This window comes from Plecotus auritus (assembly GCF_963455305.1).
Source record: "Plecotus auritus genome assembly, chromosome: 7".
NCBI lineage: Eukaryota > Metazoa > Chordata > Mammalia > Chiroptera > Vespertilionidae > Plecotus > Plecotus auritus.
In genome coordinates, this window is record NC_137774.1 from 77,273,708 (window position 1) to 77,417,886 (window position 144,179).

Below are 144,179 nucleotides of genomic sequence, written 5' to 3' on the forward strand. Positions count from 1 at the left end.
GTCCTTCTTTTCTCAGTTTTGCCCATCGCTAGACACCCAGGACTCTCTGCCCTGGTGACCTTCCATACCTGGCCCATCATCCATCAGTCCTTGCTCTGTTCACGTCTGTCTAATTGCCTACCACAGAGGGGCCTCTAACCACTGAAAAGGGAGACAGGATCATTGGGCCAGGAGCCACTGAGAAGATAGTGAATGCATCCTATCTAATAAAAGAGTAATATGCAAATTGACCGTATCTCTGCTATACCCACAAGCCATGCCCATCAGCCAATCAGGAGCGAGTATGCAAATTAACCCAACTAAGATGGCTGCGGCCACGGAGCAAGCAGGAGGCCTGGGTTTCCCCAGCAATGGAGGAAGCCAAGTGTCGTGCACACCCTGGCTGGCCCAGGCCTCTGCTCAAGGCTACAAAGTTTCAATTATAGAAGATAAATAAATCCCAACAAAAATGGCTGCGAGCAGGAGGCTTGGGTTTCCCCAGCAATGGAAGAAGCCAAACTTCCTGGCCAACCCTGGCCTCCGCTCAAGGCTACAAAGTTTCAATTATAGAAGATAAATAAATCCCAGATCCCAGGGCCTCCACTTGGGTTGCCGGGGGGTGTGGCCGGCCTGCAAACCACCACAGGCCTCTCTCCCAGGCCGCCCCATGCCCCAAGGGAACCCCCACCCTGATCCAGGACACCCTTCAGGGCAAATCAGCTGGCCCCGACCTGTGCACCAGGCCTCTATCCCATCTAATAAAAGAATAATATGCAAATTGAGCATCACTCCAACACACAAAGATGTGGTCAAAGATGGCTGCCCCCATATGGACACAAGATGGCCACCACAAGATGGCCTGCAGGAGAGGGCAGGTAGGGGCAATCAGGCTGGCAGGGGAGCAGTTAGGCATCAATCAGGCTGGCAGGGGAGTGGTTAGGAGGTGATCAGGCTGGCAGGCAGAAGTGGTTAGGGGCAATCAGGAAGGCAGGCAGGCGAGCATTTGGGAGCCAGCAGTCCTGGATTGTGAGAGGGATGTCCAGCTGCCCATTTAGGCCTGATCCAGGATCAGGCCTAAATGGGCAGCCAGACATCCCTCAAGAGGTCCCAGAAGAGAGGGTGCAGGCTGGGATGAGGGACACTCCTCCCCCCCCCCTTGGACGAATTTTGTGCACTGGGCGTCTAGTTAGATAATAATTGTAATTACCTTTGGTTGTTTCCAGGAATCGGGATAAAAAGGAAAAGAGAGAGCATAGGCTTTTCGCTAAGTATCTAAGTTCAGAGGGGAGCCAGGTGTCATTCTCCAAAATCCAGGAAGAAAATGGTCAAGTTAGAAGCCAAGCCTGGGCAAGCCATCATCTCTCACATGTCGGCTCTGAGAAAATCACATTCTTTCTGTAAGCTGGAGAAGTTAACAGTGGCTTTTGATTCCAGCTGGGAGGCATCCCACAGCAAAATGCAATTATGAGATCAAAGGGACAATTTAATGCATCTTTAAGAGCCACTAATTTGATGCAGATGTGACCATCAAACCCTGCTCCCAAGACTGGTGTGCTTGACCTGGAAAAAAATCTTGTTATTTTGTGCCATGCTTTAACTTTGCAAATAAGAACATTTATTCTCACGGCATTAAAATATAAACAAATAACAATGACAGCGACCCAGAGAGCTTCAGGGACTAGTGAGAGGTGATTTCATATAGACTCTCCCCAAATCAGCTAAAAAACGTGGCAGTGGAAAGCTTATCTTCAGAGAAATCCAGATTCAGGACCCAAAGTTTCCCTCCCCGCCCCCCATCCAACCCATCCTTATCTCACAGGTAAAGGTTTCTTCCTTGAGGCTAGTGGTTCTGAAATGAGGAGGGAGGAGTGGTTCACACACAGACATGCTGACACACACACACATACATTTTGGCAACGTTTAGATACATTTAGTGTTGTCACAGCTGTGTGTGTGTGTGTGTATGTGTGAGTGTGTGTGTGTGTGCGCACGCACGCGGGTGGAAGAAGAGATGGAGGGGTTGGAGGGGAGGAGGAAAAGGGTAGTTAGAGGAAACACAAAATGAGATAAGAAAAGGTAATGGGAGAGGAAAGGCGCGAGGCCTCACATAGGTGCTGGATCCACCCAGACCCGAAATCCCCCCTTTGGACTTTTCAATTATGTGAATCAATCACTTCTCTTTTTAGCTTATGCCGGTTTCAGGTGGGTTTCACTCGCTTACAACCAAAAGACTCCTGGCTAACACAGCAGTGACTGTGAACTGCTTAAGGGGGCCTGTAACGGTGAGTAGGGCTGCTTTTACCCCCTGACCACTCTCAAAGCCAGGGGAACATGCTGCTCCGCGATCATCTTGGGTTTCTGGTGTCATGTGGGCATGGAGACAGAGACACGGGGCCCCTGGGTGACAGAAGGGGCGGCAGGCAGGAGCCACCCACTCCCCAAGAAGCAGGCTGCAGCCTGGTAAACCTTAAATTGGAGGTGGGAATCCATCTCGCCTGAGACAGACTTATCTGGGTGTTGACAAAAAAGGTGACTCCAAAGATAAGTGCCCTTGGGGCCACCTGCGTTCCTTTGGATGTGGAATTCGTGCAAGGCGCACAGCAGGCTGGAGCGGGTGGGAGGGTTCCTTCCTCCAGCATCCTCTCCTCTCCCCCTCCACGCCTGCCTGCGTGGGTGGCTGGGATCGCCCAGCCAGGAGGAGAGAGGGGTGGGGCTTCATCTGCATTGCGCCAGCCCCCGCCTGAGGGTGGGTGGGAGTAGGGGCTGGACCACTTTGGGAGTCAGGATTGGAGCTGGGGGAGGGGGGAGGGAGGGGAGGGGAGGAGGAGGCCCTAGCAGCTGCCTGCCTGTCCCTTCCCCTCCCCCTCCTCCATCTCCAACTAAGCCGGAGTCCTGTTTCTCATCAGGTGGGAGTCATAGAGTGTGTGTGTGGGGGGGGCGGGGGGGGGGGCGGGGAGGGGGCACAAATAAAACAGAGGGAGAATACTCTTAGCTCCTTTTCTAGCATGTGGGATGCAGAGACATGGGACACCACCACTCAGGCCTCCTTCTGCTTTGGCACACTGCATTAAGCAGGTGTGATAAATGGCATCCACCTAGAAAGCAGGAATGAGGAACATGAGGTCACCAGAACATGCTCTGGGAGAGAGGGCGATGCCCCACCCAGTAGTTCTCAATCCTGCCTGCATGTGAATTACCTCGGGAGCAAATAAATAAATAAATAAATATTGATGCCTGGGTGCCCTGTCCAGGGAGTCTGCGGGTGTGATTAATGCAGAGAAAAAAGTAAAAAACAAGCAAAAATCCTCCTGAGCAAATAGTCACTTCAAACCTGTAAGCATCCTATAAACCTGGCTTGGAGTCCTGGCTTGACCCCAACATCACAGAATCAGACTGTGACTCTGGCCAACATTCTTAACTTCCCTGACCTTTAATTACCTGTAGCACAGAAGGTTGGGGCAGCTGCATCCTTGCCAGAAACTTTTCCTCTTGCTCTTAATTCCTCAGCCACCCTGGACTCCATGTCCCCAGAAGCTGGCATCTCTCCGGTCTCCATGCTTCTACCCAGGCTGTCCCCTCTGACTAACTCACTCCTAATCAGGCTTTCATACCCAGCTTTAGTATCATTTGCTCTGAAAGTCTTTGTGTGCACACACAGTTCCTTCTGCCTGGGACCGTCTTCCATTGCTTGTGGCAGAGGCCAGTAATTGTCCCCAGATACCCCTTCATCCATCATTCCTTTAGTCCTACTCCCTGGGGTGTAACTAAGCACACTTAGAAGAAATCTACATTTCTCACGTGACTAAATTCTGACTAATGGAATGTGAGCCATGTGACTTGTCCAACTTCTCAGTCTTAACCTTAAAGGGAAGAAGTATACACTTTCTTTTTCTTTCCTGCTGGCTAGAATGTTTGTATGATGGCAGGTGCTACACCAGCCATTTTGGACTCCGAGGTAACACTCTGGATCCATGACCCTGAGGAGCAGCTGTGATAGCCCTGGACTTAAATAAAAGAAAGGTCAACTTTTATCTTGTTTTACCCCCTTCTGGTTGACCTTTGTTATATTAACTTATAAATAAAAAGACCTGCCCAGCTGGTGTGGCTCAGTGGTTGAGTCTCAATCTATGAACCAGGCAGTCACGGTTCGATTCCCGGTCAGGGCACATGCCCAGGTTGCAGGCCCAATCCCCAGGGTGGGGCATGCAGGAGGCAGCCAATCAATGATTCTCTCTCATCATTGATGTTTCTCTCTCTCTCCCTCTCCTTTCCTCTCTGAAATCAATAAAATTTATTTTAAAAATAAATAAGAAAAATAAAAAGACCTTTCAAAGTGAGAGGCAACAGCATTTATTTGAAATCAATAAGAATAACTATTTGATGGAGACAAGGCAGTCTCTTCAATAAATGGTGTTGGGGAAACTGGACAGATACTTGCAAAAAAATGAAACTAGACCACCAACTTACACCATACACAAAAATAAACTCAAAATGGATAAAAGTCTTAGAAGAAGCCATAGTCAACAAAATAGCAGATATTTGTCGTAACAATATCTTTACCGATACAGCTCCTAGGGCAATGGAAACTAAAGAGAAAATAAACAAATGGGACTACATCAAAATAAAAAGCTTCTGAACACCAAAAGAAACCATCAACAAAACAACAAGAAAGCCCACTGCATGTGAGAACATATTTGCCAATGTTATCTCTGATAAGGGTTTAATCTCCAACATTTACAGGGAACTCATACAACTTAACAAAATCCAATCAAAAAATGGGCAAAGAACCTAAATAGACACTTTTCGAAAGAGGACATTCAGAAAGCCAAGAGACATATGAAAACATGCTCAAAGTCACTAATCATCCGAGAGATACAAATCAAAACAACAATGAGGTACCATCTCTCACCTGTCAGAATGGCTGTCATCAACAAATCAACAAACAACAAGTGCTGGCGAGGATGTGGAGAAAAAGAAACCCTTCTTCACTGCTGGTGGGAATGCAGACTGGTGCAGCACTGTGGAAAACAGTATGGCGTTTCCTCAAAAAATTAAAAATGGAACTGCCATTTGACCCAGTAATACCACTTCTAGGAATATATCCCAAGAAAACAGAAACACCAATCAGAAAGGATATATGCACCCCTATGTTCATAGCAGCACAATTACAATCGCTAAAATTTGGAAACAGCCTAAATGCCCATCAGCAGATGAATGGATTAGAAAACTGTGGTACATCTACACAATGGAATACTATGCTGCTGTAAAAAAGAAGGAATTCTTACCATTTGCAGCAGCATGGATGGAACTGGAGAGCATTATGCTAAGTGAAATAAGCCAGTCAGTGAAAGAAAAATACCTCATGATCTCAGTCATTTATGGATAATAAAGAACATTATAAACTGATGAACAAAAATAGATACAAGGCAGAGAAGCATCAAACAGACTGTCAAACTACAGTGGGAACGCTGGGAGGGTTGGGTCGGGGGAGGTAAGAGATCAACCGAAGGACTTTTATGCATGCATATAAGCATAACCAATGGACGCAAGACACTGGGGGGACGAGGGGAGTGAGGGCATGTGCTGGAGGGTAGGGGAGGCAGGGGGAAGGTCAATGGGAGGGGAAGGAGACATATGTACTACTATTTGTAATACTTTAAACAATAAAATAAAATTTAAAAAAATTTAAAAAAAGAATAACTATTTGAGAATCATTAATTCAGGAAGAAGCCGAAATAGTGTTCCCATTAGTAGACAAAGGCAATGCGTATTATGAGAAGGGGAAGCAGAACAATTACATCAATAGAAGGAAGGCATTTCTATTGGTGCAGATAAGGTAACATAGTGCTGCTAATTCTGAACAATGTTTTTAATTTTCAGTCCAGTAGCCATCAGTGCAGTAGTCATAATGACTGCTTTCTTGTTGTCTTTGCAAACAGTTCTTTGCAACACAGCGTTACCTTAGGCTCAGTCCAAAGGTTTTTTTTTTTTTTTTTTGCTCTGCTTTTAACATTCTAAGGTTTCAAGTATAAGACATGCAAAACAGTTCCTCCGGCGTGGCACTCGGCTCCATTTTAAAGTGGCTTCGTTTATACTATTGTTTACAGTTACAGCATCCAGTTCATAGTACAGAATTCTAACTAACACACCATTCATTCTCTACCGACTCACTCTTCAACTCTTAATATAAATACCCTATATAAAATAGGTTCCTCTTGCCCTAGCCGGTTTGGCTCAGTGGATAGAGCATCGGCCTGCAGACCAAAGGATCCCGGGTTCGAATCTGGTCGAGGGCACTTACCTCGGTTTCAGGCTTCTCCCCAGCTGGGCCCAGGTCCAGGCTCGCGCAGGAGGCAACCAATTGATGTGTCCCTTTCACATTGATGTTTCTCTCTGTCTTCCCCTCTCTCTTCCACTCTTCCTAAAAATCAATGGAAAAGTATCCTCAGGTGAGGATTCACAAAATAATAAATTTAAATAATAAAATAGGTCCCTCTTGACTTAAAAAGCACAACAACCAAATGTAACGAGTGGACCTTGATTTAATCTTAATTTGAATAAACAATCTGTACGAATAAAAAATAAAATAGGTCGTTCTTCATACCCACACCTTCATCTAGTGTGCGAAATATTTTATATAGGTTGTATCTTTGAATTTCCTCCGTTATATTAGGAAGGGGATCTTTATTAGTCCCATTTTACAGACCAGAAAGTAGAGCCACAGAGAGATGGACTCCTCGGCTCATCTGATCCCAGGACCCATTACTACAACATAGGCCACAAATGCAGGTTTGCAAAATGATCAATTTCTCCGTTTTCTAGAGCTCAGGTTCATGCAAGCCCCGTGTCCTTCCTGGGACACCTGCCCCTCTCTCCATGATTGTGCTGTGATCCTGAGTCTTGCAGGTGCCAAAGTGTCCCTCTGTCATTGACCCACCTGGTTGCCATGGATCCACTGTCTTGGTTTACATGACTTCTGAGGCTCTAGAATTCTCTGTGGCTTCTATATCCTGCTCAGGGCTCCAGGAAGCCTGGGTTCAAGCTTAGCTCCGCCATTTGGGAGTCAGCTCACCTCTCCTAGCCTTTGCTTCCTCACCTGTGAAACGGGGATGGAGATTCTGTGGTGTGTTTTGTTGGGATGCACCACCCAGCGGACCCCTCTCCACCACCTTCCATCCTGCTCGGTAACTCAGCTCCGGGTGCAGCTCCGACTACAAGGCCCACAGACCAGCAGTCGCTTGTCTTTCTCCTGTCCTCAGTCCAAAACAGTCTTTTTCTGCTCTCTGGGTCAAAGCACCACCCTTCTTTCTGCTTCTGCCTCAGGCAGTCTGACTGACCCGCATATCCATTTTATTTTTGTAAGTAAGATATCTGTATGCCTGCAGACTCTCCGAGGGAAGGCAGGGGAGGGAGGGTGGGAAGTGATCAACCAAAGACCTTGTATGCATATATGCATAACCCGTGGACACAGACAATAGGGTGGTGAAGGGCTGGGGTGGGGGGTGGGGGCCAGCTGGAAGGGGTCAATAGGGGAAAAGGGGGGACATATGTAATACTTTCAACAATAAAGATTTTTCTTTTTGGTCTTCACTTTATTAAAAATATAATCCAGCGCCCCAGCCGGTTTGGCTCAGTGGATAGAGCATCGGCCTGAGAACTGAAAGGTCCCAGGTTCAATTCTGGTCAAGGGCACATGCCCGAGTTGTGGGCTCCATCCCCAGACTTGCAGGAGGCAGCCAATCCATGATTCTCTCTCATTGTGCATGTTTCTATCTCTCTCTCCCTCTTCCTTCCTCTCTGAAATCAATAAAAAATATATATTTAAAAAATAAAAAAATAAAAATAAAAATTTAATCCATCAAAGGAAGTGGCAACAAACATGACTAAGTGAGTTGCCCACCTTGGTCACACAGACGCAGTGGCAGGGCTGGTATCGGGACCCTTACCTCCTTGGCTATCTCTACAATACTCTAGATTTAGGTCAGAAATGGAAATCAGCAATAAAGATTTAATTTTTAAAAAGACATATGTATGCTTAACAGATATAAGAGAGGATATAGTAAATAACCCTCCCTGCTTCACAGGTCTCTCTCCCCACAATTCCTCACCCCAGATGTCAACATTGTTACCAACTCCTTTGTCCTTCCAGAGAGGATGTCTGCATATCCTAGCAACTAGGTTTACACATCCTCTCCCTTCCCACCTACACACTGTTTTTAAATTTTCTTGAGGAAAATTTCAAACATGTGCCAACAGTAGAGAGAACGGTGTAATGACCCCACCCTGTGCCCGGCACCCAGCTTCAACCACTGTCCGCGCCTGGCCAGCCTCGTGTCATCTCTACCCCACCCACTTTTGCTCCCAATAGATTAATTGGGCACTTCTTTATTTCATTCATAAATATTTCAGAATGGACCTCAAACATATAAGACCCCTTTTGAAGATCATAATCACAATATCATCATCATATGTAATAATTTTAACAAATTTCTCAGTACAATAAACTATTCAGTCATGTTCAGATTTCTCAGGTTGTTTTACCATTTGTATCAAGATACAAATAAGGTCCATTACAATTGGTTGATATGGCTAAGTCCCTTTTAGTATTGGTCCCCTCCATCGCTTTCAATTTCTTTGTAAGATTTTGCTGATTGCACCCACGGTTTGCTAATGTCACTTCATACATTCCTCTGTTCCTTATACTTCCATTAAATTGACATTTAAGAGCTCTTCCCGGCTATGGAACCCTGGGCTGGGGGCCTGGTGTGGGGCTGGGACCCTTTGCTTCTCACGGGAGGTATCTGCAGCCTAGATAGCCCTCCTGATTAAAAAAAAAAGGGGGGGGATATATGGGTGTTGGAGCAGCCCATTCCACGCCCCACCCCTCCTACCAGTGTCAATGTGCTTTCTTCTTTAATTTTCTAGTTGTAGGACTTCCATTAAGCCAGATTTCAGGCAGTTCTGAATGGTGGTTTGTGGAGAAGCACGGGACTTGGTTGGAAAGTCTGTAAGAAGGTGCCGAAACCGGTTTGGCTCAGTGGATAGAGCGTCAGCCTGCGGACTGAAAGGTCCCAGGTTCGATTCTGGTCAAGGGCATGTACCTTGGTTGCAGGCACATCCCCAGTGGGAGGTGTGCAGGAGGCAGTTGATTGATGTTTCTAACTCTCTATCCCTCTCCCTTCTTCTCTGTAAAAAATCAATAAAATACATTAAAAAAAAAAAAAGTCTGTAAGAAGGATTCTTCAAAAAGTCAGGGGCCTCTTAGGGGGACCTTCCGGAAGGCAGCAGCCCCTGCCTTGACTTTTCCAAACAAGTCCAAGCCCCTGGGTGTTTTACTGTAATCTCCATGTTTAGTCTTTAGACCCGACCTTGTAGAAACATGTGCTTTCTCAAGGATACTTACCCTGCTGATTGTATCTAGAGGTTAATTTTAGTTCAAGCTGTTGTTACAATAAAAGCCTAAGGAGGCAGGCGAATGGGGCTGTTTTGGTGCCTCCTGCCAAGCAGCCCCTTAGCCTCTCTTTCATAGAAACATGTGTCAGAATAATCCGTTCATCTGTCACTCAGGGTCTGCTGGTCAGTCCCGGCAATGGTTGTTCTGTATTTTAGTTGCAATTTTGATGTGGTTGTGGGAGGATGTGAGTACCGAATTTACCTATGCCACCATCTTGGTTCCTCACATTTCAGTTATCCTTATTGATACTCAGATGATACTCTCTTTGGTCTATGGGAGACTTGAACTTGGCACCTGAGACCATTGGTATGACCCCAGCAATCTTTGACAGTTGCCATGCTCACCTTGTACATTTCTGCTCCAGATTTGAAATCAGCCATTTGTCCCAGGAGCCATCTGGGCACTAAGGTTACATAGCTCCCCTCCTCCCCCAAAAAACAGACTTTAGGGAATGAATCAAGCCATTCTGCATCTTCTTTACATCAGAGTATATCTTGGATTTCATTCCATATAATGTGCTCTCCCCTTTTGAAAACAAAAGCCGCCCCCAAAGCACATAACACATTAACTAGGTGATCAGATAAATGATTAACCTCATTCTTATTTTCTCTTTCCACCTACCTTAAAAGAAATCCTTTCAGTTCAATAATTCTTATTAACATACTCCTTCTTACAAAAGATGCCAAAAAGTGCTCTTTTTTCCCTCTCTATTGATTTTTAGAGAGAAAGAAAGGTAGAAAAACATTAATGTGAGAGAGAAACATTGATCGGTTGCCTCCCACACATGCCCCAACCAGGGATCAGACCCAAAACCTGGGCATGTGCCCTGACTGGGAATCAAACCTGCCACCTTCTGATGTATGGGACAATGCTCCAACCAGCTGAGCCACACTGGCCAAGGAAACATACTTCTCCTCCTCCTCCTCCTCTTCCTCCTCCTCTCCTTACTCGAGGATATTTTCCATTGATTTTTAGAGAGAGTGGAAGAGAGAGGGAAAGATCGATGTGAGAGAAACACATCGATTGGTTGCCTCCCGAATGAGCCCCAACCAGGGCCCGCCTGGGGAGGAGCCTGCAACGGAGGTACTTGCCCTTGACCGGAATCAAACCCCAGACCCTTCGGTCCACAGGCCAATGCTCTATCCACTGAGCCAAACCAGGTAGGGCCATACTACTTCTTATTAGAGAGGGGAAATTCACTGAATCAAGTAGTTACATTTCAATGTGCATAGCTGAGAAATTCCTTCTCTTTTCTCCTATGACTTGATGCATGCCAAGAATGCTGGCTCTGTTTGGGAATCTGAAGAAAACAGCAGTTTGTTCATCTCCTGTTCCTCAGAGCCTCCCAGAGCTGCTTTTAATCCCTAACACTTGAGATTATAGGGATGATGCAAATTGGGTCCTAGGAACTCCTGTGCTCTCCATTCTCCCCCACACTCAGCCCCCTCCCTCCTTTTCTTGTCAGCTTCTGACAAGTGTTCACAAGAATCTAAAGTTCAAAAAGGTAAGTTCAGGGAACCAAATGCCAAGGAGACTTGAATAATCTTTCTTTGCATAATACAGCACTTCGGGTTAGTATTCAAATGCCAAACAGCCTTGCCATCTTACATTCTTTCCCATTTTTGATAGAGAAGTGGGTTTTGAGAAATATTGCTTGGCTGAAAGAAAAACAGTAATTCAAATGTTCAAATAATAATTGGCTTTGGATTTCAGCCTGGGGGGTAGGGGTGGGGGTGGCAGTAGCGAGGATTGCGTACCACGGTGAACTGGAATCCCTTTCTAAAGGAGCAGCTACTACTGAATTCTAGCTGCTTGTTGCTAGGCAAAATATGGGCAGTGTTGCCACATCTTAGGAATTTTTAAGAGAAACTGGAAATGTGAACTTTTATGTCAAAACAATTTCTTTCTTTCTTTTTTTTAGAGAGAGAGAAAAAGGAAGGGAGGGAGCGAGGGGAAGAGAGAGAGAGGGAGAGTGAGAATGAGATCTTGTTGTTCCACTTATTTATGCGTTTATTGGTTACTTCTTATATGTGCCCTGACTGGGGATGGAACCCACAACCTTGGTGTATCGGGATAAAACTCTAACCTACTGAGTCACTGGCCAGGGCTCAAAACAATTTCTTGAGTTTTACATGGTGACTTGATTCTTTAATAAAGCATTTTGCCAGCCAAACAAAAACACATTTCTGAGCTAAATTCTGATTTCAGGCCACCAGTTTACTATCCTCGTTCTTTTAATTTCCTGAGTTCTCTCTCTAGACTTTGGGAAATAGCCACTTTTCTCCCCTCAAGACACTCTGATGGCCCTTGTCACTCTTTCACTATCCCAGGGGTCTCTATTAGTCTGTAGTTTCTGTGTATGTGTATATACTATGTTCATTTACACACATAAACCAATACTTATGTAAAGCACTATGCTAAGCTCTTACATACATTATTAGATTTAACCTTCACAAAACTGTGAGGTAGGCACATGTATTAGCTGTGTAACAAATAACCCCAAATGTAGTGGCTCAAAACAATAGTCATTTAAAAAAAATATTTTTATTTTATTTTTATTTTGAGAAAAACATTGATTTGTTGTTCCACTTATTTATGCATTCATTGGTTGATTCTTGTATGTGCCCTGACAGAGATTGAACTCACAACCTTGACATATGGGTACAACGCTCTAACCAACTGAGCTACCTGGCCAGGGCGTACAACAGTCATTATTATCTCATAGTTTCTGTAGGTCAGGCATCTAAAGGTGGCTTAGCTGGATGGTTCTGGCTCAGGGACTCTCATGAAGTTGTAGTCAAGATGTTGGCTGTGGTGGCAGTCATCTAGAAACTTGGGCTGGTGGATCCTTTGCTGAGGTGGCTGGCTCACATGCCTGGGACTTAGTGGTGGCTGTTGGCCGGAGGTGGCAGTGCCTTCCCACACGGACCTCTCCATCGGGCGGCTTGCGTGTCCTCACAACACAGCAGCTGGCTTCCCCTCAGAGAACGTGACTCAAAAGACAGCAAGGCAGAAGCTGCAATGTCTTTATGAAATCTCACACTGTAATTTCCTTCGTATTCTGCTAGTCCCACAAGCCAGCTCTTTTCATTGTGCGGGAGGACTCTACAAAGGGGTGAATATCAGGAGGTGAGAATCACTGGGAGCCATTGCAGAGGCTGGCCACTACGGCACACTTTTTCTGTTGTTAATGTTTTTATTGATTTCAGAGAGAGAAAGGGAGAGGGAGAGAGAGTCAGAGACATCAATGATGAGAGCGAATCATTGATTAGCCGTCTCCTGCATGCTCCCTACTGGGGTTCGAGCCCCCAACCTGGTCATATGCCCTGATCGGGAATCGAACCGTGACTTCCCGGTTCATGGGTCAACGCTCAACCACTATGCCGCACCAGCCGGGCTGCTACGGCACTCTTATGATTATACTATGTTACAGTGTCTATGTGAACCGATTAGGTAACAGCATCTTTGTTAGAACTGGGCTTTATTCCAACAACTTCTCTCTGTGGCTTTGCCCCAGTGGGAATAATTTCTCTCTCCTATGGCCTCTATTCCAGTACATTAGCTCCTCTGGAGGCAGGAATTCTCCGGTATTAGGGATGGCTTTACTAGGGGTGGGGAGCAGGAATGTGGGTCAAGGACAAAACCACCTCTGGACCCCAGAACCTGAAATGACTTTCCCCGCTTCTTGGAAAGTTTCATTGGTCTCCTGAGCTTTGGGGATCAAGACACTAATCAGGCGCCCTCTGGTGGTGGAGGGGAGCCTTGGGGAATCTCTCAAGAAGCTTGTGGAGCAGGACTTTTGACGGTGCCTCCAGGGTTGAGAATCTGCTCTTGGAAGGTTGCTTTTGCACTGGAGGCTCTGATCCTGGATGAACCTATGTACATCTTGGGTCTGGAGAAAAGAAGCTGTCCCCTGTATCCAGCTTCTAAGTGTTACTTATCTAAATACTGTTTCTTTATAAGAGCATGCATTTTCATTGTAAAAGTTACATGCTACATCACTTAAAGAGAGAACTTATGACATGATAACATACTCCGATAACATACTCCATCTATTTGATTGGTAAGGATGAAAAAGTTTGATAACCACGTGTCAGGGCGGGAGGGTTACAGGTAAAGGGACATCTTCATTTTGTGTTGGAAGAAGGGTGTCATAGGGCACAGTCTTTTTGCAGAGCAGACTGGCAATATCCGTCAACGATCAAAAACAAGACTGTCCTGTGATTCAGTTAGTTCGTTTCTCATGTTGGCCCTGGCCCAACAGTGGTTTGAACGTGCCTGAGGCAATGTCATATCAAAAAATCGGAGATATTGTAAAAATCCATGAGTGGGGGAATTGATAAGTAAATCAAAAGACACTCATGCCATGGCTGGTTTGCCATGCTGCCTTTATAAAGAAGGAGGCAGAAAAATATCCCCAAATAGGACCATCCCTAAGACAGATCAGGTTAGAATGCCATGTTGCAGAACCATTCGCCTTGAGTGATCTAACTCCTATGATTTTTAAAAGACCACTAATTTGTTTATGCTTGTAGAGGCAGAGCAAATTTCTAGAAGGATGCATGAGAAACTATGACCCCCTTGGAGGCTGGCTACTGCACCCCTCATCTGGGCTCCTATTGGTCCCTGTGCTTCTTTATGTCCTAGCAACTACCACACTGAGAAGTCCTTGGAAAAGAGACCTCTGTGACCCCAGCACCTGGCACCTACAATCTTGCATACAGTGGGTGCTCCATGTGGTCATTGAATTCAAATGACAGCACTTGCCTTCTAGTCACCCAAACTTGATGGTTAAAGCACCTTACCTACCCTTCTTCCACATTCTTTCACCCACTGTCAAATGTGATCATTGTGCACCTACAATCTCTCATACTCATGTCTCCTCCATTTCCTGGTTGCTACTCTCGTGGGGGCTGTTATTATATATAATTGAACAGAGTGCTGCAACCTCCTGACAAATGCCACACTTTCCCTCTCTCTCCCACCCGCCCAACCATAACACTGCAGCCAGAGTGGTCTTTCTTCTACACATACCCAATCATGCCACTCCTCTACTTTCAACCTGTCATGGCATCCCAAGGGCTGGGGCGGAGAAAACACAAGATGAGCCTGGAGCAAAAGAGTAAGAAAGTGCTCAGAAAAGGATGGAGACTGGTTGAGAGGGCAAGGGTGCCAATATGAAAGGGCTCACAATGGCCCATACTGCAACAATTTGGGCAATAATGACAGTCTTGGTTTGTAATCCATAGGCTAAAATAAATATAGGCAGTCCTTGGGTTACGTCGGACTCGACGTACGTCGTTTTGTGGTTACGTCCCCATCTCCCATTTATTTATAAAAAAAAAGTTCCGTCATTTTGATGTATGTACATATGTGCTTTATTTTTTTATTATTTATTTACCACAAGTAAAGGTCAGGAATTGTTATCTTTCTTTTAAAATTTTTTTACTGTTTCACTTCATTACTGCTGTGTATGTGCTCCATGTGAGTGACGTAGGTGCTTATGTAGGTGGGTTCTGACTTACGGCGAAAATCGCGTTACGTTGTGCCATAGGAACGGATCTACAACATAACCGGAGGACCTACTGTATCCAGGATTTCACACATATCCTATATAAGAACAGCCTAGGTGGCGTCACGCCCTCGCGCAATGCCCTCGCACAACATCGTCACAAGATGACTGTTACAAGATGGCCACCACAAGATGGCCATGTGCACAGCAGAGGCGGGGCCCAGGGGCCGCTCCGTTCAATGAGGCCTGGGGGTCCCACAGCTCTGCGCAGCGTGGAGGAGGCCAGTCCCGGTGTCTCCACCGCTTCGCACAAGGAGGCAGGTCCCGGCGGAGGAGATGGGTCGCTGCAGGGGAGGGCAGTTGTGGGTGATCAGGCCAGCAAAGGAGCAGTTAGGCGTCAATCAGGCTGGCAGGGGAGCCGTTAGGGGGCAATCAGGCAGGCAGGCAGGTGAGTGGTTAGGAGCCAGCAGTCCCGGATTGTGAGAGGGATCTCAGATTGGAGAGGGTGCAGGCTGGGTTGAGGGACACCCCCTACCCCGATGCATGAATTTCGTGCACCAGGCCTCTAGTAAATAAATAATGCTCTTTCATACAGAAGAGTTCCAGTTAATAAATGGAGAAGGAATGAGGGTGTCCAACAATGGGGCAAAGGTGTAATGGCCACAGTACAAGAAGGTATCGTCAGTCTAAAAGATGAAGCAGGCAACTTCATAGGATATAACAGAATTTATTATAGAATAATTTACTTACCGGTAGATTGGGCTGGAGCAGACAGAAGGCCCAGCAGTTTTGCACAAATTATTCTCTGCTAAAAAGTACCTACTACTGTACCTTTTTTAAAATAGTGTAACTCATGCCCTACCTGCTTTGGCTCAGTGTATAGAGCAGGGATGGGCAAACTTTTTGACTCGAGGGCCACAATGGGTTCTTAAACTGGACCGGAGGGCCGGAACAAAAGCATGGATGGAGTGTTTGTGTGAACTAATATAAATTCAAAGTAAAGGAGCGGAGGGGAGAGCAAGAGAACCCTCCGCTCTTTCGGCTCCGCGGGCCGGATAGAACAGCCGAACGGGCCGGATCTGGACCGCGGGCCGTAGTTTGCCCACGGCTGGTATAGAGCATTGGCCTGCGAACTGAAGGGTCCCAGGTTTGATTCCGGTCAAGGGCATATGCCTGGGTTGCAGGCTCAATCCCCAGTAGGAGGTATGCAGGAGATGTTTCTATCTCTCTCTCCCTCTTCCTTCCTCTCTGAAATCAATAAAAAAAATATTTAAAAAACAATAGTGTAACTCGGGCCCTGGCTGGTGTGGTTCAGTAGGTTGGAGCATTGTCCTGTTCACAGAAGGGTTGCAGGTTTGATTCCCAGTCAGGATGCATATGGGAAGCAACCAATCAATGTTTTTCTCTCACATCCATATTTCTCCCTCTCTCTCCCTCTTCTTTCCTCTCTCTCTAAAGTCAATTAAAAAAATATCCTCGGGTGAGTATTTTTAAAAAATAGTATAATTTGGGTACTAATGATTGACAAGACAAAAAAAAGAATGCAGTAATACCAGGGGCCACCCCACCTGGTGGTGGATACTGTCATCAATTTGGTACTCATCTCAGTTGCCACCTTGCCACTGCTAATAAAAGTATTGGTTACATTTTAAGGATCAGAAAATCATTGACTAGTAGACTTTGGTATGCTTACTAAGGAGAGTGAGGTTGATCAAAGGACACAAAGATGGAGGTGGTTTTTGTTTACAGCTACATCTATACGGAGGAAAAGAGAAATAATTCCTGTAGGCAAGATCCACTGATGGATTCTAAAATTGGTAGGCAAAAGGTGGAGGAATTTAAGATAGTCTTTTTTTTTTTTTAGAATTAAATGACAAAGTTTTATTCAAGTCTTAAGATTTGCAAATTGGGAACACACACACACACACACACACACACACACACACAAGGAATGGTAAGAACAGGATAGTGTTAAAGTTTCTCCTCCAAGATATCTATTAATTGCAAAGTAAAAATGGTAACTTCACAGTAGAGACACTTAACATACACTAACTTAAATAAGTGATTAGGGTTTACATCATCAATAAAAGATATATTAACATCATACACCCCCAACAAAATACATTGAGAAGTACAGAGTATTACTTCTGTGATGTTCATGCCCCAAATGTACAACCTCAATCTAATCATGAGATTGAGAAATACTCTACAAAACACCTGACCAGTATGCTCCAAAGTGACAAGGAAAGTGACAAGGAGAGACGGAGAAACCATCATCTCTAAGAAGAAACAAAGGAGATAAGATGACTGAATGCAATGTGAGACCCCGGATTGGATCCTGGGATAGGAAAAAAGACATCGATAGAAAAACTGGTAGAATCCAAACAAACCTTATAGTTTAGATAATAGTTTTGTGCCGATGTTAATTTCTGGTTTGAGTCATTGCCCTGTGATCACGCAAGGTGTTAACCTTAAAGGAAGCAGGTGAGGGGTAGACAGGAACTCTGGTCTATTTTTCTTTTCTTTTTTTGTGGGTTTTTTGTTTTTTAACTCTGGTCTATTTTTACAAGTTCTCTATAAATATAAAATAATCTGAAAATTAAAAGCTTAAAAAACACTGATGCCTGGGTCCTACCCCAAAAGATTTTATTTCATTGGTCTGAATTAGGACCTAGACATAGGGATTCTAAAAAATAACATTTTCAGTATTGTGTTTCTAATGTACAGTCAAGATTGAGATTCACACCCTGGCCGAGTAGCTCATTTGGTTGGAGTGTCGTCCCCATACGCCAAGGTTGCAGGTTTGACCCCCACTCAGGGGCACATAAAAGAAGCAACCAATGAATGAACCAATAAGTGGAACAACAAATTGATGTTTTTTTCTCTTTTTCCCTCCCTTCCTCTCTCTCACTCAAATCAATAAATTTTTAAAAGATTGAGATTCATTGATCTAAGTGATAAATCATCAAATCATCATCAAAATTATTTCACAAATTATTCTTTTTGTTGTTGTTAATCCTCACCCAAGGATATTTTTTCCATTGATTTTTTTTTTTTTTTTTTTTTTTTTTTTTTTTTTTTTTTTTAGAGAGAGAATTAAAGGGAAGGGGAGAGACACAAAGAGAGAAACATCGATGTGAGAAAGGCACATCAATCTGTTGTGTCAGGCATGCACCCACTGGGGCCGGGGACTGAGCCTGCATCTGAGGTACATGCCCTTGGACCATAATCGAACTTGAGACCTTTAGTCCACAGGCTGACACTCTAACCATTGAGTCAACCATCTAGGGCAGCCGTGGGCAAACTACGGCCCGCGGGCCGGATCCGGCCCGTTCGGCTGTTCTATCTGGCCCACGGAGCCGAAAGAGCGGAGGGTTCTCTTGCTCTCCCCTCCGCTCCTTTACTTTGAATTTATATTAGTTCACACAAACACTCCATCCATGCTTTTGTTCCGGCCTTCCGTTCCAGTTTAAGAACCCATTGTGGCCCTCGAGTCAAAAAGTTTGCCCACCCCTGATGGGCCTCACAAATTATTCTTTTTTTTTAAATTTTAATAAATCTTTATTCAGATTATTACAATTGTTTCTCCTTTTCCCCCCCGTAGCTCCCCTCCACCTGGTTCCCACCCCACCTTCTGCCCTTACCTCCCCCCCACTGTCCTCATCCATAGGTGTATGATTTTTGTCCATTCTCTTCCTGAACCCCCCCATACCTCTTTCCCCCTGAGAATTATCAGTCCACTCCCTTTCTATGCCCCTGATTCTATTATATTCACCAGATTATTCTGTTCCTCAGGTTTTTAATTCACTTGATTTTTAGGTTCACTTGTTGATAGATATGTATTTGTTGTTCATAATTTTTATCTTTACTTTTTTCTTCTTCCTCTTTTTTAAGAATACCTTTCAGCATTTCATATAATACTGGTTTGGTGGTGATGAACTCCTTTAGCTTTTTCTTATCTGTGAAGCTCTTTATCTGCCCTTCAATTCTGAATGATAACTTTGCTGGGTAGAGTAATCTTGGTTGTAGGTTCTTGCTGTTCATCACATTGAAAATTTCTTGCCACTCCCGTCTGGCCTGCATAGTTTCTGTTGAGAAATCAGCTGACAGTCGTATGGGTGCTCCCTTGTAGGTAACTAACTGTTTTTCTCTTGCTGCTTTTAATATTCTCTCTTTGTCTTTTGCTCTTGGCATTTTAATTATGATGTGTCTTGGTGTGGTCCTCTTTGGATTCCTTTTGTTTGGGGTTCTGTGCGCTTCCTGGACTTGTAAGTCTATTTCTTTCACCAGGTGGGGGAAGTTTTCGGTCATTATTTCTTCAAATAGGTTTTCAGTATCTTGCTCTCTCTCTTCTTCTGGCACCCCATAATTCTGATGTTGGTACGCTTGAAGTTGTCCCAGAGTCTTCTTACACTATCTTCAACTTTTTGGATTTTTTTTTTTTTTGGCTTTTTGCTTTTTCGGTTGAGTGTTTTTTGCTTCTTTGTATTTCAATTCTTTGACTTGATTCTTGTGTTCCTCTAGTCTGTTTTTGGGTCTCTGTATAATATTTTTTATTTCAGTCAGTGTATGTTTAATTTCTAGTTGGTCCTTTTTCATATCTTCGAGGGTCTCGTTATATTTATCGGCCTTTTCTAGGATATTCTTGAAAAGCCTTATAACCGTGGTTTTGAATTCTATATCCAGTCGTTTGTTTTCCTCCATTTCTTTCATTTGTGATCTGTTTCTTTGACGCCGCATTTTCATTGCTTCCCTGAGTTGGTAGGGTAAATTTGTGTCCTAGGTTTCCTATATGGCCCAGTGGGTCGGCCTCCCCAGTTAACCTGAGGTGGACACTCTTGGTGCACCCCTTTGTGGACTGTGTGTACAGCCTTGTTGTAGTTAAGTCTTGATTGTTGGTATCACTGGGAGGAATTGACCTCCAGGCCAGTTGGCTGTAAGAATCAGCTGCATCTATGCTGGGAGAAGTTCGGTGCTGGAGACAGCCTTATAGGATTAGACTTGCCAAATTGCAATAGCCTCTGTGCTCGGCTTGGATGGGGTGGAGTCTCAGGGTGGAGCAGACAGTCTTGGCTTCCCGGCAGCCTTGCCCTTGCACGCACGCACAGACCTCTGCCTTCCCCGGCTCCCGAGTCTCTGCCCGAGAGTCCAGACTCCCCCCACAAGAGCGTGGGTCCCCAGGGGCTCGCCTGGAACTGGGGTCCAGTGCAGTCAGAACTGGGGCTCAATGCGGTCAGGAGCCTCCGACTCCCTTCCACTAGGGAAAGCCTGTGGCAACCTCCGCAGCCTTTGTGCGCACTGGCACGCCGCGCCTTCAGACTTCTGCCTTCCCCAGCTCCCGAGTCTCCGCCCGAGAGTCCAGACTCCCCCTGTAAGAGCGTGGGTCCCCAGGGGCTCGCCCGGAACTGGGGTTCAGTGCAGTCAGAACTGGGGTTCAGTGCGGTCGGGGGCTTCCTTCCCCCTTCTGCCAGAGAAAGTCAGCCAGGCTCTCAGCCGCCCTTCCTCTCTGCGCGCACAAAGACCCTTTGCCGTACCTCCAATTCTCTGTGAGCTTTTCTCTTTCCTTCTAGTTGTAGAATTTTCACTCAGCCAGCTTTCCTGTGGTTCTGGATGGTGTCTGTTCTGTCTTTTAGTTGTAGTTTTGAAATTGTTGTGCGAGGCAGCAGTTTAGGTGTTTACCTATGCCGCCATCTTGGTTTCTCCACAAATTATTCTTATCATTTCTTTATTTTTAAATATATATATATATTTTTTAAAATATATATTTTATTGATTTTTTACAAAGAGGAGGGGAGAGGGATAGAGAGTTAGAAACATCGATGAGAGAAATATCGATCAGCTGCCTCCTGCATACCCATTACTGGGGATGTGCCCGCAACCAAGGTACATGCCCTTGACCAGAATCGAACCTGGGACCCTTCAGTCTGCAGGCCGACGCTCTATCCACTGAGCCAAACCGGTTAGGGCTTTAAAATATATTTTTATTGATTTCAGAGAGAAGGGAGAAGGAGAGAGAGATAAAAACATCAATGATAAGAGAGAATCATTGATAGGCCGCCTCCTGCACACCCCCCACTGGGGACCAAGCCTGCAATCCAAACTTGTGCCCTTGACTGGAATCAAACCTGGACCCCTCGGTCCACAGGCCAATGCTCTATCCACTGAGCCGAACCGGCTAGGCTTGTCATTCCTTTTTAAAAAGATACAGCAAGGGATGTGTCATGCTATGTCCCATAATTTGCTTGAAGTCTTTTGATAAAGACAAGGAACTTTATTGGAACAAGGTTATTATTACTGAGCAGTGAATGAAACTTTAGATACCAAAAAATGTGAAAATAATACTCCTAAACCTTTAAAAATACATCTGACCTCCTCAAAAAACTGAAAATGTAACTCCCATTTGACCCAGTGATCCCACTTCTAGGAATATATCCCAAGAAACTAGAAACACCAATCAGAACACCCCTATGTTCATAGCAGCACAATTCACCATAGCTAAGATATGGAAACAGCCTAAGTGCCCATCAGCAGATGAGTGGATTAGAAAACTGTGGTACATCTACACAATGGAATACTACGCTGCTATAAAAAGGAAGGAATTCTTACTATTTGCAACAGCATGGATGGAGCTGGAAAGCATTATGCTAAGTGAAATAAGTCAGTCAGAGAAAGATAAATATCACATGATCTCACTCGTTTGTAGAATATAATGAACAACATAAACTGATGAACAAAAACAGATTCAGAGACTGAGAAGCATCGATCAGATGCTCAAACCTCAGAGGGAAGGGAGGGGAGGGTGGGAGTAAGGGGGAGAGATCAACCAACAGACTTGTATGCATGCATATAAGCCTAACCAATGGACACAGACACCAGGGGGGTGAAGGCATGTACGGGAGTGGGGTGGGGGTGGGGGCAATGGGGGATATGGACACATATGTAATACCTTAATCAATAAAAAAAATCAATTAAAAATACATCTGACCAATGTTGCAGTTAAACGGAAATAAAAGGGGATGTGCCCTGTCATTTTTCTCTTTCCTTGTCTGTGTAATCTAGATAATGATCCACTGTGAATACCTCCTGGGTAATGCAGTTATCTTTACATCAGTAAAGTTCACAACTGGTAAAATCAAACACACATTGTAGTGATGGGACAGTTATATATCCTGACTGTGGTGGCAGTTACATGAATCTATACCCCTGTGATAAAATTTCATAGAATTATACACACATACACAGAATGCATATAAAAAGTGGTAAAAGAGAATGAGGTTTGTAGTTTAGTGAATAGCACTATACCAATGTTCATTTCCTGGTTTTGATAATGGGCTCTATCTATTTATGTAAGATGTTATCATTATGGGAAGCTGGGTAAAATGTATATGGGAACTCTCTGGTACATATTATTTTTATTTATTTATTTATTAAAATATTTTATTGATTTTTAGAGAGAGAGGAAGGGAAAGGGAGAGAGAGAAAGAGAAACATCAATGTGAGGTCGCTGCCTCCTGCACACCTCCCACCCGGGATTGAGCCGGCAACCCTGGCATGTGGCTTGACTGGGAATCAAACCAACAACCTTTTGGTGCATGGGACCATGCCCAAACAACTAAGCCACACAGCCAGGGCTATTTTTTTTCTAGTTGTATTTTGTGGGTTTTAAAAAATATATATTTTGACTTATTTCAGAGAGGAATAGAAACATCAATGATGAGAGAGAATCATTGATCGGCCACCTCCATGCACCACCCACTGGGGATCGAGACTGCAACCCAGGCATGTGCCCTGACCAGGAATCGAACCGTGACCTCCTGGTTCATAGGTCAACAGTCAATCACTGAGCCACGCTAGTCAGGCTCAGTGTGGTTTTGATTTGCTGTTCCCTAGTGATGTGGAGCATCTAACTGTAGCTCTTTGACAACAAAGTTGAAAAAATCCCCAATTCCTTCAGGAAACCAGGCCTTTGTCTTCCACAAAGAGACACAAGTCTCTCCAAGGTGCCTGTTAGAACTGAACGTTTGTGTGTCCCCCACCCCCTCCCCCCGCCCGCCCCACACACAATTCACATGTTGAAATCCTACCCGCCAGTGTGATGGTAGTAGGAGGTGGGCCTTTGAGTGCTGCTTAGGTCATGAGAGTGGAGCTCCCTTCGCCACCTACCACCTGACGTCACGTCTAGAAGATGACCATCTGCAAATCAGGAAGCTGTATATTTTTTGTTTTGGGGAAGAAGCTGTTTTGTTTTTTTTTTTTTAATTTTTATTAGAAAAAGGAAAGCAGAGAGAGAGAAAAAAACTTTGATGTGAGAGAGAAACATGGATCTGCTGCCTCCTCACACTCCCCAAGGGGGATCGAACCTGAAACATGCATATGTGCCCTGACAGGGAATCAAACCCATAACCCTTTGGTGTACCAGAGGACACTCCAACTGAGCCACAGGGCCACCGCAGGAAGCCGGTTCTGATCAGAACGCACCTTGATCTTGGACTTCTCAGCCTCCAGACTGTGAGAAATCACTGTTTGTTGCTGAAGCCTCCCAGTCTGTGGTATTTGTGTTATGGGAGCCCAAACGGACAGAGTGCATGCGGTTGCGATTCTACCCCACGACTGGTTTTCACGCTTAGGTGGGGGAGAGCTGACAGTGACTGTGGTTCTGTCCACCTTGCGACTTGGGCTCAGCTCTTCACAGCCACTCCGCAGGCCGAGAGCCTGAGGTCTCCAAGGATTCGGTTTATCTGTAGAAACGGGTTGGGAGAAGAAGAGGGAAGGAGGGACGGAAGACTGAGGTGTCCAGAGCCCGAGGCCTCCCAGTTCTGCGGTGGTTGGTTTCAGAGCCGCGAGGATGGTTAGCGGCTGTGGGAAGGATCCGCAGGGTAATGTGCTGCCACACTGATGGGCCGGTGATGATGACTAAGGGTCCTCGGTGGGATTAGCTGGGAGGCTGCCAGGAGCCGCAGAAAGCAGATCTCTTTCCTGGGGAGACCGCCTCCCTCTCAGGGGATCGGTTGGCTTGGCCCAGCTGGCTGCGGTGGGGAGGGAGTGCCCAGAGCAGGTTGGCATCACCACACTGTAAAGTGCATGCTGTCAGTGCAAAAGGGGGTGCTGCAAGGGTCAGGGGGCCTGGAAGGCAGGCGGTGGGGAGGGGTTTGGCTGCATCCCAAGAACTCCAGCAGCGGACACCGAAAGGGTGTCTGTCTGAGGGGGTCAGATGTGCCTTTCTTCAAGATGATGCTGGCTGTAGTATGCACAGCAGACAGCAGGGGGCGAGAGGAAGACAGCAAAGGTCATTTCTGGGAGTAAACCGGCAAGGCCACAGACACCCCTGAACTAATGCTGTTCTAGATGCTTCCACAGACGCAAAGCCCATACCAGATGTGGCCATAACCCTCAAGGACTTACAGCCGTGTCAGGCCAGGAGACACGTGTTTATTGTTCATGTGAATGTAATCCACATGTCATTCATTATTAGGTTATTACTCAACCCCATAGTTCTCTCTTCCACTACTGTGAGCTCCCTGAGGACAATCTGTATGCCAGTCATCTTTGTATCTGCCATACACATAAAAACTTCCTGCCAGGAATGGGAGTTGGGGGGAGGGCAGGAGGGAGAGCCATGTCCCTGTCCACAGTGCTGAATCTTCATGGCCCGGGCTTCTTGGGATGCTTTCTCTCCAACCAGTTCACACCGTGTTCTTCACAAAGATGCCCTCTGGAGTTCTGTAACACAGCGGCCCTGGCATCAGTCCTCATCTGACCTCCCAGGTATGTTAACCGAAATAAGGCAGGTAGTAAAAGTGTGTGCAGCATGAGCTCACTGCTGAAAAACACACTGTGGGCACATCCATTGCTGTAGGACATGTACTGTGCACACACAAATCATCAAACATGTTTATAGAAATATATGGAAGATTCTACACCAAAGTGAGAATGGTGTTTATCACATTAGAGTGGGATGGTGACCGCAGGAGGACTGTACTTTGAAAATACTCTGATATTTTTTGGTTTGTTTAAGCTACAACTCCTATATTATTTTTGCCATAATAATTTGAAAATAATGTTTTAAAACCAGAAGACAAAGTTAGTTGGTAGAAACTGTGAATAGAGGTTGGGACTTACCTTCAGGGTCCCAAGAGATTAGCTTCATAACGAAGTGGCAGCCCCTGCACATTCAGAAGACAATGGATTTTGAAGTTTGTTACATGTGTATCTAAGCATCCCTGAGAGGGAAGGGTCTTTAGAAACCAGCACCCCGCCCCCATTTTACAGATGAAGGAAGAGGCTCATCAAAGGGAAGGGAAGAAGCCAACATCACTTGTCTAATCAGAGGCAGCTCCAGGGTTAGAACTCATCCTCCTGGCTTCCAAGCAAACCCTGCTTATCAGTGTCCTCAGGCTGCTGTGACAAAGTACCACAAACTGAGTGCTGAAAACAATAGAAATGTATTCTCTCACTAGAGGCCTGATGCACGAAATTCATGCAAGAGTAAGCCTTCCTTCCCCCGGCTGGCTGCCGGCACCAGCTTCCCTCTGGCATCCAGAACCCGGGCTTTCCTCTGGCCACGGGCAGGCACCTGGGGCCTGGGCTTCCCTCGCAGCCCTAGCTTCATCTGGAAGATCGTCCGGAAGGACGTTTTTTCTAATTAGCATAGTATGCTTTTATTATTATAGATGGTTCTGGAGGACCGAAGCCTGAAATCAAGGTGTCCACAGGGCCATGCTCACTCTAACGGCTCTTGGGAAGGGTCCTGGCTTGCCTCCCCCTGGCTTCTGGGGGTTGCCAGCAATCCTGGGAGTTCTTTGGCTTGTAGGTGCATCGCTCTAATTTCTGCTCCCTTGCCCTGTGTGTCTGTGCTTCTTTTTATGATATTGGTGATTGGATTTAGGGCCCATCTTATTCCAGTATGACCTCATTTTAATTTACATCTTAATTATATATGCAAAGAGCCAATTTCCAAATCAGGTTACATTCACAGGTACGAGGGGTCAAGACGTGAATATATTTTTGGGGGGGCACGATTCAACCCATAACACCCTGTTTCAGCTGTACCAAGATGCCTCATTGTTCAATAATAATTACGATTAACAGTAAGTTCTAATTTTCACTGAGTATTTGCCCTGTCACAGGCACTGTGCTAAGTACTGTATATGTGTTATTTCATTTGATTCTCTCTAGACTGTAGAAACTATGATTATCCTCACTTGACTGATGAGGAAACTGAGGCACAGAGAGGTGAAACAACTTGACTGGCACCCAGTTAGTATGGCAGATTGTAACATCCAAAAATGGTCACAGCAGTGTTTCCAATCCCATGTGCCTTTCCAGAACCTTGTTGCTCCCCACCAAGAAGCAAAGTCTATCTCTTCTCCACCTGAACTTGGGCAGGACCTTGTGGCTGCATCAGTTAATAGGATATGGAGGAAGTGATGCTGAGTAACTTCCAAAACTAGGCCATGACTGGTGCTGCAACCTCCAACTGCCACTCTCTTTCAAGATACTTGGTCTTAGAACCCAGCCACCTGCTGTCAGGAAGCCCAAACCAGCCATGTGTAGAGGCCCAAGTGGAGAGAATCTGAGGCCCAGCCTACAAACAGCACCAACCGCCACATGTGTGAGTGAGGGAGCCTTCAGGTGATCCAGCCCCTGGCCTTGGAGTCTTCCAGGCGGGCCCCAGATAAGGAAGAGCAGAGACAGGTCATCAGGGCTGTTGTGCGTTGTCTGAATTCCCGACCCACAGCATTTGTAAGCATCATGCATGATTGTTCTTTGGCACTACGTTTGGGAGCACTTTGTGTGGCAGTCACAGCAACTGGAGCAGCTAGGAGTGGGGAGTCAGGGTTGGAAATTTGGAATTCCAAGCTCTGTTCACTCACGTACGCCCTCCTCCCTCCCCGCTCTTACTATCTGGTGAAACCCCAGTATTATCAGCAGGTAGCAGCCTCCTCTCTCCCAGCCTCCTCAGGCTTCTGACTAATCTCAAGTGCAGTCCTTTTTGTTTGGAAAAGAAAAATCAGAATCCAAAGACAACTGTTGACAGAATGTGCAAAAGCCCCTTGGTGACAGCTGTGGTTCTTTTAACAGAGAGAGCCATCAGCTCACTTATCCCTCCCCCCACCCACCCATGCAAACATCCCAGATCAAACAAAAAGGTAATGAGAATGTCTTTTCATTCTGCCACCCATGCTGTTTGCTCAAAGCACAATAGTTCATCTTTTTAAAAAAATTTATCATTACTGTTGTAAGTATTACAGATGTCCCCCTTTTTCCTCCATTGACCCCCTCCTCCCCATTCCCGCCTCTTCCCCATGACTTCACCGCACTATTGTCTGTGTCCATGGTTTATGCACATAAGCATATAAGTTCTTTGGTTAATCTATTCCTGCCCCATCCCCTTCCCTCTGAAAATCATCAGAAGGCTCATCTTTTATTTATTTCTAAAAAATATTTTTATTGATTTCAGAGAGGAAAGGAGAGGGAGAGATAGAGACAGCAACCATGAGAGAGAATCATTGACCAGCTGCCTCCTACACGCCCCACACTGGGGATTGAGATCACAACCTGGGCCTGTGGCCCGACTAGGAATCGGGAATGGAACCGTGACCTCCTAATTCATAGGTCGATGCCCAACCACTGAGCCATGCTGGCCAGGCAGAAGGCTCATCTTTAAAAAAGGTCTGTAAGGATCTGCTATGCCAGGCATTTCCCCTTCTTCCTCCCTCCCTTCCGCCCTCCCTCTCTCCTTGCCTCCCTCCCATTCTTCCTTTCTCTCTTTCTTTAAAAGATTGTTTATTGATTTTTAGAGCGAGAGGAAGTGAGAGGGAGAGAAAGAGAGAGAAGTGTCACTGTGAGAGCGAAACATTGTTTACTGCCTCCTGCAGGCCCCCCACCCGGGACTGAGCCCTCAACCCAGGCATGAGCCCTGATCAGGAATCAAACCAGCTACTTCTTAGTACACAGGACGACACCCAACCAACTGAGCCACGAGGCATTGCCTTTTCTATGCCTACCTTGCCTCCCTCCAAAACAGTGGGACTCATGCCTTCCATTTTGTTTAACATTTAAAAAAAAAAAAAAGAATCACACTTCACTTATACACACACACACACACACACACACACACACCAATCTCAATTTAAGCTGTTTAGAAATAATAATTAAAACAAAGAAATGTATTAACTTTCACATCCGAAAGTTCCAGTGTATATAGTTAGACTTTGGATGAGGCTGGATCAGGAGCTCAGATAATCACACCATCCAAACTCTGAATCTCTGCATTCCTCGGCTTTGCCTTCTCAGTGGTATCTTCATTTTCCAGCTCTTCTCAGGGATCCCTGGAAACGTCAGGTTCCTCATATTGAGACAGGCCAGGCAGCCAGGACAAGTGGAATGGGGAAACTGAGACAGAGAGCTGAACAAAGGGGCAGAGCAATTCACAGCAGATACAGAAGGTCACCTCCCTAGAGAGAACGTCTAGGCCTCAGTTGTATTTCAGCTCCAGGCCCAGAGAAGCAGCAAAACCAGGTGGGAGACACCAGGACCATCTGCAATGACAAAGGACCCCCTGTCCTGACACTGACCAATCGGTGGAGACCAGGACCCTTCACCTAGAAACCTGGTGAAGATTCTGCTGAAACCCTCCCCTGAGACCTCCCCTAAGATTCCAGCCTGTAAGAGAGGGATAAAGCCTCAAGACAAAGGACCCAGCACCTGCTCTCCCTCTGGGGAGCAGCCCCCGCCATTCCCTTTTCCCTCTTCTTCCCTCTCTTCTTCCCCCACAGACACGCATCTCCTAAACCCTAGGGCACCTCGCCAGGCTTGCAACCAGAGGAACAATGGGCAGCCACAGCTCATCCCAGGCTAATCCTCTGCACCTGACCCCAAGGTGACCTTTTCTCTCACTTCCCAGAGAGCTAAGGCAGCCCAGCTTAGGCTCTCCTGCTGCTTCCTCTATGCTAAGCCCTTTCTTGTTTACCGTGCCCAGCTTTAATACATGTTCTCTCATAGTCCACCGGGGACTGAGCCCTCAACTCAGGCATGTGCCCTGACTGGGAATCAAACAAGACCTCCTGGTTCACTGTGAAATTTTTTCTGCATGAAGTCAAGAACCTACACACTATCGGCTGGCCCTAGGCAGACCTGCCAAGGGCCAGGTCCTCTTTCTAATAATAATACTACCGAACCAAACTCGAGGAACAGAGTTTCTCTGCCCGATAGCACTAAAGAAATCGAGGAACGGAGGCTTGCTTTCTCTGGCTGGTCGTGCTTGGGTCATGGCTCTGCCCTAAGCCAATCACCATGGCCTAGGCAATGGAGAATACCTGTTAGCTCCCTCTAGTCAAAGGCTGTGAATTTGACTAAACAAGGGATTGGAGAGAAGGGAGACACAGGACTGTTATCACAGGAAAGGGGAGAGGATTTGGAACAGAAGGAGCCATAGAGGGTGGAATTGGGGTGCATTTAGGACAAAACTTAAATATCCACAACCCTAATAGATTCTAACAGGTCATTTACAGAAGATAATATAGAATGGTCATCATAAACATTTGAAAAGATGCTTGAGCACACTGGTAATCCGGAAAATGCAAAGTAAAACTTCAAATGAGATATAACTTTCCCACCTCCCCATCCAGTGGCAATGAACATCCAGGTGTAAACAATAATATAAACCGAACTACTTTAAAATGGAGTCCGTGCTGCCATCCCAGAGGAAGTCTTGCACATCGTATGTCTCAAACCATTGGAATGGTAAAACAGAACAAAATGACTTTGGATTGGTCTAAGCAACCTTGTTTTCCCCCAAAAAAGTTTGTAAAAATAACGAGAAAGCAGTTATTGTGACTACTGGACTGAAAATTAAAACAAGGTTTAGAATTAGCATCACTATGTTATGTTATCAACACCAACAGAAATGCTGTCGGCAGTTAGGCAGACATGAGCAGAGCAAGGACGATGGGCCAGGAACAGAAGGTCACCAGGATGGAAAGTTCCAGGTGCCTAGCAGTGGACAACCAATTGTAGAGTGGGACCTTACCCCCAGGGTGACCTCTCCTCCCCTAGTATATCAGTGGTCCCGTGGTTTGGAGCCCCTGACCTATCCTCCCTAGAGATAACATCTATGCCTCAGCTGTATTTCAGCTCCAGGCCCGGATAAGCAACAAAACCAGCCAAGGCTGACGTCAGGACCAGCTGCATTGAATACTGACCCCCTGCCCTCGTTCCAGCCAATCAGTCAATAGAGACCACAACCCTGAAAGGACACACCTGAAAATTTGCTGAATATTCTATTGAGATCTTTCCCTGGGACCTCCCCTAAAGTCTCTGCCCTTAAAACCCTTAGCACAGAGACCCCAATGTGCTCTCCCTCTTGGGAGCACACCAGTGCCTTTTCCTACCCTTCCCCCACAACCTCCACCCCCGCCACATATTTCGATTACCTTCCTCACTCCCAAGCTCCAAGGGCCCTTCCTTTCCTCCATAGCTCCTTTCCTAAGCCCATTTCTTCTAGGAATTACTTCTTCTACCTCTGTGATTTACCCAATAAATGTTCTCCTACAGTTTGGGTCTTGCTCTGAATTCTTTCCTGGACAGAACCCAAGTACTGAGGTTGCTGAACCCAGGTTTAGTCTGACCCTGTCATAGACACCAGGTGCCATTCCTTCCGCCTACATCAGAAATGCCTTCCTTCTATTGATGTAATTGTTCCCCTTCCCTTTACCATAAATACCCATTGCCTTTGTCTCCTAATAAGAACACTATTTGGGCTTCTGCCAGAATTGGTGCTTCCTGAATTGTTATTGATCCCAAATAAATGCTGGTGCCTCTCACTTTAAAGGGCCTTTTATTTTTAGGTTAGTACAGAGTTGGCGAAAGTGTGGGGATCGGGTGCTCCTACACTGATGATGGGGTACAAACTGGGACATCCTTTTGGGTAGACAATCTAACAATATTCCTCAAAGGTTTAAAGGTTGTAGAAGTCCCTAGAAAGAGCTATGTACAAGTGACATATACAAGTGACGATGCCATCCCTTTCCAATGTTAAGGCTCATGTTCTTTTTTAAAAATATTAGATTTAATTAGTGTTTGAAATAAGGCAGGTATGCATGGGGTTACTGCTGGTGCCTTCCAGCCAAGAAACCCGCATAGCAGGAGCGCTCCTCAAGGCCTCGCCACCGCCAGCGTTCAGACCTTGCAAGGGCCTCCATTCTTGCGTCCAGATCAGCGTGGCTCTCTGGGGACTGCCGGCCTGGACGCACATCTGTGGTTTCATCTGGGTCAGACCATCCCCGCCAAGAGGGCAGAGTTGGGTGAAAAATGAGCCTGGACTATGTGGAGCCCCTGGCGTCACTCCAGGGAAGAGCTCTGGAGGCCAAGAACTGGAGGAGTGAAAGAGTCGGCCTCGAGGGAAGCGGAAGTGATGACTCAGCTTTGGGTCGAGATTTCCCTGGCTTTGACTTCTTAGTCAAAGGCGTTGAGTCATCACCTTTTTGCCTTTGATATTTAGACTTCTCACTCATCCCAGCAGGTCATAGGAAGTGGGTGAAAGGAAGCTCCCTGTAGTTAGGGCTATGCTCTCAGATGCCCGCCCTCCTCTCCTCCAGTTAAAATTCAGTGTCTGCTACTTACTAACCATGAGACTGACAAATCACTGAGACCACATTTCTCCACCTGTATGGTGGAGATGCTAATATCTGTCTTGTTAGGTCCTTCCCCTAACTGGTACTTTATTTTATTTTTTTATTGGTTTCAGGGGGGAATGGAGAGGGAGAGAGAAAGATAGAAACATCAAGGATGAGGTGTCTTCTGCACACCACACCCTGGAGATGGAGCCTGCAACCTGGGCATGTGTCCTGACAGGGAATCCAACCATGACCTCTGGTTCATAGGTTGACGCTCAACCACTGATCCACCTCGGCCGGGCTAATTAATATTCATTAAGCACCTCCTGTGTGCCAGGCACAGGGAATATGGTAGTAAGCGAATCAGACAAATCTCTTTCCTCACGAAGCTTACATTTTAGTGAGAAAAAACAACAATGAACAAATAGGTACATACAATGTAATGTTAGTTGGTGATAAGCAGAATGAAGAAAAATTAAATGGGTTGGGAGGGAAAGGGTAAAGGGGGCTGATGGAGACAGAGCCTACTTGAGTGTCTAGCACAGGGCTTGGCACATAGTAGGGCTAATAAACAAATGTAAATTCCCCTCTTTGCAGTTTAGGAAGTAAGCGCCACATAGTTTTCAAGACTGAAAGGACCTTTCCTCCCTGGAGAAGTTGCAAGATGACTCCCACACAGGGTTCCCAGTCACAGGACAGTGAGGAGCAAAGCTATGTGTGTGAAATATATTTTTTCATTGAGGTGGATTCACATAAAATTAACATTAACCATTAAAAAATGAACAATTTAGTACATTCACAATGTTGTGTGATCACCACCACTATCTATTTCCAAGACAATTTTAGCACCCCAAAAGAAAACCCTGTACCCACTAGGCAGTCACTCCCCATCCCTCCCTCTCCCCAGTCCCTGACTAATGTTTGATCACTCAGAAAAAGCAAAAAGTTTTTTTGGGGAGTGCCAAGGCACAACAAATACATTCACTAAAGCAAAATTAGTACAGATCTTACATTCTAGAGGTTATGAGCAGCCTAGCTGAGGTCATGCCTGCCTAATTATTGTGCCTAATAATTACCTTGACTAATTAGAGCAAAGGTTTTGGAGTGTGTTTCTATTCCCAGACACTGAGTCATCAGTGACTGAGAATAAATCATTTCCCTCTATTTGTGTCTTGGATCATCCACATGGAAGCACCCCAGCCAACCCCTCAGGGAAATTCCACAGGCTTCATTAATTAATATTTGGAAAACAGTATCATTTGTGTATGTCAGGCCTATAGAAACATGACATCAGTGTGTTTTGTATGTTGGATTCATTTACTTAATTACTCAACTATGCTCGAGGTGCATTTATTTATTTAAAATGTTTTTTATTGATTTTTAGGGAGAGAGGAAGGGAGAGAGAGAGAAACATCAATGTGAGATAGAACCATAGGTTCCCTCCTGCATGCACCGGTATGTGCCCTGATTGGCAATCAAAAGGTCCCATGACCTTTCTGTGCATGGGACAACACTCAATCCACTGAACCACACCAGCCAGGGCTCCAGTACATTTAATACTTATTAAGCTCTTAGTCTGAGCCAGGCCCTGAGATAAGAACTGGGGATATAATTAATAGTGAACAAGACAGATGGGCTCTGTCCTCATAAACATATAGACTAGTGGTGAAGACAGATGATAAGTAAAATCATCACAAACTGTCAAATGCTATAAGGAAAACTAACAGAACTCTGCCACAGATAGTGACAGGACGGGTCTACTCTTGACAAATGATCATAGAAGGCTTCTTGGAGGAAGTGACCTCCAAGCTGAGACCTGAACTGTGGGAAGGCAACAACCAGGTAGAGTTGGTGTCCAGTATGTACGGGAGATATGAAAGTGGGCAAGATTAGTGAGTGGTCATAGACTTTCTGGATTTGAATCCTGCCCTACCACCGACTTAAGGTAAAATGGGAACAATAACAATACTTGTTTCATGGGGCTGTCAAAAAGACTCAGTGGATTGATATTTATGAAGCACTTAAAGCTTTGCCTGGCACGGTCCCAGCATCATGCATGCACGTAAGGGTCCCAGAGACTATGCTATCCGTATATCCCCTTGCTCACCTGATCTCACCTCCAACATCAGCGAAGAGGGTTTCCAGTTGTCTTAGCACCTCCCAACTCAAACTGCATCTCTCCTCTTCTTCACCTAGCAAAGCTCTTCAACTCAACGAAACTCAGGCTTACCCTGGATTTGCTCTGGTTCACTTCCATATCTCTGCTCATCACCTCACTGGGGCCTTGCTGACAGACAACAGCAAAGGAAAGAATTCAGAGCCAAGATCCAAACTATAAGAAAACATTTATTGGGTAAATCACAGAAGTAGAAAAAGTATTTCCTGAAAGAAATAGGCTTAGGAAACGAGTTATGGAGGTAAAGGAAGGGCCCTTGGAGCTTGGGAGTGAGGAAGCTAATGGTAACTTGCCTGAGATAAGGGGAGAGAAAGGGGGAAGGGAAAGGAAAAGGCAAGGGCATGCTTCCTGGAGGGAGAGCGCCCTGGGTCCTCTGTCCTAAGGGTTTTAAGAGCAGAGATTTTAGGGGAAGTCCCAGGGAAAGATGTTAATAGAATATTCAGTAGCTTTCCAGGTATATCCATTCAGGGTTGTGGTCTCCACTGATTGATTGGCTGACATTCAATGCTGCTGGTCCTGATGTCAGCCAAGGCTGGTTTAGTTGCTTATATAGGCCTGGAGCTGAAATACAGCTGAGTCCTAGATATTATCTCTAGGGAAGAAAGGTCAGTGGGTCTAAACCACATGACCAGTGCTATGCTAAGGGAGGAAAAGTCACCCTGGGGGCGAGGTCCCATCCTACAATTGATTGTCTTTTGCTAGGTATCTGGGGCTTTCCACCCTGATGACCTTCTGTACCTGGCCCATTGTCCTTGCTCTGCTCGTGTCTAACTGCCTGTAGCAGGATGTGCAATGTGGGAGAATTTGAGAGGCCTTCTGGCTTTTTTCACTTATTGTAGTTTTTGAGGTCCATCTGCATTGTAACAAGTACAGTGTTTCTAAAGTCCCTCAGGCTGTAGATGGTGTCCATGGCAGAGACCTTTCTCAGGAACACACCCCAGTGGCTAACCCAATATTTCTCTTCTCTCAGCCCATCTTCTCTCCCCAAGGGCCAAGTGCCAGGCAGATTAAGCTCTCAAAGTGATATATTTATTATCTATCTCCTATATAATAAAACCATAATATGCAAATTGACCAAATAGTGGAATGACCAGTCACTATGACACGCACTGACCACCAGGGGGCAGACACTCAACGCAGGAGCTGCCCCCAGCCAAGGCTTGTGCCAGCAGGGGGTCCCCTGATTGCTCTGCCAGTTGCCCCGCAGAGGGAGGCGACTGGCAGCAGTGGTGGGGGCGGGGTGGGTGAGTGGCGCTGGGATTTTAAGAGCAGAGATTTTAGGGGAAGTCCCTAAATTTTGTGCACTGGGCCTCTCTCTATATAAAATATATATATTTTTAATTTGTTTTTTATTGATTTTAGAGGGAGAGGAAGGTAGAGGGAGAGAGATAAATAATGATGTGAGAGAGAAACATTAATTGGTCGCCTCCAGCACACACCCCAACTGAGCATCAAACCTGAAACCTGGACATGAGCCCAGACAGAGAATCAACCGGCGACCTTTTGGTACACTAGATGCCATTCAACTATTGAGACACTCCGGCCAGGCCCACCAGGTATATTTTGAATCCGTCTGCTTCCCTCCAGTCCCTTCTGTCCTCTTCATCACAGCCACCCAGGTCCAGACACCATCACTTCTTGCTGTCCTCCCAGCTGCCACAATAAAACTAACAAGAGCAAAATTTTTATTATGGAAAAATTCCAAAAAGATACAAAAGGAACGAGAACAGAATATGAAAACAATTTTAACAATTCGTCAGCTCATGGCACAGTTTCACCCACTCCCCAGGTTTTTTTAATTCCTCCCCCTCCTCCAGGTTTTGTGTGTGTGTGTATGTGGGGTTTTTTTTGAAATTTTTTGGCCTCAGGGACAGGTTAATATGACTTTTCATCAGTTTGCCCTGCAGAGGTATTGTCTGTTGTGGTGTAATGTTTACTCCAAGATTCCTTCAGGAATTTGCTTTTGAAACCAAAATTTTGAGACTCAAAACCAAAGTTTTGAGACCTTAAAATAAAAGTCCTCTCTTTTGCAATCTCCCAAATGGCAAGCCTCGGCTTCCCAGATTATTATCTCTGCCATGAATTTCAAAAGACTGCTTAGGAACTCTCAAAAGGCAGGAGTTTGGCTCTTCCAGTGATTGCTTTTTTTGAATTGGTTTGGGTCAGGCCTGTTGCAGGGTTGTATCCAGACTGATTCAGGCCTCAACCTCAGTACTTGGTTTTGGAGAGAGAGGGATTACAAGATTTCTTTTAAAAAGGGAATAAGCAAAAAATAATTTAATTAACTAAATAAAATAAAAAGGGAATACGCCCTAGCCAGTTTGGTTCAGTGGATAGAGTCGGCCTGTGAACCAAAGGATCCCGGGTTTGATTCTGGTCAAGGGCACGTAGCTCCATTGCAGGCTCTTCCCTGGCCCGGCCCTGGTCAGGGCACGTGCAGGAGGCAACCAATCGATGTATTTCCCTCACATCAATATTTCTCTCTGTCTTTCCCTCTCTCTTCCACTCTCTCTAAAAACCAGTGGGAAAATATCCTCGGGTGAGGATTAAAAATAATAAATAAATAAATAAATTACCCATTGCTATTTTTATTGTTGTTAAAATGTAATTTTAGTGAATTTAAACGATTTCTCAGAATGCTCACAGGGATGGTATCCACAACCCTGTTTTCCCACATGTTTTAAGTTCTTCAACTACAATTTCATACAAACTTTCACAGGACCCAAGCTCCCACTTTGGTGGTTATTTTTCATTTAATATGTCACTCTTCCAGGTGTTTCTTCAAGAGCAGCTTCTCAGGGCTGCGCACCAGTGCACACCTGCAAACCGGTGTCCTGGATGTCACCTAAGTCCATGTCACTTCACAGTCCAGCACTCCTGCTTAGCCTTGCATCATCTGATTTCCCGGATCACAAGCATTGGCAGTAATGTTGAAGCCAGTCACCTGTTTAAAAAAAAAAAAAAAAGTAAGAGTTTTTGTTTTTTTTTCAGGCAGTTCCACTGAAAGCTCCCAATAATTTTCAATATCCAAAGTCTCCCAGAATCAGGACTGCGCCAGACAGGATAATTCAGGCCCTGGCGTGATAAAGTCAAACTGAAGGGGAAGGAAGGATGGTTAGTGGGGAGGGCCACTTACTGAGAATAGAAGCGCTGGTGTTTATCCTCACCTCACCCAACAGCCTCCCTGGGGACCCAGCGTGCCACAGCTGGGCTTCCTTTCCAAATGGGCAGTTTTCCTGGTGACAAAATCAGAGTCGCCTGTGTGTCCTTACAGACAGAGGCAAGGAGCCCAGTGTTTTTTTAAGTGGCCCAAATGATCGCAATTGGGTGTAACCTGATTGTGTCTTTCAATCAGCTTTTTATTTGAGAACAGTTTTTTACATTTACAGAAAAGTTGCAAAGACAGTATGTACACAGATTTCCCACAGACACGACACCTACTTTCCCCCACGATTTTCTGGTATTACAAACATATCACATTACTACTGTCTATTTGTCAGAATGCATGAACCGATATTGATATATTATTCTTTTTTAAAAATATGTTTTATTGATTTGAGAGAGAGGGGGATAGAAAGAGAGAAACATCAATGAGAGAGAAACATCAATTGGCTGCTCCCTGCAGGCCCCCTACTACGGACTGAGCCTGCAACCCGGGGATGTGCCCTGACCGGGAATGGAATTAGCAACATCTTGGTTCATGGGTGGACGCTCAGCCACTGAGCCACACCGGCTGGGCACTACATTGTTCTTAACTTCAGTCTGTGTTTTGCTCAGATTTCCTTACGTTTTACTGAATGCACTTTTTCTGTCCCGGGACCCCACCCAGGGCATCATATTCCATTTAGGCATCATGTTTGTTTAGATGCCTCTTGGTGTGACGGTTTCTCAGACTTTGTGATTTTTGTTTTTGTTTTTTTAATTGAGATAGAATTCACCTATTATCATATCTACCCTTTAAAAGTGTACAATTCAGTGGACTTTAGTGCATTCAGAAATCGTGCTATCTTATATTTTAAAAAACAAGCCCAACCAGCTTGGCTCAGAGGTTCAGCGTTGACCTATGAACCAGGAGGTCACGGTTTGATTCCCCGTCAGGGCACATGCCCAGGTTGCGGGCTTGATCCCCAGTGTGGGGCTTGCGGGAAGCAGTCAATCAATGATTCTCTCTCATCATTGATGTTTCTATCTCTCTCTCCCTCTCCCTTCCTCTCTGAAATCAATAAAAAAATATTTTTAAAGAAAAAAAATTGTGCTAATTCCATAACATTTTCTTCACCTCTGTAAGAAACCACATATCCATGTAGCAGTCACTCCCCATTCTCCCCTCCATGAAGCTCCTGGCAACCACTAATCTACTTTCTGTTTTTATTAATTTGTCTATTCTAGACATTTCATAGAAATGGGATCACACAATTTGTGGCCTTTTATATCGGGCTGCTTTCACTGAGCACAATATTCTCGAGGTTCACCCCTGTTGTAGCATCTGTCAGGACTTCATTCCTTTTTATGGCTAAATAAAATTCCATTGAATGGATAAACCACATTTAGTTTATCCATTCATTAGTTGATGGATATAACCACCTTTGGCTGTTATGACTTTCTTTATAGTTTCACAGAATACCGCTTAGATATATTGTCATGCAGTGGAGATCTGTCTGATGTGTTTCTCATGATTGAACTGAGGTTAGGGCTTGGGGAGGTGGACCATGGAGGCAAGTGCCCTTCTCATCACTCATATTGAGGGTGTATGCTACTAAAATGATTTCTCACTCTTGATATGAACTTTGATCACCTGGTGGAGGTAGTGTTTGTCAGATTTCATCACTGTTAAAGTGCCCTGATATCAATAGACAGTTGCATCAATTTCCTCTTCAGTTTAACCACAAAGTTATAATTCTAATGTTAATTTTTTGCTGCATAGATATATTAAAGGGAAGGCTAGTTTTAACTTATTTGATTTGGATTCATACTTCAAATAAAGACCTTTTTTTCCAGATAGCAGACATTTAATTATATTAAAAATGTCACACTGCAGTGATTTGCAGAGATTTTAAAACAAATCTTTAGTATCCAGTGTTGGTGAGTATGTAGAGAAACAGACATTTTCATAAGCTGTCTGGGGCAAGGATGAATGAAGATGGGGAGGACATTTGGCAATTTCCATCCAAAGCCTTGAAATGTGCCACCCAATTCCATCAATTCTACATTTAGAACTTTATATGAAGAAAATAAATATGTACACAAAGATTTGGCCAAAAACAAGCAAATAAAAAACCCAACCCAATTTATTATAGAATTATTTGTAGGAACCAAAGTTGAAAATAACCTAAGTGCCCCAAATAGAAAATTAGCTTTAAAATTGACACAACCCCACAATCCATTGCCAAACAACTATTTAGGATGTAAATACATAAAAAGGCAAAAAGAAAACAAAAGACATGAAAAGATTATCACAACTTATTAAGTAGAAAAAATGATTAAAAACTGTGTATGCCGAAACCGGTTTGGCTCAGTGGATAGAGCGTCGGCCTGCGGACTGAAGGGTCCCGGGTTCGATTCCGGTCAAGGGCATGTACCTTGGTTGTGGGCACATCCCCAGTGGGAGGTGTGCAGGAGGCAGCTGATCGATGTTTCTCTCTCATCGATGTTTCTAGCTCTCTATCCCTCTCCCTTCCTCTCTGTAAAATATCAATAAATATATATATATATATATAAAAACACAAAAAAACAGTGTGTATACAAAAATTCTAATTTTATAGAACAATCAAATATATATGTAATTTTTATTTGCATTCTTTATTTTTTTAAATAAATCTTTATTGTTCAGATTGTTACAGTTGTTCCTCTTTTTTCCCCCCTTAGCTCCCCTCCACCCGGTTCCCACCCCATCCCATGCCCTTAGCCCCCACCCTATTGTCCTCATCCATAGGTGTACGATTTTTGTCCAGTCTCTTCCCACACCCCCCACACCCCTTTCCCCCTGAGTATTGTCAGTCCACTCCCTTTCTATGCCCCTGATTCTATTATATTCACCAGTTTATTCTGTTCATCAGATTTTTTATTCATTTGATTTTTAGATTCACTTGTTGATAGATATGTATTTGTTGTTCATAATTTTTATCTTTTTCTTCTTCTTCCTCTTCTTAAAGAATACCTTTCAGCCAAAACCGGTTTGGCTCAGTGGATAGAGCGTCGGCCTGCGGACTGGGAGGTCCCGGGTTCGATTCCGGTCAAGGGCATGTAACTTGGTTGCGGGCACATCCCCAGTAGGGGGTGTGCAAGAGGCAGCTGATCGATGTTTCTCTCTCATCGATGTTTCTGACTATCTATCCCTCTTCCTTCCTCTCTGTAAAAAATCAATAAAATAAAATAAAAAATACCTTTCAGCATTTCATATAATACTGGTTTGGTGGTGATGAACTCCTTTAGCTTTTTTTTTTAATCTGTGAAGCTCTTTATCTGACCTTCAATTCTGAATGATAACTTTGCTGGGTAGAGTAATCTTGGTTGTAGGTTCTTGCTATTCAGCACTTTGAATATTTCTTGCCACTCCCATCTGGCCGCATAGTTTCTGTTGAGAAATCAGCTGACAGTCATATGGGTACTCCCTTGTAGATAACTAACTGTTTTTCTCTTGCTGCTTTTAATATTCTCTCTTTGTCTTTTGCTCTTGGCATTTTAATTATGATGTGTCTTGGTGTGGTCCTCTTTGAATTCCTCTTGTTTGGGGTTCTCTGAGCTTCCTGGACTTGTAAGTCTATTTCTTTCACCAGGTGGGGGAAGTTTTTGGTCATTATTTCTTCAAATAGGTTTTCAATATCTTGCTCTCTCTCTTCTTCTGGCACCCCCATCATTCGGATGTTGGTACGCTTGAAGTTGTCCCAGAGGCTCCTTACACTATCTTCAAATTTTTGGATTCTTTTTTCTTTTTGCTTTTTCGGTTGAGTGTTTTTTGCTTCTTCGTATTTCAAATCTTTGACTTGTTTCTTGCAATCCTTTAGTCTGCTGTTGGATCTCTGTATATTATTCTTTATTTCAGTCAGTGTATGCTTAATTTCTAGTTGGTTTTTTTTTTTCATATCCTCGAGAGTCTCACTAAATTTATTGACGGTTTCTAGAAAATTCTTGAAAAACCTTATAACCGTGGTTTTGAACTCTATATCCTCCATTTCTTTCATTTGGGACCTGTTCTTTGTCTCCACATTTTGGCTGCTTCCCTGTGTTGATAGAGTGGCTTTGTGTGCTAGGTGTCCTATAGGGCCCAGTAGCTCAGCCTCCCCAGTTACCTGAGGTGGACACTCTTGGTGCACTCCTTTGTGGGCTGTGTGCACAGTCTTGTTGTAGTTAAGCTTTGATTGTTGTTGTTGGTATCACTGGGAGGAATTGACCTCCAGGCCAATTGGCTGTGAGGATCAGCTGTGTCTACAATGGGAGGACTTCTGTGCTGGAGACATCCTTATGAGACAAGACTTGCTTCAGTGGGGCTTTAGTGCTCACTGAGTCTGCCCCCTGAGTGTGTCCCTTATGGATCTGAGGAGTTGTAATCTGGATGGTCCCACTCTGACCACTGGATACACTGGCTCTTGGATCTCCAAGGAGGTGCTAATTTAGCCTCTGCTTGAGGCCACCCAGCAGGAGCTACAGAGAGATCTGCAGATTTCTCTTCTTTGTTTGGGTTTTGGAGGTGCCCAGATGAGGCCCAGCTGTGAAGCAGTGCAAGCTGCTATGGGGCCTTGGACCTTCTTTTGGATGTTCTGGGTCTCTCTGACTCAGCTGCAGTTTGTTAGGTAATTTTAGATTTCAAAGAACCAGGCCATTCATATGCAAAAGCCTCTGCGCACAGCTTGGGTGGGGTGGGGTCTTAGGGCAGAGCAAACAGCAATGGCTTCCCGTCAGCCCTGCCCTAAGAGGCCCCCGGGTCTCAGTGTCCCTTGGTAATCGCTGCAAGCACCTCTGAGAGAAAGCCGCCCTGGAGTTCCGCCTACTGCCAGACAGTCCAGTTTCTCCCCGTTTGAGTCTGGGTCCCCAGAGTCTCGCCCGGAACTGGAGTTCAGAGCAGTCGGGAGCTTGTGTCTCCCTCCTGATTGAGAAAGACAGCTGTGTACTCAGTTGCCAGCCCTCTCAGCGTGCATGCCTCCGTACCTCTGCACTTTACTTCCACACCTCCTCTGAGTCTCAGTGTGTTTTTCTCTTTCCTTCTAGTTGTAGAATTTCCACTCAGCCAGCCTTCCTGTGGTTCTGGATGATGTCTGTTTTGTCTTTTAGTTGTAGTTTTGAGGTGGTTGTGCGAGGCAGCAAGTTCAGGTGTTTACCTATGCTGCCATCTTGGTTTCTCCTCCAAATATATATGTATTTGCATAGAAAAAATAATGGCTCGATCCCCAGTAAGGGGCATGTAGGAGGTAGTTGATCAATGATTCTCTCTCATCATTGTTTCCATCTCCCTCTCTCCCTTCCTCTCTGAAATCAATATATATATCAAGAAATATATTTGGTTTTTATCCCTGGCTCCTGACATGGACCTCCAAACACCCTTGGAATTTCCTGAATGACAGGAGGGTTTTCTGTTTTCCATAGTGAGTCCTTTTAACCACAGCTGGGCTCACATTAATGACATAACGTGGGATAGAGCACCTAAGTAGACAGCCTCAGGAGGGGGCTGGTCATCAGAAAGACCAAGTGGTTGGCACTTGTAGCTCCACTCTGGGGAGGGGAAGAGGGGGGTTGGATATTAAGTTCTATAGCAACTCTTTTGCTGTTAATCCTCATCCAAGGATATTTTCCCATTGATTATTAGAGAGAGTAGAAGGGAGAGAGGGAGGGGTGGGGAGAGAGAGAGAGAGAGAGAGAGAGAGAGAGAGAGAGAGATATCCATGGGAGAGAGAGACATCAATTGGTTGCCTCCCCTGTGCACCTTACCTGGGATTCAGGTTCGAACCCGAAACACAGGTACCTGTGTGCCTGGGTTGCGCCCTTGACTGGGAATTGAACCCATGAACCTTGGTGCAGAGGCCAATGCTCCAACCGCTGAGCAACATCGGCCATATTGGCCAGGGCTCTATAGCAACGCTTGAAGAACATTTAATGAGGTGGGTTGGTAAACATGTGGAGGTGCTGGGAGGGTGGGCTGTGCCTGGAGAGACGTGAAAGCTCAGAGTCCACCTTCCCCCATACCTTGCCCTGTGCATTTCTTCCATCTGGCTGTTCCTGAGTTGTATCCTTTATAATCAAGTGGTAATAGTAAGTAAACTGTTTCCTGAGTTCTGTGAACCCTATAGCAACATGAGAAGGGGGTCATGGGAACCCCTGATTTATAGCTGATCAGTCAGAAGTACAGGAGGCCTGAACTTGGAATGGGATCTGAAGTGGGGGTAGTCTTGTGGGACTGAGGCTTTAACCTGGGGAGGGGGAGTCTGACCATAATTCTAGGTTGTGTCAGATTGAATCGCTGTTGGTGTCCAGAGATTTGGGGAATTGGTTGGTATGAGAAACCCCACACACATTTGGTGTCAGAAGGTTCTGTGGGTAGAAACAGATCTTAGGAAACTCTTTGTGTCTCAGTTTCTCATCTTTAAGATGGGAATAAAAATACCAACCTTATTGGGTATTTGTCAGGATCAAATGAGTTAATACACACAAAGGATTTATAATAAATATTAAAATAGGTGGAATTCCATGTGTGGTAGGGGGACCTTTTTTTTTTAAGTAAATAATGTGTGTTTTCTTTTTAATGTATTTTATTGATTTTTACAAAGAAGAAGGGAGAGGGATAGAGACTTAGAAACATTGATGAGAGAGAAACATCAATCAGCTGCCTCCTGCACACCCCCTACTGGGGATCGAGCCCGCAACCAAGGTACATGCCCTTGACCAGAATTGAACCCAGGACCCTTCAGTCTGCAGGTCGACGCTCTATCCACTGAGCCAACCCGGTTAGGACGTAGGGGAACCTTTTATTAAAATGTTATTGATTTTGAGGAGCTCAACTCTGCAACATTAATGTGTAGATAAGGATGCTTAACTCCTAAGATTGGGGTTCGCATTCAATCTTCTCCTTGCCATATGTAGTTGAAATTCACACTTTCTTTGACGTCTAGTTCCCTTTTTCTTCTTGGCTGTTTGGAGATACCCATCCCAGTCCTCCTGAGTTAGGCAGGGTCATATGACTAGCTCTGGCCAATGGAATATGATCAGAAGGGATGGTCACTTCCTTTCTGAGGCAGCAAAGAGCCTCTGCAAGGTTCTCCATCTCATTTTCCCCTTCATGGAGGAGGCCTGGGGTTGAGAGGGCAGAGTCAGCAGACAGAAGCCGCCTGGATCGGGAGGGTCACCTGGACCCAGCACCACCTTTGCCGGAGCAAGAAAGAAACATTTGTGATGTTTAGCCAACGAGATGTGTTTGTTATTGTTATTGCAGCTTACTCATTCACAGCAGCAGAACCTGTCCTGACCAATACAACATATCGATGGATGTTTCCAGAAAATAACCAGACGGTTTATTTGGAGGATCCAGGGGCACCACCTCTCACATCTTTTATCCCCTTATCTTTTCTAACAAGCTGCTGCTGCAGCTGCTGGAAGGAACCACAGAAACACCCTCTGCCAACTGTATCACCATCAGTTCTTCTGACCTCTGGGCAGGGAGATATGGCGCTAATTTTTAAAATATATTTTTATTGATTTCAGAGAGGAAGGGAGAGGGAGAGAGAGATAGAAACGTCAATGATGAGAGAGAATCACTGACCGGCTGCCTTCTGCATGCCCCACACTGGGGATTGAGTCCATAACCCGGGCATGTGCCCTTGGCCAGAATCGAACCTGGGACCCTTCAGTCCGCAGGCTGACACTCTATCCACTGAGCTAAACCAGCTAGGGCAAGTGCTATTTTCTTTTTAATAAGAAAAGAAAATGGGACACTCTTCCTCTGGGGAGCACACCCGTGCTTTTCCCTTCCACCTCTTCTTCCCCCAAGAGGGGTACCTTTGCCTTCTCTCTCCTAAGCTCCAAGGGCCCTTCTTTTGCTTCTGTGACTTGTTTTCTGAGCCTAAGCAGCCCAGCTGGCTCATTCTACCACCTCTGTAACTTTCTAAATAAACTTTCTCTTACAATTTGAAACAAAAAAAGAAAGAAAAGAAAATGGCTTTGTGAAATGTTTCTGACCTACCAGGCCATGACTGATGTGCCCCGGTTTGGACAGTGCCTGAGAACCTGCACATGTTGGCATCCCATCATGTTTGCTTGTTTTTATGTGATAAGCAGGCTCTAGGGGGGTCCCTAAAATCCCAGTCCCTTCTTATTCATGTCCTCGTGTAATTCCCTTCCCTTTAGTGTGAGTTGGATCTACTCATTTGCCTCAAATGAATAAAATACGACAAGGGATGGACCCCACATCCAAGAGTAGGTTATAAAAAAGAGTGGCTTCTGTCTTGGGCGTCCTCTTTCTCTTTCTCCCTCCAATGAAAGAAGCCAGCTGCCATGTTGTGAGCTATCCCAGGGAGAGTTAATTAACATAACTATTACCCAAACTGCTTTCTTTCCCAAAGGGGATTATAAGGAGCCCCCTTTTAAACTCCTCTCAACCCTCCCTCCCTCCCTCCCATCCCAGGCAACCTTTTTTTCTTTTTTTAACATATTTTTATTAATTTCAGAGAGGAAGAGAGAGGGAGAGAGAGAGAGAAACATCCATGATGAGAGAGAATCATTGATTGGCTGCCTCCTGCACACCTCCACCTTGGGAATTGAGCCCACAACCCAGGCATGTGCCCTTGACTGGAATCGAACCCAGGACCCTTCAGTCCACAGGCCGACACTCTATCCACTGAGCCAAACCAGCTAGGGCTTAAATATGTTTTTATTGGTTTTTAGAGGGAGAGGAAGGGAGAGGGATAGAGAGGTAGAAATATCTACCTGCCATCTCCTGCATGCCCCCTACTGGGGATGGAGCTCACGACCTGAGTATGTGCCCTGGCCAGAATCGAACCAGTGACCTCTTGATTCATGGGTGGATGCTCAACCACTGAGCCACACTGGCCATGCTGTTTTCTGTGACTATAGATTAGTTTGCATTTTCTCTAATTTTATGCAAAGGGAATGAATTAGAAAGCACATTTTTTTTTTTTTGCCTGGATACTTTCACTCAGCATAATTATTTTAGATTCATTCATGTTGTGTTGTGTACCAAGAGTTCATACCATCTTGTTGCTGTGCAGTAGTAATAGTCCCCTCTATGGACATACCACCTGTTGATGGGCATTCAGGTTGCTTCCAGTTTGGGGCTATTATAAGTAGAGCTGATATGGACATTCATGCATAAATATTGCTTTCTTTTCTCTTTGGTAATTACCTAGGAATGAAATACTTCTGGGTATTTATCCAAAAAAATATAAAAACACTAATTAAAAAAGATATATGCACCCCTATGTTCATTGCAGCATTATTTACAATAGCCAAGATATGGAAACAAACTGTGTCCATCCATGAATGAATGGATAAAGATGTGTTATATATACACTGAGTGGCCAGATTATTATGATCTCTGAACGCATAATAATCTGGCCACTCAGTGTATATCCTATATAATAAAAGGCTAATATGCAAATTGTCCCTTCGACCAGGAGTTCGACCAGCAGGAGGCCAGCCAACCACCTGTGTCCCCTCCCCCTGGCCAGGCTGGCCGGGCCCCACCCATGCATGAATTCATACACCAGGCCTCTAATCTATATCTATATCTATATCTATATCATCTATATCTATATCTATATCTATATCTATATCTATATCTATATCTATCTACCTATATATATAAAATGAGTGGCCAGATTATTATGATCTGTCCACTCAGTTGTATACACAACAAAATACTACTCAGCTATAAGAGCAGAATGAAATCTTGCCACTAGAGACAACATAAATGAACCTTGAAAATATTCTGCTAAATGAAATAAGTGAGTTGGCCTGACTGGTGTTGCTCAGTGGTTGAGAGTCAACCTAGGAACCAGGAGGTCATGGTTCAATTCCAGGTCAGCACTCATGCTCAAGTTGCAGGCTCCATCCCCAGTGGGGAGGCATGTAGGAGGCAGCTGATTGATGATTCTCTTTCATCATTGATGTTTATATCTCTCTCCCTCTCTCTTTTTCTCTGAAGTAAATCAAAATATATTTTAAAAAAATAAGTGAGGCGGAGAAAGAAAATACCATATGATTTCGCTCATATGTGAAATTTAAACAAAACAAAACAAATAAAAAAAAAAAAGAAACAAAAACAAACTCAAGATACAGAGAACAAATTGGTGGTTACCAGAGGGAAATAAAATGGTTCCGGGGAGGGGTGCCCCTAGCAGGTTTGGCTCAATGGATAGAGCGTCTGCCTGTGGACTGAAGGGTCCCAGATTCGATTCTGGTCAAGGGCACATGCCCAAATTGCAGGCTCAATACCCAGTAGGGGGCGTGCAGGAGGCAGCTGATCAATGAATCTCTCATCATTGATGTTTCTGTCTCTCTCTCCCACTCCTGTCCTCTCTGAAATCAATAAAAATATATTTTTTAAAAAAGATTGGGGCCAGGCCAGCATGGTTCAGTGGATAGAGCATCGGCCTGCCGACTGAAGGGTCCCGGGTTCGATTCCGGTCAGGGCACATGCCCAAGTTGTGGGCTCGGTCCCCAGTGTGGGACTTGCAGGAGGCAGCCAATCAATGATTCTCTCTCATCGTTAATGTTTCTCTCTCTCACTCTCTGAAATCAATAAAATATATTTAAAAAAAAGATTGGGGGGCTGGGCAAAAGGGATTAAGGGAGTCAACTGTATGGTGACTGATGGTAACTAGACTTTTTTTTTGGGGGGGGTGATCACTTTTCGATGTATACAGATGTCAAATTATAATATTGTACACCTGAAACTTATATACCAATTTTACCTTCATAAAAATACAAACTCTTGAGTTATTTGTCAAAGTGATTGTACCATTTTACATTGCCACAAGCATTCTATAGGACGTTTCTTAACCCTGGCACTAAACCACTAAATACCAGCAGTGCCAGTCATGGTGACAACTTAACCCCCGACTCCCTTTACAAATGCCCCCCCAGGACAGAGCAGAGCTGCCCCAGCTGAGGATCACTGGGTCAGAAGCTCTTTGTTCCAACGGTAGCCAAAGATAAGCCCACATTCAGGAGCCAAGGAAGAAAAATGTGTGAAACCATGTTTGTGAACTGAATGCATGGAAGCCCAAGGTAGAAGATGGTTACAAGAATGAGGGGTAACTGCCAGCGGTACGTCTTGGCTTGGCAAGGCATTTTGTGGTTCTTCAGTTTCTGAAAGGACCAAAATGCTCTTATTTAAAGAACTAAGGTTTATAGGCATTGTGGTTAGAGCTAAAGTCAGATGATCCATTTACTTTCTATTTTTAATTTTCTCTCTGGCCCTGGAGCCTCCCAGAGCCTCCCTGGGGTAAAAATAAGTGGCGTTTGGTAATCCCGAGCTGAAAGGTGGTACTTAAGTCAAAAGTACACCTGAACTCAGCTAATTTGCACTAATCACCTACCCCAGCCATGGATCAGCCAGGGGGGAAAACATCGCTATGATGCAACCACCACCAGGCATTGCAGGATGCCACCCACACTCAAATACTTTTTTTGATTTCTAAAACCTTCATCCCAGCCCCCTGTTAAGCTGGACGGGGCCTCAGAATCCCCTGGAGGGCTTGAGAAACACAGATTGCCTGGCCCCACCCCTAGAGATTCGGATTTCATGCAGCTGGAGAGATGTGTGAGAATTTTCATTTCTAACAAATGGGGCTGATGCTGCTAGTCCAGGGGCCACACTCTGACACCCACTTTCCTATTGGAAGCCTCAATTTGAAGTCTAACTAATGGGTGGCGGGAGGTGTGGCCCTGGCCAGGGCGAGGCAGCTCTCCCGGGAGCAGGGCATCACCCAGCACGGGAGTGCCGACATCGTGGCCCAGTTCTTCTCATTTGGCATCAACAGCATTTTATATCAGTGTGACATTTACCCACTGAATCCTTTACTCAGGTGGAGAAATGTGGACTCACCTTGCTTGTAACTACTGATCCTGAGCTCATGAAACACCTAAATAATGCGGTGCAACAGCTAAGAGATTGGTTATACAAGTGTTCAGTGCAGAATCGTGTGGTAGTCGTCTCAAATATTGAAAGCGGGGAGGTCCTTGAAAGATGGCAGTTTGACACTGTGTGTGACAAGACTCAAAGATGACAGCACCTGGAGAAAAGCCTGAAAGCTCTCCAAGATGAAATCCGCTCGGTGATCAGACAGGTCACAGCGACGGTGACATTTCTGCCACTGCTGGAAGTTTCTTGTTCATTTGATCTGCTGATCTATGCAGACAAAATTTGGTTGTACCTGAAAAGTGGGAAGAGTCGGGACTATGGTTCATTACCAAATCTGAGCAAGTGCGTCTGCGTTCCTTCAGCTACAACCCACAAAGTAGGCAGCATGGTGGCCTACGGAATCCTGTCCATGACTGGAGATAAGACAAGAACAACCATGTAATTCTCATATGGGTTTCCTGAAACCGAGTCGGCTACAGTTCATGTTTTATTTAATTGGTTCATTTTCAGATGGGGAAAACTTAACATTAGACTTTATGAACTGTGCACATGGTTCCATTTCTGGTATCTGTTTGACTTTCCATAAGGTTGATGTCATTTTTTTTGCACACTGTTCAGAGGGAACCAGCAGATTACATCAGCACTGGAATGTCAATTCCTGTGAAGCTGGTAACTGGAGATGGGAAACTTTTGCTATAAAGCTAAATGCCTTCCAAAATCAGACCTCATGGTCAAGTAGCTCTTGACTCAGAATAGAGGTAAAGCCCAGCTGGTGTGGCTGAGTGTTGAGTGTCGGCCTATAAACCAGGAGGTCATGATTTGATTACCGGTCAGGGCACATGCCTGGGTTGTGGCTCGATCCCTATTGTGGGGCATGCAGGAGGCAGCTGATCAATAATCCTCTCTCATCATTGATGTTTCTATCTCTCCCTCTCCCTTCCTCTCTAAAATCAATAAAAATATATTTAAAAAAAAGAATAGAGGTATATATGAAGCAGTAAAAGGAGTCTGAATATTCAGTCTTTGTTTAGGTCCTAAAGTAACTGATAATCCACAATCAACAAAATATTCCTATAAGGTCCTTTTGCCATTTATTTCATTTCTATAATTTCCATACTGAAAAAAATCTCCAATTATTTGATTTCAATGTATATAATTTACACTTATGAAGCTGTCACTATTTGTACTGTTTAAATTCCAGTGATATAAAACTCAATGTCTTTTTCTGTCTTATAAAATCAAACTTCAAATGACAATGATAAAGTTAAATGTGTATGTTAAAGATATATAAATTAAAAAAAGTAAAGTCTAACTATGGCAGTGATCTTCAACCAATGTGATTTTGTGCCCTCACCCCAAAGGGACAAATCTTGAGACATTTTGGTTGACATAACTAATGTTGGGGGACTGAAGCTGGCATCTAATGGGTAGAAGCCAGGGATGCTGTCAGCACCCTACAATACACAGGACAACCCCCACAAGAATTGTTTCACCCAAATGTCAATAGTGCCAAGGTTGAGAAACCCTGAGCTATAGGGGAATGCTTAAAGAAATTAGAAGAAAATTCTCATGAGAAATAAATATTACCCAGCCATCCATTAAGAAGAATGCCCCTTAGACCTTTTTAAAACTTGGGAAATTGTTCCTGATATGATGTGAAAGAAACAAATAGGATAAAAGGGGTGTATTCAACCTACCAGCTGTTTCATTTAATTTTCTTCATACTTTATCACACACTTTATCTTGTTTGTTTCTATGCTTACTTATACATCCCCTGTCTTCATTTCCTGGGATGTAAGGTCCTGGTATATTTTAGGAGAGCGTTAAATAGTTGGCGGGCACTTGAATGGGTAAACCTGATGTCTTGGAAGAAAAATCAGTGCTGTGCTAGTAAAAGTTTAATAACTGACTCTCTGAAAAGAAAATCCCTCATTTGTAGCATTTGCTGATTTCCATGGTGTAAAGACTCCCACTGGCTGGTTTATCAGCTCCCTCACGGTGTCACTGACAAAGGAGTTGGGTAAGTGTACACAGCTGCCTTGCCACGCCCATAGGAGCCAGCCCCAGCACACCACTGGAAATAATTATATTAATCAAAAAAGGCTGGAAGGGAAAATGCTAAAATGTTAATGGTAGAGCAGTGGGATCACGCATATGTTAGAAACCATTAAGCTCCAGCATAATAACAAATGAATGTGAGAGGATGGCTCCTAGTCTAGTTTATGTCCTTCAAGAAAGAATGGAATAACATGCCCATTAATATGATGTGGCTCCCAATTTCTGGTCTCTATCCAAATTCCAAATTCCTGACTGAGAGAATCAGCTGACACAATCTTTTTAAAAAATATATATTTTATTGATTTTTTTACAGGAAGGAAGGGAGAGGGACAGAGAGCTAGAAACATCGATGAGAGAGAAACATCGATCAGCTGCCTCCTGCACACTCCCTACTGGGGATGTGCCTGCAACCAAGGTACATGCCCTTGACCGGAATTGAACCTGGGACCCTTGAGTCCGCAGGCCGACGCTCTATCCACTGAGCCAAACCAGTTAGGGCAGCTGACACAATCTTATGTCAACTGTGGTGGGAGTATGGGGCATGTAGTTTAGGTATTCAGGTTCTGAACTACATGAAGGCAGCACATCTGGGGGGCCCATTGACCTCATAGACCAGCCTTGGGCAAACTACGGCCCTCGGGCCGGATCCGGCTGTTCTATCCAGTTCTCTTGCTCTCCCCTCCACTCCTTTACTTTGAATTTATATTAGTTCACACAAACACTCCATCCATGCTTTTGTTCTGGCCCTCCGGTCCAGTTTAAGAACCCATTGTGGCCCTCGAGTCAAAAAGTTTGCCCACCCCTGTCATAGACACTTGCATAAAAGAATGCAGATGGGCTCAGAGGTTTGGGGTTCTGCGTCCTGAGGCAGTGGGGTAAAACCCTTTGTTATAAACCCCATGGACCGATGGTCATGTATGCACTCTGGAGAGCACACAGACATGAGGTCCTGTTATGCAGACACAATGTGACCTCCTCATTTCTCAGAGCCCCAATTCTGTTGTTTAATGCTGGTGGGTCTTAATCTGGAATCTAGCGAGCACCATTAATATTGGTGCTGCAAGGGTTCAGGAAGCCCCAGTTCGGGATGCCATTAACACCAGGGTTCTTGTTCCAGCATTAGAAGGGTTCAGCAATCTGGAGAAAGGCTGTGTGTAGATTAAGTAGGAGTCCAGAGACGAAAGATAAGTTTGAAAGGCATTGGGGGTCAGAGTAGCCTAGCTAAAGGAGCTAAGTTCTCCTTGTCTCAGGACCCCTTGCTTTTTATTAACCCAATTTGTCCTAAGGCCAGGTGGAGATACACTTCAAAGGATAGGGTTTCATACAGAAGCATTGTAAGATTGGGGAATAGCCTATGGCTGTTCAGGTGTTTGGCCAACAGGAGGCAATAACATGTAAATTAAGATGCCCTGAGCTGTCTGGCAGCAAACAATCATCCTATTCAGGTTTGGGGAAATGCCTTCAGCCATTCCCAACAGGTGATAACATATGTGACTCAGCCCTTGTTGAGTCTCCAAGTTCCATCAACCTTTTGATGAAACTCTTGCAATTATGACATGCTGGAATTGGCTTCTGGCATGCCCCCTCAACCCCAGCACTGAAGCTGATGGCTGTTCAACCTGGAGGGGTATTGAGGTTGCTGATGAGACATGTAAGTCCTAGGGTGCCTTCAAGTGGGTAAAAGTGAGGGTATATTTGACCCTCAGCAAGGCTGCTGCCTACATGGCCACAGAAGGTACTCAGGACCCTTTTAAAAGATCATTTGCGATACTCAAGAGAATTAAAAACATATGTTCAGCCCTAGCCAGTTTGGCTCAGTGGATAGAGTGTCACCTGTGGACTGAAGGGTACTGGGTTCAATTTCGGTCAAGGGCACATGCCCGGGTTGTGAGCTCAGTCCTCAGTAGGGGCTGTGCAGGAGGCAGACGATCAATGATTCACTCTAATCATTGATTTTTCTATCTTTCTCTTCCTCTCCCTTCCTCTCTGAAATCAGTACAAATATATTTTAAAAAAATAAAAAATATGTTCACACAAAAACTTGTACACAAATACTCACAGCAGTCTTAGTTATCATAGCCCCAAAAGTGGAAACAACCCAAATGTCCATGAATGGATGAATGGAAAGTGTGGTCTATCCATACAATGAAATATTATTCAGCCATAAAAAAGAATGAAGAACTGATACATGCTACAACATATGTAAACTTCAAAGACATTATGATCAATGAAAGAAGTCAGACACAAAGGCTACGTGTTTTATGATTCCATTTCTATGAAATATCCAGAATAGCAAGTCCATAGGCAAAAAGTAGATTAGTGGTTCCCAGGGGGTGAGGGATGAGGGAATGGGGAGTGACTGCTGATGGGCATGGGGCTTCTTATCAGGGTCATGAAAATATTCTGGAATTAGATAGTGGTGATAGTTGTACAACATAGTAAATATACTAAAACCACTGACCTGCATACTTTAAAATGGTGGTTTTAATGGTATGCAAATTGTATTTCAATAATAAAAATAATTTGAGGAAGGTGTGCTTTGTTCTAGTTTGCACATAGGCTGGAAATGTATGGGCTGACGGTGGTCCCCAAAACAAATATTCTAGGAGTTCATCTTGGAGACCTAGGCGGTCCCAGGAGGTCCCAGAAAGAGAGCAAGCTTCGTTTCTGGAAACACTGTGTGGCAGACCCCAATGGCACCTGCCAGTATCTCCTTGGCTTTCACTGTGCCCGTGAACATCATCCCTCTGTTAGTTTCTATGGTTCTCTGGCTGAGGCCTTGCTCCAGTTGCAGAAGTGTGTTCAACCTGCGCATGGGGTGGCTGGGAATGCTGGGACATTACCACCATCCAACAATCTCAACCAGGGATGGACAGGACCCCAACATCCTCACTCCTGGAGGTCCCCAGAGGGATAGAACCCCTACTGCCCATAGCAGGAACTTGCCCACTAGTACACCACGAACTGGCTCCTCTCCTTCCCTGCCTCCCTTCCCTGTCTTTGGGTCACCTCTCAAATCAACTACCTGCTCTCTGATCCTTGTTCCAGGTTCTCCTTCTGGGAGAACCCAACCGAGGTATTTTTTAAATTTCTTTCATAGTAGACACAATATTCTCATCATTAGAAAATAAACATTTTTTTCAAGTCTTGAGATATCTAAGAGCAATCACCTCATCTCTGAAAGGACATTCTAGCTGAAGGAGAGGTTGAGGTATTTATCAAGTGCCTACCGCATGCCAGGAACTGGTCTAGGGACTGGAGATGTAGAGATGAACAGGGCAGCAGGCAGACATGGCCTCTGCCCTCATGGAACATTCCAGTGGCTGTGAGGAGATATGCCTTGTTCATCTCAAGATTAGTAAGTACCATGATGAGAAATCTGGGTGAAGTGGGACAACATGATGGGGGTCTGATTGGCCTACCTGGTCAGGGAGGGCTGCTCGAAGGGAGTGACATTTGAATGGAGACCTGAATGACAGGAAGGAGCCTGACAGAGACAAGGACCTGTGTTGTGAGAACAGCCAGCAAGTGCCTTCCTACTCAAGATGCCGTCTGTGGACCATTCACTTTGGCCTCGATGGGAGCTGGTTAGAAATGCAGACTCTCAGGTCCCAGCCCAGACCTACAGAACTAGACTGCATTTGAACATGATTCCCAGGTGATTCCTGTGAGTCACAGAGTAGTGGATTGAATACGAGGGCCTGCATTACTGCTGTTTCAGGATGCACGTGTGGCCAGCAGTGTGGCTCTGTAATGTAGACATCTTGCCTTACTGAGAAGCCATTTCTTTATTTGTGACACCTGTGTTGTCAAAGCGACCTGAGCCTTTTTGTTTTCAGAGCTGTGCTACTTTAAAAAAAATTATTATTAAATCTTCACCAGAGGGCATGCTTAGTGATTTTTGAGACAGAGAGAGAAAGAGAAAGAGGGAGAGAGAGAGAGAGCGAAACATTGATATGCGAAACATTGATGTGAGAGAGAAACATGGATCGGTTGTCTTTCATACACGCCCAGACTAGGAATCGTACCCGTAACCTAGGCATGAGCCCTGGCTGGGAATTGAACCCGCAACGCTTTGGTGCAGAGGATGATGCTCCAACCAACTGAGCCACACTGGCCAGCAGAGCTGTGCCACTTTTAAAAAAGTTTTCAGGAAAATCAAGGAATCATTTAGCAGTCAGAGCAGGAGACCTGAGAAACAGTCTATCATGAGGGGCCTTTCATGGTGATATTACCACTGTGCTGAAGCAGACCTCTAACCTGGGGGCTCTAAGTACCACCCACAAGGTTGCATCAAGTTGGGAAGGCCACAGGCAATCTTCTGAAAATGCATTTATTTGCCTGTGATTCATCCCTCAGATAACAGAAGGAGAGGTCACATTTTTAAACTGAGTACTATCTGATAACCCACAGAACTTGCAGCTACCGTTCCAAGCTGAGGACTAGCCATGAAGGAACATGCTGTTCTAATGGGGAAAAGTTGCATAAGCAGTGAATAAAAGCAACATCACACACACACAGACACACACACACACACACACACCACAAAGAAAAACCCTCAAGTCTCCCAAAACTACAGAGAATTACATTTATTTAGCACTATGCAAATTACCATGAGCATTACATTATATAAGGAGTAATGAATTGTGTTCAGCTGCTGGTACAGAGAAATGACCACAGTTGCTTATATAAACTAGAGGTTTTTTACCTCTACTTAAAAAACAAGTCTCACCCTGGCCAGTGTGGCTCCAAGATTAGAGCATCGGCCAGCTCATCAAAGGGTCTCAGGTTCAATTCCCAGTCAAGGGCACATACCTCGATTTCAGGTTTGTTCCCTGCCCCTAGTTGGGGCAGGTGTGGGAGACAGCTAGTTGATGTGTCTCTCTCACATTGATATTTCTCTCTCTCTCTCACACCCCCCCCCCCCCCCCCCGCCCCACCACCACCACCTCCACCTTCCTTCCACTCTCTTTCTGAAAAGCATTGGGAAAAATATCCTCCGGTAAGGATTCACAACAACAACCAAAAGTCAAGAGGTAGCCCTGGGATGACCACAAACTCATCACAGACTTCCTCCTTTCGGTTCCACCGTCCTTAGCATATGGCTTCCTTCCTCAAGGTTACCTCATGGTCAAAAATGGCTGCTACAGCCCTTGCTGTTTTGTTTGTGTTCCAGGCAACAGGAAGGAGGAAGTACAAGAGCAATAGGGCAAGCCAAGTCAGTTCCCTTTAAATAGCTTTCCTGGAAGCCCCACCCAATGACTTCCTCTTATTTCATCCTCCTCCCTCAGTTGCAAAGGGGACTGGGAAATGTAGTCCTTAAGCTGGGCTCATTGCCCACTTGAATACAATTTAGGCTCTGTTGGTAAATACTTGTGGAATGGATATGGGGAAGGGACCAAGCCAACTTTGTTATGTACATAATATTCCATTATATGCTCAGGGTTTTTTTTCTGTTTCTTTTTTTGTTCCTTTTTATTGAATTTATTGGGGTTACATTAGTAAATAAAATTATGTAGGTTTCAGGTGTACAATTCTATAATACATCATCTGAATATTGTACTGTCTGTTCACCATCCCAAGTCAAGTCTCCTTCCATCACCATTTACCCGCCTTATACCCTATTTTACCTCCCCCCAGCCCTATAGGCTTAGTTTTGAGAAACCCTTAGGAAAATTTCCCCCTTGAGGTCTGAAATATTTTTACTCTTTGGGTAAAAGTTTTTTTTCTTCTTTTTTTTTTTTTAATCTTATAGATAAGACTTGTAGTCTTTTCTTTTTCTTTTTCTTTTTTTTTTTTTAAGGCAGGTAGAATTTACTTGCCCAAGTATAACAAGGGGAGAAGAATATATAAGCCTTCCAATTTCTGCTAAAAATCTCATTATTTATTATTTAACCTTATTTGCTGGTTTTATTTAGAACAGAGTTTAGAGACAAAATGTCTTTCAGTTTACCAAATGAGGTAAGAGAGTTTTGGCTGAGTTCAATCATGAGCTTGTCATTTCTGCCCCAGGAAAGGAAGTAAAAAGATGTCAGAACACATTTCTTTCCCTGCTCAATCCTGCACTTGCCGGAACAGTCATCGAGTTAGTTGTTGCTGTGCAAGAGAGCTGTGAAATGTGAGTGGTGGGCTCCCCAGGTGAGCCATGACACCTTTGAAGTCTAGGACTGTAGAGTCAAAGAATTTCACCTTCAGTAGAGAGCTGAATGCAGCATGGATAAGACCTAGATGTGGTGGTTTTAAAATATGTCCCTAAATTCTATGACTTCCTCCCTTTAAAAGGTGGGACCTAATTCCCCTCCCCTTGAATGTGGCCCCGACTTAGTGTCTTGCTTCTAAGGAATATAATGTGGCAGGATGATACTATATGACTTCTGAGGCCAGGTCCCCCCAAAATAGCTTCTGCCTGGTGTCTCTCAGCTCACTCACTCCAAAGGAAGCCAGCCACCATGTCTTGAGGACACTCGAGTGGTCTGTGGGAAACCTGAGGTCTCTCACCAACAGCCAGCATCAACTTGCCAGCCCTGTGAGGATGCTATCTTGGAAATGGATCCTCCAGCCTCAGTCAAGACTTCAGATGACTGCAGGCCTCATCAATACCTGATTACAACCTCATGAGAACACTCAGCTAAGCTACTCCTGCATTCTACCATTGTTGGTTTGTTATGCAGCAGTAGATAACTAATACACTGGACATTAAATATTATGAGAGGGAATAAATGGAGAGAGATATTCTTTTTTGTTGTTGTTAATCCTCTCCTGGGGATATTTTCCCATTGATATTTTTTAGAGAGAGTGGGAGAGAGACAGAGAGCGAGAGAAACATCAATGTGAGAGAGACACATGGATTAGTTGCCTTGCATATGCCCTGACCAGGGCCAAGGATGGAGCCTGCAACCCAGGTACGTGCTCTTAACCAGAATCAAACCCGGGACCCTCAGTCCACAGGCTGATGCCCTTTCCACTGAGCCAAACCGGCTAGGGCTGGAGAGAGATATTCTTTGGTTGGTTTCTGTCTCTAGGTTTCCTGAAGCTTCTCATTTGTGATTAAAATAATCAAGTAGAGCCCTGGCTGGTGTTGCTTAGTGGTTGAGCATCATCATGTGCACCAAAAGGTCGATGGTTTGATTCCTGCTTGAAACATGCCTAGGTTTCAGGTCCTGTTGAGGTTGGGGTGCGTAGGGGAGGCAACTGATAGATCTTTCTTACATTGATGTTTCTCTCTGTCTCTCCCTCTTCCTTCCTCTCTCTCTCAAACCAATAATAGTCCAGGCTAGAGGAAATAAAATCATACTTGATTCCAGAACATGTGAAAATAGACTTAGCCACCCCATGATGTGGTAATTACATGAGAAAGCAATTGACAAACCAGAGGACTTTTGCAAATCCTGATTCCTGAGCCCCACTCCTGGGGATCTGGGAACTAGATTCCATAGCTTTGATTGGGCCCCAAGGACCTATATTTCTAAAAAGCCCCACGTAATTCTGAGGAGCAACAATTCACATATTCTAGAACCATATCTAGGCTATTATGAAGCCCACTCTCCTGCATTTGGGAGAATTTTCTAGAGGAAAGCATCCTGCTCAGCTTCAGGTTGCCTCATTGTTCATTCTATCATCCCGGTTCACTGAAAGATCAGACTGTGGACTAGGAATATGAGATTTCTCAGTGATAACGTTTGGAGATTTTTCCTCTCCAAGAGACCTTCTCCCAAAGTCATCTCCTTCCTGCTGTCCTTGCCCCAGCAAGGGATAGAGATTCTGGAGACAGACTGCCTGAGGTCCAATCCTGGACCTACACGCCATGCAGTTTTACATGAGTTAGTTAACCTCTCTCTAAGCCTCGGTTTCCTCATCATAAAAGGGGACAATTGATGGATATGGATCAGGGTTTCTCAACCTCACCACTACTGACATTTGGGCCAGATAATCCTTTGTTGTGGAGTTGTCCTGTGCACTGTAAGATGTTTAGAAGCATCCCTGGACTCTATCCATTAGATGCCAGTAGTACTGCCCTCCCCCTCAGTTATGACAACCAAATATCTCCAGACATTACAAGTGTCCATCAGGGGGCAAAATTGCCCTCATTAAGAACCACTGATCTAGGTAACTTAGTTCTGTGCATGGTGCTTAGTAAATGATAATCATGACTATTTTCTCTTTTCAGATTGCAACACTGTAAGGGTTAAGCAATGTTTTTTCCTGCATGTTTTTTTTTTTTAAAGATGTTACTTGCATTTTTGTGACAAAATTATTTTTTACAATTTAGGCAAAATGTTGAATCTCATGCTATGTGGATTCTAGTCACTTAAAAAAAAAAGGTATGTGATGCCCTTGCCACAAGGCTCAATGGTTGAGTGTTGACCTATGAAACAGGAGGTCATGGTTCAACTCCTGGTAGGAGCATATGCCCAGACTGCAGGCTCAATGCCCATTAGGGGATGTGCAGGAGGCAGTCGATCAGTGATTCTCTTTCATCATTGATGTTTCTATCTCTCTCTCCCTCTCCCTTCCTCTCTGAAATCAAGAAAAATATATGTATTTTTAAAAAAGATATGTGAGCAATAGCAACAAAAGAAAAAATAAATTGTATTATATCAAAGTTTCCACCTTTTGTGCTTCCAAGGATGCCATTAATAACGTGAAAAGACAACTCACAGAAAGGGAGAACAATTTGCAAATCACATATCTGATAAGGAACAGGTATATTAGAATGTATGATGAAATCTGACAACTCAATAATACAAAGACAATCCAATTAGAAAATGGGCAGAGAAATCGGATGGCTAGGAGAAAAAAAAGTGACCAGTAAGCACATATCAAGTTGTGGGTTATCAAAGATGAAGTGGTGTGTGACTTCTGACACTGTGCAAGAAGGCAGCAAAATGCACAAGTTGTGTTCTTTCCTCTGCTAAAACCTAAATGTGCAGAGCTGCCCTTCTCATATCCCACTGCAACAGAAGTGAAATGCAGGAATCGATTCAAGGGTGCACTTAATATGTCAACATTGGTCCTAAATTTGGACAGGTAATGTATTAAAATATACAAAAACACTGCTCTTATTTAAACACTAGTGGCCTGATGCACAAAATTCATGTACTCAGGGGGCAGGGGGCCCAGCCTGTCCTGTGCTCTGTCACAGTGTGGGAGCCCTGTGATCCATCACCCCAAAGAGTTAGGTCCCACCCATCCTTCCAGGGCTCCTCGATGGATTGCCCCCCAAAGAGGTAGGCTGGAGCAGGGGGAGGCCTGCGGACCCCTGGGCCGGGCTGCAGCGGAGGTCTGTGGACCTCCACGTGCCTGCGGACCCCCATCGTGGCTGCGGCAGAGGGGCTTCTCCGCGCGCCTGTGAACCCCTGGCTGGGCCTGTGGCACAGGGGCCTCTCCACCATGGCCCCACCCCCATCCGTGACGCTGCAAGTCCCCGCCCACCCACACCTACTGCGCACGCAGCCTGCTGATAGGTCATTACTGTGATGGCATCCCAACCAATTTGCATATTACCTTATTATTAGTATAGATGCTTGTTGACTTGTATGCTGTTGAATGTTAAATAAAACGTTTTATTTTGTCTTGTTATTTGTATTGCCTTTTTGTGCTTACAATATTGTTGACTTCTCTCATGTTTTTTTGACTCATGCCCTTGAGTCTAACTTTGACCTTTTCTGGCAGTAATTAAACTTGGAGACCATTTTACTGCCTACTGTGATGAATGCATGCTTTATAACAGAGAAGCTATTGGTAGTATGTATTCTCTTGACATTTTGTTTGGTAGTCAAAAAGATGAGGGAAGATGGGCTGCCATTTTCATTTTAATTCAATTATGTCAACAAATAATCTTGGAGTGTGGAAAGCCTTTCTAAGCCTGATGCAAAACTCAGAAGCTATAAAATAAAACCCTCATCTATTCTGAAAAAATTTGTAAGGCAGGAAAAGTGAAAAAAACATTTTAAAAAATGACAACCTGGGAAGCTGGGCTAATCAAAGTACGGCCATAAGGAGACCCCTTTTTCATTTACTTGTTCAGCAAAGTGCAAAGTATTTTATAATACTCACTACTGACAAGTCTGGAAAAATAGCACTCATATTTATTGGAGGCAAGGACCATTACTCTGCCTTTCTGAAGGGTGTTTTCTTTTTTAAAAATTTTATTTTAAATCCTCACCCAAGGATATTTTCCCAGATTTTTAGAGAGCGTGGAAGAGAGAAGGAAAGACAGAGAGAAATATTGATATGAGAAAAACACATTGATTGGTTGCCTCGTGTGTATGCCCTGACCAGGGCCTGGGCCGGGGAGGAGCCTCCTTTGGTCCTGATGCTCTATCCACTGAGCCAAACTGGCTAGGGCTCTGAAGGGCGTTTTAGAAGTCTCATAAAATATTTGAATCATATACCTTTGACCCTAAAATACTATTTCTGAATATATATATTTGCTCACCTATCCATGTACACACATGCAAGGATGTTCACTATAGCACATATATATAAGGATATTCATTATAGTATTGTTTATAGTAGTCAGAGACTAGTATGATCTAAATTCCATCAATAGAGAACCTGTTTATAATTAATCCATACAATAAAGTATTTCACAATATTTTAAAAGAATTTATGTCCTGATGTGGAAAGATATCCAAATTATGTTAAGGGAAACAAGTTTGCCTAAGAGTACAAATAAAATGATCACCTTCTTTTTCCCTTAAGAGGGGAACATACATGTATACAGTTACACATATACCACATGTGACATACACATGGACACATCTTCTAACAGTTACAAGTTATTTATTGGAAACAGGATTGACGATCTGGAATGAGGTAGGTAAAGTGATTTTTATTTTCCCATTTATATTGTTCTGTACAACTGGAATTCTTCAGTTGAAATATGGAGTACTTTTGCAGTAATAATAATAACAAAACCAATGAATACAGAAAAATACAATGTTTTCATCAAGTGATTCTACTTTGTGGAATTTATACAAAGGAATTAATTGAATGAGTATGCAAAGATGAATGTACAGGGGTGAGGAGTAAATGCAGTACTAAAAGACAGAAAACAGCCCAGCCAGTGTGGCTCAGTCATTGAGCATCGACCCATGAACCAAGAGGTCCATGGATTGGTCCTAGGTTCTATCCCCAGTTGGATTCCCAGTCAGGGCACATGCCCAGGTTTGGGGCTCAATCTCCAGTCGGGGGTATGCAGGAGGCAGCTGATCTACGTCTCTCATCGATGTTTCTATCTCTCTATCTGTCTCCCTTCCTTTCTAAAATCAATAAAAACAAATTAGCCCTCACCGGTTTGGCTCAGTGGATAGAGTGTCAGCCTGTGGACGGAAGGGTCCCTGGTTCAATTTCGGTCAGGGGCACATTCCCTGGGCTGTGGGCTTAGTCTCCAGTGTGGGGCGTGTAGGAGGCAGCCAATCGAGGATTCTCTCTCATTATTGATGTTTCTCTCTCTCTCTCCCTTCCTCTCTGAAATCAATAAAAATAAAAACAAATTAAAACACACAGAAAACAACCTAAAAGCCCTTTAGTAAAGAACTATTAAATACATTATGATGTGCCCATACCCTGGAATGCTATGTCACTATTAATAAGAAGGAATGAGGCCACTATATTGAAAAAATATCCTAGATGTATTATAAAATAAAAGGTAGGTTTCATAATAAGCTGTGTAATATAGCTTTTATATTGAAGTAATTACATATACATATTGAAAAGTCTGAAAGTGTTAAAAATAAAAGGATATATTAATCCACTTTTCTTGAGTCATCAGTCTCTAGTGAGTTTAAATAGATGTAAAGTTTCCAGATCTTAGCTGAAAGATGTCATATTTACATTGTTTCATACAGACCTTCTAATTCCAGGGTTGGAGGCTAATCAAGGAGCACTTTCCCAGGTGTCTTTATTGAGTTTGTGTACTGGTACTACTCAGTTCTTTCCTCACTTATTCTCATTTAATCCTGAGAGCAAACACTATGAGTTTCTGTCATCATCTCCATTTATGATGCTCAGGGAAATTGAAGTAATTTGCCCAAGGTTACTCAGCTAGGAAGTATCTGTACAGTAACTGAGAAAACCAAATGCAATAGCAGCAGAAAAAAAGAAAATTCTATTCAAGTCAAACCAGATAAATCTGGGTTCTTTAAGCCTTTTCCACTTCTGAGCCTTTGAGTCTGTGTCCCCATGCTCTGAGGGGCCTCTTCCTTCCAGGAGCCTTGTCAGTGCTTCAAGGCCCAGTGAAAAATGCTTCCTCTCCCAGGAAGCCCTCCCAGATTCCCACCGCTGGGAAGGACCCTTTTATCCTTCTCACTAATCTGATTTTATGACCTCATGGCATTTAGCACAGACCTCTTTTCAGAGTGCCCTCCTGTGAGCCTCATCCCCAGAGCTCTTGCAGGTTGGCCATGAGCACCCACCAAGTGCTGATGTGTAATAATGTTGCTTAGGTTTTTTTATAAAGGGTAGTTTAGAATGAAAAAAAAAAAAAATCATCCAGTAGCCTGGTCTCTAGAGTTATCTGCTGTGTGTGTGTGTGTGTGAGAGAGAGTGAGAGAGAGAGAGAGAGAGAGAGAGAGTGACAGAAAAAACCTTGGCAGGTCTCAGAAAATATATTAATATGCACGCAGATTAACCTTTTTTTTCTGTAAAAATAATTGAAGGCTTTCAGATTTTTTTCGTATGGTAATCATTATTGAAAAAAATTTTCATAGCATAGAATAAGTTGTGTTTGTAACGCCTGTAAAAATAGGTAGGCTGTGTGCCTCTATTACGGGATGGACAAAGTGCCCTGCCTGCTGCGCCCTCCTCCCCCTTTGGTAGGCCTGATGAATTTAGGGTTCCCCTATAACCCTTACTTTTGCCTGGCACGTCCTTTCCGCCATGGCCTCCATTCCCCCTTCCTAAATCCTTGTTTTCAGATCCAACCAGGAATCTGCGAAGATTCCTGCTCTAAGAACTTACTTTTTGGTGAGAGGAGTATACTAAGTAAACAAACGTATCAATAGCAGATTGTTCAAAGGGGTACAAGGTATGAAAAACACAACAACCGGGCAATAGGGGGCGGGGGAGGGCGCTACTTTAAAACAGGCTGGTCTGAAAGGCGCTCTGTGCTCACGGGCTTCGAGTAGAGCCCTGAGGATGACGACCGGGGAGGAGGGGAGGCGAGAGGGAAGGGGAAGGGGAAGAAAAGATTCCGGAGAGAGGGAACTCCTAGGGCAAAGGCCCTGAGGCAGAAAAGAGCTTAGTCCCCGGGAGAACCGAAAGGCGGTCAGTGTACTTGAACCGCACCAGCGGAGCAGCGGCCGGCGTGAGACGAAAACAGAGGAGGCGGGACCAAACCCTGCGGGGACGCGATAATCTCAGGGAGGAGGTCAGATTTTACTCCAGGGGTGGTGGCTTTAAAGCCAAATTTGTAGGAGCGCAACCGGGCAGCTAGTGGGAGATGGTGCTCCACGCCGACCTCTCCACGCCCCAGGGGCTCCTGGCGGCCGCCAGCGGGACCTCGAGGGCCAGCTTTGCCTTTGAGCGGTCAACGCCCACTTACGTGGCTGCTCGTTCCCCAGATCCTGAACCCCAGAGGCGACCCCCGACCGGTACCCGCGGCGCGCAGTCCCGCCGCCCTAGGCGCGCAGCGGACGCACAGCCCCGTGGGCGCAGAGGTGACGGGACTATTGCGCACGGCCTGTTAACCAGAGTCCCGCGCAGAACTTTCCCCCTGGAAGCGGGGCCTCCCACTCAGCGCGGCCACGCGGGTTCCGGTAGGAGGAGGCGGAGGCTGCCGTGTGACGCAAGCGGCCGCACGTGGCCCAGGAGTGTGCTTTAGGGACAGGTGCGGGGGCTGCCTCACTCGCAGAAGCTCAGACGTGCCAGGGCCTGGGCACCCTTTCCTGTTCCGGCTTATTCTCGGTTTCGTGGGCCGGCTGGGCGGCAGCTGCAGTCTAGTCCAAAGACGTGTCCCCGGAGGACGCGGGTTGCTTGCGGTGGAGGGGGGAAGATGAGTGGCAGAGAGTTCCCCACGCACCTCGTGATAAGCTCTGTGGGTGTGGGCCACCCTGCAGGACACAGGAAGGGCCCGCTGGCCTGCAACCTGAAAATTTTTCTTTGGGCTCTGAGGTTCATCTTGCCCATCTAAGAAATGGGACAGTGAAATAAACAGATGGGAAGCACTTTGCACACCTGGACAGAAGTTGGCTGTTTTATTCAATTCCTTCATTTCCCTCCTCCTTTTGGAAGCCCAAGGGAGGACTAACCAGGCTGTCACCCACCACACCCTTCCAGCCCCGCGGCGCAGTGGCCGGATCCAATTTTGTGTCTCCTAGGGCCTGGAAACGCCGGAAAAACCCCCGCCCCGGGTGCGGTCGCAGGGCCGGTCACGTGACGCCCGCTGGAGGCCCAGGGGCTCGGGCAGCGGGCAAGTGCGCATGCGCACTTTTTTTCCCCCTTGGATGCAACCATTGTCAGCTCTCCCCCCTCTTTCTACGACTTCACCCTTCCCGACGTTCTCTCCCTTGCCCCCGCCCATTGGTTATGTCAGGCCGACAGGTAGAGGAACCAATCATGGCGCTGTGTTCAGACACCGGCCCGCGGAACAGGTTGTATCGGACCAATGGGAATCCTCGGAGCGGACGCGCCCCAATTGGGCAGGGGAGGACCGAGTGGGCGGTGCTTCTCAGTCAGCATGTGGGCGGGGGAGGGCGGGGATCAGCAGCCGCAGAGGCGTCGACGGCGGTGGCGACGACGTTCCTTAGTTTTTGGTGTGGGCTCATTGGCGTTGGCACGGCTGCTGGGAGGGCTCGGTTGTCAGCAGCGGCGGCCCTATGGCGGGGGTCCGCGGCGCCATGGGGGGACGGTAGACGGGCTCCGACTCTAGAGGCGAGAGGCGGCGGCAGTCCTCCGGCCCTCGGCGACCTTCGGCGGGGCCCAGGGGTGGGGAGGCCCGGGGCGGGGGTCGTCCCGGGCTGCGCGGGGCCGCGGGGCGGGGCTCGCAGGTCGTCCGGGAGCAGGAGGCCTGGGCCGCCGCGAGGAGCCGCCGCCGGCCGCTGGGCCCCGCCACCGGGCCGCTTGACGACGACGCTTTCGCGGGAGCCTAGCCTGAGGAGGACGCGGCGGCGGCGGCGGCGAGGCCGCGGGAGGCCGCGGAGGATGGAGGAACGGAAGGAAGAGGGCGAGGCAGAGATTCAGGAGCACGGGCCCGAGCATTGGTTCTCCAAGTGGGAGCGGCAGTGCCTGGCCGAGGCCGAGCAAGATGAGCAGCTACCCCCGGAGCTGCAGGAGGAGGCGGCGGCCGGGGCGCAGCCCGAGCACAAGCAACAGAAGCTGTGGCACCTCTTCCAGAACTCGGCCACCGCCGTGGCCCAGCTCTACAAAGGTGAGGGCCGCTGCCGCCATCTTGCCGTCGCCGCCTCGGCCCGACCCCCGGCCGAGGGCCCCAGGCGGCCTCCCCGGCCCGGCCGCCGCCCCGCTGCCCCCTCCTCACAAGATGGCGGCGCGGAGGCCGGGCCGCGGGGGCGCCCGGGGGAGGCCGGGGCCGGCGCGGGGGAGGTCTGTCTTGGGGGCCGGCCCGGAGGAGCCCGCCCGCTTCTCAGGCCTGGCTGTCGGGGGCCCCGGGCCGGGGAGGGCAGGGGAGGAGCCCCCAGTCACAAAATGGCGAAGGGAGGCGACAGGGCCGGCCCTATTGTGCCCGAAGCCGGCCTCGGGGCGGGGACAGGGCACCTCCCTGCGCCGTGGCTGGGCCTCGGGCTGCGCCCCGAACCCCGAGGCTCCCCTTCCACCCCTCCGCGACCCCTTGTCTGCCTTCCTCCCAGTCACTGTGGGATCCCGAAACCCTGGAACAAAATGGCGAAACCTAATATGGCCGTTCCCGAATGATTGACGCCCAAATAACATTTCTTTCTCCGTCCCCCCCCCCCCTTCCTTTTCCCACTTTTTCAGACCGAGTGTGTCAGCAACAAGGACTTTCTCTCTGGGTCCCCTTCCAAAACGCAGCCACCGCCGTCACCAACCTCTACAAAGGTAAAGATAACCTTGCTGCATTGCCGATTAGGGGAAGGGCGCCCTGCGTCAGGGTGAAAGGCCTGCGTTCCAAGTGTGTTGGCCACCTACACCTGGACCTAGACTGCCGGAGTGTTTTCTCCTGTATCCAAAGATTAACCCTGAGTATCTTGCAACTTGGAAATGGTGGTATTCTAGCTAGATCAAAGATCTTCTGCTGGGTGCTATTTTGACGCTCCCCCCCATCCCCCGGTACATTTGGTTACGTCTGGGGGCATTTTTGAATGTCATCACTGAGGGGGGCTGCTGAATATCCTATTCGCTAGAGGCTGTCCCGTTACCCTCACCCCACCCCATCTCCATGCCCCAAATGTCAAATAGTGCGGAGGTCCAGAAGCCCTGAGCTGACACTGGGTGAGAGGAGCTTTTCTTTGGAAAAGGCACCCAATGGGAAGAAAGTTTACAGTTTTGCGCCACAGCGAAGTGGGAGCGAGGTGGGGGCGGGGCTGGGGTGGGGTGGGGGTGGGGTGGGAGTGGAGAATTGTAAGCACCTTGTGGAAAAGATTCTTGTGGTGGACAACTTAGAGCATGATCGTTTGTAGTGTTTATAAGTGCGTTGTAAACTAGTTAATTGAAATCCTGTGCCCATCTTAACACGCTGCTCTTCCCTAGCAACTTCAAGTATTTATCTTGAAAACTACCTTATATCTGCTTGTCCATTATTGACAGGAAATCTGTGATCCGAGTGTGAGTTAATAAGAGTTGTGTTTTATGGTAGTGCCTTTCTGGAGTTAATTTTCCTCCTCTGTGATGACATGAAGATATGTTAAAGGAAACATTCTTGCCCATTGTGCTCTCTTAGTAACACTGGGTTGAGATTTTGTGCCTTACTGATTTTGAAGATTTGGAAATTTGGGTTTAATTTTTGGGGGGCAAGGTTTCTATGGAAAAGATTTGTATTTGACTGTTAATCTCAACAAAGATGTACTTAAATGCTTTCAAACTTCTAGAAGCTGCTGGTAACAGTAATGGAACTCGGTGCATTTCAAAATTATCAAAACAGGCTGTGGAGTGACTTGATTCTCAGATTCTTATTTTTGTGTAAGAATGTGCAAAAGATGGTAGTATTCTATAAGAAAAATACTCCGATTGTGAGATTTTGTGGGTGGAATTTGCATTTTTTTGATAATGTAAACTGAAACTGGTGAGTAAAATGTTAATTTTAAGGAATGAGGAACTGATAGTCCAGGCTTATCAAGAAAAGGGAAACAATTAAAACGTGCCCCAGTGATCAACTTTGAGTTTATTGTTAATCCTCATGTGAGGATATTTTTCCATTGATTTTTCTAGAGAGAGTGGAAGGGAGGGAAGGAGAGAGGGAGGGAAACAGAGAAACAGATATTCGAGAGAGACGTCAATTGGTTGCTTCCTCTGCACATAACCTACAGCCCAGGTGTGAACCTGCCTGATGCTCAGAACTACACCAACCAGGGCGAGTTCCTTCAATTTTGACTCCTGAGTAGTTTGCTAACATCCATCAGTGCTTGAGGGTCTGGAACATTCTCTGGGATGACTCTTGGTTTCATCCAGACAGGAAAATTTGAAATAAGACAAAACACATTTTTTTAAAATACTCAGATTCCTTGGGGTATAACTTACATGCAGTAAAATTACCCTTTAAAGATGTAAGCTTGAGCTTGACAAACACTGTTAAATTCTATCTTCACCCCAGCCCCTAAAAGCAACCACTGATCTGATTGTTGAATATATGGTTTTCCCTGTTTCCATAATTTCATAAATAGAACCTTACAGTATGCAGCCTTTTGTGGCTTCTTTCGCTGAGATTGAGTTCACATTGCATGCATTAATATATAGCTCAGTGCCTTTTTTTCTTTTTTGTTTTGTTGAGTAGCTTTCTGTTGTATGATGGTACCATGGGGTATCCATTTGCTTGTTGCAATTGGCTTTTTACTTAAAGGGGAAAGCAACACATTTTTAGTGCCAGGTTTGCCTAGATCATACAAAAATAGGAATGTGTTCTAGTTTTGTGTTTTTTTTTTTAGTTTTTGGTGCTGTTGTCTACAATATTCTATTTCTTTACGATTAAAGCTGGCAGTTTGCTTTAGTGCAAGTTCTTCATATAAGTAGATGGGCTTAGAAGCTGAACTTTGAAATATCCAGTTTGATTACTTAATTTGCAAAAAATTTATTAGTTTTATTCAGAAACTTATGTAATCATTTATTTTAAAAAATAAACATCTGAAGTTCTTGCATTATTGCAGATGCTGAATTGTTAGACTGAATTACTCTTATTTTGTATTTTATTTTTGTTAAATGCATTCCTTTTTACCTGATAGAAAAGGTAAGTTGTGGTTTGTGGAATTTGGTAGTGTAGCAACATTTTTTATCTGATTTAAGGAGAGTATGGATCAGGGGTCCTCAAACTTTTTAAACAGGGGGCCAGTTCACTGTCCCTCAGACCGTAGGAGGGCCGGACTATAGTTAAAAAAAAACAACTATGAACAAATTCCTATGGGCACTGCGGGCCCGGGACGAGTCGGCAGCTAAGCAGGACAGGCAGGGGCACCCGGCAGGCCAGATAAATGTCCTCGGCGGGCCACGTGTGGCCCCCGTAGGTAGTTTGAGGACGCCTGGAATGGATAGTGCTCTGCAGTTACATTGTTACTCCTTTTCAGGATGTGGTGTAGAGAAAACAATTCAACTATAGGAATAATTAAATACCCTAAATAGATATAATAAAATTGCCAAGGTAGTGTCAACAAGTGTATGCAGCAATTAAGTAGTAGTAAATTTCAATCAGAATGTTCACAGTTCTGATTATTTAAATGTAATTTACAGGTGGGGGGATTTGCTGGGATCTCTTTAATTGGGTGGTGCTCCTGTGTTTTGTATGATTAAGCACTTAACCTAGCAAGCTAAAAAATGGTTCATTTTGCAGCCTGGGGATAGCTTGGTACATTCACCAACCTCTTTATAACCTCTAAAAATGAGTACATTGGAAGGTCAGAAATGAGGTACAAGCCTAGAAGAGGGCCCCTGTGGTCTTTTGAAAATTGAACATTATGTTGGTTGGGCAGAAAATGTAGCTGGAAGGATTTGGAGGAGAGTGAGTTGGGATGCCCCCTCAGTGTGGACAGAACTCAACAAAATGGAGTGCATGGTTCCTTCTCCTCCACAAAGTAGGGCCAGACTTTGCCATCCTTTTTTGGAAAGGGGAAGGAAAATCCTGATGCTGGTTCTTGTTTTTATGTTGATTTGATAACTCTAAAGAGGGCGATGTTTGTTCAATATTCAGTCAGGTTGTGTCTCCTTTGCCTAGTGTAGTGCATTTTTTGATGTCTGCAACTAAAAAGAGTGAAAAGTTAATGAGGACATTTTAATATAATCCAGGTTGATGCTTACTGGAAAATAATTGGCCAAGCCTGTGTGTTTGCTTCTTAAATCCACCACCCACCTACCACATTTTCTTGGGTGATTGATTTCCAGTCTCTGTCTTTTGACTCTTCATTAGGAAAGTACATATTCTCCTAATCTAATTCCAAATTCCTCCTGCAAGGGGCTACTTGTTCAGGTGAGAGGTTGGACTGGTTGTCTTCTAGGACAAGGCCATCCTAGGAGCCTCAAAAGGTCAGACTGAGGTGTCAGCTGGTGCTCAGCTCGGAAGTAGCCCCTATAAGCCAGTGCTTGATCTTAACCTGTAGAGCCACTTCTTTATTTCTCTCAGCTTGTGAATGTTTTTCTTTTTTTATGCTAGGCCTTGTTTCTTTGCCTCTTCACATTTTAAAACTGCTTCTGAAACTTCAGTTGCATGCTGAGTCCTACCACATATTGAGAGCTTTCTCTTGGTATTGTTTATATTAAAGATGTTTCTGGTCTCCTTGTTAATAGCATTTGCCCCAGGCCAGCAATCTTATGGAGTCTACTGCTGGATTATCTGAGTTCAGAATTTAGACTTACTATAACATAGCTGTAAACTCCTGGAGACAGACAGTGGAACAAGATATTTCCCCATTGTGCTCCTTCATTTTCTTAACTGTTAAGTGGTGGGGATTAGTATTCACAGCTTAGTACAAAGCTCTTAGTTTAGTGCTAGCATATACTGAGTATTCAAGTGTTAGGGTTGACTGTTGGTGATCAGGTTTTATTTTTCAGATGTTTCTGGCTGTGGGCAGTACTGAAGAGGAAGGGAAGATATTCTAGTTTATTTTTTGTTTATACTTTTTTTTCTTGTGTTGGAATAAACTTCATGGTGTGTACTTTACTTCATTTTCCCCTAAAATGGCTAAGTATAATAAAATTTTCAGGTGAAAAATAGTATGATGCTTTTAAAGCTTTATTTTTGTGACATTTTGGTGCTAAATTCTGTTCATAATATGCTGTCTCACTTTAGTGGGCCATTTTGGACATATATATGTGTGTGTGTATATATATATGTGTGTGTATATATATATATATACACACACATATAAAGTGAAAATGAACTGAACATACTGAAAAATTTGTGAATTGATGTATAAGCAAACGGCAGACAAGAGCATATGCTACCTGAAGACAGGTACTGGGATTTCAGCTCTTTACAATTTTTGGAGCTTGTTTGTGACTACCCTTGCTGCAAAAGCTATTGAACTTTAAGACTTTGTACAAAATGCCTTAGTATGGATCACAATTAGAAACTCTGTCTTAAATTGTATTAAATTTATAAGGAGCAGTAGTAGTAGCCTCAGTTATTCCTAATGTTGTTATTAGATTCTGTCTGTAATTTTTAAAAAATATATTTTTATTGATTTCAGAGAGAAAAAAGGAGAGGGAGAGAGAAACATTAATGATGAGAGAGAATAATTGATCAGCTGCCTCCTTCGCACCTCCTACTGGGGATTGCGCCCACAACCCAGTCTGCAGGCTGACGCTCTATCCACTGAGCCAAACCGGCTAGGGCTGTTTGTAAGCTTTTATAGAAGACAATAATTTTACTTAATGTGTAAAATGATGTTTTGTCTGTAGATAACCAGAAAAATACAAGTTAGGCTGGCTTCAATGGTATAAACATGGATTGGCTCCTCTCACTTGGAGGGTGAGGTTGATTGAATTCAGTGGCTCAGTCTCCCTGGCTCTGCAACTCTGCACTCTTGTGTATGTATGAGCTTTGTCTTCAGGCTAATGTCAATAAGTTGGCAACTCACATCTTAGAGCCACTCAGCAAAGCTTAGAAGAGCCGGGAAAACTTTTTCCCCAGGAGCTACTAGCAAATGACTTCTACAGTTTCTTGGCCAAAATTGGGTCACATGCTTACTCAGAGCCAGCATCATAGCCACAGTTTGGGATTGTGCAGATTAATTAAGGACTAAACCACATGTTCCACCCCTTGAGCAAATTTGTTGCAGAAGCTTTCCCAAGAGCTATTCAAACAAAAACTTGGAGGGCCTTTAGGAAAGGAAGGAGGATTGGATGCCAGGCAACTGTGGCTGCAATGATTCTTCCTTGGTTCCTGCTCTTTGTTTTGTGTGGTAGGTGAAGATTAAGTAAACATGTAATTAGCTAGAAGTTAGTGCTTATTTTTGGATACTACCTCTTTGGGGGATACATAGTTATTTTTTTAAAACAATTTTATTTTGTCTATGACTCAGATCTTTGTTTCTTTTTTTAAAACCCTTTTTTATTCATTTTATTGAAGGAGGGAAAGGTAGAGAGAGAGCTCAAAACATCGATAATACATGTCCACACTGGGGAATGAGCCTGAAACCCAGGCATGTGCCCTGACCAGGAATCGAACCAGTGACCTCTTGGTGTGTGGGTCGACATTCAACCACTGAGCTGAGGCACACTGGCAGGGCCAGATATTTGTTTCTGGGTTTTTGTTTGTTTGTTTGTTTTTTTCTCCCTGTGGCAGACTTTTTGGTTAGTACAGATTTAATTCTTAAGTATTCCTTAGAAGAGTTGCTTTGATGTAGTGGTGTGCTCTCCTGGTTTGTAGATCCTCTAAGGCAGGGGTGGGGAACCCTTTTTTTGTGCCAAGGGCCATTTGGATATTTATAACATTCGAGGGCCATATACAATTAACTTAAAAAATTAGCCTGCTATATTTGATCAAATATTTAATTAACTCCCCCCTAGTGCCTTGGCAAGGCCAGATCAAATGATTTATCGGGCCTTACGTTCCCCACCCCTGCTGTAAGAAGAATGGGAAATGGCTTCTCTATTGTTGAGGAAGAAATATCTTATAGAAGTAACTGTGCTACCTAACTTTGGGTAAGACCCTTTGAACCTCAGTTTCAGTTCCTTGTTAATGAAATTGGAATATTTGCTCTGGTGGACTCACATAAGGTTTTTGAGTATCAGAAAAACAGTGAATAGTGAAATCTGATTAATTTTGTCAAGTGTGTCATGTAAGGAAGTGTTGCATTTGGTCTTGACCTCAGAAATCATCATTTGCCAATTGCCCCATGCCAGTGGTGGGAGGATTAGACTTCTAAAAATCTCTCAAATTTCAGCTGCTTATATACATTTTTTTTTAAATATGAAACGTGCGACATCTACTGTGACTACCATGAATCAGTATTTCTTGAATGAGGAAATGAATGTCTTGTGATTAAAGGTTAGATTGACATTTTGTGATGCCCTTGGGGTTTGCCTAACCTTCAAGCTTATAGCCCCTTTCCATGATGACATTGGTGTCAGTAAGATGGTGTTGGACCCAAGACTGTCCCACACTGTTTCTTTGAGTTGTACCTCGAGAATTTGGGTGATATTGTCAGGGTTCAGATGTATTCAAAGCATTCTAGCTGAGAGTTTTCAGGAGGCCATCCTGTGTGTTTATGTTTAGCTGAATATTAAATTAACCTGCAATTTAAGTTAAAAGCTACTCTAGTCATGCCTAAGATTCTCCAATAAGGGTTTAGGTTTTTCCTACTTAATTCAAGGTATTGCAGGAGGGTTTTTATTTTCAACCAAGTAACTAAAGTTCTAAACATAGGACTCTATTTTTTAAATGCTTTAGTGTCAAAATGAGATTCCCTGTTTAGGGAAAATAACAGATTGGATTAATCTGGGTGGTAAAGTAATTGGATTTGTTTTCAGGAGATGTTGTTAATGGTATAAAACTAAGCTTATGTCCAGGCAATGCAAAAGCCTGTACCTGAAGACCTTGAATGTTATATCTGCTTTTCTCGTACTCTGTCTTCTAGAAGGGAAAAGTCAGTGTTCACAAAATGCTTAATTTTTAGTGTGCTCTTGGTTGGTTTGGATATTGAGACTTGTGCAGAATTTTTGAGATGAAATGATTTGTCAGTTGCATACACTATAAAAGAAGTTCACAACTAGTTATAAAACTCATCTAAACCAGTGAATATTGAGTTTTCCAATTTAAAAAAAATTACAAGTAGTTCTTTATCTCTGGATCTTTTGTAAAAGCAAATTCTTGCTTAACACAAAGAATCATCTACATTTCTTGGCCTTTTATTGATTTCAGAGAGGAAGGGAGAAAGAGATAGAAACATCAGTGATGAGAGAGAATCATTGATTGGCTGCCTCTTTCACGCCCCAAACAGGCATGTGCCCTGACCAGGAATTGAACTGTGACCTCCTGGTTCATAGGTTGATGCTCAACCACTGAGTCACACCGGCCAGGCTGTTGAAGATATACTGGTGGTTTTCTGCTGCTTGAGTAGCACAACTAAAAATAAATTTCAGGGATCGTTTGAAAACTAGAGGTCCAGTGCACGAAATCCGTGCATGGGGGGGGGTGTCCCCTCAGCCCAGCCTGGACCCTCTCCAATCCGGGACCACTCAGGGGATGTCCGACTGCTGGTTTTGGCCTGATCTCAGGCAGTCGGACATCCCTCTCACAATCTGGGACTGCTGGCTTCTAACTGCTCGCCTGCCTGCCTGATCGCCCTTAACTGCCCCTCCTGTCAGCTTGGTCGTCCCTTAGTGCCCCCTCCCCTCCCTGCCAGCCTGGTCACCCACAACTGCCCTCCTCCCCCCTGCTGGCCTGGTCACCCCAAACTGCCCCCCGCCAGACTAGTCGCCCCTCACTGCCCCCCTCTGCTGGCCTGGTTGCCCCTAACTACTCCCCCTTGCCAGCCTGGTTGCCCCACGCAGCCTGCTGGTCAGTCGTTTGGTCGTCCTCCCTGCTGGCCTGGTCGGCCCACGCAGCCTGCTGTTTGGTTGTTACTGTGAGGGTGTCGTGACCAATTTGATATTACCCTTTTATTAGTATAGATAGAAGATAGATTCTGGTTCTTTATATAAGGGGGAAATATCTGCAGGGAGACTGGGAGGCCAGAAATTTTAAGGCAAGGTCTTTTGGAATTGGAATGGTTATGAGTTTATGGAAAACTGTTGGTATTGGAGTAGAATGAAATTATACCTAGGGGAATGAGTGAAACCTTTTTGTTTCCACCGTACTGTTCAGTTTTGTTGAGTAGTCAATCAGAATTAATTTCCCCCTGTTTCTAAAATGTTCGTTGCTGTTTTCAGTGTGTTCCCCCAGTCAGTGCTGAACCAGTCAGTAGGAGTGCATCTCCAAAATAACATGGTGAATGCTGCTGGGGTGAGCGAGGCCTAAGTGATATGTAATATTTAGTCATCCATTGAATGATATAATGATTTTATTTAGAATTCATGAGAATTCACTATTTTTTTCTGAAGGTGAGCAGTATAGATTAATGGATAAGAACCACAGACACTTGAGCAAAAAGTTCTAGCTCTTGTATATATTGTTCTGTGACCTTCGTGAAGTTTCTCAGCGCTCAGTTACTGTTTTCTCTTGCAATAAGGGGACAGCGGTACCACTCTCAAGATACGTATTTGTATTACCTTTTCTCAGGTGAAACTGAGTATAGATAGTACTTAATAAACATTTAATAATTTACCCATTGTTAGCATAGCAAGCTTTTTAAGGGAATAGCATTTTAAAGATGGAAATTTGGCTAATAAGTAGCCCCCTTTTTTTTATTTAAATTTTGTAAAGAACATGGCAGAAGCTCCAGGACTATGTGATATGTTAACTGAATTTAGAACATTATGATTAAATGTCAGGTATAACAAACAAATATAATTCACTTTAGTAGATTACTGATAGATTTAGAGAGCTCCATACTTCATGATACTCATTTTGGTTAACTTGTAAAAAAAAATTTTTTTTTTTTTTTTTTTAAAGAAAATGCAGCATGGCTCTACTGATCATCATGTATTATTTTCTTTTTTTCTAACAGAAAGCGTGGATACCCATCAGCGAAGTTTTGATATTGGAATTCAGATTGGCTATCAGCGACGCAATAAGGATGTGTTGGCTTGGGTTAAAAAGCGCAGAAGAACTATTCGTAGAGAAGATTTGATCAGCTTCCTGTGTGGGAAAGTTCCTCCACCACGAAACTCTAGAGCTCCCCCAAGACTGACTGTAGTGTCCCCTAACCGAGCTACTTCAACGGAAACTAGCTCATCTGTAGAGACTGATTTGCAACCCTTCCGGGAAGCCATAGCTCTGCATGGTAAAGCCGTTTAAACATATTTCTTTGGAACATGGTTAAGAGTGTGCCTGTGGATCCATTTTCATATTTAGGTTTAGGTCCAGATATATGATCTTTTTTTTCCATTATAGTAACTACTTGCTCTAGAAATATTTAAATAGAATGGAAGCTAAGAACACATGGGCAAATTTTTTAATGTTAGCTAGCCCATTCTAAAAAATATTTTCAGAAAGTTAGTTTGAGCTTACTGAGTTTACAATAACACAGTCTTTTGCAGCATTGATGAGGATTTATTGCTTTACACTTATATTGTACATGTTTTCTTAATCTCTGAGGCAAAGAGGAAGTTCTTGTGTTTTAAGAATTCTACCAGAGTAATAATTTCCTGGAGGAGCCTAGTCAATGATAGGCTGGTATAGCTCTCATGGGAACTACTTTTGACATCCTAAGTTCATGTGCCTGTAGAAGGTGAGAGTTGATGACCCAAGTGGGAGTGAATAAATGGAAGAATAATCGACTTCCCTTATGTCTATTGTCCCTTAGGTCCTTGGCTTTGTTAGGCAGACTGTCAGAGGACAGGTCCACTTCATTAATTATTGCTACCATCTCCCCAGGCCAGACCTGCCATAAAAAAGGCATTCTTGGCCGAGGGGTTTAAGTATTACTGGAGAAGCCTGGGTATGTATGTAGTCAATGAGTCTGTTGTTGCTTGTTCTCTAATACAGACTTTCAAATAGAACTAGGAGAAATACTTCTATAGGACAACATTTAATACTGCTATAAAAATAAAAAACAAAATAAAAGACTTGGTTGAAGCCAAGGTGAAACATGGATTGTGCCAGTGACTAAGCATATAGAAGTGATTAGTGAGTCCTGTTAAAAGTTAACATTTGGGCCATATAGTGTAGGTCATTTAAAACAAAGTAAGCTGGTAATAAAAATAGTGGGATATACACAAAGGGCTTCTATATCCTTGAAACTTTAATGCTTATAGGGATTCTTGTTCGGCAAACTTTGATTCTTTATCTTAAAACTAGAACATGGGATTTGAAAAAGTGTTTGTTTTCCCCCCTCCTCATTGTGAGTTTGTTTAGGATAAATTAAAAATACAAAAACATTTATTGCAGGAAACTCTATGATGTATGGATGTGATATTTACTGCTTGCTCTTTCTAATAGAGTGGAATAGTTATGCCATCAGAACTTTTGAAAACTCAGGCAAAATACAAATTTATCTGTTCCTATTGAATTATAGAGTTTCACATCTTTTACCATTAATTTGGAAAATTTACTAAAAGTATACATAGTTTGTCAAATTAATTTTATTTAAAAATTTTTTGAAATTGATTTTTAGAGAGTGAAAAGGAGAGCAAATGAGGAACATCAATTTGTTGTTCCACTCATCTATGCATTGATAGGTTGGTCCTTGTACGTGCCTGACTGGGGATTGAACCTGCAACCTTGGCATATGGGAATGACGCTCTAACCAACTGAGCTACCCATCCAGGGCTGTCAGATTAATTTTAATGCATGGTAATGTTTGATGTAGTTGTCTTTCCTTAAGTGTTTTGCTTCTTTTTTTATCAAGCGAATTTATGACTCATTCGATATTTCTCCTGTTAAAGTGTCTTTCTGTGTTACGCAATATTATACTTTAGAAGATAGTTTTGAGAAACGTAAGTGCCACTCTTGTTTTCAGTTCTAATGCAGTTATATACAGGGGTGGACAAAAATAGGTTTACAGTTCATTTGGAAAATAATACAATAATTAATAAATAATAATAGAAGAATAAACTCTGTTTGGCGTACTCAAAACTGTAAACCTACTTTTTGCCCACATTGTACAAAGGGCAAGCCAGCCTCCCTCCCAAACAACTACTATATTCTCCAACTTCCTTTACATTTTTTTAAAATTGAATCTGTTCAATTTGTGATTCAATATTTTACTAAACTTCGGGAATTTTAATGATGATCAAGTTTTAAGAAGGAATTCTTTATAGTTTTAACTTAGTTTAAATTGTGAGGATTTAAAAAAGTTTACTTATAAAGCTGTGTAGAAAAATAATCTTTTCCTTCAATAAATTTACCAGTAAATGTAACAAGTAGTGCCAATCCACAATATATTGGAGACTCAGTGCGCTCTTATTACTAGGGTTCTTACACCAAATTAATGTAGTTAAAATTATATGTGTTGTGGTGAATTAATAGGGCCCCTTGCAAGAGTATACAGAAACATAATTTATACTGAGTTTTGTGCTCTAGTGGTTTTAGAGAATGTCAGCATATTGGGAATACTAGTCTGATTTGAGTGTTTAAAGTAATTTGAATTATTTTTAATGGTGTAGGGTATTGTTAACTAAATTGTATATACAGCTTAATGACTAACTTTGTAACGACTCGTGATGTGTTTTATTGAATAGTCTGTAAATTGAAGAGAAAATTGTTCAAATGGTCTTTTAAAATGTATTTGAAATATCTTAATTAGGGCACATGCTTGTCAGAATTCAGTTTTGCATATAATTTGCTTAGCCAAATACATGAATTGTGAGGTCACATTGAAGTTCTTGGAGTTATACAATTGAAGGAAGAATTTAAATTCATGAAGTTTGGAATGCAAGAGGGGGCATAGGTAAAAAAAAAAAAAAATTGGTATATTGAGGCGGACTTCTTGAGTTTATAATCAAAGCAAACATGAGTGTAGGTCATATTGATTCACATTTCATGTCCTATCCATTTTTACCAGAGGACAATTACCTTTCTAGTTTTTTCTTTATTTTTTTTTTAAGGATAATCTTTTTTTTAAAAAAACAAACAAACATTTTATTGATTTTTTTTTTTTTTTTACAGAGAGGGAGGAGAGGGATAGAGAGTTAGAAACTCAATGAGAGAGGGACATGGATCAGCTGCCTCCTGCACACCACCTACTGGGGCTTTGTCCATAACCAAGGTACATGCCCTTGACTGGAATTAATCTGGGACCCTTCAGTCCGCAGGCCGACGCTCTATCCTCTGAGCCAAACCGGTCAGGGCTAGTTTTTTCTTTATCAGCTTCTAAATTCTCACCTGTACCAAATGCACCCAAATATACCTAAAGTATGCTTTTTATTCGAAGAAAATGACAAAGATGTAAGATATTTGTAGAGTACTTCATGTAGACAGGATGAGATCCCTCTGATCAATACCCTCATCAGCTTTAGACTTCATACAATTTCAATCAAGTGCATCAGTTAATGGCTATCAAACAGTTTCAATAAAAAATGTCAGCCAAGGGGTATTGAGCCTTAAAAAATACAATCTAGTGCATTGTTTTGCAATTTATTTTCTATGTACTATGGGATCTAGTCATCTGATATTAAACTCAGAGAAGTCAAAGAAACACAAGCACACGCTAAACTGATTAGTCCTTTAGTTCTTGTCTTAACATTATCAAAAATATATTGAGCAAATGTACTGAGCCCTGAGTTAATTCCTGCCACCTTGTTTTTATTTAAACATATTTGCAATAGACCAAAATTATCTGGACCTTTGTGATTCTCTACCTTTCTCATTGTCCCTCTTTTAGTCATACTTTCTCTTCTAGAAATTTTTCTTTTCTTCTCTTCTTAGGCTCTCAGACTTTTCCTCATGCTCTCTCAATCTTAATTTTCAAGATTTATACTTCCAGTTTAGATCCTCCTTACTGCCAAATATAATGTGCCCCATTGTCTTCTGGCGGACATTTCCACAGGTGTCCCACAAGCATTTATCTCACAGATTTCAAATTGGACTCATCCTTTCTACCCCAGCCACAGCAAATACATGTCTTTTCCTCATTTAACCATAGAGCAGATGTGTACATGCAGATTTTATGAAGTCTCTGGGCATGTATAAATGAATGGAGTGCTTTTCTGTTGAGGCCAACACAGTTGTATTGGATAACAATTTAATGTCTTGAACCCCGTTATGTGTAAGATACTCTGGGGCAGCCTAGCTATGGGTTCAGAAAAGGCTCTCTGGAGGAGGTGAGACCTGGGCTCTAGGAATAATCTTCCTGCTCTTATTTCCCAGTCCTGAATTGACCCATTTGCCGGTCCATCTTTCCTGGGGACATTGGGAGTCTATCTTTTGGATCACTTCACTTTACTGAAAAAATAACCTTCTTTTTCCTATGGCCTATAGGGTGAAGTCAGAACTCAGCATGGCATTGCAAAGGCCTTATGACTTAGTCTTAACCTTGGGTCAGGTACCTTAGTCACACTGTTTGATCTATTAAATACCTTCATTTTTTTTTTTTGTCTTCATTCTTTTTTTCGAAATTTTCCCTATGCTTGTTTATCCTTTCAGATTGATTAAAAGTCTCTTTTATGACAGCTTTCCTTCAGTTCTCATTTTCTCAATCTTTCCCTGAACAGTATCTCTGTTCATCAGTTAATTGTTTCCATGGCTCTTCCTTCCAGTAGACAGAGCTACCTTAGGGAAGGGGCCTTGTCTCATAGCTTCTGCCTTTAACAGAACCTGGTGTGTAGATGTGTTCTGGGCTTAATGCGGTTCAGAGGTCTGTTAGGTAAGTGGGTGCAACACAGTGTGGGCAGAGAACCTTGACAGTGGTTCTCAATCTTTATAATGCCATGACCCTTTAATACAGTTCCTCATGTTGTGGTGACCCCCAACCATAAAATTATTTTCGTTGCTACTTCGTAACTGTAATTTTGCTACTGTTAATGAATCGTAATGTAAGTATCTGTGTTTTCCGATGGTCTTAGGCCCTACAGCAGCGGTTCTCAACCTTAGGGTCGCCTAAGACCATCAGAAAACATATTTACATTACGATTCATAACAGTAGCAAAATTACAGTTACAAAGTAGCAACGAAAATAATTTTATGGTTGGGGGTCACCACAACATGAGGAACTGTATTAAAGGGTCGCGGCATTAGAAAGGTTGAGAACCACTGCTTTAGAAAGAGTTAAGGATACAATTCCCTAGATGACTTCAGTAAGGGTACACTAACTTTAGGTGTACCTTAGGAGTGCTACAAAGTAAACCTAAATTAGAACAACCAAGACTTGTAGTGGAGCCTGAGGATGACTCATAATAACTATACTTTTAGTGTTTACTTGGTGTTAGCACCCTGCTAATAAAGAGGGTCTCCTTTAATCCTCACTCTTACCTTGAGTCATTGCCATTTTATCAGTGAAGAAAGGTTTATTTGGATAAAATGGGAGCGATCAGTAAGTAGTAAAATAGATATTCTAGATCTGTCTGAATATCTAAATGAATGCTCCTAAACACTGTGCCTCTATGTTTGTACATTTGGGGTTTCTCTACTCCCTCCCCTTGGTAGGGCTAGGAGATGGGATGGGATAGGTCTCCAGGCTTACTTTTCTAAAGACATCAGAAAATACATGAATTTTGTATCTTTTGGTGTTTGCCCCATAAGGAAAGGTGGACAAGTAGGCTTGAAGATCAGTGGCTGTGACCATTTAAACTTTATATACAGGCTACGTTCCCAATATGACCTTGGGCAAGATGGTTAACCTCTCCAAGGCAGTCTCCTCCTTTGTTGTAAAAGGTGTAATACTTCGTTAATAAGGTGATGTAATAAATGAGAAACTATGCAAAGTACCTACCCTTCCACAACACTGTGTAAGTGTTCTTTGACTTAAGAGGAGCAGGACCTCTGGTTAGTTCTAAGTCCTATGAGTGCTCTCTCTGCCCCTGAATGCAAAATTAGAGTTCCAGTGGCCTTCGAGGATACTTTTTTCCCTCCCTTTTTAGTAAGGGTGGCTTTTTAAATTTTTAGAAATCACTCCAGAGGGACAGGGATAACTTACAACTTACTGTTAATTAATTACATTACTTGCTAAAACCTTGAGCTTGTTTCATGTTGATATAAACCAGTGAGGTTGGTGATGTTCTCTTTCTACTCTATGGAGAGAGAGATTCTGAGTTGTCTTGCCCAAGCTAGTGGTGTGTCTGGAAAAGCCTTAAATTGAAATCTAGTGTCTTTATTCTGAGTTCTCTTTGTCATCATGGGATTTAGGTGTTGTAAGGGTCCAGAGTAAGAATGGGACATGTGTTCATATAGGGAGAAGATGGAGACCTAGATGGAAGAGGAAGCAGGATGCCAAGTCAGACTTCACTCAAACTTTATTCAAAGCCTTGCTGTCATTTAAATCATCTCATAGGTCGTCTTTGTAGATTTCTGGTCCTGGTTCAGACTGTTCCAGAAAAATCAGAGACATTTTGTTTTAGTTCCAAAAGTCATTTTGATAATCTCTACTGCTGTACTAGGAACTAACCCTACTTGGCCTGGGTTAACCCTTTGTAAAATTCATCAATTCAAACTCAGAGGCCTCTAGCACAGAGGGTTTTGTGTCTGGTGGGAACCATTGCTATTAAGTGGCATTTGGCTTTAAAATGTCACCTTGTCCAATTTCAAGTTTATTTTGTTTAAAACAAGTTTTAAAAATACAATGTAAGTGCTGGAAGGGGCTTAGGCAAACATAGGTAGTCTAGCTTTTAATACAACACTAGAGAATTTGAAAAAGGAAAACAAAAGTAAAGTTTTCTGTTCTTTTTCTTTTCTTTCTTTTTTTTTTTTTTTAAGAAATAACAGTACCTATTTAGTGAGTATTGAAGTTGAAAGTTTTTATGTTTTGGGTTTTGTGTGTGGATGCAGTGTTATAAAATTCTGACTTGCAGTTAAAGTCCTTCTGTCTATATTATTCTGTAGCCTTTCCTGTTGCCCAACACTTACTAAACACAGTAAAGAGCAAGCACTGTATTAGAGAGGCTAGTGGTAGGAGCAGGGTGATACAAAGGAGAATCAAATAATCTCAAGGAATTTCTAGCCTAATAGAATTACATTAGACAGTTTGAAGTTTATAAACCCAGGCAATCAGATAGAGGGACAGTGCCAACGCCTTAGGAGTTAATAGGCTCCAATTCTGTTTTCTCCCTTTTGGCCTAGCAAAGTCTCTGGGGGTTGTGGAGATCCTTATTCTCATAAATCAAAATCATTAAATTATTTGACAAATCCCTGTATCTGGAGAAAACTGGGTATAGGGCCTATAAGAAAAATGTAATTGTTTGAAATTGTTTTCAGGAATATAAGGTCAGCTAGGAATTTGTACCTAGAAAAAAATGTAAGGTAAATTCTTAATTTGTTACACTTACGTAAAACTGAGTAAAACTCTTCTTCCCCTAGAGTTTATGGAAAACTGATTCTGGGCAGCCTGAACCACATACAGGATTGTCTTTCTCCTTGAGCACAGGTTTTGCAGCTTTTGTTATTGTTTCACTGTTTGGCCTGTGTGCACTAGAGTGATAATAGAAGTTACTAAATCTTCCTCTTAAAATTTCTTAGACAGTTGAGGTCTGTCTGGTACATTTCAGAAGAAATTTAAGTAATTGTGCTTGGTTCTCTGTCTCTCCCCCTTCCCTATCACTCTTCATCCCTTCCATTTCTAAAGCTAAATATTTAGACACAAACTTTGACAATTGAGCACAAAAATTTAGATTAACTATTCTTAAACTGATGGTATGTTATAAAAGAAACTCCTTGAAACTGTCCTTGAAACTGCAGAGGACTATTTGGAACTGACCTGTGGGGGATTTCTGTACATCCATCTTTCAAAGTCCCCTTTTCTCCTCTTGCCCACACTTCTAGCACAGTGTGTGGAGCTGTAGATTCTTAATAAATGCTTGAATGTTGTAATCTGTATCTTCTTGAATAACAGAGCTGTCAAGCCTTACTTAACAGTAAAATGTTTTAAGGACTTACTTGGAAATTAAGATATAAGAGATTAATGCACCAAAGCCGTATCATTTCTTAATTGCTTAAGATCGATTATTTCAAAGAATATTCTTTAAAATTCCTCTTAAGGCTGGAATTTCTAAACGAATGCCCTTTGTTCAGACCAGCCTCTGAGAATAAGAACAGTTAAGGCAAGATAGCATTAAAATTTTTGATGAAAAGTTGGCATTTTCTGATGTTAATGTTAGATATAAGCTGCTGAACTTTCTGGGGGTATAGGACTTAACTAAAGCTTCCAACATCAACGGTACAAAATTGTTTGAACTTGCAATAAAATTTTGATGGCCTTTTTTCCCCCATCAAGGTGAAAAAGGAGTCCATATAGATAAAGGAATTCATGTAGCCATGCCTCAAAGCCAGTTTACTCACCTAGTACTTTTTAAAAAATTCATTGGTAGTTAATGAAGGGACTTAACATTTGCATTTTTTTTTGCTAGTTTTCTGATTTATTAATACTGATTTCTTGGAAAATTGGAAAATTTCCGAAAAGTAAATATTCAGTATCTTGTTATCCAACTATATAAAGATAACAGCAGTTAAATGTTTGGTGCATTTTCTTCCAGTTTTTTTTTCAATGTATAAATATTAAAATTATTTCATAGTTGAGATCATACTGCATATGTGGTACTGTATCTTGCTTTTTTCATTTTAACGTGAGCATTTTCCCATGGCATTAAAATTGTCTTTGAAAAATTGAAAGCATTTTGGGCTGTCAGCATAACTGGAAATGTTTTCTTGGTGTGACACATGTATCTTTGTAATTCATTTGATTTAGTGTGCTTTGCTTCAATAAAAGTTCAGTATTACAATTTCCAGATTGGGGTGGGGAGTGGTCTACTTCAAATTACCAAAATCTTCCTAGTAGAATTTCTTTTTCAATGATTGAACTCCCCCTGGTGCATTTAAAACACCACACTTACACACAAGTGCTTTTTGCTTAAAGCCTCTGAACACAACTTTGTGAAAAGGGAGGGCTATCCATTTGAATAGTGCAATTCATTTCAAATGCAAGAGTACCAGTTTCTTAGGGTTCAGTTAGGATGTTAACCACTTTGTTCTAGTTGTGGGGATTTCAAATTCCCCCCTTTCTGCTGGAGGCGAGAAAACTGGTGGAGCAGATCTGCAGAGGGTCCTGAACCTGTCTTGCTGAGTGGATCAATAGTAATACCATTCTGCCTTCTCTTTCAGGGCTAGCCCTCACAGGGTTGGGGGTGGGGTGGGGTGGGGTGGTGGTAACCAAATAGTGTGTGTAGACCTGGCTTCCAGGCCAGAGGCTGCTGGTGGAGAAAGGAAGTGGATTGATTCTGCATTTGCTCTTTCACTGCCTATGTGTGACCTAACTATGTGTTGGTAAGCTGGAATCACATGTAATTCTCAAAACAGGATTTTCTTATGCTAAGCATGAACTTGATATGAAAATAATAGTTATGTGCTGCTTTTAACAATTTACCATGTAACCTAAATTCCTATAACCTGGACTTGTAACTTTGTTTTAGCTCCAGTGGGAGCTTTCTTTTCAAAGTATGATTAAATTCTAATTTTTTCCCCTCATTCCTTCACTAATCATTTAAAATGGATGCAGAAACTTTAAAACTGATAGTTTATCTTGTATTAAGCAATTTAGACTTTTCTGTCTAATCATACTACTTGTTCTATTGCTTTTTGTCAACTGATATTCCCATAGCCCGTTTGAAAAAGTGTGTTTTTGTTGGTTGTATGCCCTTGGGCTATGCAACTTCATTTTTAGTTCTGAAGCATGTCTAGATTCTCTACTTGTATAGGCCTGATTGTTCATGTGGCTTAGCTAAGGTTTTCTAAAGCATCTTCTAGTAGCTGTCATTGGTTTATTAAATAAAATTTGGGCTGTTTAAAATACACATATTTTTTTTGTTGTTAATCTTAATTTTTTTTTTTTTGACACTTGAAAAGTCTTTTTGGGGAAGATTAAACTTTGAAAAGAAATCTCACTGCTGAGAGTAGGTAATGTTGCACATTGTGATTTTACTTTAGCTGTTAAACTAAACCCAAGTCAAACACCCAACAGAAAAAGATGGATTTTGTGGAAGTTACTGGGGAATTTTCAAATTGATATTTACGCTCATCTTTTTCATGGAGAATGTGCCTGTTCACTTCTGATGGAGTGACTTATGAGCCTTAGGTGTTCGTCCTTAGGTGTTAAATCATACTGCCATGGAACTGCTACCTTAAGAGGAGCATTGGGGTGGGGTGGATTTCTTATGTGTGTGTGGTTTCAAATGATATCCTGAGTTGAATTACTGAAGTAGTTTATTGCTGAAGGTCCAAATTTTGCAGTAGAACTTTCTGCATTATGAAACAAATATGATGGTTATTGTTTAGAGTATTTGGACATCTTTTAGTAGTATGTTGTGAGGATTGAGGTTACAGACCCAGCTCTCAAGGAGTTTACAGAATTGGTGAGGAACTTTAAAAAATGCCAATAATTTGGGAATAATTGAATTTTTAACTTGATGGCAAAGTTTTAAGTGAAGAGGGCTACTTGAGTTTACTTTCTGGTGTTGGAGAAGTGAATAAACATTAACAGCTTTGGATTTCAGAATATTGGATAGGACTCTGAAGCATCATTATTTTTCAGAATTCAGTTAATGTTATGTGCCAGGCACCGTATTAAATTTATTAGCTAGAGTTGAAAAAGACAGTTTAGGAAGAGTTGAATGATGGTATGATGGTACTGTGCTATTCTAGAAAATGAGCCTGAGATGCTGCTTTCCCTCCTTTAATTTTTTTAATTAGCCTGTGGGCGGGGAAAGGAGGAGTACAGTTCCTTCTGCAAATGTTAAGTTTGAGATGCAACTTAACAGGAGAAGTGGCTTTCCTTTTTAAAATTTATTTTTAGTAAATCCATGTGGGCTAGTGAAGGAGCCCAGTTCTTTTTGAAAATGTGAAGTTTGAGATGTCCAACAGGCAGTTAGAAAAATGGATAGGTCCTTGAGCTCAAGAGAAATGTCTGCTCCTGTGGCGCACTGATTTGGAAACTGGGTAAGCGAATGGGTCAAGGCCATAACAACCTCTTGGGCAGAAGAGGCCCACACAGGCCACTGAGAAAGGAGCAGAGAGTTTGAGGCAGGAGGGAAGAGGAGCCCTACAAGAGACTATAAATAGGAGAGGTAGGAAAACCAGGGAAAAAGCCCTCAGAAGGGAGGTTTGAGACCAGATAGGAGAGGGGCTCGGCTCGGCTCCCACGGTCCAAATGACATGCCTGTAATGTCTGGCTTCCCTTTGCTCCTTTTCAATTATAACTAACTAGTGAACCAGTGGGAAGCAGATGTTGGAAGGTAGGCGCAGGCCCAGCCATTGTAGGAACTGCAAATTCTTAGGTACGGGCAGTCACGATTCAGTTTTATGGGGGAGAGGAAGGCAGGAAAGGAGAGTAACTTCAAAGAGATGGGGCCTAATGCAGGCTAGGCCCTAGACCCTAAAGTCACTTCACACTAAAATATTTTAGACTTTAAGAGGGGGCAGTATAACAGTGAATAGGAATATGGAATATACTTGAGGTTAAGTCCCAGTTCTTTATTAGCTGTGTGACCTTGGGTGGCTCACTTAATCTTGGTGTTTCATCTACAAAATGGAGATAATACAGGTATCATAGGGTTATTTTGAGGATGAAATTGAAAAGTACTTAGTGTAGTGCTGGACACAGTAAGTGCTCCAATATTAGTGCTTGTACTCTATTTTTTTAATAGGTGCTAGCCTTGAAATTGTGTTTAGAGCTTAAAAGGGACACAATCAGATTTCCTCTGGCCATCAGTGGGAAGGGTTGGATGTGTTGTCTACAGGGAAAGCAGTGAGGGGCAGGTTGGTTAGAGCAGTTTAGAAGAGAGTTGTGGGCTGCAGAAATATGCTTAGCATATGGGAGGTGGTTGAGGCTGTGGGCTTGAAAGTGTTCACAGTATTTGTAGAGTGAGAACAATGTCAGGGAATTTAATAGATTTGAAGTGGTAAGAAGCAGAGAATTCTTTTTCAACTTAATGTTCACATTTAAATCATACTTATAAAGCATAAAATTAGAAAGAATGAGCCAATCTCTAAGCTTACTTTAAGTCTTACTCTTTGGAAACATTGATTATACTAGATCATGTTATATAAATTTAATCAAGCAACAACAAAATCCCATGGTCATACAAGAATAGCATAAGGGGAAATTCATGAGAAGAAATACCCACTGTCAATGGTGTTAGGTTTTTAAATTCAGTGCTATGGTTTATGTTTTCTTGTCTCACTCATGCCTTTTACAGGTTTATCCTGAACATTTAGGAGTGGAACATGTTTGCTTCAACTGTTCAAGAGTGTAAGGCATTGAGTGTTCAGCAATGAGTGTTGAGTCTATTCTAGATTTAGTAACTTACTGTGCAAGCAAAGCAGCAGGATTTTTTATGGTTCTCTTGCCCTTCCCCACTCCCTAAAGGATTATAGATGATAATGAGTTAGGTTGTCCTAAGGGGGTATCTAACAAATAGAGTCCAGAACTTGAGTAATCAGGCAGGCCAAGTTGTCCAGGGCAGACTCGTTTTTTAAAATACGTTTTTATTGATTTCAGAGAGGAAGGGAGAGGGAGAGAGAGATAGAAACGATGAGGTAGAATCATCCATCGCTGCCTCCTGCACACCCCTTACTGGGGATCAAGCTCAAAACCGGGGCATGTGCCCTGACGGGGAATCGAACCGTGACCTGGTTCATATGTTGATGCTCAACCACTAAGCCATGCTGGCGGGCCACGGAAGACTCATTTAGTACTTTATGTCCCAGCAAAATTTATAGCAGTGATGCGTTTTTTGGGTTTGATCGTGTACTGTTTTGGATGACAAATTATAAAGTCACCTTATCTAGAAGGGGATGTTGAAAGCCCACTCAGGCCTGGAATGATTGCTTGTTCCCCTTTGTGCATGTACACACACACCCTCACCCTTCTATACACAGACACACCAGAGAGAGGGATCTGTTGGAATGGTGACTTTCAATAACTGAAATTGTTTAAAACAAGCACCTTCTGTCTTCAGCTATAAATTGCATATACAGTACCTAGCTAAGAGATAGGGAGGATTTCATGATCTGTTTGTACACCTAGCATGGTGCTTGCTACATAAGCTTCCAATAGTTGGTACCTACCAATATTGTAAATATTGGTAGTATTACCAATAAAACATTTCATGTGAAAGCCAGACAATTCCTCTTTCCAGAAGAAAGCTTTGCTCTCTGGGGACCCCTTACAAAGAAAATAGGCAGACATTCTTTGACACTATGACAACATTGAAAGTAAAGTGGGTTGCTTTCAAGAGGGTTGAATAATTGAGCAACTCTAAAACCTTTTTTCTTCTTCCTAGGTCTTAGTGGTGCAATGGCTAGTATAAGCGTGCGTTCGAGTACCCCAGGCTCTCCTACACATGTAAGCAGTGGATCGAATGCTAGTCGAAGGAGAAATGGACTCCATGATGTCGATTTGAACACTTTCATATCAGAAGAAATGGCACTCCACTTGGACAATGGTGGAACTAGAAAGCGTACCTCAGCCCAGTGTGGCGATGTCATTACAGACTCACCAACCCATAAACGTAACAGAATGATCTAAACTGAAAACATTTTCACACCCACCATGCTGCTTGAAAGCCACTTGATCCTCAACATATACTATTATTGCAAAGGAAACATGAGGCCATCTTCCCTTGTTCACTGTTTCTAAGACAAGTGAATTCTATAGTGGTTGCCATAAAAGGAAGTTCTAGGTATTTACAGTAGATGCCTCTTGTAACCATGGCTTTCTTAAAACTATAATCCTAGCAGAGGACATCAGATATTGTGTAGTTAGCAAGATCATCATAGGCAAACATATATCCGTTCCAAGGCTAAAAGTGACCTTAACTGTATTTATTCTCAAAGGGAAAGGAAATATCAGATGTTTATTTGGTTAGAGGATGCTTTTTTTTTTTCTCCATTTCCTGCTGTGTTGAGTATTTTGCTTCAACAGTATTGCCAGGTTCCTAAAATGATCTAAAACACGATTTGGCTTCCTCGTCAGATCTGCAGGCTTCCATTTTTGCACAGCAGCACTGTACCATGCACCTGATTTCTATATAGTAACAGTGTGCAACTTCTAATTCTTGGACTGTGCCCTGTTTCAGTTTTTTAAGCAGTTGCTAATTCTGGTGATTGTGATGTAAAGAGGTGCTATGATGGTCATGCAGTTAATACTTAATATTGAATCAATACACAGAACTTTATTGGATTCACTTTGTGTGTGTTAGTGCTCTAAAAGTAGCAATATTTTAATCGCCCCCAGATGAATGAACCCTTTAGGCTTAAACTCCAGTTTTAAGACAAGTACTGCTTCCCATGCAGGGTATTTATTCTTAATGGTAAATGGAAACATGTAGACTGCACTCAAGGTGACCTAAAGTAGAGAGGTCATGAACTTTGAGAGTGGGCTTCCTTTTTGGTATAGTATTCATGAGAAGGGAGATGGATGGTGGGAGTGTAGGTATTCCAGCCTTTCTGTCCTGTTTCACATTTATTATGAGTGCCCTACATTGTGCAGTTTCCATTGGAATGGGTGGCAGGTTAAAATAGGTCGTGATCTGCTTACAATGTGATTACAACTTAAATAGCAAAACCCAACTCTAATCCCTCCTAAAAAGGGCAGTTTGGAATCTCATTCTGGAAAAGATGGAATCGCATGGAGGTTCTCTAGATGTTAGGTAGACCTAAATAAAAGTACTCACTGGATTCCTCTTTTGAGTAAAATATAAGACCTCTTGTAGCTACAATGTTTTAGAGCATGTTTCATATTCATTTTTAATATCTCAAACTGAATGATAGTCTTTTTTTAGATGAAGAACTGATGTCAGCCTGCCAGGTACTGTAATTTATTCTACCATATTATTATATAATATATATCAAGTAGGACAGTGAAAAAGTGTTTCCTTGCAAATTTGTAGTCCAGTATCAGTTACTTCTTTTTATCCTTAAAAGACCATTGCAAATCCAATGTAAGGGTTTTTCCAGTAATTTACTCACAGCACTTTGTTAAAGTTTGCAATTTCTTCAGCCATTTAATATCTTTATGTGAAGAAACTTTGCTAAGTCATCCATAATATTCATCGACTGGGTGGGATGTGAACGGAATGTTAGAAATGTGTGAACTGGAGTTCTGTAATCATTATATATAAAACCTTTTATTTAAAAAAGTCAATTCCATGCTAAAACTAGGAATGAAAGAAGCATTTCTAAATTTTGGCAAAAGTGGATTATTTTTGTTTTAATATTATAGCAGGAAGAATTATAGTAATCTCTCATTTTACCTGAAATGGACAAACCTCTGTATTACCAATACTTTCAAGCTGCCCTTGGGACTATACAAAGAAATGCAGTTGGAGATATCTGTGTTTTTCTGTCGTTGTAAATTTAGATTCTGGAGTTGGGGTTTGGTGGTGTGTTAAGTTGCTCACATGTGGCCAGAACTCCTACTCCTAAAGGATTTTTCTGAGATTGAGGAACGCATATTTAATCTCCCCTTTATGCCTTGGTTCTAGTTCCTCTTTCCAAGTTGAGTGACAATTTCGGGGGGGCGGGGGGTTTGTTTTAGTTGGTGCTCTGACGCTTAATCTCAGTACCCTTTACTCTTGATTGTCAAATTTTGATAAAATATGTGCCATTTTCTTTGGTAAGAGAAAGCAGGTCTTGTCTGCCAGAACACAATTTATATGCCTTATTGGCTCCATTAAACTTTTTGAAAACTTTAGCATTCGTTACTTTTTTCCATTGTATTTAATTACCTGTAACTCCCTCCGTTTCTATTTCCTTGCTTTCTCCTGTGCCACCTGAGCACAGACTAACCCCGAGACTTAGATTAGAAAGGAAATTATTTCTCTTAGGAAAAGTTAGTTCTGACTGCTAGATTTTTAAAGCCTTTCTTTGTACCATTTTAGATATAAAGTGAATCATGGAAGATTCATATATATGTGGTACTTTTAAAATGATTATTTTTTTTCTCCCCCCAGTCTCTTGAGAACATTGTAGGCTGAATTTTAAAACTTAACACTTTGCTTTTGGGGAACAGAATCTCTTTTCATCTTGAGATAGATTATCAGATTCAGACATCATAGCTCATTAGTTCTGTTCCTTTCATCCTAACTTGGCATGAGTGGGTTGAAGTCATCCATATACTGCAGTGTTCTGAGTATGGCTGAAGCATTAAAACCTTAATTATAATGTCTGGTATTTTATAGAGCGAAATTAATGGAAATATTTGGTTGAATCTGAAGACCTGCAGTCAAATTCAATGTGGTTTATCCAACTGGAGTAGTGGTACACACCCTAAATCATTCAATGAATAAATATTAAAAAAAAAAAACACCAAAAAACCATGGGGCTTGTCTGTAGTTTTGTTGTGCTCATCACATCTGAATAACTCTTTGTAATAAAATGAAGTCCAGGCTTTTAAAAAAGAAGTAGCCTACATTTTTTCCCTAAAGGCTATTGGAACTCACTAAACTTTTAATTACAGCTTTGGGTCTTAAGGTTTCCCTACAGCAGTGAAAGTTGGGCAAGCTCTCTGTATAGCAAGGGTATGGCCAAGGTCTGACCATGAGGGTGAGCTAACCCGAGTGCAGTGAAGGTGCAAGATACCAAGAGGTGATTTGGAAATGGGGCCTTTAGTTTAGGGATATGGAGCAGCACAGTTAATTTTAGAAAACTTATGAACAAATCCTTAAATTTTTGGCATGATTACTGCCTAGATTGTTAGAGGCATGTAGTGACTGTTAGTAAATTTCATTGCATTCTATTTCATACAACTGTCACTTTGTTAGGTTGATTCCTTAGGTGTCTGGTGATGAAGTTGGGAATCTTCAGAAATACATTCTGTCCTCTAGGAATGGAGTGACTTGGAAGGTCCCTGCAAACAAGTTAAAAAAAATCCCTGTTTGTTTCATTATTATTATTTTAATGTTTTATTGTTTGTTCATCTTCACCAGAGGATATTTTTCCATTATTTTTAGGGAGAGTGGAAGAGAGAAGGAAACACAGAGAGAAACATAGATGTGAGAGAAACCCATCGGTTGCCTTCTTCCTGAGTTCCTACCAGGTCCTGGGCAGGGTAGGAATATCCAATCAAGGTACCTGCCCTTGACCAGAATCGAACCCGGGACCCTTTGGTCCTCAGGCCGGCGCTCTATCCACTGACCCAAACTGGCTAGGGCAAAACCCATGTTTATTAAAGTTAAGATTTATTAATTAAAGAAGATTATTCTGATCTGATGTTTATAGTGCCTGCTCTCCCCAACCCCTTTTGAAAGCTGTTAAAACTTCGATCAGTTCAGATGACCTTCCAGACTCCACATTAGAATGTGTCTGAGGTGTGTGATGTTTTAGTGGGGACAGTATTTTGGTTGATACCCCCATGTGTTGGACTGATGCATTTGACATGATGAGATCCAGGGTTTTACTTCCTGTGATGGGACATGCATGTTTTCTTAAGTTCAGCAGATAGAAGCCTGTGACATGAGAGTGTTTTGAGGATTCAACACAAACTTGTAGCCCTCAGCAAAACTGAGAAGTTTCATTGATGCTATTCCAAGTTTCTGATGTCCCCTCATTTTATTTGTATTGAATTAATGATTTAACAAACCTCTAAAACTGCAAAAATTAGGCCACACAATTGGTTATAGTATATGCATATCTTTCTGCATAAGAATTTATGTGGTGATGTTTTATGACCTAATAGTACTTCATTGTATGGGTGGCCCTTAATGGGAATCACAGTTTTTTATAATTAGTATACTGCACAGCAGTGAATATTCTAGTTTCTTTAAAAATATATTTTTATTGATTTCAGAGGAAGGGAGAGGGGGAGAGAGAGAGAAAGAAACATCAGTAATGAGAGAGAATAAGTGGTTGGCTGCCTCCTGCACACCCCACACGGGATGGAGCCTGCAACCCAGGCATGTGGCCTGACCGGGAATAGAACTGTGACCTGGATCATAGGTCCATGCTCAACCACTGAGCCACGCTGGCCAGGCAACCCAGTTTCCTTAGGTTTCTATAGGATGTATTTCTGTAGGTAAACTTGCTGGTTTAAAGGAATTCAAATTTAAGACATTGGTAAGTCCTCCCAAAGTACTTTCTGCAAGGAACAGTAAATACTTCTATGAACAAGGTGATGACAGTGTGCCTTTGTCCCTATGTCTTAGCCAAGATTGGCTATCTATACTACTTGTAGCAGAAGGGAGCTTACGGTTTTATTTGCTTTTTGCCCCCTCATATGGAGAAAGAACCTTAGTTTGAAATTATGTGGATTTGAATGATAATTACTAGTATGTGTGGGAACCTGGGCCTCCCTGGGCTCAGTTTCATCATCTGTGAAATAGGTATAATATTAAGAAAAAATGACATGAAGCTTAATGATCTAGATTCCATGAATAATTTACATCTACATTTGTAATCTGCCTGCCTTCAGTGGAGCCCTTTAGGAGTCTGGAATGGCGGAACAAATTAATACATGAATTTCTGTAAAAAAATGTTAGATGTTAGTATACAGGTCCTTTTATAGCATATTGTCCTCCTTCACCCTCCTCACAGGTAAAAACTGACTAGTTTTGGAGAGCAATCTTCCAAATCACTTTCTGTGTTATAAGTATTTCATGTATGTAGCCATTAAAATACGCCGATTGATCAGTGGTAATTTAGTGCTGGATAATGCACTGTAGTGATGTCATTCTGGTTGATGGGAATTTGGAAGTTCCAGTCTTGAAATTAGACTGATTTCACCTTGTTTTGGTGCAGTTTGAAATCAGATGGGTTGAGGGGGAAGGGTAGGTAACAAATACACAGTGACATTTGTGTGCTGTGAAAGCTTGTCCACATGTGAGTAAGATCCTATTTTTCAGACAGGTTGAATGCCTGCCAAGGAGATGCCACAGACCAGCAACTACAGGTAGCTTAACCTTAGTGCTTAATGCTCAGGTAAGTCAGGGCGCCGTGCCTTGTGAACCAAAGTTGAAGCGTTTGGTGTGTACTGTGCAAGGGCTTTGATGCAGCCCCCTGTTAGCACAGCTGTACACATTAGTGAGGTCTGTGACATTACTTCCTTTCAAGTCTGGTGGGCGTGTTTTCTGAGCTGCTGTTAGTGTGGAGCTGCTTTGGGAGTTTCAAAAGTTGTCCTAGTTTTTTAAAATATATTTTTATTGATTTCAGAGGGGGAGAGAGAGAGAGAAACATCAATGATGAGAGAGGATCATTGATTGGCTGCCTCCTGCACGCCTCCTACTGGGGATTATACCCACAACCTGGGACCCTTCATTCCGCAGGCCAACGCTCTATCAACTGAGCCAAACCAGCTAGGACTCTCCCCATCTTCTTTTGTTCAAGGTTGTGTTAACCACAGTGGCAGTGTTGATTTCATGGCGCATCTAGAAATTGATGACTGTCGAGCAGTTTTGGTTTGTTTGAAGGTTCCTAGTTAACATACACATAGAACTGTTTGCAAACACAATTACATTCTGTATATTATGGCTTATTTCTTGACCATCTCTGTGTTGCTCAATGGTTTGCACTGTGATCCACAGAAATACTTCCCATCAAGACCTCATGTGTGGAGAGAGACACCTCCACCATAAGTAATACGAGTTGTAGAGACCCATTCTCTTACCTGTGTCTGGTACACTGGATCCTAAGTCCTACCATCTGCTTACCTCTGTTTACATTTAAAACATTACAGTATGCTGTATGTGAACTGCATTGCTTCCACAACCAGTTTGGAAACCTGGCTCTCTGGAAGGCAGCACCCTGCCCTGTGTAGGTACGTGGACATTTCTTGAATGAGTGAGTAGGTAAAAGGTGACTTGAAGAAATTTTCTAGGTTTTTATGAAAAGTCCCTGTTATTCCTCATGGGCCCTAACAGTCTCAAGAGCAGGACTTCGGGGTCGGTGCGATGTAGGTGAGCCCCTGCCTTGGATCTGTGCCAAGATGATGAAGCCCAGGATGATGGCTGGCATATGGTAAGCACTCACATGTTAGCCATTAAATGCGGTCACCTCACTGGCTGGCTGGATAAAATTTCTTTAGACTGTGAGGGGAGCTCTCCTGGGATCCACCCTAGTCAGTTCCCATTTCCTTTCCCCTTCAGTTCAGAGGTTCTCACAGGATCAGCCGTGGTCAGAATGTGCTCAGACCAACTAACTGGGATTCTGTCGGATGGGACCAGGCACCAGCCTTTTTCCAGTTCCTCTGGTAGAGAACCAGCATCCAAGGACCTCCAGTGCATTCTGCAGAGAATTCCGAGGGGAATGTTACTTTGCCTTTTTAAAAAATATTTTTATTTAAGAGAGGAAGGGAGAGAAAAACATCAATGATAGAACCATTGATCGGCTGCCTCCTGCACGCCCCACAATGGGGATCAAGCCCGCAATCCAGGCATGTGCCCTTGACCGGAATCGAACCTGGGATCCTTCACTCCGCAGGCCAGCACTCTATCCACTGAACTAAAACAGCTAGGGCTACTTTGGTTCTTTACAGATTATTCCTGGACAGATGGCCCATGGGTCTGGGCTTCCTTGCGTAGCCCTGAGGCTGAGGGCAGCTGGAGCTGTCTGAGGCCTGTGTCTTTCCCCTCATGCTTCCTGCTCATCCACCTTTAGATCCTCAGGCTTTGAGGAAGTCTGGACATGACCAGGGCCTGGGGCAGTGGGCAGGAGGAAGTTCACATCCACAAGGCCCCAGGGTGAGGGGAGTGCTGGCTCACCAGGAGGGGAGTCTCCACCTGGGGGCGGGGAGGGGGAGGGCTGTCCCCTGTGGTAAAGGGTTACAATACAGATCCTTGACTCCCTATTTGCACTAAATCCAAAGGTCTGGCATGGAAAAGGCTAATTCAAGAAAATGGATTCTAAGTCCTACCATTCGCTTACCTCTGTTGACATTTAAAACATTACACTTCGGGGAAAATTGTACAGAAAGGTTCAAGGAGGAGTCTTCCTGAGCAGTCAGCTTGTGGATGTTATCCTGTGTGCAGGTGAGCCTGAGTTGTGTGGCCGGCCTGCTGCCATGAGGGAAGCAGGGCCAATGCCAAGGTTGGTGACCACAGCAGAAAATGGAAGAATCTTGTTCCTCGAGCATGCTGGCTCCACTTGGAATCCTGTTACAAGAGCAATTCCCAAAATCAGGGTGGGGTGCACTCATCCACATCCCTACAGACACCACATCTCCCTACCTTGTCAAGAATTACTGGGTGTACTTAACTACTTACATGGACCTATCTATGTTTTCCTGAAACCTACAAAAAAGGTCATGTACATTCTTAAACCGCACTTTCAATTAAAGTTGGGTGGAGCTCTGACCAGCCTATACCGATCTGCATATTTTACTGTGTAATGAATATTCATGAGCAAGGTCTAAAGTTCCTGGGAGCTCATTCTGCTGTTGGGTAGGTACTGTTGTTTCCATTTACCAGTTGACCAGATGTTTCAGTCAGTGCCTGGCTTTGTGGCCACCGCCCTGTGTTGGGCTGGGCATGCCAAGGACTCTTGTGGATCCCTCACTGCCGCTGTTCCTGGAAGTCCTAGAGCCTTGTGATTACGGTGTCACTAACCCATCCTAGCAAGTTCTTTAGACACTGCCTCAGTTTCCTCATCTGTAAAGAGGACTGTTTGTGAGGATGCCTAAGGGAACCTGACTCAAGGTGAGCACTGAATTCTTAATCCTGGCTACTAGGAAGTGGCTACAAGATAGTATTCTCTTCATTTTTCCACAGGGGTGGCGTGGGTGGGGGGGTTTGAAGTGGATGGCAAATTGTCTTGAGGCTGGTAAGGGGTGATTAAGGTTGGAGGCTGTTCCCAAGTGAGAAGGGGAGGGGGGAGGAATGTGCTGATGTGCAGGGAATGTCACCAGGAATGGCCTTGGTGACATCCACCCCAGGGAAGGAACAGTCTGTTCCCAGCAGCTCACAGCCACGTGCAACATGACAGCAGGTGGGCTCCTGTGAAGCTGCCTGGGACCTGATATCCCAGTGAAATCCCGTTTTAAAACGACTCCTGACTGCTGAGGCCACCATGCAGTGGACTTCCGGCTGTGGAAGCCAGAGCAGTGGCCTCCCTGGGCATGAGTAGTGGGCCCGTGTAGAATCACTGGTGACTGTTTACCTCCTGGCACAGGCTCACAGCCCAGCAGTGGGGGAGGCTCCTTGAAGACAGAGGGTGGGATTAAAAGGGGAGGGGGTGGGTTATTTCCAGCACCTAGGTGTAGAGCTGGTGCTGTCTGAGGTTGGGGAGGACCAGGGTCTGACCTATGCCTGCTGTCATCCCAGCTGGCATTCTCGGTGCCAGCAATGAGGATTTTCCTCCCTGGGCATGGTAGGGTCTGGGGCCACCCCACTGGAACCTTGAAGCTTCTGGTTAACATTTACTCCAGCTGCAAGTTGTAGGAATATTGTGGAATCCTTTTTAAAATTTTTTTTTATTGTTTAAAGTATTACATATAGTAGTACGTATATCTCCCTTTTTTTCCCCCATTGACCTTCCCCCAGCCTCCCCTACCCCCTGTCGCATGCCCTCATCCCACTCCCCTCAGTGTCTTGTGTCCATTGGTGTGCTTATATGCATGCATGCAAGTCCTTTGGTTGATCTATTTCCCTCCCTCCCCAACACTCCCCAACACTTCCCGCTGTAATTTGACAGTCTGTTGGGTGCTTTACTGCCTCTGTATCTTTTTATTCATCAGGTTATAATGTTCTTTATTTTCCATAAATGAGTGAGATCATGTGGTATTTTTCTTTCATTGCCTGGCTTATTTCACTGTGGAATTCTTTTGATTTGCATCTGCTCCTGGGATGCCCTTCTACCCACTTTTTAAAAAGGCTGTCACTTTTTTATTCATTTTGGTTGTCCCCCTCCTGCATTTTTATCTGCCCTTTGTTTTTCATTATGTCTTGTGACTTTATTTACTTGGTGTACTTTTGTTGGTCAGCGTTTCCTGGAGTCAGTGTTTACTCTTTAACCTGCCTTTGTGCCTGTCACCCAGTAGGCATCCAGTAAATAGTTTTTGAAGGATGAGGGGGTCCCCATTTTACAGGTTAGAAACGAAAGATTAAGGGGGGTGGCCAAACCAGGATCTGAACCCAGATCTGTGGCTTCAAACTCAAGAGAATTGGGAAATGGGGCAGGAAGGACCTAGGGCAAGTTACTTTAACCTGGGCCTCAGTTTGCTCACCTGCGAAATAGGGATGACAAAAGTAACTGCCTCATAGTGTTATGAGCACATAAATCATTTAGCTGGCTTGAGTGTGTGTTCAGTAACCTCTTGTTTGAGATCTGGCCTGGCCAGTCACCAAAAGATGCCCATGTGACCTGCTTGACTGGTCAACTCAGATGAACTTGGATTGCATTTGAGACTTTCTCTAGTTGCTCGCCATTCAGTAATGCAAGTAGATGCTGAAATCTTGTTCCTCCATTTACAAATCAGTCATACACTCCACAAAGGCCTGACCCCCACAGGGAGCCGGCCCTTGGTTGGCCTTGCTAGTCTGCCTGAGGCTGGGAGCCACGAATTCTCCTGTGGTGACTCACTTCCTGTTTGGGCCTGGAATTTGGAAGATAGAAATGTGTCACAGTCAGCTCTATGAAAATGGCTGGACCTGCCCACCAGAGTCTTAAAGGGACAGTTCTCCCAGGGCAGGGCTTATCTGGAGGGGTCCCTGGTAAGGACTGGAGTGCTGATGAATGGTCCCAGAAATTCAGAGTCAGGGTGTGAATCCAGGAAGTCTGTTGCCAGATCCCGCAGTCCTCTTCCCCTAGGGAACACCTTTTCCCCCATGCCCAATCCAGTTCCTAGGCCATTTTGGAAGGACTGACACTCTAATCTTGAACTTCCGTTGCTTCTATCAAACTGGATAACAATACCCCAGGCTGATAGTGAAAACTCCCTTTGAGGGATGGGGTAATGGTAGTGGTGGGACACGGAGATGCTGACACATGACTAAAGTTGGCAGCCCTGAGATGACAGTGATTTGCAGCCTGCACATCCCTTTAAGGACACTTACAGCATGTGTTCAAAGAGACCCAGTTGGCCCAGCCAGCACATTCTGTGGATGAGGTTGGCTTTGGCACCTCCTGGGTCAGAAAGCCTGGAAGAATGGGTGGATGCCTTTCCAGGCTCATTCATAACCAGCCATGCAGCTTTCTGGGCCTCACCTTGCCCACTTTTAAAATGGGCCCCTTGCCAATCCTGGATTTGGGTCTCCTGGGTTGGGATACTCAGCAATCAGTGAACTATAACTTGCAGATAATTACTCTCAGGGTTTAGATGCTGCTTCCCATCCTCAACTTCTTCCACTCCCAGACTATCATGGGGTTCTGATGGTGCCTTGGGCCTGCCCATCAGGGATTTGCCTCAGAAGTCACTTCTTAGGTCGCCCTTGTGGCTATAATCCTTCTCTTAGCCTTTGGCAGGAGATGAAACTGTGGCTGTGGGCAGAGCAGGCTCTGGTTTCCCTGTCAGACAAACAGGAAGTCCTCCAACTGTGCAGGAATTTATGTAATGTCCATTTCTCAACACTCTCTTGAGTGCTTTGCATGCAAATCCCATTGCAAGGTGACGGCAGCCCCTAAGGCATGTAGGTATGTGCCTGTTTTGCCAATGGATAAGCCATTGCTCAGAGAGGTTGAGTGACTTGTCTGGAAATGCCGAGCTGGGATTCAAACTTGGGATTTTGTGTCTTTAAAATCTGGACTCTCTTCCGTGCAACTTTCCTTCCCCAGAACTTGTGATCCAGTGGGAAGTATGGCATTCAGTATCATATATGTTCAACTTGGCTTTTTATTCACTCCAGTTAAAGGACAGTGTTTCATGGTCTCAGCATAAAGAGAGAAAATGGCTTCTTTTTCCACTCAGGCTTTTCCTTTAGTATAAAAATGGAATTCTTGATTAAAGTGGCTGGTTTAGAATATTAGAGCACTATTTAAAAAAAGAACAGCACAGCAGGACTAAAAAAATAGTGCTGATGTTCAATCTCTGAGCTTAGGCTGCTGGGTTTCAATCCTGGCTCCACCGCTGACAAGTGTGGGACCCCCAGCAAACCTATTTAATCTTTCTGTGCCTCAGTTTCCTCATCTGTAAGATGTGGATAATGATAGTTTTTATTTAAAGTTGTTATGAGGCAGAAATGAATTTAATTACTTTATAAAGTTAGAATAGCACTTGCCATATGGGAAGCACTATACCATGTAAGTGTTTATTTAATGACAAGGTAGATAAATACCATGTGGAAGCATGCTTACCAATAACAGACAGAGCTAATAGCCTCCTTTGTCCCCTAAGCCCCAGTCCTGGTTCTTTCACAGAGGCAACCTCTGATATAATTTTGGGAATTTTCTTTTTTTAAAATAAAGCCTTTATTATTTTAAAAAGATTTTAAATTTAATGATTTTTAGAGAGAGATGAGGGGGGATGAAAGAGAGAATGAGAGAAAGAAACAGAAACATTGACTTGTTCCACTTGTTTGTGGAGTCATTGGTGGATTCTTCTATGTGCTTTGGGGATTGAACCCTCAACCTTGCTGTCTTGGGACAAAGCCTTAACCAACTGAGCCACAACCTCAGGGCTAATCTGGTAATTTTTCTTTCTGGACCAAGAGTCAGCAAACTATACAGCCTGAGGGCCAAATTCAGCCCACTGCCAGGTTTTGTAAGTAAAGTTTTATTTACACTCACTTGTTTACATATTGACAATGATAGAGACCTTATGGTTCACAAAGTTCAAAATATTTGCTAACTGGTCCTTAACAGAAAGAATTTGCCGAAATTGACTACCTTGATTTTCTTGGAGGTGTGGCATTGTTTTTAAGAAAAAACATGTCATGTGGGTTGTCTAAAAATAAAATGCATTTAAACAAACAAACAAAAAGGGACTCATACTGTAGGCATTTGTTTAGCAGTTTGCTTTTCTTCATTTAACATTAAATCAAGAACCTCCTTCCTTCTCTGTACATGTGTGCCAGCTTGCTGCTAGGATTGTAGATTTGGCTTTACCCATAATTCATTAGCCGAACTCTGTGATGTTGTTTTTGTATGTGTTGTCTATTGCAAAAAGTCGTGCAGTGAACATCTTTTTTTTTGTGTGTGTGTGTATGTGTGAAGTTTCTAGGTACCAAGAAGTGGAAATTCTGGGTTAGTGCATCCATACATTTAAAAGTTTGATAGAGACTGTCCAGTTATCCTCCTAAAAGGCCGATTTATACATCCTCCAACAATGTCTGCAAGCGACCATTTTTTCTTTCCACACTTGAGCATTGATTCTTTCCAAATTAACTTTTAGTTGAATTTATTGTTTTGGTAAAAGTCCAAAGGGATTTTTGGAAATGAGTCAGAAGTATTTAGGTTCAGCTGAAAGAATTCACAACTGAAAATAGCTAATGAGATTTTGAAATAAAAGATAGAAATTAAAACATAAAACAGCAATAATTAAAAGTTAGGCATTAGCACCAATGGTAAAACAGGATAGACACTCTAGAAAATACCCTGGTTTATGTAAGAACTTGGTATTCCATCAGAAACTAGAGCAAAATGAGAGGGAAGTGATGATAGTCAACAAGTAGTACCAGGAAAATTGACTATTTGGGGGAAAATTGTTAGAGCATCATTTCATGTTCCCAGATTAAAGGTTAATGTAAAACAGATGATTAAACACTGGAGGAAAATATATGTGAATATTTAACTTTATAAGCATAAAAGTAATGGACAATATATATATTTTTTAATATATTTTATTGATTTTTTACAGAGAGGAAGGGAGAGGGATAGAGAGTTAGAAACATCGATGAGAGAGAAACATCGATCAGCTGCCTCTTGCACATGCAACCAAGGCACATGCCCTTGACCGGAATCGAACCTGGGACCCTTCAGTCCGCAGGCCGACGTATTCACTGAGCCAAACCAGTCAGGGCTGGACAATATTTTTTAAAACAAAAAGCTTGAGCCCTGGCTGGTGTGGATCAGTGGTTAGAGCGTCTGCCCATGTACCTAAGGGTCTCGGGTTCAATTTTCGGTCAAGGGCAAGTACTAGGGTTTTAGGTTCGATCCCTGGTCCCTGCCTGGCCTCTTAGGGAGGCAACCAATTTCTCTCACATTGATGTTTCTTTTTTCCTCCCTCCCTCCTTCCCTCCTTCCCTCCCTCCCTTCCAATCTCTCTAAAAAAAATCAATGGAAGAAATATCCTTGGGTGAGGATTAACAAAAAAATAAGATAAAAATAAAATGTAACCCTTTAAAAAGTAAAACAAAAGCTTGATTATGAGTATAAATTTAATTTAATTTTTAAAATATATTTTTATTGATTTCAGAGAGGAAGGGAGAGGGAGAGAGATATAGAAACATCAATGATGAGAGAGCATCATCAATCGGCTGCCTCCTGCACGCCCTTCACTGGGGATCAAGCCCACAATCCAGGCATGTGCCCTTGACTGGAATTGAACCCATGACCCTTCAGTCTGTAGGCTGACACTCTATCCACTGAACCAAGCTGGTCAGGGCTATGAGTATAAAGTTAAACTTCACCAATATAAACAGAATGGAAAGAAAAGGAGTATGACAAATTTAATATATATTATGTGTATATATATTATGTATATATATATATCTCCTATATAATGAAGAGGTAATATGCAAATTGACCATCACACTCTCACAAAGATGGCTGCCTACAACCAGGCTAGTAGGGGGGTTAGTGAGGGATAACCAAACGACTGAACACGCAGGCTGCGTGGGGTGACCAGGTTGGCAGAGGGGGGCAGTTGGGGGCGACCAGGCTGGCAGGGGGGCAGTAAGAGGCGACCAGGTCGGCGGGGAGGGGGGACGGGGGCAGTTAGGGGTGACCAGGCCAGCGGGGGGGGCGGTACAGTTGGGGATGAACAGGCTAGCAGGGGGGGGGCAGTTGGGGGGAATTAGGCTGGCAGGGGGGGCAGTTAGGGGTGACCAGGCTGGCAGGGAGGGGGCAGTTGGGGGCAACCTGGCTGGCAGCAGGGGGCAGTTAGGGGCGATCAGGTCAGCATTACGAGGCAGTGAGGGGTGATCAGGCTGGCAGGTGGGGGACAGTTAGGGGCAACCAGGCAGGCAGGCAGGTGAGCGATTAGGAGTCAGCGGTCCAGGATTGTGAGAGGGATGTCTGACTGCCTGTTTAGGCCCGATTTCTGGGATAGGGCCTAAACCGGCAATTGGACATCCCCCGAGGAGTGCCGGATTGGAGAGGGTGCTGGACTGGGACACCCCCCCTCCCCATGCATGAATTTCGTGCACCGGGCCTCTAATATATATATATATATATATATATATATATATATATATATATATATATATATATATATATATATATATATACACACACTAGTACATACGCAGTGGGGGAGATAGAAATGTGAATAAGAAAGTAATATGTCACAAAGGAGAAATAAATGATATTACAGGGAGATTTCAGATATACAAATGACCAATCAATATATGAATAAAAGGTTCATCTATGTGAAATTCAAATTTTCAGAAGAGAGACTGTTTTGCGTACAATTAGAAAAGATAAGTGGATACCATTGTGCTGGGAGGTCTGAGATGGTGTATCTCCCTACATGCTGCTCTGAGAAGGCAAACTGTTACAGCATTTGGAAAATAAGTTGGCCAATTATATCAAGATCTCTAAAGAAGGTCCTAGCTTTTGATCATATAAAGTCCACTTCTAAACATTAATACCAGGAGGGGGAATAATCAGAGTTTTGTAAGCTGATTTTTATGTAACAATATGAAATGTATTATTTGGAGTAGAAGAGAGAAAGAAGTAATCTAAAAACCAAGAATAATGGACTAGTCGATTAAACATACCAGTTTCATTAGGCGGAAAATTTTGAAACCCTATATAAAGGATACTTTTGAAGAAAATAAAAGAAATTGGGATCCCGACTGGTGTGGCTCAGTGGTTGAGCTTTGACCTATGAACCAGGAGGTCACAGTTTGATTCCCAATCAGGGCACATGCCCAGGTTTTGGACTCCCATCTCCAGTGTGGGGAGCAGGGGCGTGCAGGAGGTAGCCAATCAACGATTCTCATCATTGATGTTTCTATCTCTCTCGCTCTCCCTTCCTCTCTGAAATCAAAATGGGGAAATGCTCAGAATATAATGAGAAATATGTGCAGCATGATCCTATTTGGCTAGAAGAGTGCCAAGCAGCAAGTTTGCAATACATGTTAGTTACTATCATTGAGAATTTCAAACCCTCAAATGATCATTCTTTCAGTCATGCATCACTCAGTTGACACTGATCTGAGTGTTCCACATGTGAGCCAGTTGGGGCAGGATGTGGGGCTGGTGGCTCTGGGCTCCTCTCCTCCCCTCCCTGGGCCTTCAGCAGGCTCCATTTCTGGCTGGACACTGCCATCTAGAGGCTTATGGCCCACAGGGCAGGTGTCCTTTGCAGCCTGAGACGGGGCTCCAGCCCCGGGGAGGGCTGCTTGTTTTCTGGAAGCCTCTGAGAATATCAACGCTAGAAATACCTTCAAGACGCTTATGTCAAGAAACCTGTGGGGCCGTATTCCTTCAAGTGTGGTCTTGGAACTTGCATCACTGTTAGCTCGTGGGAGACTTAATAATGAAGATTCAGGACCCAACCCAAACCCCCTGAATCAGACCTTGCTGGAGGGAGCAGGGTTGCTGAATACCCAGAATTTTACCACGCTCCCCTGTGATTCTGATGCGTGTTGACATTCGAGAAGTCATCAGTCCAGACCACTGATATTTATAATTTAAGGGTGGGGGTGGGAGCTTGGCACAGAGCCTTTGACCTTGTTCCCAGAAACGTACACATAGGTACATTTTAGGAGGCTCCTTGACTATATGCTAAGACTTTTTTTTTTAGAGCAGTGTTAGGGTCCCAGCAAAATTGGGGGGGAGATACAGATGTCCAGCCTCCCCCATTTTCAGCACCCCCTACCATAGTGGTACGTTACAATTGCTGAACCTACAATGATACATCATGTCATCAGGGTTCACTCTTGGTGGTGTACATTCTGTGGGTTTGGACAAATGTCAGTGACATGTTTCCATCACCATGATGTCAGACAGTACTTTTGCTGCTTTAAAAGTCCTCTGTGCTCCACCTACTCATTCCTCCCTCTGCCACAGTCCCTGGCAACCACCGATGTTTTTACTATCTCTGAACTTTTACCTTTCTCACAATGCCGGAGAGTTGAATCAAGCAGTAGGTAGCCTTTTCAGACTGACTTCTTTCACTTAGTAACATGCAGTAAGGGTCCTCCATGTCTTCTCATGGCTTGATAACTCATTTCTTTTAAACATTTTTTTTGTTAATCCTCACCTGAGGATAATTTCCCATTGATATTTAGAGAGAGTGGAAGGGAGAGAGACAGAGAGCGAGAAACATCAATGGGAGACACGTTGACTGGTTGCCCCCGCATGCACCCAGACATGGGGCCAGGGATTGAGCCTGAAACTGAGGAGGTACATGCCCTTAACGGGAATTTGAACCTGGGACTCTTTGGTCCGAGGGCCGACTCTCTATCCACTGAGCCAAACAGGCTAGGGCAGTGGTCGGCAAACTCATTAGTCAACAGAGCCAAATATCAACAGTACAACGAACGATTGAAATTTTTTTTTGAGAGCCAAATTTTTTAAACTTAAACTTCTTCTAACGCCACTTCTTCAAAATAGACTTGCCCAGGCCGTGGTATTTTGTGGAAGAGCCACACTCAAGGGGCCAAAGAGCCCCATGTGGCTCGCGAGCCGTGGTTTGCCGACCACTGGGCTAGGGCAATATCTCATTTCCTTTTGGTGTTGAGTAATATTCCCTTATCTGAATGTTCCACAGTTTATGACTAAAGCTGTTGTAATCCTCCATGTGAAGGTTTTTGTGGGGACATAGTGTTCAGCTCCTTTGGGCAAATACCAAGGAGCCAGATTGCTGGATTATACGATAAGAGTATGTTTAGTTTTATAAGAAACTGCCAGACTATCTTCCAAAGGGGCTGTATCATGTTGCATTTCCATCAGCAATGAACGTGAGTTCCTGTTGCTCCATATCCTAGCCAGCATTTAGTGTTGTCAGTGTTCCAAATTTTAGCCATTTTAATATAATTTGCATTTCATGATGACATGATGTGAAGCACCTTTTCATATGTTTATGTGTCATCTGTGTATCTTCTTTGGTGAGGTTTCTATTAAGGGCTTTGGCCCATTTTTTAAAATCAGGTTGTTTGTTCCTTATTGTTGAGTTTTGGGAGTTCTTTGTATATTTTGGATAACAGTTCTTTATTGCATGTATCTTTTGCAAATATGTTCTCTCAGTCTGTGGCTTATCTGGTTTATCTTCTAATGTTCTTGATACTGTCTTTCATAGAGCAGAAGATTTTTAAAATTAAAAAAATATTTTTATTGATTTCAGAGAGGAAGGGAGAGGGAGCGAGATATAGAATCATAGATCTCCTGCCTCCTGCACACCCCCTACTGGGAATCAAGCCCACAACCTGGCCATGTGCCCTTACCGGGAATTGAACCTTGACCTTCTGGTTTATAGGTCGACCCTCAATTACTGAGCAACACTGGCGAGGCCAGAGATTTTAAATTTTAATGAAGTTCAATTTGTCAATGATTTCTTTCATGGATTATGCCTTTGGTGTTGTATCTAAAAAGTCATTGCTATACTCAAGGTCTAGGTTTCTCCTATGTTATCTTCTAGGAGTTTTATAATTTTAGATTTTAAGTTTAGGTCTGCAATCCATTTTGGGTTAATTCTGTGAAGGGTATAAGGTGCTGCAGCCATAGTGAGTCCTGGATGGAGAAGGAAGGCTGATACACACTTACAAACCCTCTAGGGGTGAGCAGGGCTGGCCCATTTGCCCACTTTCCCCAGAGAAGAAGGAAGCACTATTTTTTGTTAGAGACAGCTGTCCTTTCAAAATTTCTATTTGATAAAATAAGCAGTGATGTGAATGTAAAAGAGTAAAATTCTAAATGCACTGTTTTTGTGTAATTTTTTTTTTGAGCAACATATAGGAGTTAATAATGAATACCTTACTGATGTAAGGTGCATGAAAAAAAATATCAGAAATAGGGTTTTGTAAATCCTAGCTCATCACCTATTGATGTGACCTTGGTTTAGTTACTATCTTTTAAGTTTTCTCATCTGTAAAAGAGGATTAACAGTAACATCTTACCTGTGGCAAAAACTGCTGGGGCACATGGTTGTACCAAAGAATGACTGTACTTCTCAACCTCCCTTGCAGCTATGTGTAGCCATGTGACCAAGTTCTGGCCAATGGGATGTAGGTCAAAGTGGTGTGGGAAACTTCTGGGGGCTGTTTCCCTTCTCCCCCTCCTCCTTCCCCTGAGCTGGGTTGTAGTTGTAATGGCTGGAGATGGAGCAGCCGTATGGCATGTGAGGACTGGAGAATGGAGGGCATCCATAGTAGACCAATAAGACAGAACAACGTTGTTTTCCTGACACCAGGGAGTTGCCACCCCAGACCTGGACCACTTTACTTCAGATTTTATTTTATTTTTTAAAATTTTATTTTTATTGATTTCAGAGAGGAAGGGAGAGATAGAAACATCAATGATGAGAATCATTGATTGGGTGTCTCCTGCACTCCCCACACTGGGGATCGAGCTCACAACCCAGGCATGTGCCCTGACCGGGAATTAAACTGTGACCTCCTGGTTCATAGGTCAATGTTCAACCACTGAGCCATGCCAGCCGGGCTATAATAGATTTTTATGTGATAGAAAAGTAAACTTCTACCTTATTTAGGCCACTGTCATTTTGGGTCTATGAACTTGAACTGAACTTAGTTCTAATAAATGTATAATATCAGATTTTGGGGGAAGATAAAATGAGATACTGGGTATAGCCTGCTGATCACAATAACTAGCACATTATAAACACTCAGTAATGTTAGCTTCCTCTTAGTAGCTTCTCAAGCATCTAATTATAATAACTGTCCCTCAACCCCAAGGAGAATTGTAGAGGGGAGTTCTGCAAAGAAGAGTTACCAAGATTGTATTGTTAATTTTCTTTTTGTTCCCAAACAGTTACAAAGAAAGAAAACAGCATTCTCTTAAACACCTCATTCAATAGAAATGATTTCATTGGAGTGCTTCTGTTCTCCTGTTTACTAGTTTCAGCTGACCAAGCTCAGCCTTACACATTTGCATGGTATGTTAACTGGAAGATAAGTCATATATCCTTTTAAATAGCTGCGTTTGTAAACACAAGCTCAATTGTTCTGCAGTTGAAACCCAGCCTTTCAAAACAATGTAGGTGCATTCTTCTCCTTGGTTTTTTCCGCTTGGGAAAACAGGCTGGAATGTGTTCCAGGAGTCCGTGGCCCCAGTCCAACCTTGTGCTTTGTAGTGTATGGCTGGTCCATCTAGCAAATAGTAAATATCAAATGAACGTTTGTTGACTCAATAGTTTCTAAGATCTTGGTTGGCTCTCAAGTTCTCTGATGCTGCAAAACATTGCCTATCTAAGGAACGCAAACCTCGATTCCTAAGGAATCCTAAGGGAAAGAGGGCAAGGACAGTAAAACGGAAGAAAGAAAGTTGTTACAAGATTTATTATCAATGAATGAAAGGTAAGAGACATGAAACATTACTCTTTGTCCTGGCCAGTGTGGCTGGGCTGGTTGGAGCAGCGTCCTGTGCACCAGGAGGTGGCAGGTTTGATTCCTGATCAGGGCACATGCCCCGCCTGCCAGGGTACATGTGGGGGTTGCGGGTAGGTAGGGTAGCTGATCCATGTTTCTTTCCCTTCCTTTCTCTCTAAAAGGCCAATAAGCATATCCTTGCCCGAGGATAAAAAACAATAAAAATAAATAAAATAAGCATTATTCTTTAATGTTTAAAAAAACACAAGCCCTAGCTGGTTTGGCTCAGTGGATAGAGCGTCAGCCTGCAGACTGAAGGGTCCTGGGTTCGATTCCAGTCAAGGGCACATGCCCAGATTGTGGGCATGATCCCCAGTGGGGGGGCATACAGGAGGCAGCTGATCAGTGATTCTCTCTCATCATTGATATTTCTATATATTCATCCCTCTCCCTTCCTCTTTGAAATAAATATTTATATATTATACAAAACAAAACATAACAAAATTAAATATATGAGATATAAATAACATTTGGGAGGAGATAATTTCTGATAATATACACTTATACAATTTTTAAAAAACATTTTTATTATGATATAAAGCAGTACTTTACCTGTTAACTCAATTTTACATAAAAACAGGTCTTACATTAAAAGCCATTTGAGCCGAAACCGGTTTGGCTCAATGGATAGAGCGTCAGCCTGCGGACTGAAAGGTCCCAGGTTCGATTCCGGTCAAGGGCAAGTACCTTGGTTGCGGGCACGTCCCCAGTAGGGGGTGTGCAGGAGGCAGCTGATCGATGTTTCTCTCTCATCGATGTTTCTAACTCTATCCCTCTCCCTTCCTCTCTCTGTAAAAAATCAATAAAATATGTTTAAAAAAAAAAAAAAAGCCATTTGAGTTGTTTGATATGCAAATTGGAAAATATTTTCTCTGCAGAAAATAGTAAAATGATAATATGTCCCCAGCTAGCCCAATAGATTCATTTAAGCCAAATAGTAGCTGAATTATACATTTATAAATATTGTGTGAGTTCTGGGACCCAGGAGAATTGTTAGCTTCATTTATTGAGATAACCATGTTTTTCTTAAAGTTAAAAAAAATTAAGTCCTCCTTACTCTTTTTTATTTTTAATATATTTTTATTGATTTTAGAGAGGAAGGGAGAGGGAGAGATAGAAACATCAATGATGAGAGAGAATCATTGATCAGCTGCCTCCTGCATGCCCCCTACTGGGGGTTGAGCCCACAACCCAGGCATGTGCCCTGACTGGGAGTTGAACCGTGACCTCTGGGTTCATAAGTCAACGTTCAACCACTAAACCGCGTCAGCCTGGCAAGTCCCCCTTATTTTTGATTCACATCTGATTATTTTTTAAGGCTAATTTATCAAGGTTTCAGCTGCCCTTCCCTCAGTGATAGATACTGAACCCTTCTATTCTGCTTGATAAGGCACCCATCCCTATTCATGGAAAGTTCTTTGGTTGTTATTAAAGCATGTATTTGGGCAAAAATAAAACCTAAGAAGTTATGGTCCAAAAGGCACATGGGTTTGTCCTATGCTTTGTTGGGAGACACTGAGGATTTGGGAGGAGATGAATGGGAACCAAGGGAATTTCTGAGGACAGTTTATCCAGTCAGGATTCGAGAGTAGAACTGAAGTTCAAATAGAAAAAGTACCTTGCCTAAAGGACCAAGGAAGAATTGGCTGTTGGCGTGGATAGGATTTCAGTGCGTAGGCAATGCTCTTGGTGGCCACTGCTCGCCGTCTCTTTCTTTAGAACCTCAGGCTTGTCTGGTTACTCACTGCATGGGTTTCCTAGGGGTGCAACAAAGCACCACACACTGGGCGGCTGAAACAACAGAAATGTATTCCCACAGTTCTAGGGGCCTAGGAGGTAAAAATCATGGTGCCCACAGGTCTGGTCCCTTCTGAGGGAAGTGAAGAGAATCCGCTCCATGCCTCTTGCCCAGCTTCTGGTAGCCTCAGGCATTCCTTGGTTTGTAGCTAGATGGCTGTTTCCTGTGTCTTTACATGGTCTTCTTCTTGTGCATGCCTTTATGTTCAAACTTCCTCTTAAATTTTTTAAAAAAATTTATTTCAGAGAGGAAGGGAGAGGGAGAGATAGAAACATCAATGGTGAGAGAGAATCATTGATTGGCTGCCTCCTGCACATCCCACCTTCCTACTCGCCGCCTCCCCCCCCCCCCCCCCCCCCCCCCCCCGCACCGCGTGCCCCAACCGGGAATGGAACTGTGACCTCTTCGTTCATACATAGGTCGACACTCAGCCACTGAGCTACACCAGCTGGGCAAAATTTCCTCTTTTTATAAGGACACCAATCATATTGGATTAGGGGCCACCCTAATGGCCTCACCTTAGCCTGATCGCCTCTGTAAAGGCCCTAACTCCAAGTATGGTCATATTCTGAGGTCCTGGGAGTCAGGAATTAGCATCTTTTTGGAGGGGCCCAATTCAACCCAAAACATCCAGCCTCCCTGAAGGAGGTTCCACAGCAAGTGTGTGGCCAGCCAGACTTTCCACATCCTACCTTGCATCTCTAGGGAAGCTGCCAACTGCACATGAATTTTTTGAAATGTTTAGTGTGGGGATCTTTGAAGGATCTTTGAACGAGTCCAGAGGGCTCCCGTTCCAGGTGAGCAGGCTGAGGACAAGGAACCTGCTTGTGGCCCCCTGGACTTGGGGCAGAATGGAATGCCGGGGAAAGGCTTTGCCTGGGAGGCTGCACAGCCTTGTGGTTGAGGACATACTCAGGGCCACCTGCCTGAGGGGGAATCCGGCTCTGGAACTCACTAGCTGCATGACCTTGAGCAAGTCACATGACCTCTCTGTTTCCTCAAGTGTAATAGAATGGTGATAGAAATGGGACCTGCCTCCTAGGATTAGAAGAGGGGATGTGTATAGGGTGCTTGGTGCTGGGCCTGCCACTCGGTGACTATCCATTAAGGGTTAGCTGGTTGCTGTCCATTTCAGGGCCATTCTCCAAGGGTCTGAGGTGACCCCTGTCCTGTAGTCCCTGCCCAGCCCTAGGGGATGGGGGAGCTCAGACTTGTAGTCAGGCACCCTTGAGTTAGAATCCTGGCTTCTCTACTTGTTGGCTGTGCAATGTTGGGCGACTAAATCACTTCAGGACTCTAAGTCTAAGTTCCCCCTTTGTTAAATGGGGTTAATGCTATTCCTGATCATAGAGACTTATTGTGAGGCTTAAAGACTATTCATTCATTCAACAAATATTGATTGTAATGCTTTACTACAGGAAACTAGAGGTAAATATCAAACAAATAAGGGAATTATTTAGCAAGTTAGAAGGATGTGAATGCTATAGGGAAAAAAAAGCAGAGAGAGAAAGTAGCGATTTTATAAAGGCACATTTGAACAAGACCTGAAGGGGATGAGGGAATGAGCTATGATGGCAGGGACAGTGCAAAGGCCCTGGGTCAGCGGTGTGCCTGGGAGGTTTGAGGGACAGCATGGAAGCAGGTGTGACTGGAGCAGAAGGGAGTGGCAGGGGAGGTGAAGGCAGAGAGGGATAGAGGCTGCTGGAAGGACCCTGGCCTTACAAAGAGGTCAAGTGTAGCCATTGGATACACTCCACACTTATCTCCTGGGCACTGCCTTTGCTCTGGGAACTAGGCTGGGTGTTGGGAATAGTTCGGGCCTCAAAGAGCTCAGCGCTGCCCCTGGGGACTGTTGGGGGTTTACTGATGGGCTTTCTGGGGAGTCTGTGGGGCTGTATGTGGGGCTGCTGACTTGTGACCAGAACCGTACTCCGAAAGCCTTCGGAAGCAGAACAATACACCCTTTCAACACCCAGCGGCTTACTTACTGGAAAAGATTAAACATTTTGTTCCCAAGGGCGACTGAAGCCCACCCCTTTTATTATTATTCAAATCTTTAAAATGTTAGTCCATTAAATTTGGAACTTGAATCTGATGGGGCCTCCAAATGTGGTCTTTTTCTCTCTCCTCCCTCCCATCCCTTTCCCTCCATCCCTCCTCCCTACCCTCTTTTCTCCTCCCCATCTCTCCTCCCCCTCCTCCTCATCCCTCCTTCCCATCCCTCCTTTCTTCTATTCCCCCTCTCCTTTCCCATTCTCCCCCATCTCTCACCCCCCGCTTTTCCTTCCCCCTTCCTTCCCTCTCCCCTGCCCCTTCCCTTCCCCCTATCCCAAGTGCCTTCCTGGTTTTGTTTGCTTCAGATGATGCAGTTCCCGTATCTGTGTCTTTGTCATTCTGTTGCTACACTGTCTCTGTCTCCACTTCAGCAATTTTTTTTTTAAATCCTCACTCGAGGGTATTTTTTCACTGATTTTAGAGAGAGTGGGAGGGAGAGACAGAGTGAGAGGGACACATCAATTGGTTGCCTCCTGCAAAGTGCCCTGACCAGTGCTGGGGATCGAGCCTGCAACCAAAGTACGTGCCCTTGACCAGAATCAAACCTGGGACCCTTCAGTCCTCAGGCCAACGCTCTATCTATTGAACCAGACCGGCTAGGGCTCCTGTAGCAATATTAACAGTGGGGCTGGATACTTCCTTGCTGTGGGGACTGGCCTATGTGCTGGAGGATATTTAACAGCTTCCCTGGCCGCCACCTATGAGATGTTAGTAGCACCCCCTCCCCAGCTGTGGTAACACAAAATATCTCCAGGCGTCCCCAAAGGTCCCCTGACACAGTCTTTTTGGACCCACTGGTCTGTCCCCTTCTTCATCTCTGTGTGTCTCTCTCATGAACTCCATCTCTCTTTCTGGCCAACACGAGCCAGTAATCAGGCCTAAACTATCATCAGGGCTGGGAAGCCAGGCTGTACCCCATTCCCCCAGCCCCCCCTGATCTGCCTCCTCCATCCATGGGGGTAGGGCCATGAGCTGAAAAAGAGTGGGGGTGAGCAGGGGTGAGAGCTTGGAGCAGGGCTTCTGGTGTGGGCCTCTAGCACCTGAGGGTCATGGCAGGGTGGGGGCGGGCTTGTTCACACTGGAGGGTCCTGGGCTTCCCTTGGCCTCCTGTGATCCATCTGAGACCCGGTCTGGGCTCCGGATAAACACAGTGACCGTGCCTGTGGCCTGCGGCCAGGACTCCCACAGCTGCCTCAGCAGTGGGTTACTGCGTGTATCATGGGTTTCCCGTCTCTCACTGGGCCAGCTTGTGAACAGTAATCCCCGGGTGCCAAGGGTCCTGAATTCCCAGCGGCGTGGACTCTGGCTGTGCCCTCCGCAGGGGCTGATGCAGCTCAGCCACGTCTACATTCCAATCTATCAGGCGAGCTCCGCTGCCCAGAAACCTGCGTGGGCCTGTTCTCTGTCCAGGCCGTGCACTCTCACTGCCGACAGCATCTCCTCTCCCTGAATGCCCACGTGTGGCCCAACTCTCTTCCCCAGGTGGACTGTGAAGTGCTGCGCTGACAGCCACCAGGCGTGAAGGTCTCCGTCAGCAGGTGCCAAAGGCTGCAGAATGGCAGAGCAGAAGGGGGCCTCATGTGAGAGGGGACCCACAGACCTGACCTGCCAGATTCTGCCTCTGAACAGCTGTGTGATCTTGAGCAAGTCACTTCACCTCTCTGAGCCTCTGTTTCCTCTTCTATAAAATAGGGATAACACCACCCAGTGGCATAGGTAGCTTATATGACATCCACAATGGATCCTTTTTTACAGCTTTATCTATATATATAAAAGCCTAAGTGACTGGCTGACTGGCCAACTGGCCAGTAGCTATGACACACACTGACCACCAGGGTGCAGACGCTCAAAGAAGAAGCTGCTGAGCTGCGGTCACTCGGCAGCGGCGGTTCTCGCGGTTCCCGGGTGACACACCCGGAACCAGAGAGGAGGGAGCACGATTCTGGGGTGTGTCACCCGAGAACCACCCTCTCACAATCTGGGACCCCTCGGAGGATGTCGGAGAGCCAGTTTCGGACCGATCCCCACAGGCCAGGCCGAGGGACCCCACTGGTGCATGAATCCGTGCACTGGGCCTCTAGTTCATGTATAATTCACATATGATATATTTCACCCTTTGAATGTACAATTCGATGTGTTTTTTTTTTTTGCATATTACATTACTCATTTGAAAATTTGTGGTAAAATATATTTCACCTAAAATACACTGTTCTGACCATTTTTAAATGTGCAAATCAGTGGTGTTACTTACATTGGCACCTTCTCTTCTCTCCCACAAAATGATCTGTGATACTCCTGTGAACCCCGAGAAAGACGGTATCTACTAAGAAAGGCTCCTGGAGGCTAACGGGGCTCAAATTTTAAAAAACAGCCTTGCAGCCATTTCTACACAGGGGCCTCTCACGCAAGCTGCACTTCAGGGAGAAGCTGGCACTGAACTGCCTGCCTCTGCACTGAACTGCCTGCCCGCCCTGTGTTCCTGCCACCTGAGCCAGGCCTAGAAAGAAGCTCCTGGCCCTGGCCAGTGTGGCTCAGTTGGTGGGAGCATCGTCCTCTGTATTGGAAGATCACCGGTTGGATTCCCCATCAGGGCACTTGCCCAGGTTGTGGGTTAGATCCCCAGTTGGGGTGTGTACATGAGGCAACCAGTTGATGCTTCCCTCTCACATTGATGTCTCTCTATTCCTTTCTGTCTAAAATCAATAAAAACATATTTAAAAAAAAAGTTTCCAAATCCTATTTCAACCAATAGGTCTGAGGCTTTCCCCAGTGGTTGGCAAACTCATTAGTCAACAGAGCCAAATATCAACAGTACAACGATTGAAATTTCTTTTGAGAGCCAATTTTTTTAAACTTAAACCTCTGCTAATGCCACTTCTTCAAAATAGACTTGCCCAGGCCGTGGTATTTTGTGGAAGAGCCACACTCAAGGGGCCAAAGAACCACATGTGGCTCGCGTGCCACAGTTTGCAGACCACGGCCCTATCCAATTAGAGCTGAGCAGCTACGTGTCCCCCCCCCCTTCCCCCTCCCTGCCCCCAATCATCAACATCTCACTAACCAATCAGAGCAGCTCCATTCTGACCAATCAGGAAAATGCCTTTTGGACCCATCATACTGTGAGGATTTGGAGTCCTCATTTACAGGAAGATGGACCAATAAGGGAGGGGGGGCGGGGACTTCTTTGTATATAAGCCAGCTCCCCTCTGGCTCTGGGAACGCACTTTCCCTTCCTCTTGAAGACTTGTGTTTCCCTAGCCAAGCTGAAATACCAAAGGGGTCTCAGCACAGAGCAGAGCTGTCTAGCCTGAGAGGGCCTGGCCATAGGGTTACCTCACAGCCATGCTGCATCACAATTGAGCTGTTTTGTACTGAATAAATTTTACTGAGAGAGAGAGGGAGAGAGGGAGAGAGGGAGAGAGGGAGAGAGGGAGAGAGAGAGAGAGAGAGAGAGAGAGAGAGAGAGAGAGAGACTTCAAAGTGAGGGAGAAACATAGATCTGTTGCCTCCTGTATGTGCCCCGTCCCAGGGAACAAACCCAAAAGGTATATGCCTTGACCAGGAATCCAACTAACAACCTTTTTGGTGTATGGGATGATGCTCCAACCAACGGAGCCACCGGGCCTGGGTTGCCCAACATCTAGGAATTTACTCTCAGAACAAACCCTGGTTGGGTGGCTGAGTCTGTTTGTGTTGCTGGGCATTCTCAGAATGAACTTCCACGTAGGATATAACGTTTATTAAAGGATAAGTAATACAAACGTGCTGATTTGAAGTTTCCGGATATATTATTAAAACAACAGTCATGGCAGCAAGTGTTTAGAACTTAAACCAACAAAAGATATTTTGGGGAAGAGGATTGCCTGGTTCCCATGGTGATAACAAAAGACAGTCCACTTGTGATCGAATTAATCCTTGTTTTAGGTTCTGCCTTTTAGGCTGTGGATTGGGATTAGTGGTCATGCACAGGGAGCACCCCACACGCTCCCCATATGTAGTGGGCATTTGATACATAACTGATGTCCCTGTCCTGGTCAGTATGGCCCAACGCTGCGCTCCACCGCCCGGCTGCCCACCACCTGTTTATGAACTTTTCTAATCGTAGGTGTGGCCTCATTCAGGCACAAACCACGTGTCCCCTCTGAAAGCCCCTCCAGGAGCACAGGAATTTTCAACAATTGCATTTGATGCTGTTTTTCCATAGAATTTGCTGGGGAAGAAAGAGTAACTCACGCTGCTCTGAGCCTCTGGGAATATGGGAGTTAGCGCTCACATAAGATGCCCTTTTTATTAAAATCCTTAAAGTAAATTCCACTGACAAAGCGTGGAACAGCGAGGCATTTAGAGACGGGCTGGGGGCAGTGCTGTGGGAGCAGGATGCTCTAGGCTTAGCTGTGTCCTGGAGTAACTGGGGGTGGGGCGGGGGGTGGGAGGAGGGGGGCCCTGACACAGTCCTCCCGCCCAGCCCTGCCTGCCTCCTCCGCCTGCCCCAGAGTGGCGGCGTCTTGTGTCATCCTCGCCGTGTGGGCAGTGTGGCCTCCGGTGCCCACTGGGCGCCTTCCACCCGCCACACCTCATTTCAGGATGAAGACACTGAGGCTAAGTGAGCTAGCGTCTGGCTCTCCCATGCACATCTCCCAGCTCCCACGTCCTTCTGGGCACCCCACATTTGCACATCTGGACTCGCGTGAACCGTGTGTGAGTGTGTGTGTGTGTGTGTGTGTGTGTGTGTGTGTGTGTCCCGGTTTTCTTACTTGGTATCTGTCAGGCCAGTTTCTCCAGCTCTTTCCTACTCCTTGGTTGTCAGAAATCTGAGGTCTGTTTGGGGTATCCTTGTTGCACCCCAATTTGGGGCCCTGTGTCAGTTTCCCAGGGCTGCTGTAACAAAAGACCCCAATGCAGCGGCTTAAAGCAACAGGACTTCATTTTCTCACTGTTTTGGAGCATAGAAGCCCGAGATCCAGGTGCACAGGGTCGATTCCCTCTGGGGGCTCTGAGGGAGACCCTGCTCCCTGCCTCTCTCCTGATCTGGTTGGGACAGGCAGTCCTAGGCCTTCCTTGTGCTACTGGGACCCCAATGTTTGAGTCCATCTGCCTGAGCACACTGGTGCGAGGTGATGCATGAGCTGAGTTTGCAGCATAGAAAGAAAAATAGTTTAATATTGAATTGGCCAATCCAGAGGCGGGGAGCTGGTGTTTAAGATCCAAATCCCCAACAATGTGTAGGTTACAGATTATACAGAGCAAAACCACAAGGCATCGTGGGTTAGGGGGTTCAGGGCTATGCTGGGAGGGGATAGTCAGAGGTGAGGTAAGGGTAATACATGATTTCTTCAAGTCTTGAGAACGGTTCTCAGGTCTGCTCTGGGTCCCTCTGTCCGGTCTTATGGGAGAGTAGCTAGAGGATTGTTCCACCTTAGGGCCCAGGAGCCGAAACATAACTTAGGTCAAGAGGTTGGCCCACACCCTGTGAACCAGGAGGTCACAGTTCGATTCCCATTCAGGGCATACTGGGTTTGTGGTAGTTTGTTATGGAAGCCATAGGAACCAGATACAACATCTCACCGTTCAAAACGTCAGGCAGAAGTTGCACATCAAAATCTGTACATCATGCCTGGCCAGTGTTGCTTAGTGGTTGAGCATTGATGTATGAACTAGGAGGTCATGGTTCGCTTCCTGGTCATGGCACATGCCCAGGTTTCAGGCTCCACTGTGTGTGTGTGTATACACACACACACACACACACACACACACACACACACACACTAGGGGCCTGGTGCACGAAGATTCCCGGGGGGGGGGTGAATCTTCGTGCACTGGGGGTGGGTCCCTCAGCCTGACCTGCACCTCTCCAATCTGGGAGCCCTCAGGGGAACCCTCTCAAATCCGGGAGTTTCTGTCTGTCTTTGCAATCATATGAGCGAATTGTTTGAGACCCCAACCCAGTTTGGTTTGGTGCTCACAGAATAATAGAGGTCTTTTTTTTTCTTTGCTCCATTGGTGGAGATTTCCTAGAAGTTGCAGAATATCTTCCCTTTAATTTTTCCTCTACACTATGACTTTACTCATGTCTCTCGCCTTTGCTTTCCCTCCATCCCCCACCCGCAACAGTAACTTGCTCCAGGCTCACTTTGTCCTAGTGTCTAGGAGATCCCGCAATGCCTTTGCCACCAGAACTATGATTTCCAGCATTCCTGGTGCTCCCCACACTTTTGATTTCTGCTTCTGGTTCAGGGGGCTGCACAAACCAAAAGGACTGTGAACTCCAGAGACACCCAGGCCGGGCTGACAGGACTAGACACTCCAGTGGCATCCCTGGGACCCTGGCCGCTCGGTGTTGGCGTGTGCGTGCGCTGGCCACAGTCTCGAAGCGGGCGGGGTCCCGGGGATGCCTGCCATGTCACCCTGGCTACACGGAGGGTGCCTGTGCACATGCATGCTGCCCACAGGCCCACCATCTTTGTTGGGTTAATTTGCATACTCACTCCTGATTGGCTGTGGGTGTTGCAGAGGTATGGTCAATTTACATATTTGTCTATTATTAGTGTAGATATTTAATCCTCACCCATGGACATTTTTCCATTGAGTTTTAGAGAAAGTGGAAGCCAGAGGGAAAGACAGAGAGAAATAATCGATGTGAGAGAAACACATCAATTGGTTGCCTCTTGTACAAGTCCTGACCAGGGCCTGGACTGGGGAGGAGCCTGCAACTGAAATTGAACCTGAGACCCTTGGGTCTGCAGGTGATGCTCTATCCACAGAGCCAAACTGGCTAAGGCAGCTCTACTATTAAAAATTTATATATTTTTATTGATTTCATAGAGGAAGGGAGGGAGAAACATCAATGATGAGAGAGAATCATCCATGGGCTACCTCCTGCACGCCCCCTACTGGGAATTGAGCCTGCAACCTGGGCATGCCCTGACCAAGAATCAAACCGTGACCTCCTGGTTCATGGGTCAATGCTCAACCATCAGGCCACACCGGCCAGGCTGGCTCCACTATTTTGACGTTCTTTTCTTTTTTTTTTTTTTCAAATTTTTATTAAGTTGACGTTCTTTTCTCACCTAACCTTTGTTAGTCCTTGTGCTTTCCATAGAAGAGAGTTTACAAACCACTGCCCTGGGGGGTTGGTTATATGTTTGCTGTAGAAGAGTTACCAGTCTGTGACTGGCAGGAGTCACCCTCAAGGAAAAACATTAAACCTATCACTTCTTTTCCTCTTGGTACCTACTATTTTTTTAAAATATTTTATTGATTTTTTTTACAGAGAGAAAGGGAGAGGGTTAGAGAGCTAGAAACATCGATGAGAGAGAAACATCGATCAGCTGCCTCCTGCACATCTCCCACTGGGGATGTGCCCGCAACCAAGGTACATGCCCTTGACCGGAATCGAACCCGGAACCCTTCAGTCCGCAGGCCGACGCTCTATCCACTGAGCCAAACCGGTTTTGGCTTGGTACTTACTATTATGTTCCAGGGTTTTATGGTTGTAGAGAATTCATCTGATGAACTGATTCTCATCCAGTCTGGGATGGAACACTGGATTTGCAGTCGGATGCCAGGGTTCAAGTCTTTCCTCCACCACTTGCTAGCTGAGAGCCCTTTGAGAGCAAGTCACCTCACCTCGAGGAGCCACAGATGTCTCACCTGCACACAGGAATAAGTGCTTAGATTGTGGGTTGAGAAGCAACCTAGGGGAATAGAATAAATGTCAGACAGCTCTGAGTGTGAACCCAGCTCTTCCACCTCTTAGCTGTGTGGTCTTGAGTAAGTTGATTGACCTCTCTGAGCCTCAGTTTCCTCATCTGCAACGTGGGCAAGAAGGGCAGCCTACAGGACTGTCCTGGGGATTAAAGAGATCATGTGTGTAAAGTGCTTCACAGAGAAATTGACATGCAGTAGGTGCTCAACTAAAGCCAGTTCTCTCTCCTCCTCCTCCTCCTCCTCCTCCTTTTCCTCCTCTTCCTCCTCCTCTTCCTCCTTTTTCTTGTAGTCCAGGGACTGGAAAGGAACAAGGAGCAAATATTTTATTTATTTATTTTAGAAAATAATATATGAGCGTTTACTCTAATAATGCCAGCACTATGGGAGAGCAGCAGGTCATCACAAAAATCTGCTCTCCCAAAGAGCAAATATTTTAGACTTAGGAATTACTGAGATACTGAATGTCTATGTATCTTGCAGAGATAAAACTGTGAAAATTAGGTAGGAATATGCATATGAACGGGTAGGCATGTTGCAGATACTCGAGGTGGTTTTGGAAAGACTGAAGCCCCTTTCAGGGGAATTTGCATCTTACAAGAGGAGGCAGGAAACGCTGAAAACCCAAGGGTACAGAGACCTCGGAAATTCTAACTCTGGCAGCACTGGCTTCTCAGCCATTCCCAATTTAGCCAGCAGGGGGCGCTGAGGGACCACTTTCCTCTGGGTGTCTGCAGTGGGGAAGTCGTCAGCTGTGCTCTGCCAGGAGATGGGAGATTCCGGAGATGGTCCAGATGACCTCCAATTGTCTTTTTCTGCCTATTGAGTCTAGGCGATTTTTTCAGAGGGAGGCACGGGATGAGCTGCCCGAAGCTAGCTGGCAGCAGCTGGGAGCTCAGGAGGAGCAGCCCCCTTTCCCGGGAGATGGAAGACAATTAAAATACAGCCGTGTTGTAGGTGGCTGCCATCCTGGTTTCAGTGTGTTCTCTTATCACTCCTTTTGACTAGCATGCATGTGTTTATGGATGGATTAATGGGGCTTTCTTTAATTAAAGGCAAGCTCCTTAAACACATGACAAATACCGGGCAGAAAAAAAATGGTCAGATGGGTTTGGGCTTGGATACTAAGGACTCATAGATGACACTCTTTAAAACCTCAAATAAACTGTGAAGCAAGACCATCTGACTGCTTCCCATGGGTGTCTGCCCTTGTTTTTATTTATTTATTTATCAATCGTCACCCGAGGATTTTTCCATTGATTTTTACAGAGAGTGGAAATGAGGGGGAGAGACGGAGAGAGAGAGACACATCAACTGGTTGCCTCCTGCCTGCAGCCCAGGGCCAGGGATCGAGCCTGCAACCCAGGTACGTGCCCTTGACCCGAATTGAACCTATGACCCTTCAGTCTGAGGACTGACGCTCTATCCACTGGCCAGTGCTACCTGCCCTTGTCTTGATGAAGGTGGTCTACTCCATGATTCTTTGTGTCCCCACCTGGGAAACAGGTAGAACCATCAGTGATAGGTCCACTGTGTAGGGCAGTGTCTACAAAGCATGGACCCAGACCAGCAGTGCCAGCATCACTGGGATCTGCTTAGAAACACATGATCTGGGGTCCCAGCCAAGGCCCCCTGAGTCAACACTGCAGGTGGGGCCAGCAATGGGCCTCTAACAACTTCTCCAGGTGACTCTGATGATGCTCAAGTGGGAGACTCATTAGTGTCCTTAGTGGTTTCCAATCTTGGCTGCACATTGGAATCTCTTGTCTTTTTCAGGCCCTGACAGGGGACCACGCCCCAGACCAGTTACGTCAGGCCCTCGGGGTTGGGACCAGCATCTGTGGGTTTTTGAAACTCCCCAGGTGATTCCAATATAGCCAGGGTCAAGCCCACTGATGTAGTGTAAAGTGGTTTTGGGGTTAGCTAGACCCAAGTTCAAATCCCAGCCTTATCACTTACTAGCTGTCTGACCCTGGGCAAGGCAAGTCACTTCTCTGACCCACAGGCCCTCTTTGGTAGAATTGAGATAATGTTTCCTCTCTTGAAGAATTGTTTATTTATTTTTTATTTTTTTAAAAAATATTTTTATTGCTTTCAGAGAGAGAGAGAGAGAGAGAGAGAGAGAGAGAGAGGGAGAGAGAAACATCAATGATGAGAAGGAACCATTGATCATCTGCCTCCTGCATGGCAAGCCCATAGCACTGGCATGTGCCCAGACTAGGAATTGAACTGTAACCTCCTGGTTCATAGGTCGATGCTGAATTACCCGAATGAGCCATGCTGGCCCGGCAAGAATTGTTTAAAGCTGGAACAAATGATAGATCTAGAACAATACCTGGCATCCAGTTGGGGTTCAGCACATGATAGCTCCCCTTTCCTGCTCCCTTTTCTTGGACTGTGGGGTTGTCCTGCTCTGGAAAACCCCACATATTTTTCTTTGCATCCTCAGGGAATAAGCAACCCCTAGGGTATACCCATCTCTGGGAGAGAGCTGGGGAAGTGGGCATCTGAGATGCTTAGCTACTGGATTTCTTACCTGTCTTGCTGGAACAGCTAGGGTGACCTTTGCTTTGTCTTAACACAGGTCAGCCCTGTCTATTTAAGTTAAAGACCCACAGTCCCCCTGACCCTTAGGAATCTGTCCTGATACAAACAAAATGGCCAGCATATTAGGATATGTGTGCAAAGATATTTACTGATGTGCTGTTTGCCCTGGAAATAATTGGAAACATAACTTTACCAACCCTATATAATAAAAGAGTAATATGCAAATTGACCATACCTACGCTTCACCCACAAGCCATGCCCACCAGCCAATCAGGAGTGAGTATGCAAATTAACCCAACCAAGATGGCTGCAGCCACAGAGCTGCAGCAAGCAGGAGGCTTGGGTTTCCCCAGCAATGGAGGAAGCCAAGCTCCCCCAGCCCTGACCTGGCTTGGCCTCTGCTACAAAGTTTCAATTATAGAAAATAAATAAATCCCAACAAAAATGGCTGTGGCCACGGAGTGAGCAGGAGGCTTGGCTCCACTCAAGGCTGCAAAGTTTCAATTATAGAAGATAAATAAACCCCAGATACCAGGGCCTCCGCTTGGGTCATCGGGGGGCGTGGCCGGCCTGCAAACCACCACAGGCCCCTCGCCCAGGCTGCCCCACGCCCCATGCCCCAAGGGAACCTCCACCCTGATCCAGGACACCCTTCAGGGCAAACCAGCCAGCCCCCACCCGTGCACCAGGCCTCTATCCTACCTAATAAAAGAGTAATATGCAAATTGACCATCACTCCAACATACAAGATGGCTGCCCCCATGTGGTCAAAGATGGCTGCCCCCATGTGGACACAAGATGGCCACCACAAGATTGCCAGCAGGGGAGAGCAGTTGGGAGGAACCAGGCCTACAGGAGAGGGCAGTTAGGGGTGACCAGACCTTCAGGGGAGGGCAGTTAGGGGTGACCAGGCCTGCAGGGGAGGGCAGTTAGGGGCAATCAGGCTGGCAGGGGAGCAGTTAGGCATCAATCAGGCTGTCAGGGGAGTGGTTAGGTGGTGATCAGGCTGGCAGGCAGAAGCGGTTAGGGGCAATCAGGGAGGCAGGCGAGCAGTTGGGAGCCAGCAGTCCTGGATTGTGAGAGGGATGTCTGACTGCCCATTTAGGCCTGATCCGGGTAGGGGGTCGGGCCTAAACGGGCAGCTGAACATCCCTTGGATCAGGCCTAAACAGGCATTTGAACATCCCTTGAGGGGTCCCAGATTGGAGAGGGTGCAGGTTGGGCTGAGGGACACACCCCCTGTGCACGAATTTCATGCACTGGGCCTCTAGTAGGTGAATAATAGGATAAATTGGAGCATATTCAGTATTATGGCACAATATGAACCATTAAAAAGAGTTGGATAGCACTATATTTATGAGAAAAACTATATATTGCTAAGTGAAAAAGCAATTGTTGGCTCATGTCTGTAACACGATTCTTTTTTTTTTTTTGAGAATGAGTCTCCATATTATGTGTGTTTTTGTGCATAAAACAAAGCAAGGGCCCTGGCTGGTGTAGCTTAGTTGGTTGAGCATCGTCCCATGCACTGAAGGGTCACTGGTTGGACTCCCTGTCAGGGCACATGCCCAGGTTGCAGGCTCAATTCCCAGTAGGGGGTGTGCAGAAGGCAGCTGATCCATGTTTCTCTCTCTCATTGATGTTTCACTCTCTTTCCCCATTTCTTCCTCTCTCTCTAAAAATTAATAATAAAAACATTCTAAAAAAACACAAAGTATGGAAGAATATACTCCAGGCTGTTTGAATTAGTTACCTTGTGGAATTGGAGAGAGGGACAAACTCATTCATTCATTAATTTCTTCATTTATATTCTCACCCACTCATTCATGTTTTCATTCAATTAGTATTTATTTAAGGTCTGCTGTGCATCAGGCATTGTAGCCCTGGGGATATAGCTTGGCTTTCATGCAGCTGGAATGACCAGATGTCCGGTTTGCCTGGGACTGTCTTGGTTTTAGCAGTGAAGTTCCATTGTCCCAGGACACTCCTCAGTCCCTTGTGGACTAGGATGGGCGGTTACTCCGTGGAGCTTACATTTTAGCACAGGAAGACAGAGAAACAAATATTCAAGGAGGGCAGGTGTTTGGGTGGTTAAAGAGCGGGTTTGGAGCTCTTCCAGTTCACTTACAGTGAGAACAAACCTCCTTCCAGCGCCCAGTCCTCCTTTAAGTCCTGACTGGCTGTCAACGCTGGAAGGGTGCCCTGAGCACTGCGACTGCCCCGAGGGTCACTGGCCAGCTCTGCGTTTTGCTGAGTCAGCGGTGGGACCCACTTTGTTAATTAAGAGAAGATGGTGAGCTGTCCTAGCGTTTTGATTAACCTAATGGTCTTCCCGGCACGACTCGGAATCAGCCATAGACTTCCCTGCAACTTTTTTTTTTCCCTGCAACTTTTAATGAAATCATTTGAAGGGCCATCCGGAGGCTTTGCCTGCTAGGCTGCTGCTCGCCCGCACCATGACCACTTGGCAGCCGAGCAGGCCAGAGCCGTGGCCCCAGCGAACACTGGGTTTTGGTTTGAAGGCAGGACTTATTCTTTTAGTCCTGCTTGAGGGACTGATGGCCGCCTCAACTTTCACGCAATTTGCCCTGCATTAGAGGAGCAGCCCGGAGAAGGCGCATCACAGGCTCCGAGGCCCGGAGATGCGGTTGGTGCCCTGCGCCTGCCCTTGGCCCTAGGGCGGGGCTCTCCCTGCCGGCCTGCGCATGGCTTGCAGGATTTATATGCTGGATTTATGACTTGAATTGTGTCCCTTTCAAAAGACACGGACGTCCTAACCCCGGAAGCAACTGGCACTTGAATTTCCTTCTCAGAGTCTGCTTCTGAGACAAGTCTTGACCTCCCATGTGCATTTGTGCACGTGTGTGCATGTGTGTGCATGTGTGTGCGTGCACGTGTGTGCACTGTGTACTGGAAAGACCTCCATCACAACCTCTGGTGTGCAGAAAGGTCACGTTATGCCCGTACTGAGCCCTCAGCGCGTGGGCTGGTGGGCTGTCCCCTTCCCTGTGGGGTCCTTGCTGCCCGTCTCCCAGGCTGTGTCTAGTTCTCACAAAGGGGCTGCTGTGATCCCAGGCCTCGATGTCCCGGCTGTGCCACCACCTGGCCAGCCTGAGATGCCCTTGTTTCTCCCTGGTCCTTACCTTTGGCTCATTCAGGTGAAAATGGCATCATCTTTCTGGTCCAGCATCCTCAGTGTTCCGCCACCGCACCCAGAGGCCCGCGGGACACGGCAGCTCTCTGAGCCCTTGCAGGAGCTGAGCACACCGCCTGCTCTGTGAGCCAGGGCGGTGTTGTCCTTCAGCGATGAGCGGGCTCTGGGCTGCAGGGCAGCCATGGTCTCAGAGCAGCAGGTGCTGCACATGTTCCTCCAGGTCTACTCCCAGGTCCCGCCCCTCCCTCGCCCATGACACGGGCCTGGGTGCAGTCACAGCTGGGAGATCTGGGGCAGGAAGAAAGATTTTCTCCCTTGGACATATGATGGGGCTCAGAGTCCTTTGAATTTTGAAAATTACATCAGTAATATGCAGGTATGTGAAAAACTCCAACACAGAAATGTTGAGTTAGAAGTGAGCCCGGCCAGTGTGGCTCAGTGTTTGAGCTTTGACCTATGAATCAGAAGGTCATAGTTCAATTCCTGGTTGGGGCACATGCCCCATTGCAGGCTGGATCCCCAGTAGGGGGTGTGCAGGAGGCAGCTGATCAATGATTCCCTCTCATCATTGATGTTTCTATCTCTCCCTCTCCCTTCCTCTCTGAAATTAATAATATATATATATATATATATATATATATATATATATATATATATATTTTTTTTTTTTTTAAAAAAACAGGAAGTTCCCCTTCCCCTTGTTTCTTGATAATATTTCCTTTATCAGACAATGGATATACAGTTGACCCTTGAACAATGTGGGGTTAGGGGCCCTGACACTCTACACAGTAACTTTTGACTCTATCAAAACTCAACTACTAATAGCCTACTGTTGACTGGAAGCCTTACTGATAACATAAATAGTTGATTATCACATATTTACTGTTATATGTATTATATACTGTGTTCTTACAATAAAGTAAGCTAGAGAAAAGAAAATGTGATTAAAAAAATCATAAGAGTCCAGCTGGTGTGGCTCAGTGGTTGAATGTCGACCTATGAACCAGGAGGTCACGGTTTAATTTCTGGCCAGGGCACATGCCTGGGTTGTGGGCTCGATCCCCGGTGGGGGCCTGCAGGAGGCAGCCGATCAATGATTCTCATCATTGCTGTTTCTATCTCTTTCTCCCTTCCTCTCTGAAATCAATAAAAATATATTAAAGAAAGAAAATCATAACGGAGAGAAAATACATTTACAGTATTTATTGAAAAAACTCTGAGGATAGTGAACCTTCGAAGTTCAAATTCACATTATTCAAGGTCACCTGCAGCCATAGACAGATGTAGCTATAGCTAGCTAGCTATAGCTATAGATTAGATATAGACATAGATACACACATATATAGATAGCTTTGGATAAGGACATAGATGTAGATATAGGTATAGCCATATCTATATCTATAGGTATAAAGAGATATAGACAGTACATTTTTATTTTATTTATTATTTTTTAAAAATATATTTTTATTGATTTCAGAGAGGAAGGGAGAGAGATAGAAACAACAATGATGAAAGAGAATCATTGATGGGCTGCCTCCTGCACACTCCCTACTTGGGATGGAGCCTACAACCTGGGCATGTGCCCTTGACTGGAATCGAACCTGGGACCTTTCAGTCCCCAGGCTGACACCCTATCCACTGAGCCAAACTGGCTAGGGCTAGACAGTGCATTTTTAAATATACATGTCACTGTGCTGTCTGTGTGGTTTGGTGACTGTGTTATCACTAGATGATGGCCTTGGGGGTTTCCTGAAATAAGACCATCAATACCCACCTCATTCTTAGTAACTGGGTCCCCTGCTAATTGGCCATCAAGTTGGTCCCATTTCTTTTGCTCTTTTCCAGACAATGCAGCAACAAAGATTCTTGAATGAACACATATCTTTATTATGTGTTTGTGCAAGTATTTCTGTAGGATGCTTCAGGGAGGTTGAAATCCTGAGTTCAAAGGTAAGCAGATTTCAAATTTGGGGAGGTACCATCAAATTGCCCTCCAAGAATGTTAAACCAATTTATGCTCCACAAGTAATTTAATTAGAATATTAACAAGGACTGTAACCTCAGTTTGGACTTAAAGCTGGTGATGTGGGACAGATTAGTGACATGTAAATAGATTATTATGGAGCAAGCATGTGTGAGCCAATTTCCACTGGGCAATGATCTTTTTATTATTTTAATTATTTTTGGTTAATCCTCACTGGAGGATATGTTTTCCATTGATTTGAGAGAGAGTGGAAGGGAGGTGGGAGGGTGAGAGAGGAGAGCAAGAGAGAGAAACATCCATGTGAGAGAGCCACATCAATAGTTTGCCTCCCACATGTGCCCCAATTGGGATGGGGAACCTGCAACCCAGGTACGTGTCCTTGACAGGAATTGAACCCGATTGTTCGATGGTTTGTTGTGACTGATACAGAGTTTCCTTCCTGTGCTCTTATCACCCACCTGTATTTACCCACAATCACATTTAATAAGAAAGATTATAATAACCTGTTTACTTCTCTAAAATCTTCACCAGGCTGTATGTTCAGAGTGGGCAGAAATTATAATTATCTTGTTTGCTTCACCTAAAGTTCTATCTGGAACATGGCAGGAGTTCATAAAGTACTTATTACCTGGCAGGCGAATGGACAAAAGAAGCAATCAATGCGTTTAGGCTGCCCCAGTTCCTCGCTGCCCTTGGAGCCTCCGAATGACATTTCCATCTTTCTTTTAAAAAAATTACTCTAATTTTAGCCAGAGTCATTTTTTATTACCTGTTGAAATCAAACATGTGAAAAACCCAAACCTTAATGAATACGTGTGAGTTCTGTGCTTCGTTTACCAAGCTCTTCTGCTCACCTTTGGTTTATTTTATATTTACAAGAGTCTCGCGATGTATCTTCTCTTTCCCTTCATTGGGAGGACCCGGGAATCAGACGGGCCAATGACTTGCTCTGTCTCCTCAGCTAGCAGGTAGTCTGAAGCAGCCTTACACCTGTGTCTCTAGCTCCCGGTCCAAGGTCTTTCTTGAGCCACCTTCCTTCCCATGGGTCCTCACTGAGATGATTGGGGTCCTGCTTTGGGTATGAATATGTAGTGTGTGAGTCTGGTCCGCTCTCCAAGAACGCGTCTTTGTCCCCTCGGGTGCAGGAGAATAGAGTGTTAGTCTTTTTTTTGGCAGGGAAAACATTAATGAAAAGTGAACCATCATGAAATTAATTTCAAAGATTTATGCATTCTCTGTGACTAACAAGCTTGCACCTGTTCATTTGACACTCTTTAACAGCTCCCCCTCACCCCCTCCCACCTTCTTAAAAATTCTCCTCCTTCCCTAAAGGCACCTGGTTGGCGCACTGAGCCATTAAATAAATGTACAGTGGGATAGAGACACGACTTGTTAATTAAAACTGCTGGGATGCCATTTCACAGTTATGAAGACATGAGCCAGGCTGAGCGGAAAGAGTGACTGTTGAGGAGACGCTGGTTGTGTGTGTGTGTGTGTGTGTGTGTGTGTTTTAATATATTTTTATTGATTTCAGAGAGGAAGGGAGAGGGAGAGAGAGATAGGAACATCAATGATGAGAGAGAATCATTGATTGGCTGCCTCCTGCACACCCCTCTCTGGGGATTGAGCCTGCAACCTGGGCATGTGCCCTGACCGGGAATCGAACCATGACCTCCTGGTTCATAGGTCAACACTCAACCACTGAGCCATGCTGGCTGGGCAACTGGTTGCGTTTTTATGTGCTGTATAAAGGGGATCCCAGTAATGGGATAAGAGCAGACATTCATTCCATGTCCACTGAACTCCCTCTGCTTCCAATCATGGGGCCATCTTCTCTTCTGTCCTCTTGTCCCTCGGCCTCAGGATGGACAGACACCCTTGCTAGATAAATGCACAATGGGAGGGCCACTTTCCCCATCTCTCTTTCCCCACCTTTCCCCATCTCTCTTCCCCCATGACCGACTGTCATTGGCTCCAGCACGTTTCTCTCCATGTCATGGACCCTAAATCTTGTCATTATTCCCCTGTGCACCTTAAGGGATGGTTGTCTCCAAGAGGTTGACTCAGTGGGCCTTTCTGGTTGGCAGCTCTCAGAGCTTGGAAGCTTTCCCATTGGACTTTGTAAAAAGCTACAGAGAAATCCAAAATTTGGATCTTTGATAACTGGGCTTCTTAGAACTTGGCCCCCATTTGCTGGCCAGCCTCATGTCTGCATGCTTCACCTCAGTCACTCTTTCAGCCACATGAAAGTGTTGCTAGACCTGAGAATGTACTAGTCTTTCTCATCTAGTCTTTGGATTACCTTTTTGCCTGAGATGCATTACCCATTCCCCTCTTTTATTATTTACTAGTGGCCTGGTGCATGAAATTTGTGCATGGGGGGGGGGGTTGTTTCTCAGCCCAGCCTGCACCCTCTCCAATCTGGAACAACCCTCTCGCAATCCGGGACCGTTGGCTCCCCCGCCAGCCTACTTGCCCCCAACTGCTTCTCACCCCCAACTGCCCCCCCTGCTGGCCTGATCACCCTCAATTGCCCCCCTGCTGGCCTTCTCGCCCCCAACTGCCCCCCCTCCCACCGGCCTGATTGCCCCCAATTGCACCCCCAACTGGCCTGATCACCCCCAACTGCCCTGCTCTCCTGGCCTGGTCGCCCCTAACCGCCTCTGCCTCAGCCCCACCACCATGGCTTTGTTTGGAAGGACGTCCGGAAGGTCTCCTGGTCTAATTAGCATATTACCCTCTTATCAGTATAGATTATTTATTATTTATTATTTTTATTGATTTCAGAGAGGACGGGAAAGGGAGAAAGAGATAGAAACATCAATGATGAGAGAGAATCATTGACCGACTGCCTCCTGCACACCCCCTACTGGAGATCGAGCCCACAACTCAGGCATGTGCTCTTGACTGGAATTGAACCAGGGACCCTTCAGTCCACAGGCCGATGCTCTATCCACTGAACCAAACTGGCTAGGGCACCCATTAGCCTCTTAAAAAAAAAACTTAAAAAAATGGAAGCGTAACATACATTCTGTGTGTGTAAAATGTACACATCTTAGTATGTAGTTTAATGGGTGTTAAATATGGATACAGTTCTGGATGTGGACTATTTCAGCTCCCCCAGAAAGTTCTCTTATGTTCCTTCCCAGCCAATACCCTCTACCCGGAAAGAAGCACTATTCCAACTTCCATCACCACCAGTTAGTTTTTCTTGTTTTTGACCTTTATGGAAATGGAATCATACACGTCCTCTTCAGGACTTTGGCTCCACTCATTTCTGTGAAATTAATTCACTCCCTTTGTTCTCACTTTATTGCTGTGTGGCGTTCCACTGTGAGGCTCGACCACACTTATTTATCATTCTCCCATTGATGGATATTTAGAGTTTTTCCAGTTTGGGGCTAAAACCAATAAAGCTGCTATAAACATTCTTGTGTATGGCTTTTGTTGGATTAAATGGAGGCTTTTGTATGGGATGTAAACCTAGGAGTGGAATTTCCAAGCTACAGGGGAGGTCTGTGTTTAACCTTGTAAGAAATTTATGGACAGTTTTCCAAAGTGCTTGTATCAATTTAGACTCCCGCCAGCAGCATGTGAATCCAGCTGCTTCACATTTTGGTCAGCGCTTGGAATCGTTAGTCTTTTTCATTCTAGCCATTCTGCTGGGAGGAGAGTAGTCCTTCCTCCTTCTACTGGCTTATGTATTATTCTTCGTTCAGATGTCAGCTCAGAACTCTTCTGTGTTAGTCAGCTTGGGTTGCTCTAACAAAATACCATAGAGAGGCGGCTCAAACAACAGACACTTATTTATTTTTTAGAGTTTTGGATGCTGAAAGTCTGAGATCAGAGCCAGCAGGGCCTGAGCCCCCTTCCCTTCTTTGCAGAGGTCACTTGCGTGCTGTGTGCTCACACGGCCTTTCCTTGGAGCATGAGCATGGAAAGAGATATTCTCTCTCTCTCTCTCTCTCTCTCCCCCCCTTCCTCCCACTTCCCTCTGTCCCTCTAATAAGGACATGAATATGAATCCTATCATAGGCTTCTGACCCTCATGACCTCATTTCAACCTAATTAGCTCTCAAAGGCTCCACCTCCAAATACCATCACAAGGAAGGTAGTGCTTCGACATTTGCATTTCGGCAGGACACACAATTTCATCAAATAGCAGCTTCCCCGCCCCTTAGCCTGCGTGTTTCCCCAATGCCCACCCGGTCACAGATCTGGTTGTGCTGAAATATGGTTGACTTGGCAGTTGCTCCTGCTCGATGGGGAAATCGAGCTGTGTTTGTTCTTTAGCGAGAGCTGGCCTGGGACTGGTGCTCAGTAGCCTGGGCACGCCCATGCCATATTCTCTGCCTTCTGCTCTATGACAGTGAGAGACATGCCCACACTCCTGTCTAAGATCTTGGACTCCAGATCTCATTCTTTCTTATCTTCTCAAAGCATTTTTCCTACAGCGATTCTTTCGATCCTACATTGATGACTGTCTCTTCTCTCTGAGATCATTTTCATCAGCATCATGCCATAACACAGCTCACCTAAAAGGACATAGAAGACACCACTTCTCCTCTAATGTCCATGATTCCACATCCACTTTCAGCTAAAATCCCAGGTCCTGTTCTTTTCCCTTAGCAGGTCTTCTCAAAATGCTTATATCCACAGTGTCTCCTTCCTCACCTCTTTCCTGTCTTTATCCCACTCCAATCAAGCTTTTGGCCTCCCTGAAATGGGCCTCCTTGCTAACATTGGTCAATTTCCTGTCTTCATCTTACTAGGATAGCAGCATGTGGCATTTCAATCATCCTTCTCTTCGGGAAACAGCTTTTTCTCTACGCCTCCAAGGTGCTGCACTCCCGTGTGGCCCTTAGTATGGCCGCTTTTGCTCATTCTCTTTTTGCTGACTCCCCTCTCCATCAGATCTCTGAATGCGTGCATTCCCCAGACCTATCAGCCCTCTAGTTACATCTTCTCTCTTCATCACCTCATCCTGCCCCATGCCTTTAAGTCCCATGACTCCTGAATTTTATCCCCAATTGAATTCAATTGCTTCCTCACTTCCAAGTCTGATCAGCATCTCAAACTTAACATGGCCCAAGCAAGATTTTAGATTTTCCGTCTTGTCCCACTCTCTTGTCCCAGAAGCCATACCTAATCTGAAAAAGATGCTACTCAGGAAAATGCATGAATCCCAAACCTAGAAGCTGTCCTTGATTTCCTTCTCTTCTCATCCAAAGCCAACCCATTAGCAAGTCCTTTTGGGTCTTTCTACAGCAAAATATAGCTGGGTTGCTGTTACTTCATGGCACCATGTTTACCGCTGCCACAACGAGGCCAGGTGATGATGGAGGCAGAGATTGAAGGCATGTAGCTACAAGCCAAGGAACGCCAAGGATTGCTGGCAACCATGAGCTAGGAAAAGGCAAAGAAGGATTCTCCCCTAGAGCCTTAAAGATGGCCATGCTGACACTTTGAACTTGAACTTCTAGCTTCCAGATGAGACAAGAAATTTCTGTTATTTTAAGCTACTCAGTTTGCACAGTTTCAAAGCCCAGCCCCACCAAGGTCTAGCTGTGTCACGGGAAAGCTACTCAACATCTTTGTGCCTCAGATTCTTCATCTGTAAAATGGGATGATGATAACAGGACCTGCCTCACAGGGCTGTTGTGCAGTTAAAACAAACTAATATGTCCCTGGCACACAGTAAGACTGGGTACGTTTCTGCTACTGCTGTTTAGCTTTGGAATAACACAGACTGTCAATCCCAGATCCAAAATTTATTTATTTAAAAAAATTTTTTTAAATTGATTTCAGAGAGGAAGGAAGAGGGAGAGAGAGACAGAAACATCAATGATGAGAGAGAACCATGGATCGGCTGTGTCCTGAAAGTCCCCCACTTGGGACCGAGCCCACAACCTGGACATGTGCCCTTGACCAGAATAGAACCCGGGACCCTTCAGTTCGCAGGTCGATGCTCTATCCACTGAGCCAAAAACAGTTAGGGCCCAGATCCAAAATTTATTAGCTGTATCACCTTGGACAAGCCCTGGAGCTTCAGTTTCCTCTTCTGAAAGAGGGAATAATCATATAATCTCATAGGATTGTGGTAACAGTGAAAACAGATGAACATAATTAAGGAGGCAAAGAGGGTACTCAAGAAATCTTACTCCTTCCCAGACACATGAGTGGGCTGAGTTCTAAAAATGTGTTTGAAGGCACATGTTGGAAACCAGAAATGCCTTTTCCAATAGAAGCCAGGCTCCAATGGACTGGGTGTCCCAAGATAGCCCGTTACATTCTGTTTTTAAGGCTGAGAACATTTTCATTATGAAACATTTCAAATTTTCAGAAAAGTTCAGGAAATAATATGACACCCGTGCACCCACCCTCTGAAGTTAACAGATGTTAACATTTTGTCATATTTGCTTCCTTTACAAGAGGAAGGAAATATTACAGTTACAGCGAAGACAAAGCTATTTAATCAAGAATGTAGATGGATTCTGGCTCTGAGGAGTGGTCCCGTGCCTCTGGGGGTCCTGGGGATATCTACAAGAATAAGCGAGTTCTCAGCTTCTGCAGGCTCACAGACCACAGGGGAGATGCATTAGGGAACAGAACTGTCCCGCACTGGGACAAGCGCCTTCGCAGAGGAAGGCACAAGAGCAGTGGTGGCAGAGAGGATCATGGGCAGTCAGAGAAGGTTTCCTGGGGGGCGTGACATCTGATTTGTACTTAGAAAAGTTAAGTAGAATTTTGGTGGGTGGATCAAGGGACAGGTTGGCTTTCCAGGCGGAGGGAACAGCATATGCGAAGGCAGAGAGGCGGGAAAGGGTATGTGAACTGGGATTATGATGTACAGATTTTGTTTTTAAATATATATTTTTTGATTTCAGAGAGGAAGGGAGAGGGAGAGAGAGATAGGAACATCAATGATGAGAGAGAATGATTGATTGACTGCCTCCTGCATGCCCCTTACTAGGGATCGAGCCTGCAACCCGGGGATGTGCCCTGACTGGGAATCAAACCATGACCTCCTGGTTCTTAGGTTGATGTTCAACCACTGAACCATGCCGGCAGGGCACCATGTACAGATTTTGATGTTCAACTTCTGCCTGACGTTTTGAACTGTGAGATGTTGTATCTGGGTCCTATGGCTTCCGTAACAAACTACCACAAACCCAGTAACTTAAAAGAGCAGACATGAATTGTCTCAAAGATCTGGAGGCTAGAAGTCAAAACCAGGGTGTCAGCAAGGACATCCTTCCTCTGCAGGCTCCAGGGGGAATCCTTCTTTGCTGTTTCCCAGCTTCTAGTGGTGATTAGCAATCCTTGGAGTTTCTTGGCTTGTAGCTGCATCACTCCAGTCTCTGCCTCCATCATCATCTGGCCTCCTTTTCCCAGTGTGTTTCTGTATCTCTTTTTCTCTTCTTATGAGGACGTCAGTCATAATAGATGAAAGGCCCTCCAGGCTCCAGTATGACCTCATCTTAATTTAATGAATTACATCTGCAACGACTCTTGGAGCTCAAGCATTTGTTCCTGGGAACACTTGTATCCACACATGTATACATGAATATAGGCATGTATGTAAATATGTATTTTGTAAGTGTTGCCTCTGTTCTGCTCTAAATGTCACCATCCTACTTTGCAGGCACAGGGAGACATCTGTTGTTCCTCTAAGCTTCAACAGTATGAATTCTTGCTTTGGTTTTGCATTGATTTTTTAAAAAAGAAATTCCCTCTGTGGATTTTGCCAAGCCATGCCAAGGAATCTAATGGATTACTGGATGTTCTTGGGAGTCAGCCCAGTTAATGCGATATTTCCCGGGCATCTGTTGGGTGCCTCAGGATTAAGCTGTGGCTGATTCCTTTGTGCTGTTTTTAGGTGGCTGTTTGATGAATTTTCTAGGTGTCAGAAAGACCTAATTCACTACAATGGGCTTACGATATGGCCTGAAAAGAAAGGAGTGCCCAGCACTCCCTGAGCATGGATGGGTCTGAGAGAGTGCACATAAAAGATAGGTGAGTTTTGGGGTGTTGAAGCAAGCGTCTGGACCTGCCAGAACCTGAGGACCACCAGGGGAGGCAGACTGCCTGATAACAAGGCCCTCGGGCACCCTCTCATTTGTACAGCCCTTTGCAGTTGACAAAGATGTTGATTTAAAAAAAAATATATATTTTATTAATTTTTTACAGAGAGAAAGGGAGAGGGATAGAGAGTTAGAAACATGGATCAGCTGCCTCCTGCACACTCCCTACTGGGGATGTGCCTGCAACCAAGGTACATGCCCTTGACCAGAATCGAACCTGGGGCCCTTGAGTCCGCAGGCCGACGCTCTAGCCACTGAGCCAAACCGGTTAGGGCCAAAGATGTTGATTTTGCACGTGTTACCCCTTGAGCCCTGCAGCGTCTCAGCTCACAGCGATATTAGCAGCTGCATATTTTATGGCTCACTCCAGGGACAAGGAAACCAAGAACCAGAGAGGTGGCGCTGCTGAATGTTAGGACTTCTTACGTGTGTATCTGGGGTGTTTGTTCCAGAGCCAAGATTAAGGCCACGGTTCCTCCATGTCCCGATTGTGGGCCTGGGGGCTCCTTCTTCCAGCCTGGGAGGAGGTGTTGGCTGTGGTTCTCAGGCTGGGCGCACAGGAAGGGCCTCTCTGTGTCACTGAATCAGGGCTCTGCCAGCAGGCAGGATGGGGAAGATCACTTCCCTGTGGTTACTTCACATCTCAGGTGCCCCTTTTCTGCCAGTCTGTGCCCCTGTCTAGAGGCCCTTCATTGTTTTCCTCACGACCTTCATTGTTTTCTTCCACACCTCCTCACATCCCTTCCTGCCACCATTCTTTAGTGGGACTCTGCGGAATTACCCACCCCATCCCCAACACTTTGGATTCATTTTAAACTTCACCTACTGCCGCTTCTCTTTTGTCGATGGGGAGATTGAGGCATCGCTGGAAGAAGATGCTTGTCCAAAGTCACTGCCTGGAGAACTGGTTGGGGAGGCAGGGAGAGCAGGCTTAGGGGTGACTAGTTGGACTAATTCTAGTGGGCTCTGGGCAAGGGCCTGCTCCTGGTTGTCAGGTACCTGACCTTGGGCGACTCAGGCTAGGGGGTGGTGGCTGGAGGGAGTGTCAGAGCTTGATAAAGGATAAAGGAGGTGGTTGGGGGGTGGGCTCCACATTGGTTGGTTTGTGTAGGAAATGTGTGCTCTCAGGTGAGTCATTTGCTACCTTCTGAAATCAGCTAACCCCGGAAGGGGCGGTCCCTCCTGGGATAGCAAGGCTTCAAGATGTCAAAGCATCGGAAGTATAAAATAAAATTTAAAAAGACACGATTAAGGCAGAACCCAATTATTTTGAGTAGAAAAAGCACATATCTTCTGCTATACGCATCAGAGACCAGGAGATACTCCCTTGAGACCTAGGAAGAAGCACCGTGATTTTTTTGTCTGTGAAAGATTACTTCCTCTTTCCAGCGTGTGCACACCCTTTCTCTTTCTGCATCGTTCTCTTCTTGCAATCGCTTTCTATATGCTATCCGACACGACACCTCTCTCTGCTGGGCCCAGCCTGGGTAAATGTCAAGTCTCTGATTAAAAAGCACAATACGCTGGCCAAATGCAGCATAACAGTAGTAATGAACAGACAGAGGATATTAAAACCCTTGAATTCTCTGCTGCATCTCTCTCTTTTCCAGGGCTGGAGCTGAGGCTGGGGATACTGCAGTGTTAACTCTTTCGGGTCTGCAGGGCTCTAGAAATCGGATGGGGGACTTTGCCAGGCACTCAGAGGCGAGCCTACCTGTCCTGCCTGGTCCCTTGGGGGAGTTTTCCATTCCCACCCAGGTTTGGCCAAGCAGCAGAGAAAGGGCAGAGAGAACTATAACTGAAACGAGAGTCTGTGTTAGGAGCGTCAGCACATTTACATCAATTCTATTCTATGTCTGTGCGTTGGGTAGTAATAATGAGAATAATAGCTTACATTTATGGGCTCTGATTACATGCCAGGCTCTGTGCTAAGCATTTTTTCCTGCACTGTTTATTGAATTCTCACAATGATCCTATGGAATATGTATGATTTTTTATTGTTGTTAATCCTCACCAGCAGACATTTTCTCCATGGATTTTTTAAAAAAACTTTATTTTTTCCTCCATTGATTTTTTTTAGATAGAGTGGAAGGGAGAGGGAGAGAGAGAGAGAGAGAAACATTGATGTGAGAGAACACATTGATTGGTTGCCTCCCACACATGCCTGGACTGGGGCTGGGGAATTGATCCTGCAACCAAGGTATGTGCCCTTGATTGGGAAAGAACCTGGGACCCTTCATTTCACGGGTCAAGGTTCTAACCACTGAGCAAAACTGGTTAGGACAGTAAGCATGATTTTTGCCTCCATAGAGGAAGAAACCAAGGGATTGGCAGACAAAGACATGCAAGTAGCAGCTGGTGGAGCCATGATTCAAATCCAGGCAGGCTGACTGTGGCACCCAAGTTCTGAACTTCATTTAACAGAAGAACCAACATTAACAGATTAAGTGACTTATTTTCTTAAGTCTGAGCTTCTTAGCCAGATTTTTTCAGGAGAAATATTGGGTGTCACAATTAGGCGGATGGTGGAGGATGCTACTGGCATCTAGTGTGTGGAGGCCAAGGATGAGCTAAGATCCTACAGTGCAGTGGTTGGTCTCCACCATACAGAATGACCTGACCCCAGATGTTGAGAAACCCTGTGTTAAGGTCAAATGCTTCGAGCTGAGCCAGGACCTCAGTTCTGAACTCCAGATGCTGAGCACAGAGCTCATCCCATCACTCTAAGGAGGTCAATTGTTACCCTCTGTTTGTGCCAATGCAGGTATTGACTCTGCATGAAAGAGTGCCTCTCCTGGTAATGATGATGATGGTGATGATGATGGCGGTGGTGGTGATGCTGGTGACAGTGGTGACAATGGTGATGAAGGTGATCATGATGATGATGGTGATGGTGGCAGTGGTGATGAGGATGGTGACAGTGGTGATGATGGTGATGGTGGTGATGATGATGGTGGTGATGATGATGATGGGAACAATGATATGATGATTCTTCTTGAATGTTAGGGAGAGGAGGACTCGGAGTGAGGATATAGAATGCAGAGGGCTCTATAACTTTTGGCTGTGGCTCATGAGCTTTCGCCATGTGTGATCTGTGTCCTCCTCTCTGTGATATTCCCCACCCAAATGCAGACCCATCTGATGTCACTGATTCCTCTGGCTCAGGGCTTTGTTATATGTCCCAAGCCAGTGGCACCTGGTGGTCAATGAGCCCCTTGCACAGCCCAGGGGTTATGGGCTGGAAGGCGGCAGGTGCTAGCCGGGTTTAATGCTCCACCACATTAATATTAGTAGGAGACAGTTGGCTCTCAGTGCAGTGTGGGGGAGGTGCCCAAGGAACAAAGGCTGCTGCAGTTCAGAGATTTGGCGGGGGGGGGGGAAGGGGGGCAAGGATCTTGGAGGGGACTTACTTTCTCACTCCAGGCTTCAACTTAACCCTCACAGGGGTCCTCAAACTACGGCCCATGGGCCACATGCGGCCCGCCGAGGACATTTATCCGGCCCGCCGGGTGCCACTGCCTGTCCTGCCTAGCAGCCGACGCGTCCCGGGCCCACAGTGTGCATAGGAATTTGTTCATAGTTTTTTTTTAAACTATAGTCCGGCCCTCCAATGGTCTGAGGGACAGTGAACTGGCCCCCTGTTTATAAAGTTTGAGGACCCCTGCAAAATGAAGGATTGGGGGCTCAGGTGGCTTTAAGCTGAGCCTGTAGGAAGAGTAAGAGTTGGCCAAGGGAAGCCCAAGGTGGGGGTGTATTCTACAGTGAAAAATCTGGAGTGAGAGAGGAGAAGTGTGAGATGCGTGGGGCCTGTGGACTGAGGTGAGGAATTTAGTTTATAGTCCAAGTGCAAGGAGAAGCGGTTTGGAGAGTTGTAAGGAGAGGAGTGTTGTTGCCTGTTTTTGGAATTAAGGTCACTGGTGGTGAGAATGAGGATTGCCCTGGGAGCTCTGGCAGGTGCCCCCGGACCCAGGAGATGTGGCTGGAGCCGCAGGAAGGGGTTTGGTCTTCGGGCAGGAGTGGCCAGCCCGCTGCAGCTCCCATGGGGAATGAAGGCATGGCCCACTGCCTCCAGGGCTGCTGGGACACAAAACCTTCCCACCTACAGGAAGTGGGAAGCTGGGGCTCAGACCCAGCCCGGGCACCTGGAGAGGACCCTGGGACCTCCCAGCAGCAAAGTCACATGGCCTCATCTACCACCAACATATCCGCCTGCTGGAACCTTCATCACCAATTCTATTTTTGCTTCCCTTGGCAGCTCTGTGGAAATTAAAAGGCTATTTGCAGTGACTAATGTTGCTAATTCTGATCAAACAATTTAAAATTCATCCTTTGCCATATCGAAGACCCGCTAGGGAACAGAATTAACACATCATTTGTGGCAATTTCTATGAGGGTTGGTAGAAAACAGAAAAGACATTAAAATCAGTCTCAATTCAAATTGCTGCTCATTAAACTGCTTCCTTTAAAATAGCCCATATTGGTCTATACAATAGGTCTCCGTCTGTTCCCATTTATGAACCAAGAGGAGGGGCCTGACAAGCTGGCTGCTGGCTCCCAGGCGCTAGGAACTTGGGAGTAACAGGGGTGCGGTGGGGGGGGGGGGAGGGGGAAGGGGAGGGGAAGGTAATGCATCCTATGGCCCTCCACTCCCTGTACCTCTTCTAGCTCCAGCCCTTGCTCCAGCTACCTTTGAGCCTTCCTGTCCTGAGAGAGGGGATGTGGTTTCCATTTCAAAAAGTTAAAATTCAGGAAGCCAAATATTAAAAAAAGAATCAAGCTTCCAGTGTGACCCAAACTTGAGTCATTCACATACCACCTGTGTATTTTGCCATATTCATAGCCATGTTCTATTTACTTAATATAAAGCCAACTCATTTTGTAACTTTGTAACATATATTACTAGAGGCCTGGTGCACGAAATTCGTGCACGGGGTGGGGGAGGGGTGTCCCTCAGCCCAGCCTGCACTCTCTCCAATCTGGGACCCCTAGAGGGATGTCCGACTGCCCGTTTAGGCCCAATCCCACCAGGATAGGGCCTAAATGGGCAGTCGGACATCCCTCTCACAATCCAGGACTGCTGGCTCCCAACTGCTCGCGGCCTCCCTTCCTGATTGCCCCTAACCGCTTCTGCCTGCCAGCCTGATCACCCCCTAACCACTGCCCTGCCAGCCTGATTGATGTCTAACTGCTCCCCTGCCATCCTGTTTGCCCCCAACTTCCCTCCTCTGCCGGCCTGGTCACCCCTAACTGCCCTCCCCTGCAGGCTTGACCGCCCCCAACTGCCCTCCCTTGCAGGCCTTGTTCCTCCCAACTGCCCCCCCCTGCTGGCCTGATCACCCACAACTGCCCTCCCTTGCAGGCCTGGTCCCTCCCAACTGCCCTCCCCTGCTGGCAATCTTGTGGTGGCCAACTTTTGTCCACATGGGGGCAGGATCTTTGACCACATGGGGGCAGCCATCTTGTATGTTGGAGTGATAGTCAATTTGCATATTACTCTTTTATTAGATAGGATAGAGGCCTGGTGCACAGGTGGGGGCTGGCTGGTTTGCCCTGAAGGGTGTCCTGGATCAGGGTGGGGGTTCCTTTGGGGCGTGGGGCGGCCTGAGCGAGGAGCCTGTGGTGGTTTGCAGGCTGGCCATGCCCCCCTGGCGACCCAAGCGGAGGCCCTGGTATCTGGGATTTATTTATCTTCTACAATTGAAACTTTGTAGTCTGGAGCAGAGCCAAGCCTTCTGCTTGGCGGCAGCCATTTCTGTTGGGATTATTTATCTTCTATAATTGAAACTTTGTAGCCTTAAGCAGAGGCCTGGGCTGGCCAGGGTGTGCGGAAAGCTTGGCTTCCTCCATTGCCGGGGAAACCCAAGCCTCCCTCCTGTATCTCCGTGGCCACAGCCATCTTGGTTGGGGTTAATTTGCATACTTGCTTCTGATTGGCTAATGGGCATGGCTTGTGGGTATAGCGGAGTGATGGTTAATTTGCATACTACTCTTATTAGATAGAATATTAATTAAATCAGTACTAATGATAATTGGAAACTTCTTATATCTGATATATATATATATATACATATATATATATATATATATATATATGTTAAAGTGTATAACATATAATGTATACAAATTATACAATGTAAAATATACACTGAGTAGCCAGATTATTAAGATCTCTGAACACATAATAATCTGGCCACTCAGTGTATATCCTATATAATAAAAGGCTAATATGCTAATTGTCCCCTCGACCAGGAGTTCGACCAGCAGGCAGGCTGGCCAACCGCCCATGTCCCCTCCCCCTAGCCAGGCTGGCCGGACCCCACCCATGCACGAATTCATGCACTGGGCCTCTAATACATACATACATATATATATATACATATATACACTGAGTGGCCAGATTATTATGCGTTTAGAGATCATAATAATCTGGCCACTCAGTGTATGTTATATACATTATAACCTATTAGATACTATACATGTCATATATATTATGCACTACATTATGTTATATAATATTATATATTAACATATTAATATATTATATATTAAAATGTATAATGTATTATGTTTATATTAATACTAGTGGCCCGGTGCATGAAATTCGTGTGTGTGTGTGGGGGCTGTCCCTCAGCCCGGCCTGCACCCTCTCCTATCTGGGACCACTTGGGGGATTGGGCCTAAACCGGCAGTCGGACATCTCTCTCGCAATCCGGGACTGCTGGCTTCTAACCGCTCACCTGCCTGCCTGCCTGATTGCCCCTAACCACTTTACCTGCTGGCCTGATCGCCCCCAACTGCCCCCCCCCCCGCCAGCCTTCTCATCCCCAACTACCCCCCCTTGCCAGCCTGATTGCCCCCAACTGCCCACTTGCCAGACTGCTTGCCCCCAACTGCCCCCCCTGCTGGCCTTCTTGCCCCCAACTGCCCCCCTTGATGGCCTGATTGCCCCCAGCTGCCCACCTGCCAGACTGCTTG

At 44.6% G+C, this 144,179-nt stretch overlaps 1 protein-coding gene and 1 pseudogene across 2 annotated transcripts; both read left to right on the top strand.

Annotated features, from left to right (window-relative positions):
* The first annotated feature begins 12,813 nt into the window (after positions 1–12,813).
* On the top strand, positions 12,814–49,267 carry LOC308252695 (mitotic spindle assembly checkpoint protein MAD2A-like; annotated as a pseudogene). The gene is made up of 2 exons: positions 12,814–12,886; positions 48,622–49,267. The product of its transcript is annotated as a mitotic spindle assembly checkpoint protein MAD2A-like (transcript).
* Positions 49,268–65,608: 16,341 nt separating this feature from the next.
* Positions 65,609–91,934, top strand: HAPSTR1 (HUWE1 associated protein modifying stress responses). The gene is made up of 4 exons (XM_080680967.1): positions 65,609–66,253; positions 66,817–66,897; positions 76,110–76,385; positions 89,524–91,934. The coding sequence occupies exons 1-4, from the start codon at positions 66,028–66,030 to the stop codon at positions 89,766–89,768; spliced, it is 828 nt and encodes a 275-aa protein (XP_080537093.1). The 5' UTR covers positions 65,609–66,027; the 3' UTR covers positions 89,769–91,934.
* The last annotated feature ends 52,245 nt before the right edge of the window (positions 91,935–144,179 follow it).

Excerpts from the sequence above, each read along its gene's own strand:
- HAPSTR1 (XM_080680967.1), top strand. The coding sequence starts at position 66,028 with ATGGAGGAACGGAAGGAAGAGGGCGAGGCAGAGATTCAGGAGCACGGG. Across the intron at positions 66,254-66,816 it reads CGTGGCCCAGCTCTACAAAG|ACCGAGTGTGTCAGCAACAA; the intron begins GTGAGGGCCGCT and ends CCACTTTTTCAG. Across the intron at positions 76,386-89,523 it reads GGAAGCCATAGCTCTGCATG|GTCTTAGTGGTGCAATGGCT; the intron begins GTAAAGCCGTTT and ends TCTTCTTCCTAG.